The following is a 121,896-nucleotide window of genomic DNA, read 5'->3' as shown; positions in this document are numbered from 1 at the left end:
ATTTCTTTCATAATAGTAATTTCTCACAGTTCCTTCTTCATTATCAACGTTTTCGTCCTCACTACTCAAATCAACTTCAACAATTAAAACAGTGTTTAATGTTAATTAGTGCAGATTCATCATCATCATTATCACACAGCCTGTAGCGTCTCTGTTGAACATAGGCTTCCTCTTTGTATCATCCATCCACCCTATCAAAGGTCTTTCCCTAGGTGTAATCTTGAGCAAAAATAAACAAAAAAATGAAATTGGATTAAATACGGAATTTTTCTGTAAAGTTAAACCTAAAGCTCAATAGAGCATATGGATTAAGAGAGTTTATTTAAATGGGATACAATATTATTTAATTAATTGAAAAAAAAAATACGTTTTGGGTAATTAAACAAAACATTTTTCCATGTTAATTAGTGCATAGAATTTTATTTGTGATCCTTTGTTCAAACAAAAACAAAAAAAATGATAATTGGATTGGAGACGGTATTGTTCTGTCCCCTAACCATCATCACTGTGTACGGCCTTGTGCTCTTGCATGAAGCGTAAAGTTATTCCTTAGTTCGCGGTAATCGTACACTTCCGACGCCCCTGCTCGCAGACGCCGAATAATCAAGTGTAAGGGGAGACCATCATGCTATGTTGTACGTTCCATTCGGAGGGTGAATGTCTCCCTTTTGACGTCGGATCACAGGACGCCGACGCCAGTTTTTGCTTTTCATTTCAGTCGGCCTCTCGCAGGCGCTATTAGAGTGTCGAATTTCGACAATATTTTACTTGGCATGGCGGCCTTTGTATAGTTTTTTTACGGTCAACGACGAGTGTCTGTCCATGTTTCGACGATTGTGTTGATACTTTGGATATGATTGCGAGATGTATTATTTGTTTTTTAAATATATGGCTCAGCAGTGCGGTGTTTCCAGGTAAGCTTAACTTTTTCTTGGAAGTAGGTAGGTGTAAATGTCCTGAAAAAAAATGTCTTTCAGGACAATGACGGACAATGTCTTTATAAAAAAATATGCATGCGGTAAACTGTGGATATGTTATACAATTTCTTTTTATTTAAGCGCGAATAAAAAATAATATATATAATATTTTTTTAATAGCTCACGTGTTTTACAAAATATTTGAAATATCTACTGGATATTTAAATCGCAAAATAGAAAAAATTTATTTAAGTATTAAACTGACAACTGATTTGATTAACTTGGCTTAACTAAAACGTGAGTAATTTGTTTTCGAATGTACTTAATAATAAAGCTGTATAATTTTTTCAAATTTTTGTATTATTATTTGTAGTTACTAGTTAGAGACTAATATTTTCGTATCCTATTTAGGCCAGGGCCGATAATTTTTAACACAAAAAAATAGAAAAAGTAATAGTAACATTTTTTTTAATCTAATGGTTTTTAAGAGTAAAGAACGGTTTATCGTGATTTCCAGCAAAGCTACAAGTCCTGTAGAAAAAAGTTAAATAGCAAAGGTATTGCTAATGAAAAGATTTATAACTTTTTTTTCACAAAATTTGGTAAAAATATAAGTTTGTGAAAATGAACTTTTATGTGCAAACACACTGCAATTTTTTTATTTAAAATATTTATGTTTTCCCCCTATTTTGATTTAATATCGAAAAACATCCTGATTTTTAATCGAAAAGTCTCACGTCAAAATATTTGCTTTTTGTTTGTCGAAATAATTACTTGTAAAAAGTACCTTACTAGGTATTAAGAATTTTTTCAAAAAATGCAAAAAAACGAAAAACCTAAATTTGATTTTTTTTTATTATCATGTAAAATTTTGAGCCATTGAGCTATAGTTTTAAAAAATATTTTATCTAAAAAATGCAACTGCTGCAATTTTTTAGTACTAAAGTTGATGTATTAAATTCTAATTACATTTAATTATAGAAAATCTCATAATACATAATGTCAGAAAATAATAATTAATAAAATTTCTTAGTATTTTCACATGCTGAGCGGCTCTTTGTTGTTCCAGTTTATTTCTTACAAAAATTAGAATTATATACAGTATGATAATGCGCTTTTCTGCAAATAAATCAGGCACATTTCTAAAACGAGATGAGGTATTTTTATCAAAATTATTTAATATGTTGTTACACATTGGCGCTCAACGTGGGGCATAAATCAGGCAGAATTCTCAAACGAGCTGAAATATTTTTATAAAAATCATTTATTACACATTGGCGTCCAACGTAGGGCAATGTGTAACAATATAACTACCTCTAAAAGTTGGGAGCCAATGTAGAACAATGAAACTCACCATTTTCTTTTGAAGCCAATTGTTAGGCCTCATCTATCTCAGCCTCTCAGGTGTGAGAACGACTTATCTTAAGAGTAAATCTAAAAAGTGAGTTTGGCTGGGACAAATAAACCAAGATGCTAACCAATCATTTTTATTGTACACAAAAAAATATAAAATTAAAATTACTATTACAAGAATTAATCTCATCAGTCTTCTGGGTTGAACCGCGTAAATTATCATAGCGCCGAGTTTTCGACATCCTTTTCTTCTTCTGTCTTCTTCGGGGCTTCCGAGGTCTCAGTCTCCCGAGTCCCATACCACTGATCACTTATCAAAGCATTACATATATATATATATATATATATATATATATATATATATATATATATATATATATATATATATATATATATATAATAATAATTATATAGAGGCAAGTCTTCCTAATTTCCAGCGTTTTTGTCGAAGCAATCTTCAGTTTTTAAATCCCTGGCGGTCATTGCATCTTCCACATCTTCATCGTTTATTTTTCTATCTTTTTTGGCCGTTTATTTTCAGGCATTCTCTTCAGGTGTCCATACCAGGTTAGTCTTTTGAAATTTTATTATTATTAGAAACAGAGCAAATCTTACATATAGCTTTACAGGAATATTTTAAAATGACAGTGATGGCTTGGCAGGTTGGTGGAGATGCCGGTATTGAGCCCGTTGTGGTGTAGCTATTGTCTAAGGATATCTGCTATGCTGCTGCCGTTCTTATCCTTATATGTGGTTTACCACAAATATTTAGAAAACTTCTCTCAAGGGAAATAGGAAAAGGTTAAATTAGGCCAAAAAAACTGAAATAATAAATCTTGAGTTAGTGACTGCATAGGTTTTAAAATAGTTCCTTGTTAATATGAAGATTGAAAATAATTACAATATTAAATAGAAAATAGCAAATTGGCAAGGATACAATGAGTATAATTATTATTAGATGAATTAGATAAATTATATTAAAGATACTAACTGCATATGGGACGAATTATAAAGTTAAAAGAAACTCGTGGGTTGGAGGGTATGTATAAAAACAAATATATGAAATTATAAAAAACACATATGCAAAAAATTGATCAACTATAAATATAAAATGTACTCTCCCCAGGAAAAGATTTAAAGATATAAACAAATTTAGAACCAAAACATGTCTTTTTATAGATGATAAAGTGATATGACAGAAGTCAAAAGTTGTCAACTGACAGATATACTTTGTTGACTGAAGTGGGGTTTATACTTGTTTATACGTTTAATTTATACGTTCTATGTCAAAGACATAGAACAGACTGGAGTTAAATACAGGAAATATAACTAAAATAAAAAATGAAGTTTAATTAGGATATTTAATTGATTGAAAAGTTGAGCGAGTTGAGAGTTGAGCGTTAGAATAAAAATAGTAAAGTAAATGATGAAAAGTTGAATAAAATTGAAATAAAATAATTATTTAAAGAAAAGTAACAATCATGTGACGTTTATAACACTACAGTGTGTTGTTTTTGAATATTCTGTAATATACTATCTCTTGTATGGTTATTTTGAACAGATCGAACTTTTTCTTTTGAAATATTACCGAAAAACCCACCGCAGAAAAAGCAATGAGATTTCAACGTAAATGTAAGAGCGTCTTTATTTATTTTTTGTCCTGCCTTTGATTTTCTCTGCCTTGAACTACGAAATGTAGCTATTGTAGTCTCATTATTATATTGACTTGTTAAGGTCGATAAATACAAGCTGATGTTAAAGTCTCAAATTTTTTGGATTTACTGCCAATTTTCTTCTCTTGGTAGACCCCACTAAACGATTCAAAGCTACATTTTGTATTTCATGCACTTGCCTTTTATTTGTCTTATTCAGATTATAGAAACAGATTTAAGTATTCATACTGATACTCAAAGACAAAATCAAATTAATCATGCATTTACAGTTTGATCATGAGTATAACTAAACTTGTTTGTGGGAAATAAACGAAATTATTATTTTTCAATATTGTATTAAAACATTATTCGATTTTAGTTTTTGACGTTATCTTACGTTAAATATACTACTTATGAAAGGAAATACTAATATTTCCATTTTAGAGCCAATTGATACTAATTAAAATACAGGTAGTATTTACCTTGTTATGTGGATTAGAAAAGTTTCTTTAGAATAGTAGAATAAATTCTTCACGATTCTTTTTAAGTAACTGCTCGTGTATTTTTATAAATGATGTTCACTGCTCTCTATCTCGAATATTGGCTAACGGCTTTTACAGCTTCTACGAAATAGTTAACAGGTAGTAAGGCCAGGCCTTCCTTCCCCTTCCCCACTTCTCTATGAAATACCTTTTGATTGGCTAAAATTTTCCGTAATCCATTCCGGTTTATAAGTTATCTAAAAATATCAATAAATAGGCACCTACGCCTATAATTTAAAAAAGATCCTACAATTTTGTCAAAATATTGTAGATGTCTTGCATTAACTAATTAATTAGGTATTAACTTATTTGACTGTTCATTATGGTAGTTTATTTCGATTTGCAATTTTTTAGTTTATCAATCTAACACAGAATCTTACGTATTTTGAGTAATTAAAGTGTACATTTTAATAAAAAGATCAAAATTTTACACAACAATTAAAAAAAAATTCGAATTTGAAATTTTTTCGTTTTTTTTTTGTATTTTTTGAGAAAATTCGCTATAGAAGTGCATATTTTTTTACACAAAAACCAGATATTTTGACATGAAAATTTTCTATTCAAAATTAGGATGCTTTGTGATATAAAATCAAAATAAGATGAAAAATAAATATTTTTTACTCTGTCTGTTTGCAACTCGTAGCTCATTACAAATGTAAATCTTCACTAATCTGCAAACAGCAGGTTAAGTGGTTAATGTAGGACGATCATCTTCAAGTGTTAAAGAATCAAAAATGGACAGATTTTTATGTTAAATAAAATTAATGTTAAAGCGGGCACGTCGTATTGATATCTAACATTTAAGCAATGTGCATTACTTAAAAGCTTACTGATTTACTTATAAATCATGGATTTTCATCTTTTTCTCTTCTTCTATGCCAGATTCGTTGTCCGGCGCGATTGAAATTATTATAGATTGGCAAAGTTCTTCAATTTTATTATGAACAGTCCACAATCTTTCTTCCGCCTATTTTACGTAGTTGATGGCATTGGTCCCGTTATCTTTCGTTACGTTTTTTTATGGAATTTCATAAAATCTGTTTGACATCCTTTAATTTAAAAGTTTTTTTGTCTGGTCACTTCACCTTTTACTTGAGCCCTGTTAACTCTATTTAGTCCAGACGGGATCTGTTTTGATTGGGCATTTTCCATATGAGTATATTTTTGACGTGACAACGTCTTAAATTAGGTTGTGGCTCGGAGTCATTCATGAAAAAGTGTAACGCCCGCTCACGTCTGTTACGATGAGTCACCGAACGAGAGAGAGGCCCGCCGGACCGGCGAATGCCTTGCGTCTCTCTCCCACTCAAACATGATCGGTCCGCTGCGCGCGCAGCACTAGAGAATTAGGCGCGTTGAATCGGTGCGTGCTTGTGTCTCTGTCTTTCTCGAGCGTTCTTGGCGTTCAAGACACATTACAGCAGAAACACTTCCTTTCATTTCATATTTCTCCTATCATCGTCCTATCCTCAACAAAATCACTCAAATAGAAATTAGTTAAGTTCAAGTTTACATGTACAATGTTTTAGTAAACAAAATATATTTCTATAGTTAAAATTTGTGCAATTCTTATTTTCATTCAATTCCTTGTTCCTATTGTGCAATTTCATAATATTCATATCAATAAATATTCTACCGAGAAAAAGACGTTGTCACGTAAAATCTTCGCCCGTAACGACTTTACAGGCAACCGATTTTTTGCCGGAATAACTTCAGGATGTACCTTGTATCAAGTCACTTGTGTTAATTGTTTTATTTAACAGAATCTGAAATCAATCGAGAATTTTTGCTTTTTGCGCCCATATATTCGGCTATAACTGGCATATTGCTCGTGCAAAAAAAACCTTATAAAAAGTAAAAGTTTCGATTTTTAGTTGCACATATAATGTATAACTAGCTAGAAATTGAAAATTTAATGTTTACTGTTTAAAAAATAACAAGTGGGAAAAAAATGCAAAAAATTGAGTTTTTCCTTCTAAGTTTTTTTGATACTTTTTTCTTAGTTACCCTAATTTCTCAGTTATTCGTTAAGAAACTCTTCAACTGAATAATATGGTCTTTCAGATAGATAGGCTTTTGTTAATTTAAGAAACTTAGGAACGAAGTTGTAGATTTAAGTTGCAAAGGGAGACGGCTGTATAATTTTTTTGCCGAATATAATATAGATTTCTTTACTAACTCAGTGGACGGGATCGGTAAATACACATCGAAGCTTGGATTTCTGGTAGAGTAGTCATGATTAGGTCTTGCTGAAAAAATATGTAGGTGTTTACGAATTAAGCAACAGTTTCTAGAGTATATAAAGAGGGAAGAATTAAAATTCCCTGATTTTTGAAGTAGCTTCTGCAATGTGTTATTTACTGAGGCCAAAAAGATACCGTACTGCTCTTTTTGTAATTTAAAAATATCATCAGATTGGGCAGCTGTACTAGAACCTTAAATAGAAAGACCTTATCGAAGATAAGACTCGAACAAAGAAAAATATGTTATTTTGGAAGATGCTAAATTGATTTCTCTCGAAACAGATCTTATTGTATAGCAGACCGAGGCTAGTTTCTTACCTAAGAAATTGATATGAAGGGACCATTTAAGGTCGCTGTCTATAAAAAAACCAAGAAATTTTACAGAATCAACGATAGTGATTTGCCTATTATTAAGAGGCAAGGGTTGAAGAGCTCCTTTACAGGATAATGCTACTGTCTTATCCACGTTAACAAAGAGTAAATTAGAGTCGGACCAGGCTTTTATTTTAAGTAGATCAGAAGTTATAATTGCATAAGGAGTTGTAATATTAGAGTTCCTCTAGGTAATACTGGTACTATCAGCAAAAAGAAAAAAAATTCCATCGATTTTTAAGTTAGTGATGTCATTTATAAAGATAAGAAAAAGTAGGGGACCCAGTACTGAACCTTGCGGTACTCCACATACAATGCTTTTCTAACTAGAGTCAGTATCATTTACTCTAACTAATTGTTTCATATTACTCAAGTAAAATTGGAACCAATTCAAAGAAATAACTCGAATTCCGTAGAAATTTAGTTTTTTTATCAAAATGTCGTGATTTACACAATCAAAAGCTTTGGCGTAGTCACAAAAAACAGTGGCAGTATAAAGATTATTGTTTATAGTACTTGATAGACCTCATGTAGTACAGAAAACATTGCATTGCTGTTACATTTATTAGATAGAAAGCCGAACTGACTTTGTGATAAAATGTTGTTTTCAACGAGAAAGGACATAAGTCGGGCTTTTATAAAAGGAATAATAAGAGGTCTTTAGGATATCGGAAAATATACCTTTTTCAAACGAATCATTAAGTCGTGAGACCAGGACTTACAACACAGTTTTTGTGAGATTTAAGCAAATTTTTATGGATAGTCCAACAGTAGGTATTACAGGAAGATTTGCTTTTGATGCTACTGATTGTTTGTATCAGTTCAGATTTATCAACTGGTCTTATAAAGAATGAATTCGATACCTTTTTTGAATCGAGGAGATAAGAAATAGGCAAAATAGTTCATGTTATATTTTTACTTTTAATATTTTTATGAGTCTTTTCTCTTTTTTTTAAATTGTATTAGTTTAGTAGTGTCTTTTACTTTAGTATATAATTTTAATTATTCTCTAAATTGTTCGTAGTTGGTCTGATTAGGGGCGTAATGTATTTCTTCATCTTGTATTATAATGTGTCATATTATTTTGAAACTAGTTTATTGAGGCATTTTTATATCTTTTATATTTAATGAGAAGTAACCACAATTTTAATATAAACTTTAGATTTTATGTTTCGATTTTAATATTATTCATCTCTCCTATTAGCAAATAAACGTATGAAAAATTTAAAAGAAATAATATTGCTAAACAAATTTTAAAGCCCACACACGGTATGTTGTAAGATATGTAAATGATCTGTTCTCTATACGGCCTCGTAGTTTATAGTTATTGGATACATTCCCGGATGAATATCAACGATATTGGAGAATCGAAATATTTACCATGAAAAAGGAATATAATAACTGATTACTTTTCCTGGATGTTTTAATGTCAAACGTGCTTACTGGATATGAGAGTGAAGTATATACAGAAATTCAACAACCATCAACAGATATTTGAATTACAAATTAAATTTTAATATAAAGATATAAAGCGAATAATTAAATAATTATATGACAGAGCCACCATTGTTTGTTTTAAGCAAAACAATCCGTTAAGGAAGAAAATTTATCAACATTTATTTTAGAAAAAAATGATAACTTTTGTCGTTCATAAATGAGGAATTTTACAAAATAGATAAACTGGAGCAGGGCAACATTGAACGGGGGCATAAAAAATTTTACAAGAAACGATTCCAGGAAAATATTAGTACCATATCTAGAAGAATTATCAGATAAAAGATAAAAAACGAGAATTTTTTTTATTGAAAGACAAAATCGCATTTATTTAATACTTATTAGCGACGAATTTATACAATTTTACAAGTAAGGTATGTTACATGGTTACGAAAAAGAGATTTATACAAAATAATACAGAAAGTGCAAACAACAGTATACGAAAAATAAAATCTTATGAAATAAATCGATAGCTTTTAAATTGATAGTCTATGTACACACAAACAAACTTATATGGAATCGTCTATTTCTTATTATTTTAAGCGAATTAAAAAAACAATCTACGGAGTCAAAGAATATTTATTTTAAAGCAATTTAATCACCAAGACATAAGAATTAATCAAACCCACAAATTCTTTTACTTCTTTCAGTACCCTGTCCGAATATCGAATGTTGGCGATCATATTGGCAATAATAACCTTGTTTACGGCGGCTCTAAATAAATTAGCGGTGGTCTCTTGATACCATTCTCGGAGATTTCGGAGCCAGGATGTTCTTCTTTGGCCTGGACCTCTTCTTCCGGCGATCTTACCCTGTATTGTAACTTTCGAATTTTTATCATTTTTGTTATTTCTGTGCTCTTTTTGATTCGATGTAAAACTATTTCATTTCTTATTCGATCAACCCAACTTATCCGCAATACTCGTCGATAAATCCACATCTCTGTAAAGGTCCAGCTCTCCATACTATACAGCAATGTGGAGAATATGTAGCAGCGTATTAATCTCATTTTAAGGTTTAACGTAATACCTCTATTAATTAGAATTTTCTTTAATTTATAGAAGTCGGCTCTGGCTTTTTCAATGCGTATTCTTATTTCTTTATTTATATTCCAGTTATCGTTAACGTTTGAGCCCAAATAGGTAATATTGTGGGCTCTTTCTAACTCTATTCCATACGCTCTGATGTTCGTTGGTTGTAACTCCGTTTTGCTGACAACCAAAAGTTTTGTCTTAGAAGTATTAAGTTTTAGCCCATATTCATCACATGCTTTGGTTACCCACGGAGGTCTCGGTCATTAATTCCCACCTGTTGCATGACACCTATAATTTTGTCATGGTTTACTCGGTCAAAGGCCTTTTCGAAGTCGATAAAACACAAATTCTTAAATAATAAAATTGAAATTATTAGTTTTAAAGTCAATAACATACCAAATTTCAATGTACAACGAATGATGTTGAAATTGTTTATATTTATCTATTTTTTTGAGTAGTTAGTGTTACTAACCCTAGGCTTTATACAAGCTCCAATTCACGTGGGCATGCTCCTAAACAAATTGTGAACATTTTATTGTGGTAGGTTGTTTTCTTTCTTCAAGAGCAACTTGTACTAATTGTATGGTGTTTTGGGGATTATCCCGGCGAGATATAATTCTTTTTTAAGCATATCCTGCAAATGCTCTATAGGCTTAAGGTCGGGTGAGCAAGCAGGTCACTACAGAATAGCGATTCTTCTGCTTTAAGGAGTCTGTAGTGACTCTGCTAGTATGTGGAGGTGCATTATCATCCATGAAAATTTAATTTTTTTCCCACTGCACTTTTTCATAGTCTACCTAGAGGTACTAGAACCAGATCAACATACCTTCGAGCTGTTAAAGTTGTTTGAAAGGAAATTAAAGACGTTTTTTCATCGACCATATTACTTTCCCAGAACACTTATTCCTTTAGATCTGTGAACAGATCTGGCTGTTTCTGTTCTTGCTTGTCTTTCTCTCCCTCTAAGTACACGAATGCATCGGCCATATGATTTTACACAAATCCTGGTTTCGTCTAAAAATAACACATTTTGCCGATTAATAATGTTCCAGTTTTGGTATTGAAAACACCAATTTAGGCGATCAATCTTGTGCTGCCTGGTTAACTCGGGAATCCATAACTGTCTGCTGCTGCATAGACCTTGGGCACGAAGACTTCTTCTTGTCGTTTTAACTGAAACACTTACATCTGTACCTTCCAAAAGCTGCTTTTGGAGTTACGGGTGACAAATTGTTGGGTCTCTTCTAGCTACTTTGACAATAAAATGATCGTGGCAAGCTGTGGTTACTTTTTTTTTTGACTTTATCTTGGTCTATTCTTAAGTGTTTCTAATACCTGATACCTAGCAAAGGTTTTTGACACAACACCCTTTGTTATGCCTACCACTGTAGCTATGTTTATTTATTTATAGCTAAGTTTATTTATTTTCGTTAAATTTACAACTAAAAAAAATAATCTATGTCGTGCCGGGCAGTGGTATCTGATTGTTTTATTAGTTTGTTTATTTTCAATAAAAACCTTTATTCTTCGCAACACTAACAAGTTTTTTCAAAAGAAATAAATATTAGTTTGAAATACATGGTGATTCCATATAAGTTTGGTTGTGTGTATGTATAAGTTCTCTGAAATACTATTTCGACCTAGCACGACTGATAAATCTTAATCTATTTTAAAGAGAGATTGTTGCTATTTGAATTTGTTATATTTCATAATATGTTTTACTGTTAGTTCGTTGCAGTTCTCACATGTTGGCGGGTTACTTTTTGAAAATAGGTACAAGTGTGTGAGTATAGTAAGAACTAAACGTAATCGATTAACTACACTCTGTTCATGGCATTTGTAAAAAGGTTTAGTCCCTATAACTACGTCTTTAATTTGTCGTAGTTTAGACGTGGATGTTTGCCATTCGTTATACCAGGTTTTCAAGATCTCTGACTTAATAATAGAAAGTTTAAATCTTCTGGACTGCACTTTAATATTATTTTCGAGTTCGCACCAGACACTGCACTACGCGCACTTAAGTCTACCTCTTCATTTTCGGGAATACCCACATGGGAAGGAATCCAAACGAAGTCTATTGTTCTATCTTTTTCTTGACAAAATGTAAAGTTCTGATTTGATCATTTGTTTAATTGGGTGTTTAGGATATACTCATTGAATTGAAGTACTCGAAGTCATAAAGAATCACCGCTTTAACGATATTGATATCATTAATAAATTTAATTGCTCAATAAAGAGCGAATATTCCGCTGTGTATATGTTACAGTGAGAAGATCGTTGAAATAAACGTTTATTTTAATAATTAATCACAAAAGCGTCACCATCTCTATTGCTAGATTTTGAATCATCTGTAAATATTTTGTTCATAAGGTTGGAGTATATTTGACAAAGTAGGTTTTATTACCAAGGGAGGTATTTCTGACTTATTGCATTTGCCCAGATATACATTGCATTGTGGAACATTGACTGACCAAGGGTTATGAGGATCGACAATGTTTGAATCGAATATATCGGGAAAATCAAAGCTTAATTTCTTGGAATATGTTCTAATTCTTTCATAGTATGGCTTTCTTAGTTTATTATTAGAATTAAAAGTTCGCTTTATTTATCTGTGAAAATGTTATTGTAAATAGGTTTTACTATCTACTAAGGATGAATGTGTTAGTGTCAGTTGCATTCGCTTGTAGTAAAGAGATGGTTCACCATGTTCAGCGTATATGCTTTTAATAGGTGTACTTCAAAATACTCGTAGTAAATTTATTAGACCATTATTATAAATTGTATCTAGAGACTTTAAAATATACTTTCTGGTAGAGGAATAAGCGATTCATCCATAATCCAGTTTAGACCTAATTAACGATTTGTTTACTCATAATATGTACCGTGGTATGACCCCTATTTCCTGTTTGATAATGTTTTCAAAATATCTGTTCTCTTATGGCAAGTTAATTGTAATTGATTTATATGTTTTCGCCATGTTTGTTTGTTGTCCAAGTGCATTCCTAAAAAATTAATTAGAAGATCGAGTGTTATTGGTTTTCCGTATAACGTAATATTTGACGTGGTATTTATATTTGTTCTTTTTATAAAAATCAAGACTCTTGTTTTTGTGGTTAAAAATTTAAAGTCAACGTTCTGAGACCATGTTTCCAGTTTATTTATAAAGCTTTGTAAACATTTTGTTATATTATCTACATTATTTCCCTTTGTAAATACCATTAAATCGTCAGGATAAATCCGTACTTTTAAAGGTTTTTCTATGTTTTTTCAAAATACTATTTATAGCTAATAGGAAGAGAGTTGGGCTAATAGCAGACGCTTGTGGTACTCCAGTTATTAAATACCTACTGAAGTTTCGAGCAAGAATTTGATACTCTTACCTGAAAAGTACTATTGGTTAAAAAATTGTTGATGAACGATATACAGTTTTCCCGGATATTCCACTCGTACAACGTTTTTAGAATACTGTTTCCTGGCGATATTAAAGGCATTTTTTAAGTCAAAAAGTATCGCAGTACATTTTCTATTACAGAAATTATTAGTACATTGCAAATGATTCCAATACATCGCTTTCGAGTTTCAGAATGTTATTAGCCGTTGATTGGTTCTGTGTTAATCCATTTTGCTCAGTAATCAGTTATCGACTTTTTTCCAATGTCCACATTAATCTACTATTAACGATTTTTTCTATAAGTTTGCACATGGAACAAGTAATTGAGATTAGTCTATATGATTGCACATACATACTATCGTGATTTTTATTCGTGTCTTTTAAAGGAGGTAGGACGTAGGCATTAGTATATATTGAAGAAAAACGCTGCTGCATCTATATGAAATTAAATATATCTCATCATCATCATCATTGGTGCTACAGCCCTATAAAAAAGCCTCGACCTTCCCAAGTCTATTACGCCAGTCAGTTCTATCCATTGCCAACTGTTGCCAGTTTGCTGCGCTTATTTGTCTACCATCCTCATCTACACCATCCCTCCATCTGAGTTTTGGTCTACCCCTACTTCTACTTCCCACAGGTTGTGACATAAGGATTCTTCTAAGAGGGTTGTTCTGCTGTGATCTTGCCAGATGTCCTGCCCATCTTAGTCTTCCTATTTTTATAAAGGATACTACGTCTTTACCACCAAATATATTTTTATATCTGTGATATATCTCGTAGTTGTATTAAATATATCTATTAAATGATATATGGATGATTCCAGATTCTAAGATGTTTTAGAAATATGGTTGGGATATCATCGGGTCCAGTACAAGAATCTTTAAGGCTTAAAAGTACTGAACTAAGTCCTTGAAATGTAATGAGACTATTAATTCCTACATTAGGATTTTCATTATTAGGAAAAGTATAGGTTTTATATCATGAGTGTAGAGAATCTGCACGGTGATTTTTGTCGATTGAAAAACTTTCGTAAAAATCTGCTATATATGTATTAAATATAAAAATAAAACAATATCCAGGAATATTATTTTATTTTGTACTAAGTGTTTGATACCGATCCATTTAAAAAGAAAAGCTTTTAACCAGTGCGTTCTACCAGTCCTCACATACGGAGCAGAAACCTTAACTCTCACAAAAACATCAGCCGAAAAATTGAGAAGGACACAACGAAAGATGGAGAGATCAATGCTTGGAATAAGCTTAAGAAATAGAATAAGAAACGAGGAAGTTCGTAGACGAACCGGAGTGGAAGACATTATCGAACATATTACAAGGCAAAAATGGAGATGGGCAGGACATGTTGCAAGAATGAAAGACGGCAGTTGGACAAAAAAATTGCTTGAGTGGAGACCACGGGCTGACAAGCGAAGCCGAGGAAGACCCTCAACGCGATGGACCGACGACCTCAAAAGAATCGTGACCAATTGGATAGCAGAGGCGCAGAACAGAAGCAGATGGAAAAGTCTAGAGGAGGCCTATGTTCAACAATGGACAAAGAGTTTGATAAAATACCTATACGGAAAGTCACAAATTTTTCTGATTTTTTGCTGGACTTCCTTGGAGCATTTTCGCTGTAATATTTATTCCCAATACAAACATTTGACATGGATTCCTTTTAGCTTGTGTTATAGTAAGCTAAACTATTTCCTTTAATTTTTTAAATTAAATCTGTTTTGCAGTGTCTTATGCTTTTTATAATTATTAAAGGCCGATTTACTGTTTTTTGTTACCTCTTTGAATTCTTTAGACCACCATGCTACTGGTGTACGTCCCTGTATTTGTTTTGTTTTACCAATGTCCAATATAACACTTTCCAAAATTATTCATTTAGTGATTTAAGGTTTTCGTTAATATCATTGGACATTTAGGCCCTGGATATGTGACTATCAATATGTTGAGACAATGAAGCTCAATCTGCGTTGCTCGTTTTCCATTTTTGACTTCTTGATGTTTCTGCATATGTTTGAGATTCGTAATAACTATTTGAAAGTGATCACTTTCGTAAGTATAAGGCAATACTTACCAGTTTAAACTTATGATTAAGTTAGGATCACCAAAAGAAATATCAAGAACGGATGATTCACTGAGATTGGACTGAGAGAAATCGACATGGAATCTTTAAAGCGCGTTTTCAGCACCAGTTCTTGCTAAACGTATACATACTTCCTCCAATAATGACTAACAGGCGAATCTTAAATTAGTTTTCTACAGGCAGGAAATATTGTTGGGATACACCTATTCTAAAGAAATGCTTCTGCAGTTAAGACAACACTTATGTTTCATTTATGATGACCAGTCCATTTTAGCACTACTGTATGTAATGACTTATATACATTATATCCAAATAGTTAGATAGGTAGGGAGGGAGGGGGTATACAAAACGTTGGCCTGTTTGGTCGCTGGATTTAAATCCTCTATATCTTTGCATCCCATCGAAATTGTTGATGACCTGAGGAGCCAAAATATATTTAACTGGGAGACACTAGGAAATACACAAGGAATATTTAAGCAGATACGACAATCAATGAGGCGAACAGTTGAATATTGTGCCAGGTCTAAGGGAGGTCATTTTGGACATTCGTTGTAGCTTTGTGCCTGTTTTAAAATTTTTATTAATGTTACTTTCTGTTATTGTTCTGATTTATTGTTTCAATGTTCTTCTTCTTCTTCTTAGTCGTTAACCTGATGCAGGTATCGTGATATCATGAAGCTATTAGCTAAATTTCCCAATGTTCCTTCACGTTTTTCTATCTTCTGCCATTCTAGCACATTCTGACAATGGAGCGCCAATGGTAGCAACAATATGGTCCGTGTATCGTGTGGGAGATGTACCTCTATTTCTTTTGCCTTCTACTTTTCCCTGGATGGTAAGTTTTTCAAGACCATTTCTTTGAAGCACATGTCCAAAATAGCTTATTATTTGTTCTGATATTTGTGTTCTTAGTCTTTTCTTTATGTTTAGCTGGTCCAGTATAGATTCATTTGTTCTTCGGGCCACCCATGGTATTCTCAGCATTCATCTCCAGCAGTACATCTCAAATACATCTATGTTCTTTTTTTTTCTCAGTAAGGGTTCAGCATTCCGATGCATAAGTAAAAACTGGAAAAACTAGACTTCTTACTAGTCTCATTTTTGTATCGGTAGTTATTTCATGGCTTTTCCAAATTTTTGTTAATTTTGCCATAGCGCTTTTTGCGATTGCTGACCGCCGCTTTATTTTTTTAGTACAGCCTCCTTTGTTGGTTATTAATGAGCCCAGATACACAAATTTATCTACAACAGCGATATTGTTTATCATGACCAGATGATTTTGATTGTTGTTAGCTCTGTCAATTATCATGATTCTCGTTTTATCTCTGTTTATTTTAAGGCCCATCGTTAAGCTTACGTCTTCTATCCGTTGTAGCAGGTGAATCAATTCAGCTTCAGAACTAGCGAGGATAGTAGTATCATCTGCATATCTCAAGTTGCAAATCTTCTTCCCGCCAATGGTGATGCCACCGTTCCAGTCCTCAGTAGCTTTCCGCATTATCCATTCACCATAGATGTTAAATAGAATTGGGCTTAGTATGCAGCCTTGTCTCACGCCCTTTGTGACCCTGAAACTATCGGTTAGTTCCCCATTTATTCTAAATCTGGAATAATTGTTATTGTACAGGCTTTTAATTAGCAGTATCAGATGATTGGGGACTCCCATTTCAGACAAAACCTGCCACATTTTACTCCAGTTGACCAAATCGAAAGCTTTACTATAATCTATGAAGCACAAATATGTTGTGATGTTGAATTCTCTGGATTTTTCTACAATCTGCCTTACGGTTAAAATTTGTTGTATTGATAATTGTAATTGATAATAATTGCAATGTTATTCTATTGATAATTTTTCGACTGTTCTAACAACCATTCAAATTTCGTCATTTTGTGTCATGTGGAACAATTTCACCCGATCATGTCAACATTAGACTGATAATTGCATTCAGTGCAATTTTCAATCCCTATGACAACACGATCGAGTTTGACAACTTCATCCAAATAAATTCCAAAATGTCACGTTTCGGCAAGGAGAATGTTAACTTAAATTTTAATAATTGTACTTTCACTAACTGTACTTTTAATAAATAAATGTTTCGTTATGTTGAGTTATGATTTTTTTTTTCGAAAAATTATCCGCCGAATATCCCTCGGACATTGATGAATGCCTCATATTTTCATGACAAATTTCTCAAGCTCGTTGCTTGGTAACAGCACTCAGCCTTCGGCTTTGTGCTTTTACCAAGGAACGAGCTTTCGATTGTCATGAAATTATCTCGTCTGTTATCAATGTCCTAGGGATATTACTACTGATAATTTATTAAAAAAGTAAAAAATTCGCGAGATGTTTTATATTTTTGCATTAAAACGGCGCCTTATGTGAAAAATAGGCAAGATATATTTGTTGCACGAACTAGAACAACTGTAGAGAATTGCCAGAGCGCTGAATGAAGAATAGAAAAGAGGATACACAAACGAAAAAAACGAAACCACCTAAATCAGGAACTCAAATATATAGAAAACCTCAACAGAGAGATAGAATTCAGAGCATTCTATAAGAAATTTAACATTGACTGCATTGACAATGCAGAAGTCAGAATGGCGACCTATTAACAACAAGGAAAGATGTATCGAATCTATGGGTGAAATACTTTAATCAGGCACTTAATATAGAGGAAGAAGAAGAAAACTTGGAAGACGAAAGAGATGAGGTAAGGGGAACAGACAAGAGGAAGAGAAACCACCAACGATTTTTGAAGTTAAAGATGCAGTTAAAAAACTAGCCAGAAACCAATCACCCATTTGTTTCTGGCATAGGTATATCGGGAATAGGTAATCTCCCAGCTGAACAATATAAAGAAGGTGGCCATGATGACATAATGGTATTACAGCAGCCTATAAAAGAAATATAGACACAGAAATCCCTCCCCAATGATTGGAATATTGGAACACTTTGCACCATACACAAAAAAGAAGATATCTTTGAATACTCTAATCACAGAGGAATTACGCTTCTAAATGCAGCGTATAAAATAGTTTCCACCGTACTATGTCATCGTATGGCACCATATGCAGAACGGATAGTAGGAAAATACCAGGCTGGTTTCAGAGGTGGTAAATCGACAATTCATCAGATTGCAGCCATGAAACAAATTTTGGAAAAAAAAACTGGAATATGGCATTGATACTCATCATATATTTATAGACTACAAAACAGCCTGCGACTCTGTGACCAGAAGAGAATTGTACGAAGCAATGAAAGAGCTAGTAATTCAAATCAGTTGGTAAACTTAACAAAACTAACTCTTGAAAAAGTTGAATGTAGAGTACGAATTCAGGGGAATTGTCTAAACGTTTTAAAACAAATAACGGGTTGCGCCAGGGAGATGGCTGCAAGAGGGGCGTATGTAGCATTAAAAGAATCAGCTACAAAAATAGGTTTAATAATAAACACCAACAAAATAAAGTATATGAAAATAATCACGCAACTACAAATCCTACGACCACTTGTTATAGAAAACTACGTTATCGAAGCAGTGAACGAATTTTTATACCTGGGAGCTCTCCTTAACACTGAAAAACCGCAAAATTTGCACGGCCAACAGATGCTATTTTGAGCTCAATCTCCTCCTTAAATCCAAAATTATATCAAGAAATACAAAAATAAAACTCTACAAAACAATAATACGCTAAGTCCTAACATGGTTCAGAGACCTGGACTCTACCAAAAAATAATGAAAACATGTTAGGATATTTCGAAAGAAAAGTACTAAGGCGAATGTATGGAGCAGTGAATGATAATGGAGTGTGGAGGAGACGATACAACTTCGAACTTTATAGAATATACCAGGAACCTGATATCGTAAAATATACTAAGATAGGATGTCTGAGGTGGATAGGGCATATAATACAGATGGAACAAAATGACCCAGCTAGAAAAACGCTCCTTGATAGCCCCATTGGTCAGACAAGAAGAGGAAGACCTAGAATATAGTTCCTTAATAACATCGATGAAGACATGAGAAATATGGGAGTACGTGTTTGCCGGAGGAAGGCGATGGATAGAGACCACTGGAGAGAAATTCTTGAGGAGGCTAGGACCCACGTAGGGTTGTAAAGTCAAAATGATGATAATGATATTTATTGCCACAAAGTAAACAACGAGAAATTCAAAAATGATTTCTTATTTAAAATACCCCAATAGCTTACTATTTTTGTAACAATAAAACACTAACTATTATGATCTAGAAGGTGAAGTGCGTATGAAGAATCTGTTTTTCTATTATTGAAAGCCCTTTTATGTTCTGCTATTCGTTTATTAAAATTTCTACCCGTTTGACCAATGTAAGTTTTTGGACAGTCGCCACATTTAAGTTTGTACACACCACTGTGTAAATGTTTTTTATGTTGGCTCTTGTTGTTTTTAATATATTTGCCTAGGTTGTTATTTGTTCTGAAAGCTGGTGTTATTCCTTTCTTTTTTATGTGTTTGGTGTCTATTTTTGTTGATATTTTGCCTGTGTATGTAATCGAGCAGAAGGTACTTGGTTTTTTCTCTGGTGGTGGAAATACTAAGTTTAGGGCTTTGATGTGTAGTTTTTGATTTAACATTTTATTAATCGTTTGTTCGTTGTATCCATTGCTTACTGCTATTTGCTTAATGATATTTAATTCTATCTCAAAATTGTATTTTGACATCGGAATTTCTGTTAATCTATGTAACATACTATAATAGGCTGCTAGTTTATGTTGTGTGGGATGGGGTGATGAATTGTGAATAGTCGTGTCAGTATGGGTAGGTTTATGAAATATGGAGAAGTCATGTTTGTTTTTAAGTCTGATAATTTTTAAATCTAAAAAATTTATGGATTGATTTTGTTCTGTTTCTATTGTAAATTCAATATGACTATGAAGAGAATTAATATACGATAAAAATTGGTCGAGTTGCCTGTTAGTTCCTGTGAAACACACCAGTACGTCGTCTACGTATCTCCACCAATATAAAAACTCTTTGAATATGAGATGTTTTGAAATCTTTGTCTCTAGATGATCCATAAAAATATCTGATAGCAATGGGCTTAGAGGATTGCTCATTATAAGTCCTGCACTGTTATTTGTATATAATTCATTGTTAAATTCAAAGTCGTCCTGGTTTATGCATACTTCAAGAAGATGTAAAATTTCAGATGTAATGATTCGATTTGTACTATTTTGGTCTAAAAGGTTTTTTACTAGAATAAAAGTTTCTATAGGAGGGATACTAGGAAAAAGATTTTTTACGTCAAATGAAATTAATCTGGAGTTGTTAGGTAACTGAAAATGTTGTATTTTATTAACTAGTTCTATTGTATTTTTTATGGTAAATTTAGGTGAAAATTTAGTGTGTTCTAAAATAATCTCTAACAGTTTTTTTGAAAGTTTATATGACGGAGCTATATAAAAAGAAACTATAGGTCTTATTGGGTGATCCGGTTTGTGTAGTTTAATAAAAGAGTATTATTTAGGAGGCTGTGGGTTCATGATACTGAGGTATTTCTGTTCTATCGGATTTACTATTGATTTTGAATTTTTTCTCTAACGCTAGCTTAATTTTTTTTTGATACTTTTCTGTTGGATCTTTGTGTAACGTTTCAATGTTTTGATTATTTAAAAATTCTATTGTTTCGTTATTATATTCTATTTTATATATAGCAATAGTAGTGTTACCTTTGTCTGCTTTTGTAAACACTATGTTGTTTTCTATTGATTTATTTTTAATTGAAATGGCTGTTTTATTCTCTTTGTAACAGGAATTTATGGTTTCACTACACACATCTGTAATAGATTTTGCAATTATACTTTTTTCGATATTGTTAGCAGTTTTGTTTAATTAATGTTTTAATAAACGAATAGCAGAATATAAAAGGGCTTTCAATAATAGAAAAACAGATTCTACATACACACTTCACCTTCTAGATCATAATCATTCTTTTAATGGCGAATTTAAAATTCTCCACATTCAAAATAAAGGCCTTAAGCTGTCTTTGTTAGAATCTGTGGAAATCAACAAATTAAAAAACACAGATATAATTCTGAATGACCAGCTTGAGACAAACAGTTCTCCCCTCCTCAACCTATTTCGTTAGAGACTATAAAGTGTAAACCCATACCAAAAACAGATCACTTAAGAAAGGCAATCAGCCGAAACAGCTGTAGTGATAAGAATTTAAAATAAATTTTGTAGAAGTTTTGAAAACAAAGTTTTCAGTGTTTTATTGTTACATAAAATGAATTTCCATCAAGTAACGGTCGAATCCATCAATTACTATTTTTGACTTAAAAAATTCACACCATGTCAAAAAATGTCCAATAACTAACTCTTAAACTGACTAAATTTCATTAGCATATCTCAACCGGTCTCATAGCAATAAATAAATCGTCAAATGACCCCCTAAAGTCTATCGCACTTCCCCATTTCCACATTTATTAACATTTTGTATAAACCCATAATGCAATTGGAATATATGATTTTACCTATAGATATGCGATGGATGCGATACATTTAAAATTTAAAATGATAGATTAATACATATTTTTTTTCAATACTTTGCAGACATACGAGAACCTAATCCTTTAATATTTTATGAACTGTGACACGCTGAATCAGATACATCTAATTTACTCATACCTAAATAATCAAATTTCTAATAATGATGATGATAATGATTTCTTGAAACTATTATTAACACATGTTTCAGTTGGTGATGTTCCCGGTATCCAGTTTTCCATTCCAAGAACTCACGTCGCGTTTAGTGGAGATCTTCGAATCGGAATCGTTTCTACTTCCTTTCCACCTTTACTGTTACAGTTGTCGAGGGCAGAAGGAAATGTAGTGCACCCATTGACGACATTTCCGGTGTTTCCAAAAGCTGGAGTGCTTCCAAATAACTTTACCGTGAAAATACCTTGCGGATATTTTTCCAGAGAGGGTTTATATTATATCGTAATCAAAAAACAACCAATAGGTGAGTATTTTTATATTTTGTTAGTATAAATTTACCAATCTGTAATATTTTATTACACAACACTTTACCACGCTATTGGACTTTCTAATTACATTTAAAAGCTATTTCGGCTATGTTTTTATACTTATGAAAACTAGCAAAAATTAAATGATAAATTCTAACAAATATTCTAACAAAAATATCATTTGATAGAATTTATTATAAATTTACTTCCTCAGGTAATGGAATAACATGATTTTTCTGTTCTTTTTACTTTGCGTTTTTTGTTTATTCATTTTTTTCTTCTTTTTCTTCCTACTTTATAAATAGGCTTAATGCCTGTTTTACTTCTTCAATGATTTCCTTCCATTTGGCGATTTGTCTCTTGCTATTCGTACTATTCTATTTTCTGTCATTCTTTTGATGTGTTGATTCCATTCCACTTTTCTTCTTTTGGTCCACGCGTTTATTTCCTCTATACCACATCTCGCTCGTATTTCCTCACTTCTTACTCTGTCTCTTAGAGTTTGGTTTGTTATTTTTCGTAAGACTTTCATTTCTGTTGTTTCCAGTAGTCTTTGTGTCTTCGCCGTATCTGCTCTTGTTTCCGCTGTGTACGTCATTATATGTCTTATTGTTGATTTATATATCCTGGTTTTCCAAGTAAACAGTTTCCATCTCTTGTTCTATTATTTTGTTATTTACGACTAGTTTACATCTTCCCGGTTCCATTTGAGATCTCCATGTTGTATATGAGCGCCGTATCTTCGAATTCTTTAATTAATCTTTGTAGGTCATCTTCATTTTCGGCTGTTATTATGGCGTTGTCGGCGTAGCATATTATCCTTATTTCCTTTTCTCCCATGATATATCCTCTTCTTCTAACTTTCTTTATGATTTCATCCATTATCAGATTAAATATTAATGGGCTCAGCGGATCTCCTTGTCTAATGCCAGTTTCATATTTGATAGGTTGCGATAGTTTTCCTTTACATCTTATCATAGCTATGTTATCTTTATATATGAATAACATTTGTTGAATAACATTTATTATAAATAAAGGATTACTTGAAATTATTATTAGTTTGCTTCCTTACAGCCATACCCATGCATAGGTACCCTTACTATAATTTACAAACGCTTAATCACGGTGCTATACACTTTTGAAAAAAAAAACGTCACACTATGGACCAGTTTACCTATTAGATTAAAGTCATATATAATAAAATACATTTTATTTACAAACCGAATTAAGAAGAAGTTATACTGAATAAAATTAAATTCTTGTCAAAGTAAGTGTTCGATATATCTACCATTTTCTTTAATCCATTTATCAATACGTTTTATAAAACATCTCTTAGTAAATAGCAGAATTGATTCAAAGAAACTGCTGCGTATTTATTTCTTCCCAAAGTTGGTTGCGAGTGTTTATGGGATTCTTAGACATATTGTTTCATTGCGCCCCATACACCAAAATCGAGCGGATTAAATTCTAAGCTACGTAGTGGCCAAGGAAAATGACTATTACGACCAATACAGCGTTGAGGAAAGTTAGTATCTAGATTAGATTAGATTAAGAGAGGTGGCCTTTCGGCCTATTCCACTGCGACCTTTTCAGATCTATTGTGGTCCTCTAGTCCTAGATAACATTCTCTAGCCTGACCCTTTTTATAAAGTCTAGTAGCTTCGAGACTGTACCTTCCATGTAGCTATTTGCCGGTGGATTTTCTTCTCCTAATGCAAAGAACCGCACATTTGCCAGACTGTCACACTGACATAAAATGTGCTCTGCTGTTTCTTCTTCGAGGTGACAGAATCTGCACAGGTCATCATCTGATAATCCCATCAGCTTCAAGTGCCTATTCAGCTTACAGTGCCCTGTTAGAAGACCTACTATGACCTTGACTGTTTTCCTGTCTTTGCTTATTAGGTCTGCCGTAAATTTTGGCGAATGTTCTGTAATGAACTGTTTCGCCTGTCTTTGTCCTGGTGAATTCTTCCACCATTCCAGAGATTTGCGAGCTACCCACTTCCTTGTAGCCGTTCTTGTTACTGATTTAGCAACTCCGCAGAAGGGTTCCGGTCCAATGAATGGCAATGATGAGCCTTGTTTGGCCATTTCATCTGCTTTTTCATTGCCCTTATGACCCTCGTGCCCCGGTACCCAGGCTACCGTAACCTTGCTACGGTCTCCTAGTTTATTTAGGGCACACACGCAATCCCATACTAGCTTAGAATTGACCTCTACGGAATTGAGTGCCTTAAGCGCTGCCTGACTATCTATGAAGATAGCAACTGAACAGAACGTTCTTTCCTGCCTTTCTATTTCTTCCACGCAGTGATGGATTGCAGTTATTTCCGCCTGTAAAACTGTCACATCCTTAGATAGACTTACCGGGAAATCTATCCCTTGATTTGTCCCTACTATGCCGGCTCCCACACCCTCCGATGTTTTTGAGCCATCCGTGTACCAGGTAGCAGCAGCTTGTATGGGTACACCTTTATTCCAGTCTTCCCTGCCTGGTATCTTAATTGTGAACTTATTGTTAAAGCTATATCTCGTAACTGTTGCATCGATAGGTTTCCCCATCACAATATCGGCTTTTAGCTCCTCGATTAGCTTTCTGTTGTCAGTACCATGCATCTGGCTTATATGTCGCTGACTATGGATTAATCTGTGCATCACGGATCTGGCTTCGCCCTGTATAAAGATATGAAGTGGTGGTAGATTCAACAGGACTTCCAGCGATGCAGTAGGAGTTGTTTTTAAGGCCCCCGTAATGCACAGGCATGCTAGCCTTTGTGTATTACCTAGCAGCCATATTGCTCCCCCTTGCTGCGTCTTTGTCCACCACGTCACCGAGCCATAGGTTATCATGGGTCTAATAACCCTTGTATATAGCCATAGAGTCATTTTGGGGTTAAGTCCCCAATTCTTACCGCACATTCTTCTACATCTGCCCAAGGACATAGTAGCTTTCTGTGTGGTTTTTAGAATGTGAGAATTCCATGTAAGCCTATGATCAAAATATACCCCAAGGTATTTTGTTTCTTTGGCAAATGAAATCTCTGTTCTTCCCAGCACCGGTGGTTTTAGGCCTTGTAGTGCTGTTTTTTTGGTGAAGTTGACAATTTGTGTTTTCTGAGCATTGACTATTAGTCTCTCCTGTTTACACCAGTCGTCAACTATATTTAGGGCTGCTTGCATTCTCTCAGAAACTACCTGAGCAAACCTGCCCCTGACAACGATTGCTATATCGTCAGCATATCCTAGACAATAAAAGCCTTCTGTGGACAGATTTCTGAGGAGATCATCTACCAAGGTTGCCCAAAGTAGAGGGGACAGAACTCCTCCTTGTGGACAGCCTCTGCCTACTTTTGCTTTGATGGTTGCTTTACCCAGAGTGGACATTACTGTCCCATTCTCCAGGGATGCCCTTATCCATCTGCATATTACCGCAGGTGCACCTCGTCTACTCATAGCCCCTATCAAAGAGCTGGTGGTAACATTATTAAATGCCCCTTCTAAGTTAGTATCTAAGTCTGTTCTCCAGATATTTTGCCTTCAACATGAGGATTTTCAGTGTCCCAGAAATGGTTGTTCCTTAAATTAAAAACACCGTGGCGTGTAAGTGTAGCTTTTTCCATACATATTATTCTATCGACGAAGGAGTGGTCAAGATTTTGCTTGTTTCGGATATCATTTGCAAATCTGCATCTTAATGGCAAATCTGCTGGCAATAGATTTTGCACATGTGTAAAATGCTTACGGTAAGGATGAAAATCCTCATGGTGTAAGGTTTTTAAAAATGAAGTTTTGGTCATTCCTAACGCTGAAGGTAAACGTCGTGTACTTACTTGAGAATCATCGTCAACGCGAACCATTACTTGATTTTCTTGATCAGGTGTAATGATTTTTGGTAGGCCAAAGTTGTCACGTTTAAGATGAAATAACCACGTTCGCCTAAACTTCAAAATAGATGTTTAAAGATTTGGATATTATATTGCAGCCTATCATATCGATATTAGAAAAATTATTGTGCCTAGACATTTTCTACTTTTCTTTAATAAACTAAATATAACAAAATCACTGATTATTCGAAACAAGAGTTATTTTTAGTTATCAAAAGCATTCGTGAGATCAGCCTTCTATGTTAGGATTTCCCGTATGCATCAAATAATAATATCGGGGTTGCCTAATGATGACATCAAAACTTGCTTCAAATAAAACATTTGGCAGTTGTCAGAAAGCTGTTTGTGGTATTAGATAACCACCTTTGAGCTATTTTTATAAGAATAAACTATTAATTATGCTTATCCACAGATATTCAATGCTTTAACGCTCAAATATCATAACTAAGACTTATTATGCAGCTGATTTGTAAAATGCATTTTATCTCGAAAAACTATTGAGTTGTGAAGTTATCAATAGGTATTTTCTTTTTTGTTAAAATAATGTATTTTAATTATTTTTTACATAAATAGCACTAATTCCAAGAGCAAAAAATTAAGCTCAATTTTATGCCACATATGTAGTATATGTGGCGTCTTCTATCAGCTACATCAACGTATGCATCAAATTTTAATTCCTCATACTCAAAAAGTCTCAAGTTATAAATTTTTATACATAAATGTCCACAAACATAAAAGTTATAGCAAAAAATAAAATTTTAAATTTCCACTTTAACACCCTGTATCTTTCTTAATATCAACATTTTATAAAAACAAGTTTGCTGAAATCGTAATATTTTAAAGCGTAGAATCTGTTTATTTTGTACAATTACTTAAGATCCACCCTATATAAGTAAACAATTATCATCACTAAGAATACCGACAAGTTTTCAATAAAGTCTGAAGAGTTTTTGGGATCCAGAATTACGGATTTCTTTAACTAATTTTTCAAACATTTTTTTTTGCTATTAATAAGTTGTAGGACTAAGTATCATGACATCTAGAGAAGCTGGGAGATAAAAGAAGGTAAAACTTTTGAACAAAGGTTGTAATGTACAGAAGATATTCTAAGAAGATAAGAGATCTGCATTAAGATATAAGAAAATATAACACAAGAGCGGAAAGAAAAAGCATTAACACGGTGGGGTATACAAACTTACATGTGGTGAATGTCGAAAAACTTACATCGGTCAAACTGGTACAAGGTTTAAAAAACGTACATCAAAGGGCTTTCATCGTTGGTCATTCATTAATAGAAAAATAGATGTTACGGACGCCCTTTACCTTTTAGATCATAATTATTCTTTTACTGCATCACCATCAGTTGGCGCTACAGCTCTTCGTGAGCCATGGCGTACCTCAAAACATTCTTCCATCCTTCTTTGTTGAGTGTCTGTCTTCTCCATCCCCTTACTATTATTTCCCTTAAATCGTTCTGTATATCGTTCAGATATCTGAGTTTAGGTTGCTTCCCTCTTCTTCTTTCTAACGGCCTATTTAGCATGGATATTTTAACAGGATCACTTTCATCCATCCATAGAACGTGACCCACTCATCTTATATATAAATAAACCCAGGCGGTTTATTTTGATGGTTTTCACGATATCTGCATCACCAAAAATCTGTAGAGTTCGAAATTATATCTCCTTCTCCACAGACCCTGTTCGTTAACCCCATATATGGTCCTCAATACTTTTCTTTTAAAGATTCATCTCGAGTCGTCATTGCCCATGTTTCTGATCCGTAAGTGAGCACTGGGCGTATTATTGTTTTATATAGTTTGCACTTTGTTGCTCTTGACATACTTCTCGCTCTTAATTGAGGATCTAGGCCAAAATAAGAGCGGTTAGCCACGCATATTGTTTGTCTTATTTTTGGAGTCTACTAGTGACCCTAAGTAGCACCTCTTCAACTCTTCTACCGTTTCTATAAACTCGTGTTCCACCTCTAAGTTATTTTGTTTTGATATAGCCGGCATATATTTAGTTTTCTGGGGGTTAATCAGAAGTTTGATGTTTTCCTCTCCTCAACTTATTAAGTTAAAAACTGTTAGACCGTGGGATTTTCGACAAAGTTCGTCCACGATTTTATCCCACTTAAAATATGTGAAAACTGTGTGGTTTCACAAGGAACTTTTCGTAAAAATTGAATTTCCTTTTGGAAAAAATTCTTTTGTATCGAATAGATAAAGGAGCATTAATTCTATTCTATTCTATCGGTCAACTTTATGTAAATTTCCTTTTTTTTGCCGATCTCATATGATATTTTCAGTACACAAAAAAGCATAAGGTCTACATAAAATGTAGATACAAAGTAAAAATACATCACTTGAGAAAGGCACTTTTTTTTGGGAGGTGCAAATTTTCAAAAGACCTCTGGGAAGGTGTCCCAGGTGTGTTGAATTCAGACGACTACACCTCACAGTAGTTGACCGCCTACCAACTAAACTTACCCTGTCTTTTTCCAACCGAACGGGCCCATAACTCCCATCTGTCGCTCTCTGTATGCGCTCCGTGATTGTCATAGCATCTCAGTCGCGCCACCCCACCCACGTCGGCACCGGACATGGTTTGTAAGGTAACCATTCTTGTGCAGAACGATAGACAGGAAGGAGCGACCGCGTCGTTATTTTAACCTTCTTGAACTTACCAAGAATGATGAGACAACAGGCACAAGCAATTTCAGGACAATCATGCTCCTCTCTCGTGGGGTGGTCCATTCATTCTTCCATACACACCAGCCCATTACTTAGTAATAGGCTGCTCCAAAAGAAGACACACACCGTACAGTAGATAGAAGTAGAGACAAAACAACATATATGTAAATTGATTTCTGCAGTGTAGTAGACTAAAAACACTTGATATGGATATTCAAGAAACTCAATTTGAATTCCGTAATGGCGTAGGTACCCGTGAAGCTCTATTTGCATTCAACGTACTAATCCAGAGATGCTTGGATAAGAACCAAGATATGTACGTCTGTTTCATAGACTACAACAAAGCTTTCGACAAAGTCCGCCACAAAGAGCTAATGGACATCCTCAAAGCAAAACAACTACAACACAATGACCTTCGAATTGTAACAAATATATATTATAAACAGCAGGCACAAGTACGCATTAATGAACACACATCAGAAGAGTTCGAAGTTAAAAGAGGAGTGCGACAGGGGTGTGTATTGTCACCACTACTATTCAATGCATACTCTGAAGAAATTATGAAAAGAGCTCTTGAGGGAGAAACAGCAGGAATCAAGGTCAATGGAACACCAATTAACAACATTAGATATGCGGACGATACTATCATAATAACAGACAACCTCCAAGACCTCCAAAAGCTAATGAACAAGATAGTTGAGTATGGAGAAGAATATGGATTATCAATAAACACCAAGAAAATCAAATTTATGACGATATCAAAAACCCAAAATAATGGTGAAAGCCTGACAATTAACGATAGTGCTTTAGAACAAGTTGAAAACTACCACTATCTTGGCACAATAATTAATCACACAAACGATTACTCCAAAGAAATCAAAGTTCGAATAGAGAAAGCACGTACAAACTTCAATAAAATGAGAAAGGTACTTTGTGCAAGAGAACTAAAATTGGACTTGAGAGTTAGGCTGGCAAGGTGTTATATTTTCTCGACTCTGCTTGATGGGATAGAATCATGGACACTTAACGCGTCGACTGCTAAAAAGTTATAAGCATTTGAAATGTGGGTGTATAGAAGAATCCTAAAGATATCATGGACCGAGCATGTAACAAACAACGAAGTCATGAGAAGAATCAACAAAAGAATGGAAGTATTGGAAACCATCAAGACACAAAAGCTGCAATAAATGGGGCATGTTATGCGTAATGAGAGATACAACCTACTTCAATTGATTATACAAAGAAAAAATCCAGGGCAAGAGAAGTGTAGGAAGAAGAAGAATCTCATGGTTGCGTAACTTGAGGGAATGGTACGGATGCACATCAATTGAACTATTCAGAGTTCATTTGAATTTTATAGAGTTAAGATATTTACAATTTAAGTATACAGTTAAAATTTGAGATTTTTATTTAGAATTTAAAATTCATAGAGTTCATTTAAGATTTCGGCGTCAGTAGTGGAAGCTGAATAGTGGCTCACCTCACTAACGTCGACAGATATGACACATTAAAATAAACAGGTCATATTTGTTGCAGTCTTCTCTCTTTCTCTTCCTTGTGTTTTATGGTTTCTGTCACAAAACCAATGATCAAGTCAAAAATTCTTGTGTTTCTAAATGCTTTATCCATTAGTTTATTTGGCTCGTCTAGTGGTAACCCCAGGCCCAGCTGCAGCAAGGTTCGCACCACATTTTATGCGGGGCATACGAATACCACATGATGCGCGTTATCAACCATTTCACACTTGGGACGCAGATCGTCCTCGGCCTTCTTTATTCTATATATATAAGACCAGAAATATCCATCCATGCCCCGTCATAAATTGGGTGAAGTAGTGGTTGACACGTCTGTGTTTACACTCATACCACCTTACTACATCTGGGATAAGGGTCCTCATCCAGGCAGCCTTGTCTATTTATCTTGACCGTAGGTCCTGCCACATTTTTTAACTACTTTTTCTTTCTTGTGTTCCTAAACCTAAAGCTTCGTTGTTTCTTTGGTGCATCCGAACCCTCTCATTAGCCAGGATATGCACCGGCACAGCACCGGCCACTACCTGTAAGGGCTTTGTATCCTAAGAAGCATGTCTGTATATTTCGCTTTGTTGAGGACCTCATGCCACACTGGGAACCCTATAGTAAGATTAACATGATTGATTATAGTATAACTAATCTTGTGTGTGCAGAAAACTGGAAGCATTTTTTACCTGGAGAGGTACAGACTACCATCAAATCTCGAAAGTTACAGTTCTTCGGACATATTATGCGAAATTAATCTAGATATGCTATCTTTTAAGCCATCCTGCAAGGAAAAATATTTGGAAAACGAGGTCCAGGAAGAAGAACAACATCTTGGTTAAAGAACCTCAGAATCTGGTTCAATACAACATCTGTGTAGCTTTTCCGCAATGCTGCAGATAAGATAAATATTGCCATGATGATCGCCAACATTCGTAACGGACAGGCACATCAAGAAGAAGAGGAATCTTGTGTGTGACCCGGGGCCTCCTATACTCGGCAGTATCTTATGAAAGGTCGTGGTTCTCTCTTTCTTCTTCCGACATGCCTCTTGTATATGGTGTCCGAATGCCATTTTGTCGTCCAGTATGATTCTCAAATATTTTACTGTCTTCTGGGGTCTTAGGTCGGAGCCTCTGAACCGAAAATTTACGTTTTTTCGGTCCCGCGGTCCCCTCAAGAAGATGACTTCTGTCTTTTCTACTGCAAGTTTTCGGTCATTTCTGTCTATCCATCTCGCAGTTTTTTCTGTTCTGCTTTATTTACTTTGTTTCTAATGTCCCATTTCATATCTTCTATAAGTAGGGCTAGGTTGTCTGCATATGCAATAGCCCTTAGTCCATGTGTTTTATTTACTTCTAGTATCCCGTTGTAAAAAATATTCCATAGTGTGGGTCCCAGGACTGACTCTTGGGTTATCCCAGCAGTCATTTTCATCTTATTTGTCTTCGATATGCTTACGCTTCTTTGCGATAGGTAGTCCTTTATTATACTGGACACATATTCCGGGGTCACAAGTTCAACAATCTTGTCTATGATGAGACCCCAGTTCGCTGAATTAAAGGCCTTTTTGATGTCCGATAAAACAAGAACCACCCATCTCTTTCTGCTTGTTTTCACCGCCTCTCTTATCCTGATCGCGGCGTCGACTGCTGATTGACCTTTTCTGAATCCGTATTGTTGGCTGGATAGTAGGAGTAATGCATTGGTTAGTGAGAAAGGCACCCTACTAAAACAGATGTTGTGATAATAAATTTCCAGTTATAATGACGATTTTACCTATAGTTTCTTTGTTAATATATCTGTTTTATTTATTAAATTCATTCGTTTGTTAAGGATAATATAAAGAAATATATTCACTCGTAAATTATAATAAAATGGGCAGAGCAAAGCCAGCTAGTTTTGTTTAGAGTATCTAAATAACCTTTTTAATACCCCGCTTTTTTATATTTTCGACATGAACACTACAGCTTTTATTACTGAGTAGGTACATTAATGATTTCTAGACGTGATATTAAACTATGTACATATCGATTTTCTGTTCCGTTGTTCCCATTCTTTTTAGTTACATGAAAAATTTAAAAGGTTTCCCAATCTTTACTAGAGTTTGGAAATGATTAAATGTCAAGAATTTCTTTGTAAATATCAACATCTTATTTAACTGCGACTTAAATAACTGCTTTAAAGAATAAATGTCTGTATAAGAATATTAATTAAATAACGTCACTGAAGTGTAAATTTTGCTTCGTTATTTTGAAAAAAAAAAAACGTCAACGTCTGTTAACGTTTATTACAATATTGAAATATTTCTTTTATCGATTGATACCTAATTATTTTGAAAAGATTGTGATCTAGTGTACAAAGTTTTCTATAATATCAGATGAATAACATCAGAAGAAAATTGACCACCATACCATCAAAATTTGATATTTTGTAAAAAAGACAATTATTGAATAGTGGTATCGTGTTTTTATAATGTTATTAAGATTGTCTATTTCAGCAGATTTCTTCAGCCAATTCTCTGCGATTCTTTTGACGTCTGTCCATCGAGTAGGTCGTCTTATTTTGTCAGCTCTCTACTTCAGCCATTCTATGCGCTGTATTTGCTTTGTATTTTGCTTTGCAAACCCTCATTTTAAAGGATTTTCTATGTTTTTTTGTAAAATTATGTCACTTTTTCATATAATTTACTGGTCTTCACCTTTAGTATTTAACCTTCGGGTAGTGGCGCTATAGTTTCTTACAAGTTTTGTTGCCCCGATGTTGCCTAAAGACATAAATGCATTGCATTTGTAGCAGGAAAAACGAGTTTTTCTAATCTTTCTCCAGTCGCAGTAGATGCACCTTCCAGGAGGTAATGGTATTTCTTTTTTTCGGTGTATCACTTCGAGTTACTTCCATAAGTATCAGCTTCAGCGTCCTCAGAAGATTGCTAAGAGCTGTTCTACTTTTCAAATGTGGATGAACCAATGCGTTTGCTAAATCTCTTAAAAATGTCGTCGTCGTATATTTGGGTCTCTGTTGTCACTGTGTATATCACCTGAGTATTGATTCCTGCACATTTTATATATATTAACATTTAATAATGTGTAGTATATCACCATGGACCATCTTCTGATATTCTGACCATTACTGGTTTAGAGTATCATTCTCTGTAAAGCCAAACATGCTTGTATGGATTGGACGTTTAGTGGAGTGTGAAAACTCGACTGACAGTTCTGTTTTATTTTTTCTTAGCGTTCCAATTGTAGTTATTTTGTAATCCCGAAGCAACTTTTCCACAAGTGGAACTGATATAAACCAGTTATCCATTGTCAAGTTAACGCGTGAACCAGAAATTTGTTTGCACAATCTTAAAACCACATCACTAGATTTGTTAAAAAATTTATAAGGGCCATCAAGTTGGAATCCCACGTAGACTTCCATTTTTGAAGTATAAAATACTTTTAGCAAATAACTGCAAATATCTTGAGTCCGTATTTATTAGGTTTTGAGGAAATGTACTGACGGAATGAACATTTCCCTCTAAACGCTGAGAGCATCTCGTCAATGGTAACAAATGCAAAATGATTATAACCATTTTGACAATTTTTTATGAATTGGTCGAATACCACACGAACGGGAGCAATCTTGTCAATTTTTGATTGCTCTGCACGTGTTTCCTTGTCATCAAACCTAATGCAACAAAGAAGAAATCGGAACCTTTGTAGAGTCATCGTAAGATAAATAATTTCTATACCATATCCATCTCTGCTCCAAACATCTTTTACGCTGGCACGATTACAGTGGGCTAGCCCAAATAAATACAAGAGTCCTATAACAGCACGGATTTCCACTTCATCAGTGAGATTAGCATTTCGCTCTCGCGAATAGTTTTCTTGAATGGGGGCTGTGTATTTATTTGTATTATCCATAATGATACCAACTATCGCGCCATCCAAGAAATAATTTCAAGTCCCGACAGCGTCCTTTAAATTTTTAGTATTTTTTGTATTATTTTTAGTATTTCTGGAATTAATATGTAATCTTGTCTTGTTCTAGTGATCCTTGGCTTTGGAGGTTGCTTCTTCCAGTTCAATTTCCAGTGCAATCCTTCAATAAAAATTGAGCATGACTTGCTAATACATATTCTAGTTTTTAACATACCTATATAGAAAAGACAGGCAGACTGACGAACCGCAACTGTTTTATCAGTTATATTGTTCCTCTTCCTCTAAATCATCTTCGCATTGCAACTGATTCAATATCACTATTATCTAGTCCTACTTCTTTTAAAAGTTTCTGCAAGTAAGCTTGCACGTGCTCGTTATCCCCCATAAAATCTAACAATCTTTTAATTAGAATTAGAGAAATGTACAAATATCTAAAGGGTTACCTTGGAATATGTTTGTAACGATATTAGTGGCGCCGGTCTGAGACACCCGAAAGCTCATTTACTATACCACACTATTACACTGTAATGGTCACACGACGACTAACCGTCAGTCACAAGTCACAACGGTACGTGAAGGTACTGAAACGTTCCATTCCTTACAATAACCTGTTTAATACCAACATCAAAAAAACAGCCTACCCGCTACCCGGTCTCTCCCAAAGTAACGCCACTACCCAAAGGTTAAAATCAAGTAGCGATCTTAAATTGTTTATATACTGTTTCTAAGTAAAAAATGTCGTTTAATCTGTGGCCTATTTTCTTTAATACATATTGTTATCACCAAATTTATCAAAAGCATATTCTATTCGCCATTAAATATTTGTCTATATTCTTTCCACACATACTTTTACTACAATAAGTCAAATAAATACTTATCTTGTGGTATTTATTCATTTCCAACAATAAAATGTACACATAAATAAACTCAACATATTTATCACTTTTTTAGGTTGGAGAAATGCGTCGCTTGACATATCTTCAGAAAACCTAATAACAACTCGAAGTTTGGACGTTCGATGGCCCACAGCCAAATTATCCATCGATGCTGAAAATCTCCAGACATATCCCGAACATTCCGTAGATGCATTTCTCGAATATCCTGACGTAAAATGCGACGCCCTAGAAGACCGAAACGCTCCAGAGTTCTTTTTAGAATTACATTTCTGCGGAGACTCCGGCAATTCTGTTATGACATGCAAAATAAATTCCCGGCAAAATATTACCCAGGTTAGACATTTTATATATCGTAGAGTGACTGTTTGAATTGCGGGAAATGTTTCTTTTTAGTAAAAAGTTAAAACGTTGGCTTTAAACTTTGCACTGCAAAGCAATTCTAGTATGTTTTCAATTTCAAATCGTGCTAGGCAGAGCGAGATCAAAACAACTCTTTGTGTACAAAGCTAACATCACTTCTTTATTTTTTTGAATTAAAGCGTGGTTTTGAATCAAAGTTTATTTGTAATTTAAGACATTCTACAAATATTATTTACATTAACGAAATACCAAAGATAAGTACTTTTTGAAAGGAATAGCTTGATATATTATTTACTACCTTTAATAGGAATTAAACGACAATTTCAGTTGAAAATACATTAATTTTGACATTTCGATTTCCTCTTCAGGAAATCGTTATCAAAATAAAAATTAAACAAATTATTTTCTAAATGGGATGACATATCGCTTCTCCGGAGCAACAATGACGAAAGTGCAATTTTTTGCATTTTTGAGTTAAATGTGTCAAAAAAGTCAGAACGTGCTATTCTATCAGATTAAACAATACCATAAAGGTAGTACCTTTATTGACCGCTGGGAAGCAGTTGCGTCGTTGTCAAAATTATGTATTTTCGGCCATATTGTTGGAACGAAATCACCGCAAATGTCAGTTGTTCATAGACTGTCGAACGGAACACTTCGTTTATATTTCTACAACGACATAAGTGTAGATTGTGACAAAATAAAATAAAGTTTTGGTGTAATCTCAGAGGAACATCGGCGTAACGGACAGTTGTGTCATTGTTCGCCTAGAAAATTTGATATCTCTGGCGACTTGCTAGATGATTAAAGCCGTAAGTATACATTTACGTCGTTATGGTTTTTGAATAGTAGTTTTTATAGTCACTTAATCAGTATTTATGCCATTTGTCGTTAACTCAAATAAAATTGAAAATTTGTGTGAAATAGTGTGTGTAAAAACTGTCAATACTTATAATAGATTTGTATTTTAGTGAAGAAATAAAACGCGAGTATAATCTTGAATAATGAAAAGGACTGAGCTGATACTTCATTAAGCCACTCACAATTTACAAGAAGAGAACAGTACTCCAGAGGAACTATTGGAAGACAATAATATTTCAGAATCACTCAATGATGCGGTCATTTTGGCAGAATTGCAGCAAGTGAATTTAAATCCGAATTCCTCGAGTTTAGACCCTAATAGTATGTTCCTACATAAGCCTTATGAACTTGGATCAAGTAAGTACTTTCCTTTTTTAATAAAAATTACTTTTATTGATTATTAATTACTTTTAGATAATCTACGTATTTCAAACAATTATGAAACACAACCCAGTACATCATATTCTGTTGAAACTCACTCATCAACCAAGATCACTTTGAGAAAAATGTCTCGAACAGTCTATGATGAGCAAGATTCCTCAGATGATGAGAACAGCTTATTTGGAGAAGATAGTGACAACTATGTACCATCAGAAAATAAAATATCGTCGAAAAGTAAAACAACTTCAAACCCTACCATAAAAGAGAAAAAGAGATCCAGGAGTCCATTTTCTGAAAATAAAATAAGTCCTCTGAATAATACATAAAATTATACGCTCATCAAAAAAGGTAAGAAGAGAGTAAGAAATCCAGAAAAATGGCGAAAAAATAAAACTAAACTCCTTAAGAATTCAGAAAAAAGTTATATTTAAAGAACTGGAAATGTTGTGAATAAAAAAACAATATAACGTACTAAATCTAATCATTGCATTCAGAAGTGTTCAGAGAAGTTTAGCTAAGACCATAGAGCTGATTTTTTTAGCAGTATTGGAATCTAGGATCACTGCAGAGACAACCTGATTATTTGTCTTCTTGTATTGAACCACTTCAGTTGAGATATCGCCGCATAACAACTATCAAAACATCTAGAAGACAGAACTGTGCTTTCTATCTGCTTCACAATGAAAAACGAATGCGTGTATGCAAAACATACCTGATTAACACTTTTGGCATTAAGGAGAGAACAATTAGAACAATTATCCAATCAAAAGCTTCTAGGTCTGGAATTGTACCGCAAGATAAACGTGGGAAACATAGTCAACAGGTAAAGATGAACCCTGAAATGATGGTGGCTGTAAAAACACATATAAATTCTATACTCCGTACAGAGAGCCATTACCAAAGGGCTAACACATCAAGAGAGTTTATAGATGGCGGTTTATCCACTGTAGAAATGCACAGACACTATAAAAAGAAACAAGACGATTTGGGCCAGCCTGCTGCAAACTATGACGCCCACGCCCACATATTTAATACACAATAATTCAACATTGGTTTCTTTTTCTCAAAGAAAGACCAATGCGACTTGTATGAATCATTTAAAAACGCGCCTGACGAAGAAAAAGAAAAATTACAATGACAGTATGTCATATCAAGAGCAAAAAGAACTAAGTAGAACTGAGAAAGTTTCAGACAAAGAAAAAGCAAAAGAAGAAGGATCAAATACAAGTTTTGGTAATGTACGACCTGCAAGCTGTCCTGCCTTTACGATATTAGAAATAAGGAATGACAAGACATCCCGCTACTTCTGGCATGAAGGTCTGGGACAAAGAGGAGCAGTCGAAATTGGTTCATGTGTCCTGATATTTCTTGAAGAAATTGCTAATACACATCCTCAATCTGACATAATTCTTTATTCCGAAAACTGCCGTGGTCAACAAAAAACAGATTTGTTCTTGCAATATATTACTACGCAATTAAGAAGTTTTAGTTAAATTCCATAACACACAAGTACCTCATCCGAGGTCATACACAGAACGAAGGTGATGTAGTCCACAATATCATCGAAAAAGCTAAGAAAAGAGCTAACAAGTCAGGACCGATATACGTTCCCGATCAAATTGTGTCGATTATTAGAAACGCAAAGAAAAAAGGAAACCCTCTTATAGTAAAATAATTAAGTTACAATGACTTCATCGATTTGAAAACGCTTGCTAACGACATCGGCTTCAACTGCCAGAAAAATATACACGGCCAACAAATAAAATTGTCAGATATTAAAATGATTCGATTTGAGAAGAAAGTGATAGGTTCTTTTACAAAACCAACTACAAACCTGTGGATTGGAATCAGGCCTATGCTATAACCGTAAAAAGTAGACAAGTGACAGGAACAAGAAATGTAGAAGATGTTAGAAAAAGACCTGTATACATTTCAAAAATTCCGATCTCTGAAAATATAAAAAAGGACCTGAAAATTTATTATCAAGTAATATAATTAGCAAAATATTACGAACCTTTTTTTAATGGCTTGTATATTGGAAGAACAATGACGCAACTGGGAGGCTGCACAGTTCTGAGACCTGTGTAGACTCAAAAAGTTTATATTATCAAAACACTTTGAGAGAAAATAAGTTTTTACAAATAATCTCAACGACTAGTAAGTTGCACTGAAGAATTGTGATATTTTATAAATATCTACATATTTTTCTTATTACAGTGTCTTGAAAAAGGAATAAAACCATTCCGAAAGCTAGACAAAAAGTCAAAAGAGTGTTTCATTAACATCCCGGCCAATTTTCAGATTGCAACCCTAATAAACTGTGTTGTTTGTTTATATCGACAGTCACTAATATCCAGTATTTCTTAGAGCAAATCAGGATAACAACGCTATAGCTTCTGCAATTAGAGCGGTAGTTGAAGAAAAGCTATATAAAAAATATATATAAAAAAAGAACAGAAATTAAATGAATATGCAGCAAGATGCATTATGGTCTCACTCTCTACCAACTTAGAAGTTTAGCTTACGAGTATGCCAAATAAGTGAAATGCAAATATCCTTCTAAATGAAACAAAAGTAGCAGGGTAGGACTGGATTTCAGGTTTCCGTAAAAGAAATGTGAATATAATGTTAAGAAAACCTGAAAACACCAGTCTCGCATGGTCAGTATGATTCAACAAAATCTCAGTTGCAGAATTCTTTAAAAATTATGAGTGTGTCCTTACTAAATACTCATTCACACCAGATCGCATACTTAATATTGACGAAACAGGTATTACCACCGTAATGATGACGCCCAAAATTTTAGCCGAGAGAACACAAAAACAAGTCGGACAAATCGTTTCTGCTGAGAGGGGCGAGCTGGTTACTTTCTGTGGTATAGTATCAGCTATTGGGAATACTTTACCTCCTATATTTATTTTTCCACGAATTCATTATAAACCTCACTTCATAAATTTCCTAAGGGAATCTTAGTCCTCGCTACGAAAACTGGTTGGATGAATTGTGAGCATAGTTTATTTATCGTTTCCTCCACATACCTCGAACAAGTTACAACCACTTGATGTGGGGGTATTTGGTCCCTTTAAAAGCAAGTTAAAAGTTACCTTTAACGATTGGCATACTGGCCACCCAGGTAAAGCCTGGGATTACTAGTGGATTTATGAAACCAGGCATTCACCCTTTAAACAAACTTGTTTTTTCTGATGAGGATTTTGCTCCTTGCGACATTTATGCTTCCGATGTAATCTCAACAGACCCAAACGTTTTGGAAAATCCTTGTGTTTCCACAGAGTTCTCAGTTGCTCAACCCGGGCCTAGCACAGCAACGTAATCACTTCCAGAAGATAATTCATCGTCATTTGGCGCTGTTCAACGGCTAGAACTTCAACCGTCAACACCTGCTTCTTTAATTATAAGTCCTGAGAGTGTAAGATCTTACCCAAAACTAAACAAAATCGCAAAACAACGAAAAGGAAAGGAACGTAGTAAATCACGTATTTACACTGACACTTCCGAGAAGGAACGACTTTTAGAACTACACAATACCAAACAAAGACAGATGCAGATTAAAGAACAAAGACGCCGTGCCAAAGAATTAAGAACTGCTAGGAATATTGTAGCTCTTGCTGATTCTAGTAACATCCCAAAGAAAATTGCTGAAATAAAAAAAAATTGAAAGTGATAGTTCTATAAGTTGTTCTGAAGAATTCGAGGCGATGGATTTATCATCGGATTTGTCAGAGTTATCAAATGATCATAGCCCTGCTGATTTGCTCCAACCATTCCCAGAAAATATAGATGAAGGTGACTTTTTAGTAATAAAATTTGAAAAAAAGAAATCAGTTGTGCACTATGTGGGCAAAGTCTTGACCAAACATGATAGTTTGGAGTATCATATATCTTATCTAAGGAAGAAATCGGGATCGTGGACTTTTATTTTTCCTGATGTGAAAGATGAAACTTCAGTTAATTTTTCAGACGTTTGTCAAAAATTACCGATGCTTAATGATACTGCAGGGAGGAATCAAACAACTTCACTCTGCAGATTTCCCATAACTCTCGCTTCGTACAACATTCAGTAAAATAGTATGTTACTACTTTATTAACATTTGTTTATCTTTGATTTGCTAATAAATTGCATTGAAATATTATTTTTTTATTCATTTATAACAGTGTATTAATGTACCTCTAGCTGTACAAAACTGCCTCATGAGTTGAATAATTGTACCCCGTATGTGGGACACTTTGATGCATTATCTACATTTAAGAATTACACGAATATCTTTTTTTTTTTTGTTAACATTTATGTTTTATTTAAAATAGGTTAGTTATTACTGCATTCTACGAAAAATTACATTTTATACTCATTAAATTCCGGAAAAATTAAGTAGAAAAAAACTGTACCAATGGGCCCCCACTTCCCCTAAAAACAACTTTAGAAACTATGCCGATCAATTTTTATCGGTACAGGTGGCTACACAGGTAAGGTAAACTTACCACTCAAGGTGGGGGGGCATTTTGGCCAAACATAACTGAGGTAGGTAATACAAAAATACTGACCGGCGGACTATTGCCATACAAAAATATTGGTACCAGTAGCAGGGACAATCTTTATACAGTACGGCATTCTACAATTCTGTATAATCTAAATTACATACATATACACTTGAGTGCAAAATAATCGACTAAAAATTATTTTGGGAAAGTACGTCTCCTGTTTCAATCTAAAAGGTGTAAATTTAAAAATATTTAGTGTACAATCATTAAACTCATTATTGAGTTTTAAAAAAGTGAATTTTCCTCACGTCCTCGGTCTTAACCAAAATTCCTATCTCCTCTTGGATATTCAATTCTCCTAGCCTAATCTTTTTCTGATGCAATGATAATTTATTGGTTCTTACTTACAAATGCTGTTAACATTAAATTCTGCAGTGCTACTATTCAGCATACATGGAATCGCAGCTGCTACCACTTTTTCAAACACTTTCGAAAACAAAATTACTTTTTTATTCACACCACCTTTGTGTTTTTTTTAATTTACTTCTACCGTTCAGATTTACGCATTTAATATCTTTTTATCTTCAGATGTTATTTTTTTTGCAATTAGGAATAGACTGTGTTTTTCTTGCTTTCAAAATCTCATCAAACATACATCTTCTTCTCCCCTCTTCATTTTTAACCAATGATCTTTTAGTGTTTTAAACAAATACATAAAATTCCTATTTTCTACGAAATACATCAAATTAATATTTTCTTGTTTTTGAGGGCGTAGGAAATTTCGACACTAAGCAGGTAGCGACTAAAATTTAATGGCAATTTTCGACACCAGTCCCAATTCCCGTTTTTATCTTACAGTTATATTCGACACCAAATAAATATAGCTGCGACATAAATAAATGCATTGGTTACCATCTTTACTTCAAGCTTTTTTGGATCGGCTTCAGGATTATGTACCAAATCACTTCTTGTGATGGTGAGGTCCTCACAGCCTATTGTAAACACTTTTGCGGAACACTTAGTGTTTCTTTGGATGCAGCGCCAAAATATCTCGCCGCTTTTTAACACTTTCTGTTTCGTGAACGAATGATGCTCCACCACTAATAAATCTCGACCACGGGAACTTTTTATCAAACTCATTTTTTAAATATCCGTATACGTGCACAAGTCAACGTCAAACAAGAAATAAATTACAACTGAAATAATTTAGTCACACGTACACAAGTGCCACGCCCCCCGCCGTGACAATAAATATTGGGAAAACCCGCTTGTCCTGCTTGGGTGCAAATGTCCATCGCCGCTAATTACCTACCTACCTGCTTTACGCCGCGGTGTCGAAATTTCCTATAATAAAATTTGACCCTTCGATTACCCCAGGTACAAAGACAATTTGGTGTCGAAAGTTCCCCGCCGGTTTTTGATATACACCCAACATCTGCATAAATTCAATTTCTAAACTTTCCCATTTTTGACAAGTCAGTAGCTGAATAAGGTTAATCGCTATTTTATAATCCCCTCATTAAAAAAGGTTTTTCCCTGAATTTTGAAATGAAAGACTCTGTATTCATAGAAAATTTAATTCTACCTAATATCTTAAATCTATTATCTATTATAATCTAAATTCACTAACTTTCTTTACACACAAATTTTCACCGTAAAGTTTCTTTTAATATTCCCTAATATCACATGCTTACATCTAGAAATAACAGTCTTTGTCAATTGTCTTCTTCTCCGTATTTTCAAACCATGTATATTTCCGAATCATAACAATATATATACTCAAAGTATTTTATCTACCATATTGTATCGTGATGCCAAAGTGTAAGTCTTTATGATTGAGAAACGTATTCTTTGAGGTCTTTATGTCATATTCTTGAAAAAATTTAACTAGGATGTCGCCTAATTAAAAAAAACCAACAATGATTTTTTACATGACCAGTGTTTTGGATACTTTAGTGAAAATACCTAATTTAAGCACACAGAAGGACTTTGTTTCAGATTATTTTTTCTCTATTTGTCATTTAGTTTAGCTACTAATTGCTTAAATATAATTGATTTTCATCATTTCAGGTAGTACATTCAGTAAAAATCCGAGGATTTCCTATCCATCGAATTGTTACATTAAATTGTGAAGTGTTTGGACTAGCTGGTTACTATGGACTCTTTTTAAGACCCACTTCTACGTTATATGATCTTCCCTTCACTTCGGCTTATATAAAGGTAAGTAGTTAATATACTTTGATTTGAGCGTATAATTTTAATACATCTTTCGTGGAGTGTATTCTTCTTTCATGGCGAATGTTGTGGTTTTGATCCCAACTACAAAAATCAGAAAGTAATGTTTACGTCACCACTTTCAAGACCCTCACAAACTGTGATTTTGGGTATCTCCTTCCAATTTACTTTTCTGATTAGAACGGTTAATCACCCAATATCGAAAAGCCTTTATTCTTAATAATTATTTTTATTTTTGAGTCCTGTTAAAACTAATTATATACAGTCCCCTCTCGATAACTCAAACTTTAAGTCTCGAGTTTTTAGTTTCAAAATTTTTAGTGGAGTTATCAAGAATAAGTAAATACATCTGTCTAACAACAATCTCAAAAGTCTCTGGAACATTTCTCGCTTTTTGTATACTAGACATAATAAGTAGGTAACTGGTGTTTTCAAGGTTTTCTTCCTAAATCTTTCTCGAGCATTGTTATTTCCGCCACTATTTCTTCATCTGTTAGTTTTGCAAAAACTAGTACCTTGGAATCGGCAGCAACAAGCTCTTTGAACTGTAGATTGGGGACGTCCAAATGCTTTCGTTATTAAATTTTCTTGCTGTTAGAATAAATCGGTATAGGCATATCTACAAAACATCTTTACATTCTTCTGTAACAACTACAGCATCATCTATACGCATATAATAGAGACAATTTCTTCACTTTCCATTTTTTTTAGAAAAAGTGTAATATAATCCTGCCTAAACGACTACATCTTGATTTATTATAGTTTACCTCTTATTACCAGGAAACGGCGTTTGATAAATTCCCAAATATACCTAACATATATTTTATTTTAAGTCTTTCAAGATAACTTGGCAACAGAGGGTATATGTTAACTTCATTAGCCCCTAAGGCAAAGTTTCGTAGTTTAGATATAAAAAATGAAAATTTTCTTCCTGTCCATGACGAATGTTGGCAATCTTTATCTTATCAGAAAAGCGGCAAAGCTGTGCAAATGTTGTGTTAACCCAAGTTCTGAGGTTCTTTAACCAGGATGTTCTTCTTCTTCCTGGACCTTGATTTCCAAATATTTTTCCTTGCGCAGGATAATTCTAGGATGGCATATCTGGATTCATTTTGTATAATATGTGCGAAGTATTCTAACTTTTGAGATTTGATGATTGTTAAAACTTTTCGTTTCATCTTCATTTGTCTGAGGATCTCCTCACTTGTGACTTGGTCAGCCCACAGGATCTTAAGTATTCTCCGATATAGCCACACCTCAAATGCTTTCAATCCTCTGCACATATCTTCGTTCAAGATCCAAGCTTCAACACCATAAAAAAGGACTGAGAAGACATAGCATCGCAGCATTCTTATACCAAGAGAAAGTTTGTGGCGCTTGAAGAAGGCACCCATCCGGTTGAAGGTGGATCTAGCTTTCCGATGCGCACTCTTATCTCCTGGTTGTTGGTAAATTCTTCATTTATTATGGTGCTGAGGAATTGTAGTGCTTTATTCATTCTACTGGGGTTTGGTTGTCGTAGAAGTTGACTCTCTGTTATCTTTTTCTTGCTATCATGAGCTTGGTTTTCTTTACGTTTATATTGAGTCCATATTGTTGACTGTAATACGTGATTTTATTTATAAGGTAGGTTTGTAGGTCTTCTAGTTTGTCCGCAAATACTGTGGTGTCAACTTCATATATGATGTTGTTTAGCCGGTATTGGTTTAGAAGAATGCCTTTTTCAGTTTCGTGCAAAGCTTCGTTAAATATTTTTTCAGAGTAAAGATTAAAGATAGAGGAGGCAAAATACAGCCTTGCCTCATTGCACGTATGAATTTCAACCAATATTTTTTCAGCCTAATTTCAAACAATAATCAACCAGACAAGCGTATGCGTCGCAGTTGACGTCTGTGCATCTTTGGAATAAGACTTGTATTGATAACAAAGCCTCTCTCGTACCAACAGCATTTATGAACCCGAACTGGTTGGGGGAAATTTGTCTTTTACACAGCTTGTAAATTCTCTTATGGATTATCCTTAGGAACAATTTTAGGAGATGACTCATGAGGCTTATTGTACGTTATTCTTTGCATTTTTTGGCTCCTAAGTTTTTGGAAGTGAAGTAAACAGACTTCAGCTATTCTGTTGGTATTTCTCCAGAGTTGTATACGTTGTTGAGTATATTTGTTATTATTGCGATTGATTCGTTGTCCATTGATTTGAGTAGTTCTGCTTGCATATTATCGGTGTCTGCTGCTTTGTCATCCTTTAGCTGTGTTATAGCAGAATAAACTTCCTGTTGTAATATTCTTGGTCGATCAATAACGTCTTCTTCTTACTGAAAGTTGTTATCTCTTTGGTCTTCAAACAGTTTCTCTAGGTATTCTTTTCATGTTCTAATTTTACTCTGTTTGTCCAAGATAATGTTTCTCTCAGAATCAGTTAGATTTTCTTTCTCCCTCTGTCCAAGTACTCCTGCGAGTCTCAATTTCTTCGCATTTTTCCCTTGCTCCTTTTTCTTTCGCTTCTGATTCCTTCTTATTATTATATTTATCGTTTTATGTCTGGGACATTTTTGGATTTTCTTCTTTCGTCCGTTAGTTTCAGGATCCCATCTGCCTCATGATTTTTTCTTGATTAAGGTATTTGCCTTTAAGTATTTATTCTTTACATTTTGAACTATTTCTGTAATCTGTTTAATCGTTTGTTCTTCATTTGATTCGTCTCTAATTGCAGTCACTTACCCATTTAACGTGGTTTGGACCAGGATTTTCGTATTAAGGTCTTTTGGCATTCGTAGCTTGTACGATTCTAATTTTTTCCTTTCTGCATTTTTTTGAGTTTGATTAAGAATACTCCCATCAATGGAACGTGGTCCGTTCCCAAGTCTGCTCCAGGATAAGTCTTGACAGATGTAAAGCTATTTCGGAATTTTTTATATTCTAAAATGTCATCTATTTGATTTCTAATAATTCTCCCGGGTCTATCTTGAGGGTGTACAGCTTTCGAGGTGGTAATTGGAAGAATATGTTGGTGACAACTAGTTCTGAGTCTTCTGCAATTTTTTCTAGGAGGTCTCCTCTCTCGTTTCTGACTCCAAGTCCATGGGCCCCGATTTACTGTCTCTGATCTCCAGGATGAATGGTTGATGAATAAAAATAGTTTCAATTTATTATATTTAGGAACTGAGGCGACTACATACGTTCTCAGGTCCACTTTATTGCATGACTATGAAATATTAGACACAAACTCTGAGAGTTGATTACATATTTTTTTATTTAAATTATTTTTTTCTCATTTTTAGGTAAATTGGAGCGACCAGTTTGTTTTCAACGTTCATGCCAGAAGTATATTCCCATGCGATGTCCATAGTGGAGGAATTACAGTTCTTTTTGAATATCCTTCCTGTATTTTGCCCGTTGGTGACAGAATACGTCTCTATGCAAAATTACGAGTAAACGTTGCAAGTCTAGATCCACCAACTACCTTAGAATACATTTCTGAGCAAAGAGTTGTTCGAGGTCAGCACAGTCTGTATTTCGAATGTGACTTGTTCACCGAACGATATATAGAGTATTGTTTCGTATATGTGAGTAAAGCCATTACGGGAACTATGACAGATATTAGGATGGATTGTGTTCCGACATTACCAGTGACAGGTACGTGTTCTATAATACCATGATACTATAACAAACAAGATATGCTCACTTGCCGTTCTACTTTTAATCGACTTTGCGCATGACGTCATAGCAAGACAAAGCCAGGAGACTTGTGTGTATCTTATTTTAACGATGCATCATATGGCAACGTTGTTCCATTACTGTAATGAACAACTTCGAAACTTAAACTGTTAACGGTAAGTATACCTCGATGCCATATCTTGCACTAAGAAGCCATAACTAGTTACTTTCTGTGAAACCGTGGTTTGAAAATTAATCAGTAATTTGTAAAATTAATAAAAGAAATATATGAATCTACGATTTGATTGTGTGTATTACAAACAAAATAAATATTGCTACAAAACATAAATTAAATATAAAAGGCCGGTAAAATGTAAAGAATTTGAACCATAAAGGAAAAGCGGGTCATACTTGAGACTTTATGAATATCATTTAGACCTTTATTTTACAATCTTTGTGATTTTTCTCTTGCGGATATTGTAATTATATTTAATATTTTTATTTAGAATTCGTATTTTAAAATACATTTTACATCTAAAAATAGTAATTTTACATCTTCGCTAACATTTACATTTTTTAAATAATTTTTTTGTTAGTTTTAATGTGTCGCCATTATAACTACGAAAAATATGTTCCAGTTCACTACATTTAGTTACAAATTCCAGTGTTGGCTTGAGTAAACCACCCTCAGAAACGTGGTTTACCCAAGTAAACGATTTATCGTTAGCGTCCGGTATATATCCAAGTATTTCTTTTTTTTTTGTAACTTAAATGCAATGAAACCGGCTAAATTTTCCAATTCATCCCATTCCAGGTCTTTTATATCCGAATTAATAAAATCTTGATGACTGTCAATTAAATCTTTAGAGTTAATTTCTGTATCACCACTAGGAAAGTTTAGCGAGGAAAAGATCTCTTCAGTGACAATTTCATAATTAAGTATACTATTAGTAGCAATATTCCATTGTTTGTCAGGCAATCTCAATAGTTTTTCTTTTAAACAATAGTCAGCTTCTATAAAATGTTTTGATCATATTCTCGCGGTTTCTACATTAAATTTATCTCGCTGAAACACGTGAAGGCCCATACTTTACGCATAAGTTTTACTTTTTTTATTATAATTGTTTAAACAACCCACCACTGCACAATACATTATGACAACCAAATAATTAGTCTTTTTTTATAAAGTAGCTACAGGTAGTCGAGAGGAAGTTGCGTACGATAAATAAATTAGGTGATATTAACACAGTAAACTTAATGTTTTCACCACAAAATTTATATAACAATATAATATACAAAGTCTTTACTACATCAATGACTAAATAAAAATATCATTCACTACGTTTTGAAGCACACAGCAACAGATAGAGCATTGAACTTGGCATAATTAAAGTTGTCTCGTGCTTACGTAACAGGTGTGCGAGAGAGATGCAAGAACATGCGCGTTGACTTATCTTGTTAGTTATAGAATCATGCTATAATACTATAGCAAACTAGAAAAAATATGTGGTTATTCAGCAATAAGTACTTGTAATTTTTCTGATTTTCATATTTTTTCCCTTTTCTTTGTCATGATACCTTTCTCCCTCTTTTCATTTTGTTTTTTTCTTTTCTTCCTTTTTATAAATTTTTTTCTCCGTTCTTCTAGAACTCTAATTCGGTTTATATAGAAAGATAATATTTTCTCTTTCTACTTATCTCTCTCTTTATATTTATTTCTCTTTGTCTCTATGTATTGTTTTTTCTCTTTCCTGTAGTTTTAGTTTCTCTTCATACCTCTTCTTTCTTCCTCATTCTTTTTGTAAAAAATTCTCTACATCGTACCTGCTCTGTAGTTTTAGAGGATAAGGAGTCTGATGATCTTGCCTGTTTTACAATCTCTTTATCAATACTTGGGCCAACAAAGGGCTTGAACAAGTTACTAATGACGAATTTATGCAAACTTTGAACAGCCATATCTTACCAATTTTTGTCTTACATAAAAACAAAAAAAAAAACAAATAAAAAGTTTTGCAGAAAAACAAAACCTATATTTTCTGACAAAGTATTGACTTCTAGAATAGAAGTCTATAAAAGAAAAGTTGCTGAATATTAGTCAATTTATCCATTTCTTATGGACTCATTTTAAATGTATGTTTTTTCACCCCCGAGAAGAGGCGACTTTCACGCTCCTTCTTCTTATAGTGCCGTGCACCTATAGTGCGTTGGCGAATTATCTTAAGGGCAGACGTCTGTCTTTTGCGGCATGCAAAAGATTTATGCCTGTCCAGTTCTTTATGTTCCGTAGCCACGACATTTGTTTGCGACCTACTCCTCTCTTGCCTTCAATCTTTCCCTGGATGAATAGTTGAGGGATTGCGTATTTTTTTCCTCTCAGAATATGGCCGAGGTATCCTCCGATGTTCGCGCTCCAAATAAAAGCAACCCTGGGCTCAAGCCTAAAAGTGTAGAGGTTAAGTGGATTCTAAATCCAAAATGGTCATTTACTGTAGTAAATCAAATACATACCTCATTGTCGGTCTTCTAAATAAGAAATAAACAATGGTTGATTATTTCTCCATTAAATCTCTTACCAAGATCACAAAATTTACTGCTCTTATGAGCTGCTAGGAACGTTATAGTTCCTCTTGGCTGAAGAAAAAATCCAGGTCAAAGGTCACCAATGGTACAGATTTATCCAGATAGAGGGGATGTAGGGTTTTGAACCTTGGTATATATTCCTGTAGGACGATACAAATACATTATGTGTTAATTTGGGGTAAAACAGGAATTTTATAGGTTTAAATGATTGGCTACGTTCAAGAATTCTGCTGAGGCCTTCGATTTTTTGTTGTTCGATATTGTTATTTGATTAATTTTTTAATAAAATACATTATTTTATTATCTAAGTCCAAGATAAAACTAATTTGGTAATATGTTTTCAGATCAGGAAAGTGGAGGATGGGGCCAATGGAGTTCTTGGACACCGTGCACTAGTACTTGTTTTGGAGGTACGAGAAGTCGATACAGGTTTTGTGATTCTCCACCACCAAGATACGGAGCCAAGTTTTGTGAAGTAAGTTGTAACATATTATACCTATCTAATGAGTATTTTATTGATTATTTAAATTGTGATGTTAATTAAAGTGGTGGAAATTCATAAACATTTTAAAATACACTAAATATTAAATAAAAAATTCATAATAATGATTACATTTCTACTAAAAAGTTCATTCATTATGGGAAGTAATAATCGGTAAAAATTGATAAAACTTCTGTATGTCGTTAGCTACGACATACCAATCAAACGTTTTCATAGCCATTAAGTTAAAAATGGATGCATTTTAAGATATTAGGGATTACAATATCTACAACTTGATTGTGATTAAAGCTCTCTTTAATCTCTAATGGTTTTACAGCTGGTACAGTATAAATCCCGACGCACGTTATTATCTACGTCAGAGATCTAAGTTGACATTGTTGCCAAATTACAAAAAAATTCCTAAATTCCTTATAAATCAAATATATCACATAATTATTACAAGAGTGAATCATACAACATAACAAATTAATAGTAAATGTAAATAAATAAAAGAATTAGAAATAGAAAACAAGAAAAAAAAACACTTTTTCCATTATTTATTTTCTTAGAAATGTTTTGTTACAACTAGATTTTTAAATGTTAATCACTCTTTTTCCTTCATATTTATTGAGGTTTCAGTTTACTGATCGATACATGACAATTATGCATATGATGTTTTTATATAGTTTATGAACACCCTTATCATATTCAAAAGCACCAAGAATTAAATAATGATGATTTTCAGAAATGAATAGTATTTTGTGAATGGGCCTTAGAAAAAATTATTGAGCAGAGAGATTTTTGACGTGACAACGTCTTAAATTAGGTTGTGGCTCGGAGTCATTTCAGAAAAAGTGTAACGCCCGCTCACGTCTGTTACAGTGAGTCACCGAACGAGAGAGAGGCCCGCCGGACCGGCGAATACAGTGCGTCTCTCTCCCACTCAAACATGATCGGTCCGCTGCGCGCGGCACTAGAGAATTAGGCGCGTTGAAACGCTAAAGTTGAAAATCGTTGAAAGTATCGTCAGCTGTGTCTGTAGTGAAAATGTGGAGTGCTTACAGTGTCCTATTTTAGGGAGAACCACCAGTATCAGATATAATTTTAGGAAATTACCTAGGGACCTATATTCTTTTATAATATTGCTATGGATTTATCCATTTAATATTGAGCAATGATTGTAAACATTCTTTATAGTTTAAACTTCAATGAAAATTATTAACTGTGTCTAAAGACATATATGATATGAGGTATTTTACCCAAGAGTATTAAGTATAATGAATATACATAAAAACATAATTTTGTTTTCTTAGGATTTAACATTTTGTCAGCACATTATCTCAAATTCACACTTAAATCAATATGTTTTTACTATTAGGTCTGTTGAATGTTTGTTCTTTACACAAAATTTAGTCTATACTTCATATTTATTAAAGGCGGTAAAATATACATTACAATTCAGTTGTTTATAAACCACTTTCAAAGCATAAAGAACCTTTTAAGCTTTGTTTATATTATTTTGTGTATATTAATTGAGTTAATTGGAGTAGCCCACTTTGATACAAAAATACAGTCAATTTATGGATATTTCAAGGTGACAATCTAAAAAAAGCTGATTTCCTCCCATGCATTTTATTAGAAACACTTGAAATTTAAAAAAAATTTAAAAATCGTAAGATGTAAGACCTTAATCGTGAGATCGTGAGATTTGTCTTCAATTCGTGAGTAGATTCGTCATTTACAACAACTACAACAATAAAGGTAAATAATTGTACACTAATATTTCATTATCGTAAACTATGATTGATTGATTAATTGTTAGATTGACACAAAAGTTGAGAAACTGAGTTTATAGCGGCAATTCCTTGTTCCTATTGTGCAATTTAATAATATTCATATCAATAAATATTCTACCGAGAAAAAGACGTTGTCACGTAAAATTTTTGCCCGTAAAACCGACTTTACAGGCAACCGATTTTTTTTGATTATGTCCTATTTGGTAATGAAGCTACATTCCATCGAAACGGTTCTGTTAATAGGCATAACTTTCACTACTATTCAACAAGTAATCGATACCACATAGTAACACATAGCCAAACAAGATAGTTTCTAAATATGTGGGGAGGTATCGTCGGTAACCATTTAGTAGGACCATATTTTTTTGAAGATAACTTAAATGGTGAGATTTATTTAGATTTTATCGTAAATCAGTTACCGATATTATTAGAAGAGGTTCCACTTAATATACGTGAACAAATGTGGTTTCTACATGACGGTGCTCATGCGTGCCACAACGAATTAATAAAGAATAATGTCAAACTGTCAGTTTCTGACAAATCAATCATGGCCAACTCACAATAATTATTGATAAACGTTAAAATATCTACCAAATTAATACTTTGATGGAAAAATAAAAATATCTAGAAAACTGGTACCTTTAGGTATAGGGAATACTTCATAAAATTTGAAGAACGATATTAGTACTTTTCGATAGTGATATAAAATACAGGGTGTTCTATTTAAAATTACCAAGAAAATAATGTACTTGCATTTTGACTTACCCTGTATTTAATTTAACGAATATTATGAAATCGAATATGTTTTATAACGTTTAACAATTATTAAAAAACTATGGTTGCAATAGATCAATGTTCCTATACTCCTTTTTAATTATACAGCGAGTTAAACTTGTTACGATTTTCAGGTAATATTGTTTATAACATTTTAAATACCCGAAAACTTTACATTGTTGTGATGTGGAAGTGAAGCAGATTTCAAATTTAAAATAAAATACGGGGTGTTCTAGTTAAAAAAACGTAACTTTGGTCTGCCACCATCTTATGGAACACCCTGTATGATTGTAACCAATTTTAAAATGTGGAGTTTAAAGCTGCCAACAATTTTTGTCCATATCTTTTTTTTGTAATTTTTACTATACCAGATCTACTGAGCTTCCTTACTTCCTCACACCTCACACTAATCAATCACCCAGTATAATATTAATACATATTTATGAAATGTAAAAAAACTCAATAATTTTTGAGTGAGATGTATATTTTATATACAATTTTGATTGGCAAAGCATTAACTAACCATGACTATGTATTTGATATTAGACTAACCGGATTAAGAAAATTTTTAAAATAATTCTTTCTCCGTACATTTATCTTAATAATCCTCCTGAAAATTTTACCAATAAGATTTACTGCTCTGTTTTTGATTCACTATTTGTAATCAATTCTTCGGAACCAGGTTCATCTTCTTTTGGAGATTGAACTTGCTCTACATCAGTAGTTTGTTCGTCTTTGACCGGTTCTTCCTCAGGAATTAAATCATATAAATTAGGCCCATCCTCATCAGAGGATTCTTCTCCTGGCATTTCTTGATCGTCAAAATACAAAACACTTTCATGTTGACCTTCTTCTTCGCGAAGTTCTCCTTCACTTTGTTCAACTATATCTTCTTCATCTTCAATTTCCGAGTACATCATCTTAGTCTTAGCAATGTAGCCTGTAGCTATGTATTCTTCAAAGCTAGCTCCTGTTTGAGTATCCATATTTCTTCTAACGGGAACTGCTGATCGCAGCTCTACTGGTTTTGGTACAAAACCTAGGTCTCCTCTAGCATATGTAGCTTCAAATAATGAAACAGTTTCCAATGAGGGACAACGTATTTTATGGTCTCTAGCTTTGTTTAATAAAGTCAACAGAGAGTTAAGTAAATTGTCGCGTTTGGAAGCTTTAAATGATATATCACTTTCAATTCTAACAATTAAAGCTTCCTTGATACAACTAACTGCCTCTATCATTATTTCGTTAAGTCTTTCATTTTCTTCTTGTAAATACAAGTAGTCTGTTTGTATAGCAGTTCTATCGCATCTAACATGGTGAAGGTTTTGTTCCAAGATTCTTTTATCGTGTTCGGAACATGTTAATTTTTCTGTAAGATCTTTAACTTGTCTACAACATTCTAAATATTTTGTTTCATATTTTTTGTAGTGGTCACGTTGACTTATTAAAAATTCATTGTCGTCTGATAACCTGTCTATTAATTTTACTTGTACTCTTACTTTTGCTAAAGCTTTAGTCTTTTCTGTCTCAAGCAGTTCAACTTGACGATGTAAATTAGAATCTTTATCTTTAAGCTTCACGTTTTCATTAAACAGTTTCTGCTGGTTGTTCAACAGGACATCCAGTTCATTATTAACAGCAATATTCTCTCGAATTACTCGGTGTGTTGTAGCAGCTATTCTTAACTCTGTAGCATCGTGGAATTCTGTGGATAGTTGACGGAGTTTGGCTTCCATATCTTTCTTCAATCGATCTTTGGCAATGATGAATTTTCTTTCTATTTCGTACATTTCCCTCTTGTGACGTTTTTCTTGCGCTTCCATGTCGTTTTCCTGAGTTTCGAATTTTTTCATCAGTTCGTCGCGTTGAGAACGGAATTCCTCCAGGGAATTTAATTTCCCTAAAATAAAATGTTCATATAAAGTAAAACAATACCATTAAAAACAAAGTAGAATAGATTAGACGTAATTAAAAGATTACTCATAATCAAATGAACCTCTGAGTAGATATATTTCTACATATCTAAGTAGATGATGGGAGAGGGACATATCTATCAAAATGGATCCATGCTACGGGGCTTACCGTACTGAATGACGGTAAGACACCTACATTCATGAAAGGTAATAGTAAATTCTTTCTGGACATCATAATGGTTTCAACGTCATTTCTAAACAGAGTCGTAAGCTGGACTGTTTTGGAAGAAATATCGCTCAGCTTAAACAAGTATTTGAGTTTTGAAATAGCTAGATAGAATAGAAATAAACGGAAAAATGGAGATATCAATCTAAAAATGTTTAAATGAGGAGGATTTTGTAGATGCTTTTGGCCTAATATGTTCTAACATACTAGTGGAACGAGCGTCTTGAATATCTGAGGACAAATTGCATGAGAGTAAAAAGGGAGTGTAAGAGGTTAAGAAGAGTGCAAGCAGGAGATTTGAAAGAGAGAATAAATGAATTAAAGCAAATGCAGAATGAATACAGGCATGAGATAAGAAGATCTAAGAGAGAAAGGTGGAGTAACTTGCTTCAGGATTTTGAAAAAGAAATCCGAGGACAGGGATTCAAAATTATCTGTACCGAATCACAGGTGAAAAAGACACCTATCCCCTGCCTGAGGAGAAGAAACTTCGTTTAATACGGGAACTCTTTCCTCGGGTAGAGGATAGGCATGAAAGGGTTACTGGTTTCTTAGAGGTTGAACCTCTTACTGAGTTGAAACCGGACGAGGCTGTTGGACGGATGAAAATCCGAAAGTTACCTGACATAGATACCGGACATAGGTACCGAAGACAGTAAGACTCGCCGCACTGATACCCGAAGGTTTTCCTGAGATCCAACACTGTTGAAAGACGCTAAAGTTGTCCTTATCCCGAAAGGTAGATGTGAAGAGAAAGAGGTGAGATTTCATCCAATTTGTCTTCTTAGTTCGGTAGCTAAATTGTACAAGCAGCTTGTAAAAGGCCGCCTTGAGTGAGAGCTGGAGGAAAAGAATGCGCTGACCGCCCGCAAACATGGTTTTAGGGCCAAAATGTTCACCATGGATGCGGTCACAGATGTAACCTCTTTAGTCACGCAGGATACAAAGAGATGGGTGGCTCTCATTTTGCTTGACGTCAAGGTTGCCTTTAACATGGTATCATGGAAAAAAATCATCTCCAGGCTGAGAGAATTGGGCGTAAGTGAGTAGCTGGTCAACGTGAATGACAGATACTTTACTGACAGGTCCATAAGAGAAAAAGATACCAGCATTAGTTTATCGCAAATTGTTCTGCAGGTTTCAGTACTAGGTCCTATCCTGTGGAATGTCCTGTACGACGAGGTGTTAAGGCTACAGATGCCAAGGGGATGCACTCTTGTAGCTTATGGCGATGATCTCGAAGTGGTTGCGAAGACGAGTCCGAAAACGGACATGGCTAATCTGGTTAACACAGCTCTGCGTTGTATTAGTAGGTGGACTAGAGAGAATTATCTACAGATAGCACCTCAGAAAACTGAGGTGTTAGTTCTCAAAGGCAGCCGGGACAAATACTCTCTTCGCTTTATAGTGGAAGGTGTGGATTGTGTGAACCGGATAAATCGGTTAAGTATCTTGGAGTCTGGTTGTTGGAAGGACTGAGGTTCGGAGTACACATAAAAAAAGACGGTAGAGAAGACGAACCGAAATTTGGAGGCGTTGATACGGCTGATGCCAAACATTAAAGGCACAGGTAGTACCAAAAGAAGGGTGCTAAATGGAGTTTTCCAGTCGGCAGTAACCTACGCTGCCCCCGTATGGTGTAGCGCAATGAACACTGCGAAATACGCCAAACTGATGGAGACTTCGCAAAGGCGAATGCTCCTCAGGGTATCTAGTGCATACAGGACGGTTTCAAATGAGGTTTTGTATGTCATTGACGCGGTGGTACCGATCGTTTTGTTGAGCAAATTGCGAGCGGGGCTTTATGCAAGGAGGATTGATGGAAATATGGATGAGAATGAGAGAGAGAGAACGATAGTGGAGTGACAGAGAAAGTGGGCAAATAATAGCGAAAAGGCAAGGTGGACGAAAGAGCTTATTCCTGATCTAAGACCATGCGGGAATGTATGTTCAGGAAACTAGACTACTTCCTGATCCAGTTTCTGACCGGATATGATAGTAGTAGCACCTTCACAAATAGAATAGGCAAATCTGCCTCGACAGACTGTACTGTTTGTGGGGTACCGGACGCTCTCGCCCACATTTTTAACTGCCAGATATGGGCAAATGAGAGGGGAGACTTTGAGAGGCAAATGGGTTTCGGGCTGGATGAAAGAAACATAATGTTAAGAGGAGAGAAAGAATGGAGAGAAGTACACTGTCTGATTTCTGGGGCGATGAAGAAAAAGGACAGGAGGACAGAGGAGGAAATTGAACTAGGGATCTGAAGTTTATGGTTATTATTTATTAGTTTATGGCTCCCGGAAATATTTTCTAATTTTCGGTGATATGTATAGTTATTTGTAAGTTTTTAGTTTTTTATTTTAGTTGTTTATTGAGTGGCGAGACCTCTACCCTAAACGGTAGTTAAGGTTTTAGCCGAAACACGGGTAATCCAGCACTACCCTGGGAATTTCTGGCCTAGTATCCTGCTCGACCGAAAGATGTCTCCGTGACGTTAGAAGTCTAAAAAGATTTCCCCCACCGTTGCCTGCCAGAATTCAATAAATACCTTCTTAGGCTCTTATTGGAATCTGGCAATACGGTAATTAAAAAAAAGTAGACATATTAACGAAATAATGTAGAAGTACAAAACTTATGACTCATTCAGTTTTATTTATTGCTAGCTATAGGCAAGTAGCACAGCGTGAGATAAGTCATATCTGAAAAGTCATAGCCACCAGGAGAGTTAATATTACATTAAAGTTGGTAGACGGAGAAATAGTCAGCCTATGGTGTTGAGATGTCCATATTTTGAATATGACGGGCACTCTATGCTCCATACTAGGGCATCCTGGACGAACCATAAGGTCTGTAGTCAACACCCCGAGCTATGAGCGGGAACACAAGGTGTATCAATACTCATACTCTTGGCATAAAACCCATACTCATGAAACGCACCTGGCGGATCATAAGGGCCTTCACATTTTACTCTTTATAATAGGATAAGATATAAGAGGAAACAAAATAGGTACATGGAATGTAAGAAGCATGTACGAACCAGGAAAGGGTCACAACACCATAAAAGAAATGAAGCACCTAAATATAAGTATACTTGGAATAAGTGACATGAGAGGGCCAGGGTCTGGCAAAGTAACTATAGTCGATGATATTATTAACTATTGAGGACAATACGATTTAAAACATAAAAATGACGTAGCAATAATTAAAACGAAGGAAACAGATGAAGCTGTAAAAAGCATCGCCCTACTTTCAGACAGACTACTAATGTTACAATTACAAACAAAAACAATAAATGTGAATATATTACAAGCATATTCAACCACGAAAGACTATGACGAAGAAGAAATTAAAAAATTCTCTCAAACATTGAAGCATCTGCAAAGAAATACGAGCTCAATATTGTCATGGGAGATTTTAATGCGACGATTGGCGAAAGGGAATATAAAGATACATATCATAGAAAACTATGGTCTGGGAATATGAAATGAAAGAGGTGATATGTTGGTATTTTTTTGTGTAGAAAAGCAACTAGTAATACCAAACATAATTTTCAAACTTCCGAAGCGTCGTTTTTACACCAGGACATCACCAGCAGAAACACCTAAACGTGTGGTTCGTTAGAACCAAATAGGCTTCATATGTATAAATAAACGATACAAAAATTCAGTATTAGCAGTCAAAACATATCCAAGTGCAGATGTACCAATAGATCACAATATTCTGGTAGGAAAAATAAGACTGAGATTGAAAAAAGTTACAAGAACTAATAAGCAAACAGTTACTATTGATAGAAAAAAATATGTCAAATGATACTGTAAAACAAGAAATTACCAGTATACTAAAACAAAAAATAAAGTTGACATCAAGTAAATATGAATCATATCTCGGACATGTGATGAGAGGCGAAAGATACAACATCTTGAGACTCATAATTCAAGGAAAAGTAGAGGGTAGGAGGAGCGTAGGAAGAAGACGCGTTTCCTGGTTGAAGAATCTGAGAGAGTGGTTTGGTTGCAGCTCAAGGCAATTGTTCAGAGCAGCTACCTCGAAGGTCAGAATGGCGATGATGATTGCCAACCTTCGTCGCGGAGATGGCACTTAAAGAATGAAAAGGAGAAAGATGAATACTGAGAAAATCTGGACGCGAATTAAATATATGTTAAAGACCGTTCAAGAAAAAAAAAACTAAGTGTAGTAAAAACAAGAAGAAAACAAGGGTGGATGACAGAAGAAATACTGAGACTCATGGATCAAAGAAGAGAAATCAGAAATAAAGATAAAAACGAATACAAGAGGAAGCACGCAACAATTAGGCAAAAGGCAATTTCCTAGTAAAGTATGTAATGAAATTTAACACTATATAAAGAAACACGATACATTTCATCTGCACAAGAAATTAAAAGAGATCGAGAATCAAACGGAAACAACTATCCCAAAGTTTAGAAGACAAAAACGGACACAAAATATCAATGAACAGTTAAAGGAATTGAAAAACTACATTTATGAATTATTTGAAGAACAAAGAGTAGAACATTATGCGCCCATTGCTATAACAGGTCCATCTATAACAGAAAGTGAAGTTACATAATGTGCAACACAACCGGCAAAAAATGGAAAAGCACTTGGCGCCGATGAAGTAAGTGCTAAATGTAAGTGTAAGTTTTTGGGAGAAAATGGAATTAAAGCAGGTCTCTTTAACAGAACTGATGACACTGGGATGGTACCAACTGATTGGCTTATTGAAACAATACCAAAGAAACATCGTGCAAAGAAATGCAGTGATTATCGGACAATAAGTATGATCAGTCACGTTTTGAAGGTTTTCCTGCGAGTCATATATAGCAGAACATACACGATATTAGAGTAATGAATTACCAATACTCAATTCGGATTTAAGAGTGGCTTGGGTACGAGAGAAGCCTTGTTCAGTATCCAAGTTCTGATCCAGAGATGTAGAGATATAAACCGAAATGTATAAATCTGTGCAATCGATTTTAAAAAGGTTTTTGACAGAGTCCGACATAACAAAATAATAAAAATATTGAAGACAGCTGGATTGGACGATAAAGATTTACGAATAATTACAAATCTCTACTGGCGTCAAGTGGCAAGAATAAAAGTTGAACAAGAACTGTCGGATGAAATAAATATAAAAAGCCGAGATAGACAAGGCTGTATACTATCGCCTTTACTCTTTAACTTGTATTCAGAAGAAATATTTAAGGCAGCCCTAATGGAGACAAGTAAAGGTATTATTATTAAAGGTGTAACTATAAACATAGTATGGTGTAATAATCTGAATAATCTGAATGACTTACAGATATTAACAAATCGCATAACAGAAGTCAGCAACAGATACGGACTAGCTCTTAACATAAAGAAAACCAAATTTATGACAATTAGTAAAAAACCAATACTAAACGCTCAACTTACAATCAACCAACAGAATATCGAAAAAGTCGAGCAATATACATATCTAGGCACCAATTTAAATAGCCAATGGGACCACTCAACAGAAATTAAACAGCGAATAATAAAAGCAAAAGCAGCATTCGTTAGAATGAGAACCATTTTCAACAGTCGAGACATATCATTAAAAACAAAATACCGTCTATTGAACTGCTACATATTCACAGTTCTGCTCTACGGAATGGAAGCATGGACACTGACTGTTGCATCTATGAATCGGCTCGAAGCTTTCGAAATGTGGTGTTATAGGCGCATCTTACGTATATCCTGGGTTGACAGAGTTACTAATGTGGAGGTCCTGCGTAGAATGGGAAAGAATGTGAAATTCTCATGACCGTCAAAACTAAAAAGTTGGAATATCTAGGACATGTAATGAGAAATCAAGAACGTTACGGCCTTCTTCAGCTGATTCTCCAAGGGAAAGTAAATGGTAAGACAGGACCGGGAAGCAGACGCATTTCCTGGCTTCAAAATTTACGAAAGTGGTATAACACGACTACCACTGAACTGTTCCGCGCTGCAATAAACAAAGTAAAGATAGCCGTGATGATCGCCAACATCCGGAACGGATAGGCACTTTAAGAAGAAGAACTGGAAACAATATTAGATATGCCGACTATGCCTTTGTGCTGGCTAATTGTGGAAAAGACCTTTAAAATCTAACGAACAACATAAAACAAATATGTGATCAGTATGGATAAAAAATCAACGTTAAAAAAACTAAATATGTGATAGTTAGTAAACAAAGCTATATACAGGATGACGGATGAAAGTCGGAGATACCATAATGTCAGCAGGGATCCAACAGTAGAAAGCTGCATAGAACAAGCCCGAACCACTTTTGTAAAAATGAGGAACGTACTCTGCAGCTACGATATTGACCTTCGCGTTAAAATGACATATTGCTATATTTTCCAGTGCAGTGTGTATGGGGTGGAAGCGTGGACCCTAACAGAGGCAATTTTTAAACTCTTGGAAGCCTTTAAGATGTGGTTATATAGACGATTACTAGGAATAATTTGGATCGACAGAGTTAGAAATGAGCACGTTCTTAGACGCCTGAACCAAACAACACAACTGGTCAATATAATAAACAGGCGCAAGCTAAAATATTTCGGTCACATTATGGGACACACTAAAAAATATGAACTTTTACATCTGATCATTCAGGGAAAGGTGCAAGGTAAACGTGGGCCTAGTAGAAGAAGAACATCACGGCTGAAAAATCTAAGACAATGGCATTGAAAATCGACTACATTATTATTTAGAGTTGCGGTCAATAAAGTTACCATGGCGAATAGGGTAGCCAACATGTTATTCAATAATCGACAACGGTCGTGGAACTAGAAGAAGACGGAAAAATAAATGTAAAAATAAAATAACACATATTAACAATAAATATGTTTAAAAAAGATTCATCTTTTAGTCTCATTTTTCAATATGTAACTATTCTATCCTTTTTACAGCGAAAGCATCAATTACCGAATCGTCAAACAATAAAAAAAATAGTTAAATAAAGTTGTCGGCAACTACCTCTATCTTTATATTAAATTTATTTACCTTCCAACAGTTTATTTTCAGAAGTTAACTGATCATGCATTGTGTTATATTCATTCGTCATTTCGATAATTTTTTCCTCGTACATTTGGGTTGTATCTTCTTGTTCCTGTTTCATGGCAGTTATTCGTTCCTCTAATTCAGCTATTTCATTTGTTTTCTCTTGTAAAGTTCTTTTAAGATACATGATGATATCGTTCCTGTCTTCGTCCAGTTTTTCTTTTTCTTGTACCAGTTCTTCATTTTTCTGTTCTAGTTCTTGATTTTGCGATCTAAGGTAAAAAAAATTTAGTATTTATTTTTATATGAATTAAGATTGTGTTTTTTACTTTTATTAATAATAAATTTTCTGTGGAACTAGTTCTGATTAAAGGATAATTAATTTAAATTAGCATAAGTTTATGGATCGACTACAAGCACTTCGTAAAAATAGCTACTTTATTGCAAATACTACTCCATAATAAAATCCCCACGGAAAAATTAAAAAAGGACGCCCAGCACAAAGTTAGATTTAGAAAAATATCAATTATGGATCAAATGAGATCTCAAGAAAAGTCTTGGAACGAAGTGAAGGTCTTAGATCAAAATAAGACTCGATGGCCGTATTTTCATCGCTCATTTGCTGTATTCTAGAAGCCAAAAGCTTCCTGGCTGATATATTATTATTACAGAGAAATACTACGCTACACTTGTACTCAATAATTAAATCGGGATTTTCAAAGTGTAGGTGCAGGAGTTGACATAAAAATTGTTTTTATAACCTTATAAATTTCACAAGAAATCATCAGCATCATCAGCAGCTATTTCATCCATTGTCAGATGTAAGCCTCCCTTAGGTATATCCATTTATTTCTGTTTAATGTTTTTTGCATCCATTCGTTATCAACCATTTGCTTGATGTTATTAGTCCATCTGGTTTGAGGTCTGCCTCTCATATTTCTACTACATATATGTCTCTTGTTTGCTCTTGGTCGCCATTAAATAATTCGCTTCGTTCAACGGTCGTCTTCCATTCTTCCTATGTGTTCTGCTAAGTTTCATTTTAACATGGCAATCTTTTGGATTACATCTGTAACTTTTGTTCCTCTTATTTCTTCGTTAGACTTGCGATCGGTGACCCTAATGTTGAGCGTTCTTCATTCCATAGCTCTCTGAGGCACGTGAAGTTTGTGGACTATGTTGTGGTTAAAATCTCATGTTTCAGTTCCATAATGTTGGACCGGCAGCACATATAGATCGAAAATTTTTGTCTTCAAAGTATTTGGTTTTGATTTAAACACTGTTTGTAATCATGAATGTGTTGCTTGTGTGGGTCCATTTCAAAAGGTAAAAGAAATAATAAATTAGACTTACTCACAATCAATTTAATTTAACTATCCAGATGACCAGTTTCACTTTCTACAATATGCCGGTCGTCTGGATAGTTAAATTAAATTGATTGTGAGTAAGTCTAATTTATTATTTCTTTTACCTTTTACTGTTTGTAATCTTTCGAATGCAACGAACAAGACAGTAAGGAAATGGAAAAGGAAAATGAGAAACGGAAAAATGATTTAGACAAAGAACAAACGGTGGAAATGAATTTGGCAATGAAGCAAGGACAGAGAAGAAAGAGGAGATTGGCAAAAGAAAGTGAAAAGTGGGTTTCCTCAAAAAAGAGATGAGCCCAGAAGAAAAAAATGAAAGATTGACAAAAGAAACGCCGGATTATGTCATGAAGGGTATTATGCCAGTACTGCCATGGAAAGAACCGGAGCAGAGAGAGTATCAAATAGTATTGGAAACTGTTCGAAGGAGGCTGCAGCGCAGTAATGAAAAATATCTCCAAAGGCAAATCCAAAATCGAAAACGAAGACCAGTGACTTTCCAGAAAGGAGAAAAGGTGCTTGTAAGGACGTTACGAGTATCAAATCTCACGGGGGACGTGTGTGCAAAGCTAATGCCTATTTTCGAGGGTCCATACATCATACAAAATGAAAATGGAATAAACAGCTATGTTCTTAGACATGTAGAATCAGAAAAGATATGAGGAGTTTACAATATCCAGGATGTGTACAAATACCATGAATAAAAATAAGAGTATAAATTTTAAGATGGAGTAATAAAAATTTAGGATAGGATAAAATGACTACAAAAGAAAAATTTTGTGTTGAGAGAAAATAATATTTTTTTTTGTTACACTTAAAAAAAGAAAATTTGTATCTCAAAACAAGGCGGGGATTTGTTATGGATCAGTTTATCGATCAGAAATAGAATAAAGAGTTTTTTTATTATTTTAATATACCGCGGGCATATAAGTTAAAATACAACCCTGTACTTATTTGTAATAGTTAGAATAAGAGAAAACATTTTTCCGTGACGGGACCCTGACGAGTTTTTCCGTGAAAGACTGAGTGAATAGTGAAAGGACAATGGAACCCGTATAATTATAGATTTAGGAATAAACTTGTAATTGTATTTTGCGGTGGGCATTTTTCGAAAGTAAATAAGAATTAGATTTAGATATGAGATAACAAGAATTTGGAAACTTATTTCTGTTGAAAAAGGCAAAATTGTTAATGGTTTCTGAAAAGTAATTTGAGTGAAAGTAGTTTATTTGTTTTAAATATCATGTTGGAAATTTTCTAAATTAAAAATAAGTGGGAAAAATGAATGCTTATGATTGGTTAAAAAGGAATGGTGGAAATGAGAGTTGAAAAGGTTATCTGGGAGAGATCGAAAGAATTATTATGTTACCGGCAGACCAGAAGAGAAGACGTGTTTTCGTGTAGTCAATCTGAGTACCAGTGTTTTCGTTTGTTAGTGAAAAAGGTGGAAGCTGAGAGCAGATCAAAATCGAGAAGATTAATACCTCTTTTGAGTCTGCATAGTCCACGAGATATAATTGAGAAAGAAAGGAGAATTTGTGAATAAAGAGTACCGGTCAAAAGAGGCTTGGGCTTGTGTATTCGGAGGAGTAGTTTGCTGGTATGCGGTTTGGATCGATGCTGAGAACGGGAAAGATTTGATGGTAGCAGGACATAATTAATCAAGGAAGGAACTGTGGTTTGATCGAGAGGAGACATCATTGGTGTAAAAAAATAAAGGTCAGTCAAATAATTTGAATGCAAGAAAATTTTAAGATATGCTAAAGATAAAATTAAATATAAGCATACGAACTAAGATTTCAAGTTTCAAAGAGATATTTTTTTTGTGAATAAATTATATTTTTATATGGTCATTTTTTTTAGTAGATATTATTATTAAACAGATCAATAGATAGTTTGTAATTAAAATTAAATTTAGAGTATAGGAGTTTGTTGGGAAAGATAATTACCCACAAAAGTTATTTATTAATATTCATCGTATTGCTTATTGAAAATAAATAATAATTTGTGTGCATATTTATGTTGTTTTAATGTTAGTTCCGTTTCCTGTTCTATCCCGATTATGAGCAACTAGGAGATACTGAACCCACTAGAAGAGATATATAAAGTAAACTGATTAAAGTAAAATTAAAAAGGCACCCTGAGAATTTTTAATAGTAATTGATTTGTATGACTCTGCATAAATTAGTGAATTAATTAATTAAATAATTGAATTAATTAAATTAGTGTTAATTAATAATAAAACATCATAAAGCAGATCACAACAATATATACATATATATGTATATATTTGAATGTCTCTTTGAAAAGAGACACATTAACCAACGTGTTCCACTAGTTCCAATGTTGGGAGATACAGTACTAAACTTAGAACTTGAAAATAAGAAAAATAACAAAAGCTATAGATGCCGTTGAAAGAATATCCTCGGCCAAATGGAGCTGGACCGAATATGATGCAAGACTGATGGATGATACATGAACTAGAAAGAATGGCGATCAAGACAAGAGGTATATCGAAGCAGAAGACGCCCACCGACTAGATGAATGGATGATTATAAAGCGCATCACTACAAATTGGCTGCAAAAAGCTCAAGGTCGAAAGAAGTGGAATAGTTTACGGAAAGTCTACGTGGCAGCATTGAATGTAGGCTAATTGATGATTTTCAAAATTCATAAGTTTAAAGTCAATTTGTCTTATTTCTCGTATGTATAGGTAACATCTATTATCTTGTATACCTACTACACTAGAAAACAAGTAATTAGCACTTAATTATAGTTAAGAGTGTTCGTTGGCAAAAAAAGTTTATAATAGATACTATATACTCTCTACAAACTCTCTACACTCTCTACACATATACTCTCTACAAACTTTTTGTAGAGAGTGTCTATCTACAAACGCTCTGCGACTTTTTTGGTTTTGGGGCTTTTTTCCTATAATCTTTCTGAAAAGCTTTACCTTTTAAGTTTTAACTTAAAAAAGTTTTTTTTCTGATTTTACTAGAAAATCAGAGGAAAATCGCGCCAGAACCAAAAAAGTCGTTTTTCGGAAAACATTAATACAGTAATTTCTTAGAGCTAGATCTAGCATATGTAAAAAAATCGTCGAAATACAATGAACGGTTCAGAAAAAAAAAGCTTTAAAATTATGGTACATTTCAGGTGGTGCGTTAATTTTGGAAGTATATTTTCATTGGTTTTGTTCTGATTAGTTTTTTTCATGTTGGCATTTTAATAAATATTCTGATTAAAAATTAACAGATTCCAAACAATTTATTTTGAATTTGAATTGAACAAATAAATAATTAGCTTTGAACGTAGCTAAATTTTTATAACGTAGGTATGCAATAAACATACAAAATATTACAATTTGACGTTTCAGGGCAATGGAATATAACCTCTAATTTTTACATCTTAATGATAGCGGTTATAATATAATTTTTGGGTCAAATTTGTTAAGGTAGTAAAAATTATTTAATATTTTTGGCGAATGGACATCACCTTTGAAAGGAAATAATGCCAAGCACAAACGCACGCACATTGCACATTTAATATTTCGCGCTCATAGGGCACAAAAATGTTTAATAATAATTTTTAATAATATAAAAACCACAACGTACAAACCGTTATAATTTATTTAAACCGAAACTGTAGACTAAACTATTATTTACTAATTACCTATTTATTAGATTCATTTACTGACCTTAATCTGGCCAATTTTCGATTTAAATCAGTAATAGTTAGCTCATAAAATGTTTTGTCAACTTCTGTTAAAGCATTCGGATCAATCTCTACTTGTTTCTTTGCTTTTTTACCCTTTTTTCCTTTCCCTTTGGCCATTTTAATTTAGTTCTGTTTACCGTGACACTGGATCAACTTGAATGCCATCAGACAAAATGTTTTGTTTCCTTGGTTACCGTTAAGGTATTGATCAAATTTTGTAAGGAATTTATAGTTGGTTATATATCATCGTTATATGCAGTTTATATACAACATAATAAATAAACACATCCTTTTTTGCCTTGCATATATTTGGTCTAAATAGCAATGCCAAAATTATGAATTGATTTTTCAATTTTTTTTATGGCTTTTGATGACATTTTTTTGTTATTTTATTACCTCTGAGAATTCAGTGCTATGTAAATATAAGAGTAATACTGTGTGTTTACGGATGGGATGCCCAAGAGGAGAAACACAAAAAATTTTTTTTCAAAATCTGCCACTCATTTTATAATCAATTTTATATAAATCCCCATACATTTTTGTTCAAGTTCAGCATACACCCGGCTGATAAAGACCTGTAAGGGCTCCTTATCTCAAGGGTTTTAGATGAAGACCACAACGGGGATAAAGGCAGAGAAGAAAAATATTCGAAAAGGCAAATTTGGTAAAAGCGACAACCTCGCTTTTTAATTAAATAGTGACGGTAGGTTTGTATTATGGCTCTTCACTGAGACTACCTGTTTAAAATTGTTATCGATGTACTAACAGAGAAGATAAGGAAGTTCCTTGGACAATGCTCTTGCTAATAATATCGTGTTATAGAGGAGATCAAAGAAATGTTGAGGAGAAATTGGAGGGTTCGAGAAGGGCTATTTCAAGATCGAGTAATTGCTCACAGAATACAGGCTGGTTGGTTTAACTGAAAGCGAATGAGTGGGGTACTCTGTGGCGATGAAATGTGGCTCGTAAAGAAGATTCCGGAAAAGAAGATGGAGGTAGCTGAAATGAAAATGTTACAGTGGATTTTGGGTAAGACTAAAAGGGACAGGATCAGGAATGACTGGATAAGGGAAAGAGCCAGGGTGACTACAGTTTCATAAAAGATTCAAGAACAAAGACTGCAATGGTTTGCTCACGTAAGACGTAGAAATGAAAACTATGTATGGGGGACGAAGGATGCTAGAATATGCTAAAAGTTGATAGAAAGAGAGGTAGAGAAAAATCGAGGAGAATATGGAAGAACTGTGTGGCAGAGGGTTTGAAGGTGAAAGAGTCGTGAACCCCAGACATTCGTTATTTCATAAATTTGGAAATTTTTAACAGCGCATGCTTTTAAACGCAGGTACGAAAGATGAGAGCATCATCAAGTTTGGGTTATCGTGTCCTTGACAAGTAAACGGCGCTAAAGGTGTGTAAAATACCAGATAATTCATAAAGCGTGATTTTTTGATATTTCTTTAAAATATTCTTAAAAATTACGTCATTCATTGAGAGCCGCTTACCATCGTGTTCACCCCTTGACACTTAATGCGTATTTAATTGTATTTGTAAAAAGTGTGATAAAAGAAGCGAGGCTGTCGAATATTTCCTGAAATAAACATCGCATCGAAATCGAACTAGCAGGTAGAGGGGCAAATTTAAAATCTTAGATAAGAACCCCCATTTTTTATTACATTTGGATTTCTCATAAAAAATAACTACCTTTTATAAGGAATATTTTTTTCGAATGGTTGATAGATGGCATTAGAATCGAAAAAATGCGTTATCGTGATACCCTAGGCGTGATATCCTGTTGGCGTCACTAGCCTCTTCTACTCAATTCTGACTCTCACCTGCACGCGGTGAACCCCGGTAACCTGAGTAACTCTGTAGAAGATTATGGTATCCAACCCCAGTGGAAAGCAGCAGAGTCAGAGCAAACGAGAGCGGGAGAAATGGTCCTTCGAGAATTAGGGGGTTGAGCAAAAGGTTAACAAGATCTACTACTACTACTAAGGATTTCCACAGTTTTCACTGTCTTCCTTCACTCATCCGTTTTCTCCAATTTTCCCTGTTATTCCAGTCTCCATCTCGCAGGGTTCTTTTCTCCATAGCCTCGTCGATTTCATCTCTGAATGACCTTCGGGGTCTTCCTCTCTTTCTTCTTCAAATCGGGCTCCATTCTGTGATTTTGTTTATTCAGCGTCCTCTGTCCGCTCTTCTGACGTGGCCGTACCAGGATAGTCTCTTCTCCTCTATATAGTCGATTATGTCTGATTGCACTCCCATTCTCCGCTTAATCTCTGCGTTTTCAATTCTGTCTCATTTTGTAAGTCTACAGCTTCTCCTCAGGAACTTCATTTCTACTGCTCTTATTCTACCTCTATTTCTCTTGTTTATTGTCCAGTTTTCGGACCCATATGTCAGGATACTTCTTGTCAGGGTATTATATATTCTCTTTTTTGTCTTTATCGTAATGTTCTTATCCCACAACACTGAGTTTAGTTGTCTTATAAAGTTTCTTGTTTGTCTCAGTCTGTTGTTTATATCTTCTTCTGTTGTTCCCTGGTTCGATATTATGGTTCCTAAATACTTGAATTTATCTGTTCCATTTATTGGTCTTCCCTCGTCTATCTCTAGGTTTCTCATATCCTTGTTTTCTGTTGTTAGGTATTCGGTTTTCTCTAAGTTTATTTCCATTCCGTTGTTTTTATATTCTCCTTCTAGTTTTCTGAGCATAAAGCTGAGATCTTCTTCATCTTGTGCGATGACTACTTGATCGTCGGCAAAACTTAAGGTGTATAGGTATTCGTCTCTTACTGGTATGCCCATTCCTTCGCACTTTCTCCTCCATGGTTTGAGTGTCTTTTCCAAGAATATTTTAAACAGAGTAGAGGACGTAGCACAGCCTTGTAGAAGTCCTTTTGTCGTCTTAAATGGATTGTAGGCTTTATTTCCACATTTAATAGCTACTTTGTTTTCTTTGTATAGTGCTTTAACTGCTTTTATTAGTGTTTGTCGGATTCCGAGATCATTCATTGCTTCCCATAATTTGACTCTAGGTATTGAGTCATATGCTTTCTTTAGATCAACAAAGGCCAGATGGACCGGTCTACCTTTTGCCATTTTCTTCTCTATCAGTTGTTCTAATGTGTACGTATGATCTAGGCATGATTTTCCTACTGTGAACCCTGCTTGGTCTTCTCCAATTTTTCCTATTATTTCAGTTTCTAGTTTTTCCTTAATAATTTTCCCGTAAAGTCTACCTACCGACGATATTATACTAATTCCTCTATAGTTTTCACATTTTTTCCTGTTTCCTTTCTTATGTATGGATGTGATGTATGCTTGTGTCCATTCCGCAGGTATTTCTTCTCCATTTAGTCCTCTTTCGAACATTCTATGTAGCATGCGGAATAACTTTTCCGTTCCGTTTTTCGAGGAGGTTGTCAATCCTCTACAGGACGCGTCCCCAGGTGGCGGATAGGGGAATGCCTCCTAGATATGGGTGGTATCGGGGAAATGAAATACCCGACGCGGACCAAAACTGACAACAGTAGCGTCTGACCCAGAGTGGGCGGCTGCAAACAGCGTCTGACCCAAAAGGGGGTTGTGGCGTTAGGCTTTAGCAACCTAGCACACTTAAAAAAATCCAAGGGCTAACGAACAATTGGCAGAAATGAAAAATTTTAAAATTAATCCCCGGGTGGCAATCCACACCTCCGAAGGAGGGAGCCCCATCGGATACGGAAGGGGGGCACTTCTGCTTTGAGTTCAACAAACCCGGCTTCGAAACTCAACCGAAGACAAAGACAGAGAAAACTAAGAATCGGCACATGGAATGTGCAGGACTGGAGAACAAAAGCCAGTGAAGTAACATCAGAATTCGAAAAGATGAATCTCGATATCCTCGTCACAACGGAAACAAAAAAGAAAGGAAACGGCACGTAGAATAGGGGAACTAATCCATTGTTGGAGCGGAGTAGAAAAGAAAGACCGCGCAAAAGCTGGAGTTGGAATTCTACTAAAGAAGAAATGGGAAAAATCTATAGACGAGTGGGAATCCATAAACGAGAGAATTGCCAAACTGAAAATCAAGATGTATGGCAGAGAAATTATAATACTAGCAACATACGGTCCAACGGAAGACAGTCCAGCCAATGAGAAAGAACGATTTATCGAACAACTTCAGGAACAAATGGATAAGAGAAAACCTAAACAAGAAATAATAATATAATAATAGTGGGGGATCTAAATGGAAGAGTCGGAAGAAAAGACAATGACAGAACAGTTGGTCCATTTGGAGAAGACACAATTAACGACAACGGAGAAAGATTGGTAGAACTATGTGAAGTAAATGATTTGAAAATTATGAACGGATTCTACAAACACAAAAATATACATAAGTACACATGGACTCAAGAGACAAGAAAACTAAGATCCATTATTGACTACATTATCATGAACCACAAAAGCTCCATCAAAGTGAAAGACACCAGAGTGAAAAGAGGGGCAGAGTGTGGAACAGATCACAAACTTGTGGTGGCATGGATGGAATTCCCCTATATCTGGACAAAACAAAAACATACATCGATTGTTACAACGGGAACGACAATAAACGAAAAGAGGCTCAAATTACATCTATTGCAGAAAGAATCAATAAAAGATTTATACAAAAGAAGACTAGACCAAAAACTAGAAGAACTCAGATATGACACGTTAGATGAAATGCATGAACACATAAAAACCTGCCTGATTTCAGCGGCCTTAGAAGCTCTTGGAGAAGACGACCAAAGGAACACCCATCAGAATATCAAATTAAGGGAAGACACATTGAAATGCATAAAAGAAAAGAAAAAACTACACATAAAATACCTAAACACCAAAAAACAGGAAGACTTAGACCTATATAGAGCGAAAAACAGAGAGGTAAAGAAAAGAGTAACAAATGAAAAGAACGAACGATGGGAACAAGCATGCACAGAGATAGAACGACATATCGGAGGAACGAGAAATTCAGAATCATGGCGAATATTAAAAGCACTTCAACGAAATAAGACAGAGAAAACCCAGATCGGCAAAATTAGTGAAAACGACTGGCAAGAATACTACGTAACTACTTACAGAAAACCGTCCCCAATTTCAGGAAGAGAATATAGAACATGCAGGAAATGGGGCATACGACCAGATATAAATAAGCCTGGCAGAAGTTAAGAGAGCAATCAAGACATTGAAGAACAAAAAAGCCAAAGGACCCGGAGGAATTAACAAGATCTTTCCTTACAAAAACCTATTGTTATGAAAGCATAAAGAAGAAAAGCCGGACTGTTTAATTCACGACGACCTATCAAACGACCGAGGGATAACGATTTAAGGATCTGCACATGGAACGCACATTGTACGAACCCTTTATGCCCCAGGCGCTTTTAAATTGCGAACGCAAGAACTGGATAAAATGAAAGCCGAGGTAATAGCGATTCAAAAGATGAGATGGACTGGTTCAGGAATTATCGAGAAAAAGACTACAATATATACTATACCGGATATAGCACTCGACACGAGTTTGGCAGTGGTTTTCTAGTTAGTAAAAAAGCAAAGCAATTGGTCCTTAACTTTAAACCCATAAACAACAGAATATGTTATCTACGTCTTAAAGGAAAATTCTTTAACTATAGTTTACTTAGTGTACACGCAGCCACAGAAGAAAAGAAAGACGGCGAAAAAGATAAATTCTACGACATCTTAGACAAAGAACATGATCGATGTATACGTCATGACGTAAAAATAATTGCTGGGGATCTTAATGCAAAAATTGGCAAAGATCAATTTTTCAAGCCAACTATTAGGTATAAGAGCTTGCATAAAGAGTGAAATGATAACGGGTTGAGACTAATACACTTTGCAAGCACCAAAAACATGATAGTAGTAGAAACAAGATTTCCCCATAAAGTAATACAAAAAGGAACATGGAAATCACCTGACAACAAAACCAATAACCAGATAGATCACATCCTAATAGGTATAAGGCATTCTTTCGACCTCATGGATGTCAGAAGCTACCGAGGTCTAAACGTAGATAGTAACCACTTTCTTTAATTGGCAAAAATTATAGGAAGGATATCAATCTCAAGAAGGATAAAAATATGAAACAAGACAAATTTAATGTTAATAATCATATTAGAAACATGATAACTGAGAACGCATCGGAGATATTGGAGAAAACCAAACCAGTTAGACAAAACGAATGGTTTGCTGAGGAGTGCCGAAAAGCAACAGATAGCAAAAATAGAGCATCCCTAATCAACACAAATCAAGCTAGATGTACAAGAAGAGCAAAGGAGGAATACCGGACCCTAAGAAGGGATGAAAAAAGATTACATACAAAAAAAGGCAATTTAAAGAAAAGCAGTTAGAAAACATAGAATGGCTAAGAAATCTAGAAACTAGAAAGTTGTACAGAAAGGTAAACAAAACGAGAAAAAAGTTTAAAGCAAGAATAGGAAGCTGTAAGAATAAAGAAGAAAATATTCCAAGTGATACGGCCTCAATCTTGAACCAATGGGCTGAATTTTCGACGCAAAATTTAACGGTCATTTTACCAAAGCAGCAGATAATACCGTAGCAGATCGAAATGATTGGAACCTATTCAACCCAAACGAAAGACCACCTACTACTGAAGAGGTTGCCCAAGCCACTTAAAAGCTTAAAAATAATAAAGCACCAGAAACTGATCAAATTTGTAGTGAGCTCTACAACAATGATGGTGACGCCCTGGTACAAGCATACATTTTTACTTCTCGTCTTACAAAATGACACTATGCCCTGTAAATGGTCTCTAGGTGTGATATGCCCGTTACATAAAAAAGTCGATTAGCTCATGTGTGACAACTACAGAGGTATAACCCTGTTAACAACTTCTTACAAAATACTAGCAAATATTCTCTACGAAAGACTAGAAGTTTACACAGTTAGCATAGTTGGAAAATACCAGGCCGGATTTAATCCAGAAAAATCAAAAATTGACCAGATTCATTCAATAAGACAGATCTTCGAGAAAACATTAGAATTTAACATTGAACCCATCACCTATTCGTCGACTTCAAGGCCGCATACGAGAGTGTCAAGAGAACAGTACTTTACCAATCAATGCGTGAGTTTGGTATAGCAGAAAAACTTATCCGATTACCGGGAATGACAATGTCTAACTTAAAAGCCTACGTTAGGATACAGGGAGACAATTCTCGATCCTTTGAAGACAAAGGGATGCCCTGGCTTGCTTCCTTCCTTCCGAGACACACGAATAGAGACGGCGGTACTATTTACAATAGATCGATACAAATCTTAGCATACGCTGATAACATTGACATAATAGGGCGTAGCAAGCGAGATGAGCAATATTTCCTAGAATTGGAAACGGCAGCGGAACAGGTCGGTCTAGTCATCAACGAAGACAAAACCAAGTACATGTTGATTACTAACGATCCTATGAAGCCTGTTTAAAATTTCCTTAATTATTTCTCTTAGAAAATTACTTTCACGCCACCTATGTCTAAATACGTTGCTAGATGCCTTAAAAATAACCCATAACCAACGAGCGATTTATCATGCCTGTTATCAACAACGAAATAGCTCACAATATGTTCCTTGCCCTTATTATCTTTCGTTAGTTAAATAGAAACTCCTCCTCTTAACAAAGAAGTTAGTCTCTATTGTCGAACAACCCAGCCTACCTTCTAAGAAAAGCTGAGATGTTGGTTTTCTATGAAATAATATTTCCTGTCGAGAAATAGCCACACCGGAGTGTTGTTAATTAAGTGCCATTTTCACGAGGCACTCTTCGGCCAATACTCCCACTCTTTTTTTATCCCTAGCTTGTCTAAATATCGAAAATCGAGTTCATTTTCGTTATGATTCCTATTGCATGCGGTTTTCTTCATCAAACGGCGGTAAGTGTAATTTAAATTCATAATTATCCATCTATCTTCATATAGTGCTTCCTACATACAATATTTTCTCTTCTGTCGTACATACGTCTTCCAATTAGATGACACTGAGTCAATTCTGTTTGATGCTTTTTTCCTCCATCCATTCAGTATTCTATTACAGTCTAGTCTAGTGTGAGGATTAACCTGATGTGTTACCTGTACCTATATTAATTTGATGATTGATGTGTTGATTAAAGCCACCGTAATTCTTTACCTTACTTAAATCATCTACGCCGCTTGAGACGTACCAATACACCTGTGGCTGGTGTCAAGTGCCTTTATCAACGACCGTTCTATGAAAGAACGTCATTACCTGTGACTACCTGCCGCCGACTGTAAGTACCTTCAATTGTGATTTACCGATGGTTTTTATGATCAAAAGCTCATCTTTGCTCCGGTGCTACCTAAATCGTTAGGAATTGATTTATGACTCAAGTTCAGTGCCTTTACCTTATTTATGGTTTGTTTATTTTGAATTCAATCGAACCAACTATTAATAGTATACATCTACGGTATATATATACATACGATGTATGATCAGATTTGTTTTATATGTAGGTTATATTTATGATAAATTTTATACACATATTTGAGGTGATCACAATCAAACATTTCAGTAACTTTGTTTACGTATTCTCAAGGCGTAAAAATCACTTATTTGTTTTATTTCGAGTTATATCAAATATTGACGTAGATACAACTATATTATTCCTTCCCTTTTTCTTATTCTTGAGGATACTAAGTTACTCGTTAATATTTTTGAGATAATATTATTCGTTGTATTTAATAATAAAATGTGCAGTAACTTATTTCGTACTGTTTAAATGTTCAATGCAATTGTTATAGAGCATTTACTTTAACTATACCTCAATATAACCCTGTTGATGAACTATTTGCAGTTTATTTTTTTTTATTATGTATATATATTTATTTCATATGCATGGTGTATCTCTTTCAGACATTATTATTGATTGATATTACGATTTGATTTATTGTATAAACAATGTATAAGTGGCGAAATATTAAGTGTGTACCGCGTAACCATAACAACTTTTCTCTCACAGTTTATTTTATTCTCGCGAGATTATCTTAATCATATCTTACCTTTCTCGATATCTTATTTTATATGTCGTAGATTTCCCTGTTCCTTTAAAAATAGTATGGTGCCCATTATTTCCCTTCTACATATTCTATATTCTATATTCTATATGGACGTCATATCTTTGAACGTGTTGACAGGAGGAAGAGTGAAGAAAGGAGTGACTAATCATCCAAAATAAGGATACAACAAAACAGAAAATAACTTATCTTGACTTTTTAGTCAAGATTTATTATAATATGAATATAATTCGTATTTTATAATACAAAATTTCGTATGTATTACCTTATAGATACCAAGTTAAATAATTTGGCAACTTTTTATTTTTTTGTAACTTTCTATGTATAAAAATATAAAAAATATTTAAATCAAGTTGAATTTTGTTTCTTTTTAACAGGGATCGGCTGTTGAAACAGAAAAATGCGGCACTAGCCTTAAAAGTAGATGGGACTGTCTTTATGGAGATGGTTCTACTTACATTCAAGATGTTGTAGCTGAAATGCCTGAAGTTCAGGCTGAAGTCGGTACATATTGTAGGTGTGGATGCGTTGTTCATCTTGGTCAAGCAAAACCTTCACGACTACTAGCAACCTCTTCACAAAGTTGTCCAGGAAGAAACTTTTGGCTGATTCAGGTAACTTTTTACTTTTTAGTATATTTTTAAGTCTATGTTCTGTTGGTGGTAGCTAACCTTGCCTTTAATCATCGTTTCTTTGGTTTGTGACTTATTCTCTTACTTGGTTACGCCGTTACCTGCTGCTTCGGAGTTTGTCTTTTATCTTCCAATATATGCCGATACCCTCTATTCCCCTGGTCTTTTATTACAATATCTCTTTATTTAGAAGTGATTTTGGACATTAAATTTTACCCTTTTTGTATGTATTTGTACCTAGTATACTTTATACAATTAGTGAAAGTAAATCTCTCGACACTTAAATGTACGATTCGGGTGCAGCATGGAATGCCAAGATCCTGTCGGACGTAGATAGTCATCATCATTCTGGCTTTACAACCCTGCGTCGGTCCTAGCCTCCTCAAGAAAATCTTTCCAGTGGTCCCTGTCCATCGCCTTTTTCCGCCAAGCACGTATTCTCATATTTCTCATGTTTTCATCGATGTTAAAACATAGTAGATAGTATTACAACAAATACTAGCTGATGATATCGACATTACTTGAAAAAGAAAATGCACTTAAGGATAGCTTTCTAGGTATTAAAAGAAGTGTTTTCCGATCAGATTAAACAGACCAGATTAACGTTAAATTTGAAACCGAAGAAAGACCCGGATGTAGCCAACTCATACATGCCAATCTGCTTGTTGTATTGCCTGGGAAAATTCTATGAATATCTGATAAAGCATTGCCTAGAAGAGGAACTGTAAAGAAAAAGAAGTATTTCTGATAGACAGTACAGATTTAGAAGGTACAGATCTACAATAGATACGGTAAAGGAAATAACTCACACGGGCAAAGAGACGAGGAAAACGTGGGAGGTCGTCGTGATGTTTGATGTGTAAAATGCATTTAATCCAGCCAACTGTGGTTAAATTAACAAAGCTTTCAAGAATTCAATTGTGTCAGAATATGTATCAAAGACCTGCAATTCCACAGCAGGAGTACGGCAAGGATCCGTACTGGGACCAAAATTATGGAATGTTGTGTACGAGTATAACGGTATTCTGGATACTGCCTATGGAAGTAAAGTCAAAGCTATTGCGTACAAAGATAATCTAGTCCTGCCGATTTAGACTGAAATGAACTGGTAGTTAAAAAACTTCTTCGTCTTCTTCTTCCTCTTTATAAGCAATGCTGCTTGTTCATTGGCGGATGATAATTTAATACCTCAATGGAAGGTTGTCACTTGCGCGGTCGTCCGATATTTCTTCTGCCAATTGGTGACTTATTTCTTGCTATTTTGTCGACACGGGTCCCCTTCATTCTGTTTATGTAGTTATTCCATTCTTTTTTTATATTTTGTGTCCATTCATTTATACACTGTACGTTACATTTTCTTCTAATGTCTTCACTTCTCTTTAGATCTGTCAGCGTATTTCCTGTAATTCTTTTCAGTACTCTCATATCTGCCGTTTCCAGTAGCCTTTGCGTTGTGGCTGTGTCGGGTCGTGTTTCTGAGGCATATGTCATTATTGGTCTTACACTGGCTTTATAAATTCTTGACTTCATCTCAGTGTTAATGTGTCTGTTTCGCCATATACTGTGATTAAGGCATCCTGACAGTCTATTTGCTTTTTGTAATTAATCTCCCACTTCTTTGTCCAGGTCTCCGTAGTTAGTGTAATTCCCAGGTATTTTATTTCCATTACTTGTTCAATACTGATGCCATCAATTTCAATTTTACATCTGGTTGGTTCTTTGCTGACTACTATTGTTTTAGTTTTTTAAGATAATATTGTCATATTAAATTCTTTTGCTCTTATGTTAAATCTGTGGACAAGTCTTTGCAGACTATCTTCATCTTAAGCTATCAATATTGCGTCGTCTGCATAACAGAGTATTTTGATTTCTTTGTTTCCCATTCTGTATTCTCTTACTTTGGTAACGGTTTTAATGATTTCATTCATGATCAAATTGAAGGGCATGGGGCTCAATGAATACCTTTGTCTTATTCCACTGCCTATTTCTATAGGTTCTGTAAGTTCCATCTCTCTGACTTCCATTTTATTGTTTTGGTAGATATTTTCGATAGTTTTTATAATATTTAGGGGAACTTATCTATTATACAGAAGATGAATTACATATTTAAGCCTTAATCTGTCAAACGCTTTGTTTAGGTCAATCAGACACATAAATGCTGGTCGATTGTACTCTAGTGATTTCTCAGTAATTTTCTTTATAACGAATATTACATCTGTACACATAAAAGTGGCAGGAAAGTAAATGGATAGATAATAAAACAAGATATTGAATTGGCTACACATAAAACATAAATTGTGATTTTTAAAGGCCCAAGAAAACGTCCCAATCTAACTTTTATGATAGGTAGTACAAGATCAGAGCCAACAAATTGTGCTAAATACTTAGGCATACACCTGAATACAGGTCTAAGATATGCCAAACGCATGATTAAAGTAGTCGAGAAACAAAAGAAAGGACAACTGCATTATCAAAGCTCATGACAAACATAGGTGGGTCTAGCAGTCGTAAAAGAAGAATGTACTTTGGAGTAGTGTATTCAACCATTCTGTATGGTGCCTCCATATGGTACGATGTCTTGAGAATGGCAATATATAAAAACATGTTAATAACATTGCAAAGAAAAGACCCTTTTGAGACTAACAAGTACGTACCGGACTACCTCGACGATTGTCCTTCAGATCATATCAGTTAAGAACTCCATTCATTCCCTAGCCAGTAAAAAATGTTATTATCTGTAAATGATCATTTACCCCAGATAAAGTCTGAGGTAACAAGACAGCCGTGCTAAGAATGACAGCATGTTGAATGCTGTCGACAGCAACCATAACATATATAAGTCTATCTATCTATATAAGGATTTTTACAGCTGTCGCCGCCTTCCTTCTTTCAGCCAACGTCTCCAGTCCTTTCTGTTCTACCATTCTCCATCTCTAAGGTCTCGTCTTTTCATGGCCTCGTCCACTTCATCCCTCCATGATCTTCGGGGTCTACCTCTTTTCCTCCTTCCTATTGGACTCCAATCCGAAATCTTTGCTATCCACCTTGTATGATCTGTTCTTCTCACATATATAACTTACAAATGTAATTTGATGCAACATGAAGATCTAGTGATCGAAACATACATTGTACACAAACAACCTGTCTTCATTTACGAATCGGAAATGCGATGACGAGAAGCGATAAAAAGTGTCTAGCCTGAATGAGTGAAGTGAGTGAGTTCATTTTACCCAAAGTAAAATTTTAGGTCGAGTAAAGGAAAACCTAAGAACCTTTGGAGTACGAAACTGAAAAATCAAAGAGCAGCATAGAAAATGAACGGAAACTGAAAATGAAAAATTTTCTTAGGTCTTGTTTTTTTGTCTTCTTCTTCTTCCTCTTTATAAGCAATTCTGATTGTTCATTGTTGGATTAAGACCTCTATGGAAGGTTTTCACCTCATCTTTTGCGAGGTCGTTCGATACTTCTTTTGCCGATTGGTGACTTATCTCTTGCTATTTTGACGACACGTGTTTCTTCCATTCTGCTTATGTGGTTATTCCATTCTTTTTTTATATTTTGTGTCTATTCATTTATACACTGTACGTTATATTTGCTTCTAATGTCTTCACTTCTCTTTCGATCTTTCAGCGTATTTCCTGTAATTCTTCTCAGTACTCGCATGTCTGCCGTTTCCAGTAGCCTTTGGGATGTGGTTGTATCGGATCTTGTTTCTGAGACATATGTCATTATTGGTCTTACACTGACTTTATAAATTCTTGACTTCATCTCAATGTTAATGTGTCTGTTTCACCATATAGTGTTATTAAGGCATCCTTTCAGTCTATTTGCTTTTTGTACTTGATCTCTCACTTCTTTGTCTAGATCTCCACAGCTGGACAGTGTAATTCCCAGGTATTTTAATTCCATTACGTGTTCCATAGTGGTGCCATTAATTTCTATTTTAGATCTGGTTGGTTCTTTGCTCACTACTATTGTTTTAGTTTTCTGAGATGAGATTGTCATATTAAATTCTTTTGCTCTTATGTTAAATCTGTGGACTATTATTTGCAGATTACCTTTATCTTGGGCTATCAATATTGCGTCGTCTGCGGAATAGAGTATTTTTATTTCTTTGATTGCCATTCTGTATGCTTTATATCTCTTTAAAAATATTGTAAGTAAAGTTCTCTCTGGCGCATATATTATTAGACTTTTTTCTGACTTGTATGTTTTATCTCGTAGCATCCATGTAGTGTTTTACAGTAGGTAAATTCTCAGGGGAAGTTCTTAAAGTAATCGTTATAATTTTTACTAACGAAAAGTGCGTTTAATGTCAAAAGCTCGTAAATTAAATTTTATTTGTCTTGACCGAAGTATCAAGACTGCTGATATCATAATTCTGACCGACAAAAAAACGAAACGGTAGTTTCATTGTTTATGTTTCCAGTGGAAACAATTGTTACATCCTTCGGTATGTTCCTCTTGATTGTTTTAAAGCATATACATTTTGGTAGTTTATGCTTTATCCGGACCTCGAAGAAAAAATTTAGAAGAACTACTGGTTAACTCTAGGAGGTATTAGTGAGAAGAGAAGAAGGGACAAAGTTATGTCTTAATGTAAAAATAAAATATTCTCTCTCTTCAATCCTGACTCCCGAAGTGAGTGTAGTAGTTATCGTGATATCGTGTATTGTCGGTCTCCAAAGATCTCTATCTCTGTGTCCTGTGGTCGGTCCATGGAATCTGTAACATTCTTCTCCAACAGAACATTTCAGTGGCGTCTATCTTTCTTTATTCCGCTTATGGTAGGGTCCAAGATTCACAACAGTACATCCGCACGTCTGTAACAAAAGATTAAAATGGTAAAAAAATTAATAAATGGTGTGTTATAATTAATTATAAGATATTCATTGTAAGAAAAATTGTTTTTATATTCTACAAAGAAGCAAATGGATATTTTGAATATACACTCATGGACAAAAATATCGAATATTTTTAAATTTTCTAATTTTTGTTTTTTCAAAATAAATTATGGTCAATCAAGTCGTTTATTGTGAAATATAGTTTATTTTAACAATGTTTAACGAACAATTTTAGGTTTTTATGCGGGGAAAACTGTGAAAAAAATAAATGGCTAATATTAGGTAAATAAGCTTATTTTACTCTAAATTTAAATGTTAATTTAAATTGTTAAACAAGTCTTTTCAACTAAAAGACGTTACTAAAATGTAGTAACCTTCTCGGCATGCTTGCAAGTAAATTTTGGACATATCCTTGGGATATTGCATTCCAATCAGCCTGTGCAGCAAGCTGAAGTTGCTTTATCGTATTTGGAACGGGATTTCTTTGTCGTATGCGGCGTTTAAGGTAATCCCACATGTGCTCTATTGGACTTAAATCCGGGCTAAACGATGGCCAATTCAATCTTCGAATTTGGACCTTATCAAGATAATTACTCACTATGGCAGCGGCATGTGGTCGAGCATTATCATGCATTAACATGAATCTTTTATATTTAATGTAACCAACATATGGAAAACATGACCTTACAGGATGTTTTAAATGTAAGAGTCACCAGTCATCCGTCACTTCCACCAGTACCTCCTAACAAATACCTTCCCAAAGAATTATGCCACCACCTCCAAAACTAATGGTCTGGGCGAAATTGCAGATGGCGAATCGTTCCCCAACTCTTCTGTAGTCGCGGTTTTGACCATCTAGCTTCCATATTAAGATTCTGGTCTCATCAGTTAAAAGAACATTTTTCCAGTTGTCGATATTCCACTGAATATGCGTTCTTGCAAATTCTCAACGACGTGCTTTATGATTTTGGAGAAGACATGGAACTTTGGTAGGGTGTCTGGGCTTTAAGTTTGCTTCTTTTAATCTTCGTCTAACTGTTTCTGAACTCACATTAACTTGTCTAACATTTAATAGCTCACTTCTGAAATGCATCGATATCAATGAACGATTGGTGTATAATTAAGAACCAAAAAACGGTCATTAATTGCGATTGTGCACCTTAAACGTCCTTGACCCAGCCTTCATACAAAATTTCCTGTTTTGCGATACCTTTTTAAAGTATTCGACACTTTAGATTGACTCCTGAGACGTATCCTTTTTTTGCGTATCCTTCCTCGTACAAAATTACAATCTGTGCTACTTGGGCTTCATCGCAGTGGCGAATTGGTGGCATTTTTTTTAACTTAGTTAAATCAAAACAATATTTAATTAAACTGAAAATAACCGAATTAGTATGATTTTTCCTTTGCACGAAGAAGGTAATTTATGATAAAATTAACGAATTTCACTAAACGCTGAATAAAAGTCAAAATAAACGTCAAAATATTTCCAACCAGTTGAGTACATCACTCTTCTATATGAGTATCATAAGTAATCTAAAATTATTTTGAAATATTAGTGTCTACAAAAAAAATTGGAAATTTCCAAAATATTCGATATTTTTGTCCATGAGTGTAGATGTAAAAAGAAAATATTTGTTGCATTAAAACAAAATGTAAAGTTTACAACGATAATATTAATTTATTAATAATTTGTTTTATATTTAAGCTAAAGAATGTACTTTTACTTTACCAAATGCTTTAATTTCAACCTACCAATCACATCCATAAATCATTTTAATTTCAGGCCGATCCAGACTCCATAATTCAATTTCGAGTGATCCAATTTCATCTCTCCTGCCGCACACAATCTTTAAAAATTCGGGATGGCAACGCATTGTCATCGAATTTACTGGCTCATTTATCTAGTGCTTTCGACACCGAATCTCTGGTGGTGAACTCGACTGGGGATAATTTACTGCTTGAATTTTTCTCGGCTGATAGCATTAGCCTGGAGGAAATTTGCGGCGGTGGATTTATAGCACAGGCAAATCAAATTGGTAAGGCATTCATTTATATCAACCAATATATACATAATATACTGTACGTTCGAAATAATACTATAACTAGCTGATACGTCAACTGTTGACTACAACAACTTTTTTTTAAATATTAGGTTTTCACAGTAATTCAATTGAACCAATTAGATCTTTATTAAAGCATAGTCGTACATTTCTTTTCTACATCCAATATTTAAAAAATACCTTTATTTCATTAAGTATTATGTAATTTGCTTTGCTGGCTAACGTTATAAACTTGCTGACTAAAGTTAAAAAGTGTAAAAAAGCACCAAAGAATTGCCACACCGCTCTATTTCAAGCTTCTCATAAGTTAACACAGTTTGTTAGTGTAATATTATTGCACATTCTGTTTGAAAACAACATATGGAATTACCTTTAAAATCATAAAATCTATCAGTTATTAAAAGCAGACACTTATTGGCAACTCGAGGGCTAAGAACCATAGGGTTCCAAGCGACATCTACAAAATTTTTCAGGAAACGAATGTTAAAGTTTTCTGTCAAATAACACTGTTCTGACAAAATTATACTTTACCAGATATGTTGTTTAAGGATTTGGCTATACAGTAATTCATAAAACAATGTTGTCGTTGTAGTATAAAATGCAAATTTCATAATTTTTTCAAAATGTTACGCTAGTACTTGGAACCTTATGGCACTGTAACCGCCGTACTTGGAACTTTGTGTCCCTAAATAAATTTGAAGTTTTAAAAATATGTTATCATTGTAGACTTTATTGCCTTTGTAGCACTGATAACAATAATAGCCCATACAATGATCTTGGAAGAATTTTTAAAAACATAGGAAAAAGAAAATTAACGAAGAATAGAAAATTAACTTTAATTTATAAACTATTTAGTTTCAGAAATCAAAAATTTCATGTATTCTATTTTTCCAGTGACATCCATTTATACGCAAACTCAATATGCTCAAACTTTTTCTCAGACAGAGATTTGGGTTTTATGTTATCAGCCGGAGCTACTACAAAGTTAGCAGTGAAATTATTTATGGAAACCACTCTTTGTTTCTTCCCAGTACTGCTGATAACTTTACTAACATTGACTGTAAAAAATTCGGCGCTGTGATCATTCAGCTTATACTGAACAGTAAACATGTCTCCTTGCACAAACTTTAGTGTAAGGTATCTTATTATATTGGTATAATGATGCTGTTTTTTGAAATTTTTAAAGTGTGTTGGTTTCATATTAATCACAAAGAATGGCTGTTAATTTTTAACAAGAGTCTAACAAGTGCTAGTGGAGACCAAATATCCGTAACCTCCATAGCTTTTTCTATGCGAGAATGGTTATTATCGACAGCCTGTATGCACGAATGACCAGATATGGAGTATTTCATAGTTACCATTTGGATATTAGGATGTTTTTTTAAGAAGTCAGTGATTGCTACTGAGATCAGCGAGTTCCTGTTCTGAGGAACACAACTATGACTACCTTATCTCATTTATTTCCGGATGTTTTAAAACTACTTTCTCTAAAATTTGTATTAGGGCGCTGGACAAATCATTTCCTGATCTCCTACATAATGTTTCTGGCCATACTGCATAGTAAACTTTTGAATCAACAGAACTCTGAACTGTCATATTGTATACATTTAATTTCTGTTTATAAAACAGCACAGAGACTTCTGATTTAGGTAGATTTATGACATTTTCCAGATCAAAACATATAATGGCACAGTTTGAGATGTGTTTTTTTTGTCATTTTTACGTTCTTGACGCATTATCAATTTTTTTGTAATGTGTGAGTGATATATATCTGTTCCTTTTCTGCATGCACCCTTTTCTCTTTTTTTGGTCAATCTATAGTCCTTGCAGATGTCACACCTATCGGTATATTATTTGCATTGCACATTTCAATGTACAAATTATACATTTTTTAAACGTTAATTGTCGGGTCTAGATATTTTCTTTATGAATCTTTCCTACAATAATGTGCCTCTACATATGGAAAAGATTGTATGTGTTGTGTTATTACTTCCTTTTCTTTGCTTGAAATGCAATCTTTGGCCCCTTTCCCTCTTTTGAGTGTGGTGTGGTGTGCCTGAATCAGTTTTCTGTAAATGCACAGTATATATATATATATATATATATATATATATATATATATATATATATATATATAGGTTTTTTTTTTTACTTATGCAAAGCGTATTTAAGAAAAATGGCTCGCATACTCTAATTTTTTTCATTTTCTTTCCCGAAGTAATACTCAAATGAAAAAGGTTTGTAGTTTGTTTCAGTACTGCGTTTTCTCTTAAAAACCTTCGAATCCTTCGATACGGAGGGTTAGAATCAACGTCTTCTTTTAATATCCATCTTCTGTCGAATGTTGGAACCCTGACTGCCGCTGTAAATAGTTCTATTCTACTGCATTCAAACCCTTCCCTCAAGTTCTTAAGCCACGATATACTTCGTCTTTCCACATTTCGATTTTCTCGAATTTTGCCTTGCATAATAATCTACAATAATGAGTATCGATGCCCTCTTATCATATAGCCTAAGTACTCGAGTTTTCTTCTTTTGATAGTCAATATTATTTCAGCTTCATTTCCTATTCTTCTAGTAACTTCTGTGTTTTTTGTGATGCTTTCAGTGAAAATGCTTCTAGTGAAAGAACTAACACAGAACAATATTCAGATTTTTACAGAACAAATATTTTTAGATTTCTTTAACGAAAGATCTAAACTTTTTTTACGTTATAATCACAAGTACTCTAAACTAAAACCCAATGTAAACGTTCCTTAAATTCTTTCAAGTATCTTTCTTCTTTTTAGGTTCTTCAAGGTTTAACGTATCAGTTGTACCTGTTGCCCAAAATATTGGCCTAATTCCAGTTGTGATTCTTAAATTGACAGCAGTACATATCACGGCAATATTTTTTTTGAGTGGCTTGCTGTTGGCCACTGTAATGTTGGGCGTGCAATATATTTTTCGGTACAGAAAATACCAAGTAGCTGATGGTGACGACCAAGATTCCATTTCTAATCTATCAGGTAATACGATAAAATAGATTAAGGTTAAAGCTCATACAGTACATTCATTCTATATATCTATAAAAAGGGCTTCTTTAAGGAGCTATAACTTTTTTCTAAGAATAAAAGTAAGTTGTAGTAAGTTAGATATGATTTAGCTAAAGGAACATAACAACTCTTAACAACCACTCCAGTGTAAAATCCTATTTGGTTACGTCAGTGAAGTTTAGTGAGTACCTAATCCAAAGTGAAAAATTATCAAAAAATATTTTTGAGCCCCACGACCTATGCATAAATTACACTGTATTGTAAACGTAAAAAATTATTTAATTGAGTTCTACATACACCTTGTTGAAGTTCAAAATGCACCTGTAGTAATCTTAATTAAAAATAATAGATATTTTCGTTTTGTGGGCATAATATCTTCATGTTAGCCCTTCAAAGGTTTTCTAGTAGTGGGCACGTTTTATAAAGACTGAAGATTCTACATAAAGAGTCAAACCAGAAAGTAATCTACAATATCGAAACCTAAATACAGGAGACCAAGGAGACTAGGAGACTAGAAAATTGGCTAAGAGCAATTTTTCCAGCCAACTATAGGACGTGAGAGCTTACATGAAGAGCCAAACGACAACAGGTTAAGAATAATATAAACGTGATAGTGGGAGAAACAAAATTTCCCCATAAAATGATACACAAAGGAGCAATGAAATTCCATATCAATGAAACCGTTAACCAGATAGATTATATCCTGATAGATGCAAGACATTCTTCCGACCTCATGTATGTCAGAAGCTACCGAAGTTCAAACATAGATACCACTGAACATTGATAGATGACCACTTTCTTGTAATGGCAAAAATCAGAGGAATAATATCAAACCTAAAAAAAAAAACTATGAAACCAGACATAATTTATCTGGACAATCTGCACATTGAAACAGTTGTGAGACAGTATGGGAGACAAATGGATGATGAAATGGAAAGCCTGGAGGTGGGAGCAAATTTGGAGAAATGTAGAAACATAATAACTGAGAAGGCAACGTAAATATTGTGAAAAACCAAACCAGTTTAAAAAAAACGAATGATTTGACAAGGAGTGCCAAGAAGCAAGAGATAAAAAATAGAGCATATGTAAAAACAAATTAACCAGAATTCACAAGAAGAACAAAGGAGGAATACCGGACCCCGATAAAAAAGAAAAAACATTACATAGAAGAAAAAAAAGCAATTTGAGAAAAAGTAGTTAAAAAGCCCAAAGGGGCTAAGAAATCAAAACAAAACTCAAAAGTTTTACAGAAATCTAAATAAAATAAGAAAAGAGAAGCCAACACTAGGGGAATGAAAGGATAAAGGAGAAAATATCCTTAATGATACTGCTTCAATATCGAACAGATGAGTTAAATTTTTCAAAGCAAAATTTAATGGCCATAATACCAAAGAAGCAGATAACACCCTAGCAGATCGAAATAATTGGAATTCATTCAAGCCCAAACGAAAGATCACCTACCATTGAAGAGGTTCCCCAAGCCGTTAAAAGCTTAAAAATAATAAATCACCAGGAACTGATCCAATTTGCAGCGAGCTCTACAAAAATGGTGGCGAAGTTCTGGTACAGGCACTGTATAAACTTTTACTTCTTGTCTAGAAAAATGAGACCATGCACTGTGAATGGTCTCAAAGCATGATATACCCGTTACATAAAAAAGGCGAGTAGCTCCAGTGTGACAACTATAGAGGCATAACCCTATTATAAATTAATATAATACAAAATATGTTTGTACAAGAAACCTTGTTCTAGAAAGACCTAGAACAAGGTTCCTTGATAACATCGATGAAGATATGAGACTTATGGGAATACGTGTTTGGCGGAGAAAGGCGATGGGTAGGAACAACTCGAGAGAAATTCTTGAGGAGGCTAGGACCCACGTAGGGTTGTAAAGTCAGAATGATGATGGTGATGATGATATAATACAAAATTCTGGATATGAAAATCAGAAGATGGCAACAGGTTGCCAGAAACCAAACAGAGGGGCGAGGAATGTTAGAGCGGGCTATGATCCACAAATGATTGCCGAGCCAAAGATGATGATATTGATGTAATATGCAAAATAATTGAAAAAATAGTAAACAGTTAATATATTAGAAAAACATATGAAACCTAAAATATAAATGAATGGGTACTGAAAGGGTACTAACAGAAAAATATATATAAAACAGCATATAATAAGAAGAAAGTAATAAGGATAACCGATGAAAGATATATTGTCAATGATGTCACTGTATTAAATAAATTCACCACTGTTAGTGACCATCCATTAGTAAGAGTAACAGTAAAAGTATCAGTTAGCGTAGAATGACGTAAATCGTTAAACAACAAAAGTAACAGACCGTGAATATCACTAGTCCAGATCTAATCGAATTCCAACAATACAATAATAACTGACTACTTAAATCTAAAACTTTTAATATATGATATTAAAAGCCTTAACGAGAAACCCAAAAGAAAAAATAAGCTTCGAAATGAAAGCAAAAATGAGAAAAATCAGATGAAAGATAAGAGAAGCAAACGCAAACCAAAGAGAACTAAACAGTATCAATAAGGATATATCGAAAGCCATAAAGAAAATATAAGGAGGTATACAAGCGAACAAATAATAATATCCATATAAGACAACAAAGGGATAACAATATAAAGAAAAAAAAAATCAGTTGCTAAAAAATATAGAAATAGATGACAAAGATACTCGTGTCATTAAAAATCTATACTGGAATCAAACTGCTATCGTAAAAATTGGAGGCAATTACACCGATGAAATCTCTATACAAGGAGGAGTCAGATAAGGTTGCATTTTGTCCTCAACATTGTTTAATGTTTACTCGGACCAGCTGTTTAAAAAGACACTTGAGAGACAGCCATATAGAATCAAAATCAGCGGGGAACTACTTAATGTAATACGCAGACGATACAGTGATTCTGTCAGAAAATATCGAAGGTCTCCAAATTCTGCTTGATCGTATTCATGAAAATAAAAAATAAAATAAACTCAAACAAAACCAAATTTTTAGTCTTTAGTCGTAACTCACATCCAGATGCAGAGCTTTAATTAAATGGAGTCCCAGTTAAAAAATTTCACAAAATTACATATTTGGAAACTGTCATAACGGACCTACTAGATCCAGACATAGAAATAAAACGAAGAATAGCAATTACTTAAACTACTTTTATGAAAATAAAGACAATTATTTGCAATTATCCTCTTAGTTTAGAACTAAGAAAAATAATGGTAAAGTGCTGTATTTGGTATATACTTTTGTATGGAGCGCAGATTTGGACACTAAAAGTATCAAGTATGAACCGAACTGAAGCATTGGAAATGGGGATTCATAGACGAAGGATAAAGATACCTTGGACAGCAAGAAAAACGAGAAATGGAGAAAGTACTAAGGGGGGTTAACAAGAGAATTGCTAGATTGTTAAACATCGGAAAATGTCCTATATGTCTGGGACATACACACAGTGAGAGAAAATCGATCTATGATGAACTGATACTTAAAGGAAAATAAAAGACTGCAAAGGAATAAAAAAAAACAGATTTCTTGGTTAAAAACATTCGTGAATGCACCAGGACAATTATTTCATTTGACAGAATCGAGAAGCCTTCGCAATGGTGATCGCCAACGTAAGATAACTTTGATATGGCACGTAAAGAATAAGAACAGCCACTATAAATTTTTACGAGGCCACCGATAAAATAGACTCCAAAAATTTTTCTCAGCAGTATAAAAGTATGCTTTCACGATACACTTTGTAACGATGAGTCCAAGCCATCACCGTTAAACCAGCGTGCGCGCGAACCAACCCATGAAGTAGGAGTGTATCGACAGTAGAAAGGGCAAAGCTCCGCTATATAAACGGCAACATTTCCTCATAGAGACAGAATCGACAGGTGTTGACTGAAGGTTCTCTTCTTCCCTACCCCGGCTTGTGGACGTGTTGAGTTCACAAGTTGTTTCCGTCCCATACCGTCTTTACCCGAAAAGCGTGTTGAGCTTTTCACTACCCGTACTCTGAAGCAGTCGTGTTGAGACTGTCGAGGAGTGTCCTATTAACCCGAATCACTTAAGGGACGTGTTGAGTTCCTTTCCTTTCTTTGTACCTATCGTCCGCTGTTATTAAATCGATACAACGTTACCGTAAAATTTCAAATACACATTCGCTTGCCGATAAGACTGGTTCCATATGACAAGGTCAAACTTAATTTGAATAAATAGGCCAGGTACTGAGAAGACTAAACCAAATTGTAAATATGTACATAAGATTTTTGTCAATTTAATTTAAGGAAGACAATAAAGTTTTATTTTTATTTTGAACTCTGTCTCTGACTGTCTAAAAGCTACCCGGATAGTGACTCCCACGAGAGGACGTCACAAATGTTTGATGCGTGATCTTTAAAGCTTTTCTGTCGCTTTTTGTTCCACATTGTTCCAATATTTTTTTACCTTTTTGTCCTATAAACGAATTTTGGGCTCCTGTGTCTATTAGTGCTCTTAACTTTTTACCGTTGCTGAACGTTATCGTTGTGTGGGGTCGTTGATCTGTATAGTGTGCGTAGCTGGAGGTTGTTAGGGAGGACTCTAAATGCTGACTGGGTTGCCTCCTTCTTGTCCAGTCCTGTTGGAGTTTTCCGGTCGGCTTTTACATTGGCAGTTATTGGAAGTTGTTCCTCGGGTTCCGCAATGGCTGCAGAAGAGTACAGCGATAGCTCTGCAGTTTCTTCTATTGTGGCCTCTGCGGCCGCATCTCCAACAACAAGTCTGTCTGTCGAAATTCTGTATTTTGTTATTACGACTATTTGCCTGTGTCCAGTCACACCTTGTATTGTTTCTGTTATATATTTCTTTTTGGACCATATCATATTCTTCCGCTAGTCTGATGATGTCCTGTGTTGACGATACATCTTGCCTCTTTATATACAACTTGTAGTTCGGGTTCATATTGGTGTATATCCTGTTTAGTTCTTCTTGGTGATTGAATTCACCATGTCTTCTGATCATTGTTTGAATATCAATGATGTAGTCTTTTACACCTTCGTTGTTTCGTTGGAGTCGGTTCCGGATTTGAGTTTCCAGAGATTGCGTGAGAACGGAGGAAACGAAGAAATTGCGGAAATCTTGTTCGAAGTCTTTTAATTCGTTCCAATATTTATTATTGTTTCTGTACCATAGTAATGCTTTCCCGTTTAATGTTCCTGGTAGAGCTTGTAAAACGTGGGTGTCTTGTATGCCGTAAGCTGTCTGCAGTTCTTTCAACCGTTCTATGAATTCTATTGGGTCTCTTGAACCGTCAAAGTGTAACCCCCATTTGCGTACTATTTCCATCTTTCTTTGTCTGTCTTCCATCTGGTTTTCTTCTATTTCCTCTGCCTTGATGATCGCAACTAATCTCGCTCTTAGCTCGCTGAAATTCCCTTCCGTCGGCTGTTCTCTGTTTGTTAATTCGGCTATAAGTTCGTCTTTCTTTAATAGGTACACCCAACTAACCTTCGACGTTTCCGGAGCGTCTGTCATTGTTGAACTGTGAATCACCCTGTCTTTGATTAAAATTTGAAACGTAGTACTGTCTCATGAAAATAAAATTCGGAATTCGGTCGGTATTATTGTTTAAAACGTATTTTTCTGCTCGGGCGCCATTTGTGACGTCCTCTCGTGGGAGTCACTATCCGGGTAGCTTTTAGACAGTCAGAGACAGAGTTCAAAATAAAAATAAAACTTTATTGTCTTCCTTAAATTAAATTGACAAAAATCTTATGTACATATTTACAATTTGGTTTAGTCTTTTCAGTACCTGGCCTATTTATTCAAATTAAGTTTGACCTTGTCATATGGAACCAGTCTTATCGGCAAGCGAATGTGTATTTGAAATTTTACGGTAACGTTGTATCGATTTAATAACAGCGGACGATAGGTACAAAGAAAGGAAAGGAACTCAACACGTCCCTTAAGTGATTCGGGTTAATAGGACACTCCTCGACAGTCTCAACACGACTGCTTCAGAGTACGGGTAGTGAAAAGCTCAACACGCTTTTCGGGTAAAGACGGTATGGGACGGAAACAACTTGTGAACTCAACACGTCCACAAGCCGGGGTAGGGAAGAAGAGAACCTTCAGTCAACACCTGTCGATTCTGTCTCTATGAGGAAATGTTGCCGTTTATATAGCGGAGCTTTGCCCTTTCTACTGTCGATACACTCCTACTTCATGGGTTGGTTCGCGCGCACGCTGGTTTAACGGTGATGGCTTGGACTCATCGTTACAACTTTTAAGAAATCATCATTGAAGGTGAACACTTAAATAACCTTAGTTGTTAGGATGACATAGTGTTGATAGAGGATGACTTAAAAAAAGCTAAAGATATGCTGGAAGAACTTATTGCAACAACCGAAAAAGTGATATTGAAAATGAATGAACGCAAAACCAAAATAATGACCAACCAATACAAAGTGACAACATCCAGATCTGAAAAAAAGAAATTCTCAGTCATAAATTTACATTATTTGGGATATGAAGAAAAATCAGACATAAACAGATAATCAGAGATCTCAGTTACAAAGATGAATATCCCTCAGGTAATGCCCCATCATATGGCAAATTAAGATACATGTTTCAATCAGAAGTCCCATCAGCATCAAAAAAAGGGAGTACAACCAGTGTGTCTTGCCAGTCCTTACATACGGAGCCAAAACTCTTACCGGTACAAAAAAAAATAGCCAGCCAGCTTTTTCCCTGTGCCCGTCTGATCCAAAAGATCTTCATTATCACTGAAGCTAAAGCTTATTGTGTTGTTTGCTACACATTGTTGTTTCCTACACCCAGTAGAATTTTTGTACCCTGTTGAACAGGTCTTTTGATTGGTATGTCCTAAATATACCAGGATCTCGTCTTTGTTATCCATACAGTTTTTGTTTCACCAAACAGTTATAAATTACTCAGAAAACTAGAACCCTTGGAATGCTCAATACTTGGCTTAACACTGAGAGACAGGATAAGCAACAAGAAGATATGTCAAAGAAACAAAGGAAGTTAAAGGGAAGTGATGTTCTCTAATCTATTACAAGGCTTAAACGGAGATATGAAATGTAGCACGATTGCATGATGGGAGTTGGACAAGGAAGGAACACTTTGACGAGGTTTTAATGATGACATAAAAATAGTCAAGGTAGCATGGAAAAAGTTTCCGACATGTCGACGAAGTACTAGAAACATAGGTAGTAACACGAATTCACAAAAGGCACTGAAGAAAAACAGGTCATATTGCATATTCTAAAGAATTAAGAATAAAATAAAAGTTGTCTGTGAACTACTAAAAACTAACTATTATGCTGACTGTATGAGATTTTTAAAAAATCTATAGATATTTTTATAACTACTAGTCGATTTACAGAAAACATCTGTATGTTTTCCATATAACGTCATGATATTTGTTACAAAAGTTTTATATTTTCAGATGTTGCAGTTCCCTTAGGTGCTAGGGTATCGTCTAATGCTACCCTGTTTTCAGAAGTTATATCTTTAAGCCGATTAGGTCCACATTTAAAACTAAGAGGAAAACATATTAGATTAAGAGAATCTGCCGATTGTGAAACACTTAAACTTGAAGAAAAAGTTACCCTAGCGTAAGTTTTTAATATTAAAATTAATGCTTTTATTATGTATTTATTTGACAAAAATCAATATACACATTTTTTTATATTGCTATTAGTCCATTGCAAAGTTACATTGCAAAAAAGGGGGCAAGGGGTTTTCGTGCTGTATCTAGTAAATTGGCAACTATACAGAAAATTTTATATGACATTATTTGTAGCAAATTAAATTTTATACAACTTTATTTCTATTACTTTTTATCATTAAATTGAAATTAAAAAAGTTATAAATAAAAATAACTAAAAATTTTTGAAGATACTTTTTTTTCTTTTCATTTAAAAAAAATCACATCAAAGTAATATTATAGAGAGATTTTTTTCTATAAAAATTTGTTTAATTTTAAATATTAAGTTTTTTATGGAATCAAGCCACAATTATTGGATGAAAATCAAATTTTTAATTAACTAATATTTGACGTTTCGATTTCCACTCCGGAAATCGTTCACAAAAAAAGGTTTTTTGTACAAATTATTTAGAAATGTGTATAACCAAATATTTTCTTATTGGTTATGTCATTTTAAAGTTGACAAGTCTGGGCCCTGATTCTAATTGAGATTTCGACTCAAAACATGTCGAAATTAATATGGCGACGTCGAAATGCGACTTTGCGAACCTTGTGGATTTCAGCTGAACTAACCAAACGACGTCATTAATTTTCGATTTATCGAAATTAATTGCAACTTCAAGAAAGTGGTTGAAATTTCATTTCGAGTCGAAATTAATCTGACATGACTGGCTGGACTGGGAGAACGGAGAAGTGAACTTAGGTTCAGTTTAGGTAGGCGGTGTTGTGTTTTGATCCTTGCAAGGAAAACTGAGGCAAAAAGTATTAATACGGCTGTGTTTTACTGACATTTGCTAGTTTTGGAGGAATTAGGGGGAATAGATATCCGACGCTCACAACGGAGGATAAGAAGAATGTTACGGGATACTCAAAATTCTTTTTCACTAAGTGATGCTCAATTTAGGCAGCAATTCCGGCTTAATAAACAAGCTGCAAATTATTTAATAAGGGTATTAGAACCATATTTGGAAGAAGGTGTTTATGCCTCTAGGATACCCAAAATGTTTAGAGTTAGTATTACTAAGCTGCAGTAAATTTAAAAATATATTAGAATATAACCACCAAGTCAAATCTTAGTGGTTGTAACTTAAGGATCTCCCACATCGCCTTTTTTTCTTGCCATCTTTTCTTTCAATTCAAAATATAATTGAGAATGGCCACTATTTATGATTTAACAACTCAAACAAGAAAAAAAAGACGTTCACGTAACGTAAACAAAACAAACATTAAACAAGCGTAGTCTGCGTAGGGCAGCGTGCAGCCAATAAACAACAGGGCCAACCCAAATTTTCAGCAGTGTCAAAATGATAAAGTAAATATCCCCAGTTTTAACTACAATCGAAATGAATGAGAATCGCTAGCGATTGCGACTGTCATGGCGTAGTCGCTTTTAAATTTCGACATCGAAATGAAATAGAATCAGGACCATGACCTAGATCTTGTAGGCTAATAGCCCATAGTGGCTAAAACATATTTTGAGGGTGTTGTTATTACCCTAGAAATATCAAATTAAAGGAATTGATAAGAAAGGCACGCTAAGGCATAAAAAATGTAACATTTTAGTATACTATATTTATTATGTAACTTAAAACTTTTGATCTTTCTTGTGTGTTGTTAGGTTTGGTTTTGAACATGATAGATCTCAGTATATTAGTTGCTTTAAATTTTGTTGCAAAGTACTTATCTCCCATCGTTTTGATTTTTCCGATAATATTTATTTCCCTGTTCTACCATATCTCTTTCTATGAGTATCTCTGCTATTAGTAATCGGTGTTCTGTTCCTATTTCCGCTTTTTTTGTGTTTGTAAATTCAAGTTTTTTGTTATCATATATGCACACACCTGCAAATTTAAAGGAATAAATTATTAATGCAATGTATTTCTTTATACAGGGTGAGTCATGAGGAACTTTACATACTTCTACCATATGTAGAGTCCCTCAGGGAGCATATCATGTGGCCACTAAAAAATGTCAACTCCTCTTCTTTATTAATTAACAGGGTGATTTGTGTAATTGACCATTTATTTCATTTTACTGTAGTGTTTATACGGCTCATTTGATTTTTTTAATTTTTGCATGATACAGTACACTACTATCAAGCATTCGACTGGTATTAGCTAAACTAAAAAATTCCAGGACTGGCTTTGGAAAAATTAATTAAGGGATTCGTATTAAATATTACACCCTGTATATATTTTTTTTTAAAATGCAATAAGTGATTTTTAAACTACATAAACAGCCAATGAAAACGACATATGCGACAATGTTGTCGCACTTTTATTAAATTTTTAGTGAACGATCAAATCTTACCAAAAATAGAACAACCATAATGAAGTATCAAATTATAAGGTAATTAATTTAAACAAATGTTATAAATTTCAAACATTTTAATTGAAATGATAAACTGAGTCACTGCACAACAAAAAACAGTAACTACTAACAATAACGAAGAACAATTTAAAAAAAAAAACTAAAAATATGTACATAGTTATGATAAACCCATAAATTAGAACTGGAAAAGATACAATAATGGTAACAAAATAAAAATAATTCAAAATAGATTTTCGAAATGGAACCCTGCAGCCTGTACACATTTTTGTTGCCGAATTGTTAATTGACATATTGAATTACGGATACTCTGGGGATCGTTTCTAATAGTATTACAACAATGTATAATTCTATCAATTAATTGTTGTCGGTTATTAATATTCATGCACGTCCTATCCACCTGTTGCCATAAACATTATTGAGATGTTGTCTCACTGCCAGTAAAAAGTGTGGGGGTGCCCCATCATGCTGAAAATACATCCCTCGGATAGCAACGTTCGCGTTGGCATGCAAATTCGGCAAAATATTTTGTAGAAAGTTCAAATAGACCTGCCCTGTTAAAGGACCATCAAAAAAGTGAGGACCTACTAATTGGTTATTTATGACACAAATCCACACGTTAACCGAAAACCTTAACTAAGAACGACGTTCTCGAATAGCATGGGGATTTTCTTCTGCCCACACATGTGAATTTCGTGAATTATTTATCCCGTCTCTGGTAAATTGGGCTTCATCTGTAAATAGCGTCCTGTATAGCGTTGGTCGATTATTGTTAATCCATCTACAAAATTCCAACCTATCGATCTCATCTCCAGCATGTAGTCGCTGAACCATTTGAATGTGATATGGGTATAGATTATTTTTTTGTAAGACTCTACTTACTTTTGATTGAGTAACATTGAGTTCTCGACTTACTTGTCTAGTGCTTATTGTAGGGTTCATAGTAACGGCGTCCATAATGTCATCTTCCTGCGCTTCATCTACATGTCGCTCTGTTGTTCCACTAGGAAAAGTGCCATTTTCTCGCAAATAATTAAAAACTGACCCAAATGTTGGATGACTGGGAGTTCGACGATTAGGAAATCTCCTGCGATATTCTCTACTAGCAGCCCTACCATTCCCATTACAGAATCCATAAACAAATATTATGTCTGCATATTCTGTGGCCGAAAACTGATGTGGCATTTTAAACGAAAGTAACAAAAGCTCTACCAAAACTAACAGATATGACAGAAGAAATATGTATTCTTGTACATATAAATAACAATTGATAATGACAATAATGACAATGGGTATAAAATATCAAGAAACGTCAAACGGTCAACGCCAACCTTCATTTTAAACTTTTTTAGATTTATTTTTATTTAGTACAGTTGATGCAATGTATTATTATTTGACATAAAATTTTAATCATTTACAATCAACAAAAACTAACACATACAAGAGGTTTGACTTTTTAATCAATTAAATTTATTATTTATCGAAAATAATGCCCCAATACGATCTATGAGTAAAAATTTAAAATTTAAAAACAATTGATTCTATCGTAGAGATAATACAAAGTGACAGTAAAGACGTTAATTTTCTACGTATTAGATTATGTTGTAGGAACTCATTTTAATTAAAATGTTTGAAATTTATAACATTTGTTTAAATTAATACCTTATAATTTGATACTTCATTATGGTTGTTCTATTTTTGGTAAGATTTGATCGTTCACTAAAAATTTAATAAAAGTGCGACAACATTGTCGCGTATGTCGTTTTCATTGGCTATTTATGTAGTTTGAAAATCACTTATTGCATTTTAAAAAAAATATATACAGGGTTTAATATTTAATACGAATCCCTAAATTAATTTTTCCAAAGCCAGTCCTGGAATTTTTTAGTTTAACTAATACCAGTCGAATGCTTGATAGTAGTGTACTGTATCATGCAAAAATTAAAAAAATCAAATGAGCCGTATAAACACTACAGTAAAATGAAATAAATGGTCAATTACATAAATCACCCTGTTAATTAATAAAGAAAAGGAGTTGACATTTTTTAGTGGCCACATGATATGCTCCCTGAGGGACTCTACATATGGTAGAAGTATGTAAAGTTCCTCATGACTCACCCTGTATTTCTATTTTATAGACTATTTATCTAGATAGCTTTGAATGCTCCTCTCCACAATAAAGTTTTAAATGTCAAAACATCAAACTAATTTGTTTATTTGTGTTGTGTTTTACATTTTACAAGTCGTATTATTTACTGATAACAAGTACAAACAGTACAAAAGTAATTTTTTTTTAATTTGTTTTAATCAGTGGTGTTTTTGTTGCAAAGAACAAGTGAAAATTGCTGATTTAATACCGACTGATATTGCTAGGGTCGAAAATGGTCGAACGTACAGGAATATTGATGCAATGTTTGGTAAATGTCCATCAACCATCTACTGCTGTGTATGTCGTTGGAGACATACCAGGGAGTACGTAAAACAAAGGGAGCAAGGGAACAAACTTTTAACCACGGCTGTAGATGATCGATTTATAACGTTGCAAACATTATAAAATAGACGTTAAACCAGTTTAAACCAAAAACCTGCTGCAAAATATTGGTGAAACTACCATAAGTGAGCACAAAGTAAGAAGGAGACTTAAAGAACCCGGTCTCAAGTTATATGTACCAATAAAAGCTCCCAGAGTCCAGAGATACCATCGTGTATGGTTTGGCAATTTGGTCAAGAACATCAAAATTAGAATGATTACCAGTGGAGTCGAATTCTCTTTACAGACAAGAGCCGTTTCTCTGCAAACTGAATCGACGGTAGAAAAATATTGTATTGACGCCAACAATAACAAAATGCACCTTTTAATTTTACTACGACCGTACCTTTTGGTGAATGTTTAAATATAGTGTGGAGCGATATATTTTTGGGAGCATGAACAGAGTTAATGGCGATTTGAATTTTAATGCAGTTAACTGCCCGATAGAGCATGTGTGGGACATGCTAACCAGAAAACTTAGGACACGGATGCGTGCTATTCAAAACAGAGAGGAAGTAAGAATTGCTTCGATTGAGGAATCGGAGGGACTGCCTCAACAACTGATTGATAGCCTTATTAGAAATATGAGAAGACGAATGACTGTAGTTGTAAGGGCTCGTAAGGGAAACTCTATTAAACTCTCTATAAAGAGACCCTCTATTAAAGCCAAAAAATGCATAAAAAAATCATTTAAATTTAAATTGTACAATAAAGTTATTTAAAATCCGTATTTTGTTTGAGTTTGACATCTTTGTGTTTTATTTCTTCTTAAAAAGGTTCCACATTGTACTACCGTTGTAATAAAAATTCAAAATACTTCCAAAATTCGTATTATGAGATTATCTAAACAATATTAACAATATATAAATAAGAGAGAAACGACTCAGATTTTATGGTTGTGCCTTTAAATATGCCGGTGTGTGTAGTATCAAGTCAATGTAATCAATGAAATGGATAATGCAGATATACAAAACAAATAAGTAGCGGCAAAGCTATAACAAAAAAGTTACATTCCCTAATAAGGAATAAAAGTTTGTCAACTTAAACGAAGAAAAAGTTATTTAGATCGTTGGTAGAAAGCACTGTAACATACAAAGATAAAAAGTTTTGGGACACTAACATTGCTTTTGATATTTAAGACCATTCATCCTCAATTCCAACGACATCGTGCTCTTAGAAGATCTGTAATGACGAGCCAATCTCCTCGTTGACATTCCAAACTAAGTTTTTACTGTTTTCACCAATCTCTGAACCATGTGTAATAAATTCACATGGCCTTCCACTCTTTGGGAGATTCAGACATGGTATTCTCTGCTCGCACTTGCTATTTTTTATAAAAGGTTCTCCGTGAAATGTTTTACTTCTGAAATATTGGACAGATTTGAGTAGCCACCCAACCAACTTATAGATACTTTTTCTTATCTCTATAAAATTAATAAATCAATATTCTCTTTTCAAAATAAATAAATTTCAACTGACAGTAAGCAAAGTAATCAAACTTTTGTGTGCAAAGGCAACTTGATATTATTTTGTTTTTGTTAATATTAAAGCCAATCAATTTTGTGCCAATACTTTTAGGACATATGTTAAAATTAAGAATTTAATTCGCTAGGATATTGTATTTGAGATGACTATATAGTTAAAAAGTATATAGTTTTTTAAAGTACTATTTTTTTATTATATTTATTTTCAGGAAACAAGAGTCCCTTAGTATCGGCAGCACCACAACTTTAACTCAAGTCGAGGCATGCACCCTACCAATTGATGAATCGGAAGATACCACCATTAACACTAGTTTAACAAATTTCACTTTAAAAAGATCATCCACCATCGAAAGCGATAAGGATAAATCTGATGAAAAAACACAAAAGGGCGAAGAATCAGTAAAGCAGAATATGGCGAGACGACCGAGCAATATCAGTAACATCACGTTGACCAATGTGAGCCTGTTAACAAAAATTCACTCCACAAGTGATCCGGTGAAGTATTTTTTCAATTAAAATTCAGTATTGTAGCACTTCAACAGCACTTCTGCACTCGTCTGAGAGGATATAAGATTTTCACTTAATAAAATGAAAATAAGCACTGAATAAAAAATATTCATGATATCATTTAACAATGTCCAGGATTTTAAGCTTCTGCGGTCAATGTTTTGTAAGGATGCAGTCTATTTGAAGTGTATAAGCCATGTTCTAAAATTATTTTTCTTTTTGCTTTGATACTAGCAAAGACGATGCGGAAGCGAGGCTATCGCTCCGATCTTGCATCTTGTAAAAAGATGTAATCGCCGGTCACTCCGATCAATCACTGACTATCTTCCTCATGAACGGCATGTCCCTGAGATTACTGGATTCAAGTATTATGCCTATGAGTCGTACAAGTACCGGCGCTTTTCGTTTATATTTGTGTTAGTTTGTCGGCCATTTAGTCTGACTCCGTTCTTCAGTGTCTTGATTTTAGTTGTCCCTAGTATTCTTTTTTTACTGACATTTCGACTATTTTCTGTTTCACGCATGTCATTATTTGTCACACGCCTATTCTGTAAACTGTAGATTTGCAGGGTGCACTAAGTTGTTTGTTTTTGCATGTTGAATGCTTAACATGCCCCGATATTACAGCGGTGTTATTTCCTTGTCTTTTCACTTCATCTTCCAAAGACCGTGTACTTCTGATTTTACATTCTAGGTTTCTCGAATAGCATGATTTAGCCAATGGTGGTATTTTCTATTGTTAACTTATGACACAAGCTGATATTTCTGAGCTACAGTCATGCGTTTGGTGTTTGTTTCATATTTCGAGGTTGGTTTTTTTGGCGTACATATTCACATAGTTGCTAAATCTTAAATTTAAAAATAATAAACGAGTGCAAAAAGTGCAAAAGTGATTAAGTATTATAAAAAATGATCAAAATTAGCCCCATGCTTGATCTTTGTTTTATCTTTCTCTCTCTCTCTCTCTCGCTCTTTCTTTCTTATCCATTCGAATTGGTATAGCTCATCCAAAACAAAAATATATCGTGCTGTAAACTATAATATTTTATATTTTGTACGCACACTAAATAATTGCACATACTACGCACAATTTGAAGAAATACTTAAGACCTATATAAAAGATGTTTTCAAAGTAATCTACAATATTATCGGGAGATCAGAAAAATTTCTAAAAATGTGAGTTAAAGATCTAAATTATATATATTTCTAATAGGAAAATCTAATGCTTGTCTTTTTAAATATTTAACTTTAGTTAAGCATATTAATTTATTTATCTAGATTGTTGGTATTATGATTTTAATCATTATTATATAGCATGTCATGGAGAGTTTAGTTGACTGTTCTTAGTTTGCATAAATTATAGACAGATAAACATGTTTATATTTTTGAGAACTCAGAAGAATGGATCATTTTAACATTTAGTTATGCACTAATGATGATAACGCGAACAATTTCATAGACATAAACATTGACCTAAATTACTAGAAACTAATAATTTTCCTGCAGAACAGATATGAAAGTGAACAGCTAGTCAATCAATTCTAGTAGACTATAGGAAAAAGGGAAAACGCCTGAAAAATGGAATACCATTTTGCTCACGTTATGCCAACTACATATTGACAAGCTGTCAAAGCTATTAAAAAATATATTTTTTTATGTGTCGAACTATAAGTGGCACAGTCAATAGGAGAAAACCTTGCTGAAATAAGTAAAGCAATTCAATAATTAAATACCATCTAAGTACTAGAAACTAATAATTTTCCTGCAAAACAGATATGAAAGTGAACAGCTAGCCAATCAATTCTAGTAGGCTATGAGAAAAAGGAAAAACGCCTGAAAAATTGAAATATCATTTTGTTCACGTTATGCTCACTACAGATTGACAAGCTGTCAAAGCTATTAAAAAATATATTTTTTATGTGTCGAACTATAAGTGGCACAGTCAATAGGAGAAAACCTTGCTGAAATAAGTAAAGCAATTTAATAATTAAATACCATCTAAATACTAGAAACTAATAATTTTCCTGCAGAACAGATATGAAAGTGAACAGCCAGCCAATCAATTCTAGTAGACTATGAGCAAAAGGAAAAACGCCTGAAAAATTGGAATATAGTTTTGCTCACGTTATGCCCACTACAGATTGACAAGCTGTGCCCATATTAAAAAATCTATTTTTTTATTTGTCGAACTATAAGTGGCACAGTCAATAGGATTGTCAAACGAACATTAGCTAATATAATTACCAGTACGTAATTATAATTCAAAAATTTTTTTTTTGAAGTTTGTAGTATTTGTGCCAATACTATCAGAAGAAGCTGGCATCTCAGAACAACAATTAACACATCTACGGAGGAAGCTACAGCTACTTGAGAAAAGGAATGCCAAAAACTTTAAAGAGGTTTACCTAAGATACAATGTCATGGCAACAACTCCTTTATTCGGCAATCAGTCCATGCGGAAAATAAGCGTTTGTTCTGACGCTATTGACTTATACAGAGTACAGTGTACCTCTGTCTGTACATTGTCTTATAAAATTAGCTATCAAACCAATCAAATATATGTTAGCTTAGCTTAAAATTTTTATATTGATTGCGATACAATATTTGATTAATCACTATTTACATTATATACACTATAAGCAGAGAGGTTCTTTGCTTAATTTTTGTTAAACCTAGTAATTAGGTCTGTGGGTTTGAATTTTTTTACACTTCTTGTTTCGTTGACGACTTCAAACAATGTCTGAGACTATCGCGGTAGTTTACACTGTACTCACTTATCCCTTCTTTCACTGAGGGGATTGTTATATCTCTTTGGATCAGTAAATTTGGTACATACTAAAGGGCATCCAGTATCATTCCTAGTGTCATATTCACGAATGGTTGGATTATATCTACATTGCTGTTGGACGCGGCTCCCTAGTGCTGGATTCCGTACGTCTAGATTGGTTTTAAATTAGCTGTGTTGGATATTAGTTGTTTGTTCTCAACAGACTACTTTGACTTCGTGCCTATAATTCAATATAACTGGACTGGAAGTTAGAGTTAGAGAGAAGTTACGGTAAATCTTTGAGGTCGCTGGTTAAATGATTTAGAATAATAACGAAGAAAAAATACAATATTTTGATTGTGAATAAACTAGCAATTAATTTAAATATTACCAAAATTAACTGGCTTTACTCATTGCTGTTATCTGTACAAAGAAAAATCACTTACCTCTGAAATATTGGTGTATTAATCATAGCAAGCAGTAGAATAGTAGAGTTGTATACGCGCGTCACGACGCTCAGCGCCGATGCACAAATAAGGACGTAACCGATCAACTGGATATGCTTTTTGTACGCTGTCTCGATCTAAAAGTGTGTGAGATGGGCAGAAAACCCTCTGAAGACCCTACTGAGGTGGTCAATAGAGCAAGTGAATCACGTGCATACCCATAAATCAACTCTATTGTATGGCGCTTAAAGATAAGTCAGTTTCTTTGAACTTAAAAAAATAGTACATGCGCTGGTCAGTTTGACAATGAGATTTTACTGAATAGAAGAAAATAATATCTTTTACTATCTAAGTAAATAAGTAGCTAGAATATGCTAATAAATAAGATAATATTATAGTACAGAAATAAAAATATTAAATGTAAAATATACTAAATACTTTACCAAACAACGTGTGAATCAATAAAATAAAGATGCGTGCGAGATTACTTTGGAAACATTAATTATAAACTTCAATTTATGTAAAACTTATCAAATAATGTTATTTACATAATTTATTTACTTATCTTTTTGTTATTTATATATTACTGTTTACTTCCTATTTCTTTAAACTTTTTGTATATGTGTTCACTATCAACACTTCAGAGTCGTGAGTTAGTGTAAATTCCACCAGTGTTCTTAATATTTAGAATCTTATTTTCTTTTCTGCATTTTCTGTTTGATTTTATTCTATAATTATGAATTCCGACTGACTTGTGATTGTTCGTCCTCTACTCATTTTTTGCAATATGTTCTTCGAGTCTTTTGACAAACCCCATTACCTGATAAAAAAATGCCAGACCCACCGAGCTGTTCAAGATCTCAAGCGGGAATTATACATTCTCTCATCTATGAATTTTCGCTGGTAAAACAAAACTCTCCGCCTTCATGATGACTTCCATCTAGCAAGTGATTGGTCGTGCATAGAGAAATCTGGCAGGATGCATTTGGCAAATTGTCTACAATCGCTTTTAATTCTCTTAGCAGCAATTTCCAATGCAAATAAATGATTCGATATTGTTTATTCCAATCGACGCTTTTGAGACACAATTCAAAAACAATGATAAGTGCTTATGGCAACTTATGAGATTTAAAAGTCTTATCGTTCAGAATTTAAGTGCTTCTTTTTCGAAAATTTTAAGATATTTATAAAAAAACTTTAGTTCGAATATATAAATGTAAGACGCCGAATCAAAACCTTATACAGGATGGAATTTAAATTACTTGAATTCAAAATTGATACAGAACGAGACAATAACAATGCTACAACATAAGATGTAACGTTGAAGAAAAACAGCCTAATGTCTAGATAAAAAAGAAGTGGAAAACGAAGTCACATTAGTAGGGTTCAGTTTTCAAGTAGGCAGCGTCCTTGCATACTTGAAAGTATTTTAATTATCCGTCTTTTGTTTTGATGCAACTAATAGTTTCTATGTTTGCCTTTCTAAGATCTATAAATAGTAATAAATCTATTGAGATCTATACAATGTAGTTGGCTACCATAAACTAGGAATTTTTTACTTAGTTGGTAGACATAACTTACTTCAAAATTATAAACTCTACTTATGAAAGTTATAAGACCTCCATAGTTCTTATAGTATTTCTTATTTCCCCTCTACTTTGTGTAATTTTTCTATCAGAAGGAATTTTTGTTCTTCTAGACATTTTAAAAAAATCAAAGTCAAGTTTTATATTATAGTTCAAGTTCTCTAGTTCTACAAGTTAAATCAATATTGTTGTTAAATATAAAGTTCACAAATTTATAAAAAAATTCTTTACAGGGTTGCTACTCATCCGGTGGTACACTTGTCAACAAAGCAACTATAAAAAGTACATCTGTGAAAGAAACAAAGGAGAAGAAAAATAGAGAAAGGCTTATGTTAGGACCAACAGGATCAGACTTTTCAATTTCGGCACAGGACATTGATTTGGAAATGGATTATTACGACTATAATGTAGTAAACGCTGGAGCTGCACCGGGATCATACTTGGGTACTATGATTTTAATATCTATTATTTTTTACGAGTCTTGTTGATATTGCAGTTTATAGTAAGGCCTTCCAGATTATTTAACCTGTCTTCATCTCTATCATAATCTTTTGTTCATCCTACCATAGCCTAGAATGCAAATATTTCAGGCGAAATTGATTCCTTAGTGCACAACACATAACTCTTTAGCATGGTATATCCTATAGTAAGAAGTAGTTGTAAAATTTCTAGAGCCATACGGAGAATTCTCTCTCCTGATGCTAACCATAATGTAGCTTTGCCTATTTTAAAAATTTTAACCTGTTTGTCCTTGTGTGGTGTAGTGTAATGTACAATTTTATGTTTATGACATTCTATGATTGTTGGATAGGCCAAAATTGACGAAATGCCCCTGAAGATGCTCTAGGAAGCGAAAGTACTTGGGCAAGATTTAATTAATAAACTGTGCTCGATATCTGCCTTACATTTGATCAAAATACTTGGCCGCACTACGATGGTGCTCTATCTCATTATGCGCGTGTGGTAAAGCAATTCCTAAATATTTTTCAGAAGGTGGATTAGAAAGCGTGGTTTTATCGACTTGGCCCCGCGATTACCCGACATTAACCCTTTAGATTATTTCCTATGAGGTCACTTAAAAAACATCGTTTATAAAAGAAAACCTGTAATATTCGGAAATTAAAAGAGAGTATTACCATAGAAATAAGAAGAATTTAGCAGTCAGGGATGTTGCAAAATGTATTGCAAAGTTTTAAAAACTGCGTGGCTTGTTGCATTGATATTGAAGTAAAGGGACGACATATTGAGAATCTGCTGTAATCGCCATTATTGATTTTCTTAAATTCCTAATTTTTCCTCTCTTCAAATATTAACATACCTCTAACATGAATTTATTTTCAGTTGCTGTAGTTTTCAGCGCTATGATTTGGGTAAATCTTTTACTGCAGTAGTTTCGTTAAACTTTTTACTGATTCATTGACAGTAGACCTTGTTATGATAGTATTAGTATACAAATTATTTATTTTATTTATCTATATGTATAATCATAACTTCGGTGAAGATGATGTAAACGTAGCAATAACTCCGAAATTATGGCATTTAGATATATAATTAAAAATAATCAGTATAAAAACAAAAGATCTTGCAATAATGTAAATACTACCATAATATCGGCCGCATCACAAAATCCTTATACACCAAAATTTATAAAACTCGTTCAAGCCGTTTTCGATGTTTAAACACAGATGCAAAGTCTACAAAATAGTGTTGAATTTGTCTATACTAACAAAACTTTGAACAATTAAGCGCAGTTCTTATCTGGTGCTGGTTAAAATAAATTCAGAATAATCCTCAGTTTTATTATTATTTTCCCAATTTCAAATTAACTTTTATCCATTCACAGAAAATATCCATTCGATTTTTTCAATTTAAAAAACCATTCCAACTTTTTAAATCGGTACAATCGAAAACTCAACACATTTTCGTTTTATTGCACCTTCTTCCATTTAATCAATGTTTTGAGATACGCACAACGTGGTTATAACGCCATTTGTAATTTGCAAGGGTGTGGATTACAATGTTGCCACTAAGGAAATTGTGTTTCTGGTAAATAATTAAAATTCTGTACAAATCAGTAGATTTAAATTTAAGTGGGGATTTTAGTTAAAGTTGCTACAATCTTTGTTTTTTTGGAAAATAATACGAAGCGACAAAAACAAACACAATCAATACTTGGAGTAAATATGCAAAAATGCTAGAACAAAATTATATACGCTTTAAGAAAGAAACTTATTATTATACGTAGATGTGAAGATTAGCAGCTGGTACCCAAAGAAAATATACGAAATATAAAAATATACAATAATTTGGTTACCTACTTATTTAAGATATTCCGAATTAAAAAGGTACGTGCTGATTTAAAAAAATTTCACTGCTTTGAAGGATTTGATTTAAATACAAAAACATTTACCTGTTTGAATTCACCGAATATAGGGTGATTTCTCTTAAAATATATCTTTGTAACTTGGAGAGAAAAAATATAATAAATTAATTACATTTGGACTGAATTGTACAGAAGAGTAAAAGACGGTAGAAATGAGGTCTTTTAGGTAGATACACTGTTGAATCGGTAGAGCTGGCATCGTAGTGCACCCTACGGCAAGATTAGGATCACCATCACTTGTTCTGGAATTGCATAATACTCTCCCTATTTTTCTTATCTCACATACTTTGCTATCTTGGTATATGCTATGCCTTGACAGCATATTGAAAGTGTTTTCAAATAGAGATCGTCGGATTGTTTGAGGTTTATAAGGGACAGGATCGAATTTCCCACCTAATGTGAATTCCACTGCCGCGATCGATTGTACGTATTAGCAACATTGCAAGAGATCAGCTTTGCAACAAAAGCATATGGCCTCTGCCGTTAAATGTTAATCTTTACAGAGTTTGTTTACTTTTTGAAATCATTGATCTAACATTTAAAGGATCACGAACAAGGAAGTTCTAGAAAAAATTAAGAAGGAACCAGAGATTGTGTTTACGATCAAACGCATAAAATTGCAATATCTGGGACACGTTATGAGAAATCAGCACCGTTACTCCCTGCTGCAGTCTATATTGCAAGGTAAAGTCAAAGGTAAGCGAGGACCCGGTAGAAGGAGAATATCATGGCTGCGGAATTTAAGAACATGGTTTAAGAAAACCTTAACGGAGCTGTTTCGAGCCGCAGCGAGCAAGGTCATGATTGCCAATATGATTTCCAACATCCGAAACGGATAGGAACCAGAAGAAGAAGAAGAACATTTAAAGATTAGAATGTAAGGTTTTTGTGTAACATAGTTTTATGTTTTGTATTTGGCGCTCCATTTGAATAAAGTGGGGACTAGTAAAGACACATTTATGTATATTTTATAATCATATAATGTTTGGTTAAAAATTTACGTCCAGAAATGTGTGATTACATTAGTTATGAATACAATGAACAAGTTGTTAATTGTATCCTCGATTTATTTATTACTTTAATAACGAACTGCATTATTTTACTGTAAATGCCACGAGAATTAAAAAAATCAACTTAACGAACTTTTCCTGAAGGTGATCTACGGCAGGCGGTGGAAGATTTTTTAAAGAATCGTGAAAGTTTGCGCCACATGGCAACTATTCACAACGTACATCTTGCACTTTATGTAAAGAAAGCTAGATAAATGGGCATAGATAACATGACGTTTAAACCAAACTTCCACATAAGACAGGTTTTCTCAGACAATATGGGGAAAGTACTGGCGGAATATTTACTACAGTGCTCTTAAACGTTTTACATAGTAACACCGAATAAATGCAGACACATTGCTTTACAGTTTCCTTAAATAAACAATCTAAAATTTCCCGAAGTTAAGAAAGAAAAGGGACAAGAGGGTGATGACTGGTTTACTGGATTTATGAAGAGACATCCTATGTTAGTCATTAGAAAACCGGAGGCAATCTCTCTTGCCAGAATGACTGCCTTTAATAAAACCACAGGGCAATTCTTTGATAAATTGGACATTGTAATGCAAATGAAGAAGTTTCAACCTTCAGACATATTCAATCTCGATAAAACATGAGTTGCAACAGTGCCTCCGATGACCAAACTGATTGGACAAAACGATGAAAAACAAGTTGGTCAGGTAACTTCTAGAGAGCGAGGAGAACTGATGATTTAATTGAGCATAATTTGTGCAAATGGTAATTCTTTACCTACCCTTATCGTGTTCCTACGTGCTTGCTTGGACAAATTTCGAATAATGGCTGGAGCACTACATACAGCTTTAGGGCTAACCCACAACTCTGGTTGGATGAGCACCGAAAACTTCGTATTGATATTAACATTTTTCAAAAACAACGTGAAGTGTGATAATAAACATCCTGAGTGGCTATTATTGGATATTCACAAGTCTCATCTTAGTCTGGAAGGTGTTAATTTTTGCGGAGAAAATGAGATCACAATTTTAACACTTCTACTGCATACTTTTAACCACTTACAACCCTTAGATCGTTGCGTGTTTAGGCACATTTAAGAAATTCTACAGTAAAGCAGTTAACTCATGAATGTTGGCCCATTACAATAAAACTATTAATCTACGCAGTTCCTGAGTTATCTTCAAAAGCTTGGGATCGGCTGCAACTCCTGAAAATGTAAAATCAGGTTTTCTGAAATGTGGTATATATGTATACTTTTGATATAAATATTTTTCAAGACCACTATTTTCACTGCTCTGGGATCTCAGATCATCCATATTATTTTTCGGACCCTTTTGTCCCTAGTACTTTCTCAGAAACTATCGAATCAACACCTAAAGAAGTAGGAAAAGACACTGCTGTTGTGGATTCCTCCATCACAATTAGCTGTTTAGTACTCGTAGAGACTTTAATAACTCATATATCGAGTTTCTTCAGGACAACTGAATTCGTTCCAAAAAAAAAAGCATGGGAAGAGTAGCGTCACCACAGATACACCGGAAAAGGGAAAACTCATAGAGAATGAAGCTAACAAAGAAAGAAAAGGTTGTGAAGAAGAAAGTATTTACAGAAAAGAAGCCTGTTTTTGAAGAATATTCTTCCGATGAAGACTTGGAACAAGTCATAATGAAAGATTTTTCTTCTGAATAGGAAAAAGATAAAGAAAGTAGTGAGTGGCTTAAACGTGACAATGATGCTGTTAAAGGCGACTTCATAATTGTAATCGTTCCGTCAAAAAAAAAAGACAAATTTGCAATGAATTTTGGGGTAAACATAGAAAATCTGTTGAGAGACGGACTTAAACTATTAGACTACAAGCCCATGGTACATTTTTAATGGCTCATTTCACCCAGCATGAATCACACTATGTAATAATAACTTAAGAAACTATGCTGCCAATTCTTATCGGTACACAAAGCATGGGGGTTCAAATTAAGCGTTGCGCCATAGATTTTTCACCCATGTACCAGCCAAAATGTACGGCGTTGCAAAAAATTAATCTATATACCAATTCGAAACTTTGTGTATGAATGCCGTACTGTGTCAAAGTACCGCAATGGGGAAAAAGATTTCCTAAAATAAAAAAAAAATTCTGCTCCTGGTGCTAATATTTTTGTACGGCATTAGGCCGCAAGTCATTATTTTTGTATTAACTACATAAGTTATGGATGCCGTACAAAAATGTTTGGCCAAAAAAACTTTAACCCCTGTGTGGTAAGTTTATCTTTAACTGTGACTTACATGTACCGATAAAAATTGACGGCATAAAGTTATTACAAATTGTAGTATTGCTTTATATATGATTCATGCTGGGTAAAATGACCCATTAAAAATCTTCCATGTGCTTGTAGAGTATAAAGTTCTACAGACGGCTTCTTCCATCTAATCGCTTTCAACTTACGGACAAAGAATCTTCATTCATGAATTTTTAACAAGTGATTTTCATCCTACCGAAAGCGGTAGAAGATAACCCAGATTTAAAGACATGGTATATTTCAACACTGAACTATCAGCACTCTGTGTGCAGTGACTTATTTTGATATATCTATTTTAAAAAAATTTTATTTTGAAAATATACAAATTGAAAAGATTTTTGTAATTTAATCATAATTTTGGTGCTCATAACTACTTGTCTATACCATCCCTAGATGCCCTCCATAGTATCTCTGCACAAAGCCACAGTTTGGACAATTGTAGTACCTCTAATTTCCAGGATTTCTTTTTTTGAAAAATATGACTCCAAAAAGTTTATATCATGAACAAATAAACTTAAAAGACTGCCAAACAAAAAAGTAAAATATTTAGGTAAAGCATCAAAAATTAAAACCCAAAAAGTGTCCAAACCATCCCTGGTCTCTCCTTCCTATTCTATTATAGGAAGTATCCATAAAAGTAAAACTGCGAATCTTTTCAAATGGTTTTAACAGTATTTATTTATTAAATTACCTTTCTTCTTTCAGGTATGGATCCGGCATTTCTAGTATGGATTCCACCATTCGATGAAACCGGTGAAATATTTCCGGAATACGAAGATAACGAGTACCACGAAATGGACGAAGTCCGGAATTACGCAGATCCAGGAAGCAACAAGGAATCCCCAGAAGAAGATACTGCGTTGCTTCCAAAATATAAACAGCCAGACCATAAAGAAAGTTTTATTTCATCAGCAAAAAATGCCGGCCATTCTGTTGATAATAAATTTATATCAGAAATAGAACCCTTAGTGCATAAAAAGATCGCGGAGACACAGCTGGAAGATCTTTCGAAGATATTGAAAGTGTCTCCAAAGCTTCTTAGAGAAGATATGGAAAAAGAGACGGAGTTTGAGAAAGTTTCCAGTTTAGAAAATATTGATAACATCAAATTTGTTGACGATGATGAAGCAGGGGAGAGTTGCAATACAGATATGGCATATCAAGATAGTAATATCATATCTTCTAACTAAAGACTGATTAGATTTAGTAGCTAGGGCATTTAAAAATCTATTCAATGGTATTATTTCAAAGTTATTAAAATAATCTATTTGCAGTATTTTTATTCTTAATTCTGTTTTAAGTATTGGCTTATCACTTTCAATACAACTCTCATCTTTCTCAAATAAGTTTAAACCCTCTTAATTCTCTTGACTTTAATGACAAAAAATCTAGACAAAGATAACTTTAGTTCTTTTTTTTCATGTTTTGTTTTGCTTGTAGGCTTAAGTACTTTTTGTTTTTAGTGTTATTGTGTTTTTATTTACACCTTGTTTTTATTAATTTATTTATTTTAAATAATTGATGGATTCGACCGTTACTTGATATAAATTCATTTTATGTAACAATAAAACAATGAAAACTTTGTTTTCAAAACTTCCACAAAATTTATTTTAAATTCTTATCAATACCTTCTGCTCGATTACATATACAGGCAAAATATCAACAAAAATAGCCAAACAGATAAAAAAGAAAGGAATAACACCAGATTTCAGAACAAATAACAACTTAGGCAAATATATTAAAAACAACAAGAGCCAACATAAAAAACACTTACACAATGGTGTGTACAAACTTAAATGTTTCGACTGCCCAAAAACTTACATTGGTCAAACGGGTAGAAATTTTAATAAACTAATAGCAGAACATAAAAGGGCTTTGAATAATAGAAAAACCGATTCTACATACGCTCTTCACCTTCTAGATCATAATCATTCTTTTAATGACGAGTTTAAAATTCTTCATATTCAAAATAAAGGCCTTAAGCTATCTTTGTTAGAATCTATGGAAATCATCAAATTAAAAAATACAGATATAATTCTGAATGATCAGCTCGAGACAAACAGTTCTCCCCTCCTCAACCTATTTCATTAGAGACTATAAAGTGTAAACCCATGCCAAAAACAGATCATTTGAGAAAGGCAATCAGCTGAAACAGCTGTAGTGATAAGAATTTAAAATAAATTTTGTGGAAGTTTTGAAAACAAAGTTTCCAGTGTTTTATTGTTACATTATTTATTTTATTTAATTATTTATTTATTTATATAGCAAATAAAACTGATGGTATATCTTTGAGGTAATATTCATTGAAGAGTTTAATGGTTAAAAGTTTTATATGTGCATATTCCTCACCTGATCGTTATTATCAAAAAGCAAGGATTCAGAAACATAAAATTTTATTTTTTTTGTGTTTACTTTCAGTTTTCAATGATCAACTGATCGTTGAGCTGCTACTGAAGTTTTGAGATAATAAAAAATCGATTAGAAAACATTGAATTTAGCATCAGTATCGTACCGTTTTATGGTCTGTTAAGGATGTGTTCCAATAAACTGGCTTATCACTTATTATTAGTGATAAAGCATCATCCTGTTTAAGTCGGTTTCACTGGTTTTCCGAGTTTAATTAAAATCGCAGCTTATTTTGGAATGAGTTTGGTGAAGGTCTTCCAAAATAGACTGTTGTACCAGTAAATAAAAAATAAACGTTGCTGCAACATTAAAGCATACATGGTCGTTAGTTTCTCTCTATTAAGTATAACAGTAAAAAATATACAAAATATTTAATCGCGGATCTTTAAAACACATTTATAAAGCTATTGCAAGTGACTTATTTAACATAGGTACAGTTAATCCCAAAACTTAATATTAATTGCCTATACGACTCATGCACGACAAGCTGAATCAATAAAAGTTTTTCTTGATGTCAATCCACTATTCTTTCTGAATAACTATTTGTTTCGAGGAAACTTTCAAAGAATGAGGAAATTCAAACTCTGAACCATCTGAACACGAATATTCTCTACCACAACAATAGCTTCCAGAATCGACTTAAACAAGTGACTTTGTAAGCATTCAAAATATCGGGTTTATCGATAATCCACGATTCAATCGTCCGTTTATCTATGAATGCAAAGTATTTGCTTTAATGAATGTTTTGGATTAACTTCATACCGAGATTCAAAAAATGCTTCGAAAATTATTTGAGAGGCATAGAAAAGTAATATTGATATTTCTAGAGAGAATTTTCAAAACTATTAAATTAATTTTCTACTAAAAACTTTTATTTTCATTTTTAGCTCTCAAAACTTTTACAATCTTCTCTTACATTTTTTCCGTATTGCTAATTTTACAAATACATTGTACTAGATTGTCGTTTCACTAAAGATGGCGCTTAAAAATCTTATGATGGTTTTTCATTCAAGGAATTCTTGCTTTTCTGATAAGGTGTTTAGAAAAAGATTCATCCTCTTTACTGTTAGTGATTTTATATTGTAAATCAAAGAAAACTGTCATATTTTGTAAACCGTTTATTAAGAGTTTAAAATTTAATAGAAAAAGGAGTTAGCTGGTATTTGCTATTATCTTTATTATGGAGTTGTAACATTACTTCTTAAATATAAAAGATACGAGAGTGGTAAGAAAATTTTAAGTGGTATTCATAATTTAAAGTAGTATCGAAAATAAACTCGTTATTGTCGATATTTTGGACATCAGACATAATTTTAAAAGGTTGTGACGAGAACTGATTGATAAATATTCACATTTTCTTATATTTATCCGTTTACAAAAAAAAGGCTCATGTATTTCAGAAGATATTTATATTCTCATGGACTAGCATCATTGTGTAAATTCCTGATGGACGTCAACAATAAAAAGAATCAATAAAAGTCACCATGAAAAAAAAGGCAATAATTCACTTTTTTACAGATTTATAGAAAAGCAATCACACCAACCAATATTTAAATTATCACTCAAATCACAACATACACATCAAAAAAGGAATCATTAGATCATTATATGATAGAGCCCAAAACACATGCTTTAATGAAAAGACATTCCAAAAAGGAAAAAACCTGCTAACAAAAATGTTTTAACAAAAAATGACTACCCATTGTCATTTTTATCACCAAGAAATTCCACAAGATAGAAGAAAGAAAACACCAAAACTCCACAAGCAATCCAGAAGAATTCACAAAAAGGGACTCAATAATGACATCAATACCATATGTAAAGGGCTTATCAGAAAAAAACTTTGATACCTCTAAAGAAATAAAATAGTATGATATATAATTATGGACACTAAAGAAGGTCAGTGTAAAAAAATAATAAAAAATAAAAGTCTGTGATTTCTGTTGTATGCCAAGATATTCATAATTTTATGGGTGAATATTAGTCGAATGAAGAAAGAAAAGGAAGTTGATTGACTCTTAAATAGCGAAAACTGATATACGAAGATATATTACGAAAAAAGACGAAAACTAATTACTCCAACCAATAATGCAAGCTAAGTTAAAACGTAGAAAATAAGGTTAAATAATAAAGGTTAAAAGTGCGTCGTGCGTCGAGAGTTCGATTCCCTTTCTGCAGTCGTCAGTATTTGCATTAGGTTCTGGTTCTAAGTCTTTTGAACCACCAATTTACTTTACTTCTACTCCCATTACAGCAGTTTTCGTTCTGTAACTTTAATTTTGTAAATTATGTTAATTTAATCTTCCTATTAAATTTTGTTTATGGGATAAGTTAAAAAGTTGCTTTGAGCACTTTACAATTTTAATAATCAGTTATTTTCCTTTAAGCGTAAACATGTTTCTGATATTTAGTCTAGATTGTGTAACAGTCGTCTTAGTGACGCCATGATCAATATTACAGACATTGATACATAGATTTACTCTCTCTTTCTCCAATGGCGCTACAGCCCAAATCGAGCCTTGGCCTCCTCCAAACTATGCCTCCAACATTGCCGATCCCGCGATGAACTTCTCCAGGTTCTCACGTTTAGCAAGTTTTGTGCGTCCGCTGCCAGTCCATCCTCCCACCTTTTCCTTTTTGTCTTGCGCACTGCATTTTCCAAGGCTCTTTTTGGCAATATTCCGGTCTTAATTGTCGATACATGATCAGCCCATCGAAGTCTCTGAAGTTGAACGAATTCTGAGATCAGTACCTCTTTGAGCAGTTGATAGAGTTTATGGTTGTACCTGGATCTCCATACTCCGCTTTCGTTAATAGGTCCAAATATCTTCCGTAGGACTTTAAGTTCGAAGACTTCCAACTTTCGTTTTGTTTCTTCTAACATCACCCATGTCTTGCATCTATAACATATTATTGGTCTGATAATAGTTTTGTAGACCCTGATTTTCGATCTCCATTGTGTGTTTTTCGAGCGAAACACATGGGCGAGTGAAAAGTAAGCCTTATTTCCCTTTACTATTTTTTTTGAATTTCTGGTTCTTCTGTTCCATTCTTGTTTAATGTAACTCCCAGATATGTGACACTTTCTACAGTTTCAATATCGTCCTCTATTTCAACTGTGCATTTGTTTCCCCTAGCTCTTGCCTGTATTAGTTTTTTTTTGTCTTTTGAATATTTATTTCTATTCCGGTCTCTTCTGTCCCTATTTTTAATTGTAAATATATTTCTGCCACCTCTTTATTATACATAGTGCTAATGTCATCGGCATAGGCGGCAATCTGTATTGATTTATTTGTTAGGAGATTACCTCTTCCTATATTCAGCTGTTTTATCACATATTCAAGAGTCAGGTTAAATAGTGTTTAGTTAAATAGGTTTCAGCCCGTCTGCTTATTTTAATCCTTTGCCTATTGAAAAGTTCTTTGAGCTCATTTTCTACTCTGACAATTGCTGTTGACTAGTCCGTTGTTGCTTTTAGTAGTCGGATGTATTTTTGGGCGATGTTAAAGCTATGCATAATTTGATATAACTTTTGTCTATTAATTGAGTCGTAGACCTGTTTGAAATCCTATGAACATGTTGTGGACATCAATGTCGTATTTTCACGATTTGTTTAGAATTTGTTTTACTGTGAATAGCTGGTCAGTTGTAGATCTTCCTTGTCGGAAACCGGTTTGATATTCTCCGACAATATTTTTAATTAGTTTTTGGAGTCGTTGATTTAGTATATTACTAAAAACTTTGTACGCTGTGCACAAGAGAGTTATGAAAGTTTTATAGATTGAGCATATAATCCTGGTTTTCCAGTCGCTAGGGATCTTTTCCTCATTCCAAATCTTGTTCATAATCATATGCCACCTAACTTATATAGCTCAGAGGGCACGTTGTCAATACCTGGAGCCTTGTTATTCTTCTGCGCTCGTCTTGCTTGTTTTACCTTTTAAATCGTCAGGTGTTCTATACTTTCTGTGTTTTCGTCATTTTCTTGCAACCCTAGGAGAGTTTGGCAATAGGTTTTCCAGACTGATTTTATTTCTTTTGTATCACTGACTATTTACCCTTCTTGATTTCTGCAAAGACTTATTCGGGTTTGTATTCTTCTCTTAATTTGCGTAGATATCTATACGCTTCCCTTATATCGTGGCTTTGGAGATTTTCTTTCATTTTCTGTATATTACGGTTCTCGTATTTTCTTTGCTTCTCTGGTTCTGCTTTTCATATATTTCTTGTGTTTTTCATTTCTTTTCTGTATGGCCTTTTTACACTTGCCATTCAACCATTCTCTTTTTGTCTGCTTCTTTTTTTGCCTCTAATCTTTCTTGCTGCGTCAATTACTTTTGTTTAAATTTCTTCCCAATGTTCTTCGGCGCCTAAACTGCCTGTATTTGTCAGGATTCGTGTTATTTATGCCTCATAGCTCTGTTTGATATCCTGTTGTCTCAATTTTTGTATATCTAGTTGTTCTGTTGTTTGTTCTTGTCTGTCCCTTCTATTTCTTTTAATTCTGGCTCTGTATTTTATCTGGGCTAGGAGATGGTCAGATCCCTAGCATGTTCCTCTTCGGATCTCTACGTCTTGTATGCTTATTGCGGCCCTTTTGTCTATTAAGACATAATCACTTTGGTTGGCGGTTGTTCCACCAGGAATAATCCATGTCGCTTTGTGTATGTCGCGGTGTGGGAAAAAAAATCGAGCTGATGATCATGTTTTTTTTACTGCTAAGTTAATAACTAATTCTCATTGGTGTTTTGATAAAGTAAATGTTTACCAGTGGTTCCTAAAAACAGTTCTCCTTTGCCTATTTAAGCATTCATATCTCCTATTATGATCTTAATATCATTTCTGGGTGAGCTGTCGTATACTTCCTCTAGCTGTTCGTAAAAATCTTTTTTTATTTCCATGCTATGTTTTACTTTTATGCAATGTATGCTAATGATTGAGAGGTTAAAAAATTTTGTTTTTATTTTTAGTTTACATATTTTCTCATCCACTGCTTTAAAATCTAATATGGCATGTTTCATCTTATTGTCAACTATAAAGGCTACTCCAAACTCTTTTTTTTCGCTATCTTTTTCACTATATAGTAGTGTATGCGTTTTTGTGTCTTTTATTTCGTGCCCTAGCCATTTAGTTTTCTATAGTGCTGCTGGTTCTATTTTATATTTTCTGATAAGTAGTGATGCCTGTGTGCTCCTGGTTTATTCAAGGTCAGGGTTAGGGTTGGCCCATTACCCAACCCTTAACCTGGAGGACCAGAATTTTTTGTCAGGATTGATTTCCTTATCCGATATGTTCCAGTTCTTAGGCGCCAGAAACTAACCTTTCACCCCCTCTCATCTGCTACATAACGTAAAATCATTGTACGCCATGCACCTAGTGACTACACTGCAAAAGTCTTCGGGAATATGACAGTAGGATTTGTTGGCAGAAGCTAAGTTATATTTCTAGAACCTCCGACTCTTTCGTCGAAAACAGTGAACATTACTCGGAGTTTTGTTACATTGCAATGAGATGTGCCCTCCAAATATGAAATCTGGCAGGACCCTGGGCTACCTAACCTTTCGGCATACGCCCATAACGAAACCTCTGCCCCTACTAGTCCGACACCAAAGTGAAGGTGCCACGCCACGTATACCAGAAACGTTTCGTGGGGCTCCACCTTCCCCGTAGTACCTGTGTTGCGAGTACCTCACCTACCCGTTATTCCCACACCACGGGCGGATAGGTTTGGCAGGCGGAGGAATTTCCACCTCGCGCGTAGACAGGTCGCTGCCGAGGATCTCTCCTCTACCACTCTTGGATCTCCCGGTGGGTACGTGCCGGGGCACCCACACCACGCCTGACACAAGGTCAGGAGAGGTATGTACGGGCCCAGCTCGTTCAACCTCACCAGGCTCTTTTGGAATGAGAGTAGAGTGGTCCCACGATAGTCTCGTCTCGGATACTAGGAGTGTAGACCGGTGACCGTGTCGCCGAAGCGACCATGTGCGTTTCTACAAACCCGACACCTCAAGCGACGGCTCTCCACCTCCCGATTCCTACCCATTAGTCGCCTCTTACGACAGGCAGAGCTTTCTGACATCGGCCGTATTCTTATCTCCGCGAACCGGACGGAGGGAGTTTTGTTACAGTATGAGCATCAGCAGTCAATACTGTCTTCAAGATCATTTACCAACCTTAAACCACCACGTATATTTACAGCAACGTTAATACATGCTGAGGCACAACTATTGCTAACATTTACTTACAGTGCAGATATTACACTAAACGAATTGTATATTTTAAAGATTTTATCCACTCGCAAGATAGTTTTTTGAGATGGCGAAATCACTATGTTATGGTTAGTGCAGTAAGGCATTTAGTTAAATTTCAACGCTAGTCAAATACATTTTTTAAACGCAGTAGTATAAAATGGAAAGTGAATCTTCTGCATTAATATTGGGTCTTAGAGCTGGAGAAGCTGATTCATTAATCTTCACTAGGGCGTAGAGTGATAGAACACGAAACATACATACATAAGAGAGAAACATACATAATATAACTTATATGTATAGTTACTGTAATCCCAGTAAATAAATAATCAAGTAAAACGCGAATAGGAATTGATTTTTTAAAAGGAAAACGTAAGTACCAGCTAACTTTATTTACTTTAAAACATTTCACTACGAATATATTAAAAAGTGCAATTTTTAGAGCTAGTAGGTGTATATTAAAATTATATATGATGAGTGTTCTTATTCACCTTGTATCATGTTTCACAGTATTCGTTTCTACCAAAAATTTCAAGGTCTACCGGTATTATAACTCTATAGCCAAAAGTCACTTTTCAGTAACAAAAAAGCTTTTGTAACTTTTTACAAAAGCTTTTAAATTAGTTGTATCGAATTTATTGTACTTTTAAATTTATTTTTAATTTATTTAAAGTTCTTTAACACATTCTGTGCCAATTTTGTTGTTATTAATATACCGACGTTTCAAATCTTCAATTGTGACGCTTACTCTTTCAATCTGACAATATCTCAGTTTTTTTCTCGCCTAATAATTCTCTTCATTATATTTTACCAGTTTTTGTAAGCTAATGTCCAGTTTTCGTACCATAATTTTGAATTTATTCTACTGAACCAAGCGTATAGGCACTAAACAATTGCAGAATTGATCAGAGATATTTTTAACTTATTTATAATATTTACCAAAACGCATATTGGATAAGGTGACAGGTAATGCAGTACCATCTTACAGCCATCTCTGTACACATTATTATGACAATACATTGGGATAACATAGAAAGGCACATCTCGGCCCGCCTAAGGAAAGTGACGCGATGTTATAATTTATTCTCCCACGGAAATGGATGAAAATTTCGTTGCGTGGATTTTTATTTATTTCATTCGTATTTGCCTGACTAAGAATCAGCATTTAGTTTACAACCTCTATAAGCGAAACAGAAATGAAACGAATTGAAAAGTGAGACCGTTAATATTTCACCTTTGAAGCAGCACTTGGCTTATTATAAACAGACTCCAAAGTTGTTTAGACTAATACTTTTAGAACGCAAAAGAATCTGAACTATTTTCAATTATTATGATTAACAGGGTAAAAAAAAAGCAGCACCATTCATCATTATCATCCATCCTTCATTTATCACGTCCACTGCTGGACATAGGCCCCCCTTAAACTCCTCCATTCTTTACGATTTTGTGCTCTTTGTTGCCAATTTTTGGTGATACGCCTGATGTTGTCAGCCCAACGTGTTTGGCGGTCTTCCTCTACTATGTTTGTCTGCTCTTGGCCTGAAATTTGTAATTTTGCTGGTCCATCGTTCTTGCTTCATGGCCAGATCAGTTCTATTTCAGTTCCGCT

The 121,896-nt window shown here is 34.2% G+C and overlaps 2 protein-coding genes across 2 annotated transcripts; one reads left to right on the top strand and one right to left on the bottom strand.

Moving 5' to 3' along the window:
• Positions 1-731: 731 nt before the first annotated feature.
• gogo (thrombospondin-1 like protein golden goal) lies at positions 732-113,012 on the top strand. The gene is made up of 13 exons (XM_072540720.1): positions 732-914; positions 21,831-22,097; positions 35,084-35,361; positions 43,198-43,347; positions 46,649-47,003; positions 49,949-50,079; positions 76,371-76,607; positions 83,256-83,508; positions 86,322-86,540; positions 94,026-94,194; positions 100,838-101,084; positions 106,168-106,378; positions 112,336-113,012. The coding sequence occupies exons 1-13, from the start codon at positions 854-856 to the stop codon at positions 112,818-112,820; spliced, it is 3,063 nt and encodes a 1,020-aa protein (XP_072396821.1). The 5' UTR covers positions 732-853; the 3' UTR covers positions 112,821-113,012.
• LOC140448523 (cilia- and flagella-associated protein 157) lies at positions 53,133-67,072 on the bottom strand. The gene is made up of 3 exons (XM_072541607.1): positions 66,891-67,072; positions 61,827-62,095; positions 53,133-54,555 (listed from the first exon to the last, which is right to left on the bottom strand). Exons 1-3 carry the CDS (start codon positions 67,025-67,027, stop codon positions 53,288-53,290), a joined length of 1,674 nt encoding a protein of 557 aa, XP_072397708.1. The 5' UTR covers positions 67,028-67,072; the 3' UTR covers positions 53,133-53,287.
• Positions 113,013-121,896: the final 8,884 nt, after the last annotated feature.

This window comes from Diabrotica undecimpunctata, chromosome 8 (genome assembly GCF_040954645.1).
Source record: "Diabrotica undecimpunctata isolate CICGRU chromosome 8, icDiaUnde3, whole genome shotgun sequence".
Classification (NCBI taxonomy): domain Eukaryota; kingdom Metazoa; phylum Arthropoda; class Insecta; order Coleoptera; family Chrysomelidae; genus Diabrotica; species Diabrotica undecimpunctata.
This window is presented reverse-complemented; position numbering and strand designations above follow the sequence as displayed.

Excerpts from the sequence above, each read along its gene's own strand:
- gogo (XM_072540720.1), top strand. The coding sequence starts at position 854 with ATGATTGCGAGATGTATTATTTGTTTTTTAAATATATGGCTCAGCAGT. Across the intron at positions 22,098-35,083 it reads AATCAAAAAACAACCAATAG|GTTGGAGAAATGCGTCGCTT; the intron begins GTGAGTATTTTT and ends TCACTTTTTTAG. Across the intron at positions 76,608-83,255 it reads GAAACTTTTGGCTGATTCAG|GCCGATCCAGACTCCATAAT; the intron begins GTAACTTTTTAC and ends TTTTAATTTCAG.
- LOC140448523 (XM_072541607.1), bottom strand. The coding sequence starts at position 67,027 with ATGGCCAAAGGGAAAGGAAAAAAGGGTAAAAAAGCAAAGAAACAAGTA. Across the intron at positions 62,096-66,890 it reads CGAAAATTGGCCAGATTAAG|ATCGCAAAATCAAGAACTAG; the intron begins GTCAGTAAATGA and ends TTTTTACCTTAG. Across the intron at positions 54,556-61,826 it reads TGAAAATAAACTGTTGGAAG|GGAAATTAAATTCCCTGGAG; the intron begins GTAAATAAATTT and ends ATTTTATTTTAG.